At 38.0% G+C, this 144,179-nt stretch overlaps 1 protein-coding gene across 1 annotated transcript; it reads right to left on the bottom strand.

Annotated features, from left to right (window-relative positions):
* Positions 1–85,742: 85,742 nt before the first annotated feature.
* On the bottom strand, positions 85,743–143,949 carry CEP135 (centrosomal protein 135). Its single transcript, XM_054566764.1, has 26 exons — positions 143,864–143,949; positions 140,587–140,744; positions 138,475–138,665; positions 137,589–137,756; positions 135,291–135,432; positions 133,360–133,444; positions 129,875–130,003; positions 128,439–128,654; positions 126,292–126,357; positions 124,155–124,293; positions 123,098–123,321; positions 119,107–119,259; positions 118,045–118,197; positions 114,297–114,374; positions 109,338–109,489; positions 102,920–103,035; positions 102,692–102,846; positions 102,249–102,304; positions 101,215–101,383; positions 99,809–99,919; positions 99,340–99,525; positions 95,826–96,035; positions 94,535–94,737; positions 93,178–93,282; positions 91,057–91,170; positions 85,743–86,537 (listed from the first exon to the last, which is right to left on the bottom strand). Exons 2-25 carry the CDS (start codon positions 140,697–140,699, stop codon positions 91,071–91,073), a joined length of 3,420 nt encoding a protein of 1,139 aa, XP_054422739.1. The 5' UTR covers positions 140,700–140,744; positions 143,864–143,949; the 3' UTR covers positions 85,743–86,537; positions 91,057–91,070.
* Positions 143,950–144,179: the final 230 nt, after the last annotated feature.

Here is a 144,179-nt window from a genome sequence, read left to right as displayed (position 1 = left end):
TCTAGTAGTATTCCTACACACACATTCTGGATCCCCTGGGTGCCCACCTTGTCACTGAGCGTGATAACAAGGTAAATGGGGATTTGCCATTACTAAGTGTTCAGGTGCTGGTCACCTGAGCTGAATTATACACTAGGCCACTGAAGGGTTTAAAATAAAATTGACACAATCTGAATTATATTTCTAAGAGATGATTCTTGTGAACGTGTGCAGAACGAAGTATGCAGACGGGCAGGAGTAGTAGCAGAAACACCAGGTAGGGAGCTTTTAGAGTAGTCCTAACACATAACAACAGCTGTTTAGACTAGAGATGCTGAAACTGAGATGAAAGGAAAGATTAAAAGAAAAACCTGAGTCTAAACCCAGGCCTACAGGATGAGGAGGTTGTCAACAAAGGCGTAGAGAAAGGAAGACAGTGGGAACAGCAAGTCCTGGAGGTAAGAAACATCATGGGACATTCAAAATACGGAGAGAAGGTCAATTATTTGGGATTTTAACAATGAGTGGAGAAGCGTGGTAAGAGATAAGTCTGACCCCAATGAGTGGGGTCCGATGTGGCCACATTAAGGAGTCTGAACTTCATCCTACAAGTAATGGGGAAACAATGGTTTCAGCAAAGAAGTGACACTCTTTCCAAGAAAGATGTGCACTGAGAAATGCCTGTGAGATTTAGTAACAAGGAGTAGCGGAGTACAAATCAAGTTGGCAGGCATCCAGTTTTGTCTCAGGCAAAGAAACAGAAAACAACCATGCAATTATTGCATGTGATGCACTAACCAACTAGAGGATGAGAACATTAATGAGAGTGCACAGTCTTTTTTTTTTTTAATTCCAACCTACCTGGAAGTCACAGATTAGATGGATAGACAAACAGCAAATAAAATAGACCAAAAGAGGGAGGGAAGGGATGATCCACTGAGCTTTGATCTTACGAGATTTAGGGTAACTTTAAGGTGGTTTTAAACCAAGGTTAGAATAAAATTGGTTGTTAAAACAATGGAAGATTAACCAGAAGATAATTAAATATATTAACTTACAGCCTTCTAAATCTTGCCCTAAATAATTTTCCTACATGTATTCTATTAATAATTATTTTTTAATAATTAGAGATTTAGAGGGTTTTATTTTTATTATTTGAGCTTTTTCAAATTTGAGTTTATGGTTACAATTTTACAGAAAAACACAACTTCCTAAGTCTTGGAATCAGTTACCTGCAAGACTATCCTCACTTTAACCTAATTCATCGTCATCCCTCAAGATGCAGTTCAGACAGAAGTTCCCTTAAGGATAGCCTCCATAAAATAAAGATTACTCATATCTTTTTTTCTTTGTCCTTCTGTAACCCTGCATGCATAATTCTATCCCTTTACTGGTTTTGTGTCTGTCTCCCACAGGCAGGGATTCTGTCTTACTCATCTGTGCATTCCCAGCGCCTAGCACAGTGCTTGAGGCACAGGAAGTCCAACAGAGGCTTGCTAAACTGGTGAATGACGGGAGTGCCTTTCAGTCCGGACCATGGAACCCTGCGTGGGCCCCAGCATCCACCTGGTGGCAGCAGCCCCACAGGGCAGCATACCCAGGAGGGAGTAAACAGTTTACGGAGATCCTCTAAAAAGCCTAAAACATCTATAAAGTAATAGCAAATCTGCCTACACTCCCTACTCCCCTACTTCCTCTCAACCTTTTCCTCCACCTAAATATCTAAACCCATACAGCAAAAAGCAAGTTCAAACAAACTTTTAATGCTTTTTTTTTGTTTTCTCAGAGTCAATCAGCAACTTATGATGAACATGAAAAGTTTTATACGAAGATAAAAGAATCAGTAGTACTGTTAGATTTTTAACAGATTCCCAAAATACTACTTCAAGAAATTTTTACCTCAGAAACATTTTCTTATTGGTTCAAACACTATTAGTCAATATAGCCAAGTTTAATATTTATTTTAAAGTATCTTTAGCACTTGTCCAATTATCACAGAATATAGTCTTTGATTTTTTTTTTAAATGTAGAAGAGAACATTTTATGGGGGAGTGTCAAACACAATTAATATTTTATTGGTATCTTATTTGAACTATTATTTTTATCCATCTAATTCATAAAAATCAAAATTGATATACTTTCCTAACTGCTTTGCTAGTTTGGCTACATCTTGAAACAGCAGAAAATGATCCAGTCATCCTTGTCTAAAAGCATTTACAGTGATGGAATGAGGAATCTGCCCAGCAAACAAGTTAATTACAAGACCAGGCACCAGGTTTCAGAATTCCAAAGTCAGCAGCAACCAAGGATTCCTTTACACACCAGGAGAGGGAAACAGGAACTGCTTCATCCTGATAAAACTCCGCCGTGTTTTCAGAAGTCTGTAGGTAGTGCTTTGAAAAGCGTTAAGTTAAATTCATCAGTTATTGTATAGACTCTCAGCCTAGCCGGTCTGGTTGGCCTACATTTTAAGTGGTTGCATTTGCATTTTCCAGCATTATTTAACATCCAGCCCCCTCTACACCACTACCAGCCCGCCCCCGCCCCTGCCACACACACACACACACACACACACACACACCAGGAACTACTGATAATATAGGACACAGAGAAAACTCCCGTCTTATTTTGCTCAAATTCTAGTGCCTCCCTGCCCTACTTCTGCCACTACAAGAAAACACTAAAGAGAAAACGGTAACATTTCCCTCTTCCACCCATTATGATCCAAGGACAGTGTAATAGCAGCATCCCTCCATGCAGACAAAGCCTACAATCAGCTTGAGATGCACTGCCTTGGAGCTGGCTTTGGCACTCTAGAGCACGTCGGAAATTTAATGAGGCTTTCCAGACTGAAGGTCACGGTGTGCTGAATAACAGTTTCTGCAGGGAACCATACATTCATCCTAAAGAGTTGTATATGGCTCACAGACAACTGACTCACATCAACAGAAGACACTTTCTGACAGATGAGAGTTTCATAAAGCCAGCCACACGTACCCAGAGATCTATTTTATGAGACTCTCAGACAGCAGGTACTGTACTAGAGGTACTGTTCATAAGTAGAAAAGTTCCATAATCTATGCACTTCCAGAAACCTCATGTTTGGCCTCTGACTCCAAAATTATCAGCCACGTTTCCTATTAAATATTAGGGTGGAGTGAGCAAGGAAATGAATTCTAGAAAACATTAATTTCAATAATAAAGAATTCCATTCTTTTTAAACTGGAAAACTCAGGTGCCCTGCATTTATGGACTTTTGTTCTTAAAATAAAAATCTACTCCTCCTCTCTTCACAAGGCCATTCTTGTAATTTGAAGGCCTTTTTCTTACTACATTCCAGAACTATTAAGAGATGTAAGTGGGAGTATACCAGTTCTTTTTCATGAGAATAAAGAACAAACAAAAAACCCTAGGCTTCAGTTTGTTTCTGCTTGTGTGTTACCTTAAGGAAGTCACGTAAGCCTTCCTTGATCCCAAACTTCCTTATACATAACACAGGGTTGAAACATAACCTGGGATCATAGGAGGGTTTCTTATAGGTGACTGGGCTTTAGAAATTTAAAGAACCAAAAAATAATTGTATGTAAAAAAATTTTGTGTATGAGCATTTTTCCAGGGCTAGAGTCCACTTTCTTCAAATTTTCAAAATGGGCTGAGGCTCAAAAGTTGTAGAGAGCTCCTGGCTAAGATAATTTCTAAGTAAAAGGTTGGTAATTCTAAGAAGTCTACAACTCCATGATTTTCTGAGAGCAAAAGACAAGGTAAAACTTTAAGTTAATGAGAAGAGAAAAGCACCTACAAATTTGCATCCTTAGAGAAGAGAAAAACTAGAAATACTGTTCGTGCAACCACTGACAATCCTAATGGATCTAGGGGTTGTCTGAGCACAGATGAGGGATTTGGCATCTCCCCTCCATCCTCAGCCGAACACTTAAGACCATGTCAAAAGGGGCATGGGAAGAAGTAGTCAGTGCGCCTAGTGCCCAGATCTTGGGTTTAGAACACCGTTTCCACTAGAGAGGTGGGAATGCTAAGAGAAATGGCTAAGTTCTAGTCTGGGGCAGTGGACATAGAAGGTGACCCTTGGGTAGCTTGTTGGGCTGGAAAGCAAGAAGTGCTCCAAGGCTAACTGATTATGTTCAAGGTCGGCAGGAGCTGGTTTGAAGGGGATCCTACTGGCCAAATTTGGGCAATATAAGAATTGAAAAGAATGACAGTAAAAGATTACACATATTAAAAATTTAAAATCCATGAGTACAAAATAATTAAAGAGAGGGAGTGTAAACAGAGAGCAAATAAAAGAGAAGAAATAAGGTAAGTTTTCTTTACAGAAGAATTCCAACTAATAAATGTAGAAGAAACAATAAAATCAGAAAAATCACCATTTGCAACCCAATGTAATAACTTATTTAGGCAAGAATCAGCAATGTATATAAAGATCACTGGGTGATATTTACATGGTCTTAAAGAATCACGCAATATATTCTTACTACCAAGATTTCCATTCCCTGAATCTAGATTTTAAGAATAAACATAGTATTGGCCATGGCTGGTGTAGCTCAGTGGATTGAGTGCTGGCCTGCACACCCAAAGGTCACTGGTTCGATTCCCAGTCAGGGCACATGCCTGGGTTGTGGGCCAGGTTCCTGGATGGGGGCATGCAAGAGGCCACCAAATGGTGTATCTCTCGCACACCAATGTTTCTCTCCCTCTCTTTGCCTCTTCCTTCCCTTCTCTCTAAAAATAAATAAATAAAATTTTAAAAAGAATAAACATAGTATTGGATATTCTAATTAAGTGATATCCAGATTGAGATTAATGTTATCGAACATTTGTCAACTTACCAGTTTATAAAAAATTAGAACATATCACCGACTACATACTCAGCATCATTTAAGTATTTGAGGATTTATAAGGCACTCCTGATACCTTACCATGCTGCTTCTTATCAGTAGGGACATAAAAGATAAAAGGATCACTGCACAGAGAGAGATCCCCAATAGCACACTGGGATTGTCAAGTGGGCCGTTGTCCCTTTTGGCTTCACAGTGACCAGTGGTTCCACTTAGGGATATCACAGTCCACAATTTTTCTACTATCTTCTTCTTGGCTTTAGAAAAATAAAAAGCAACTCTTTCTCACCCAAAGGTAGGGTGAGAAAACATAGAAAATTCTATCAAACAAATGACCGTGTTTCTTTAACAAATGGTAAGAGGGAAAGAAAAGAGAGAGAAAAAGGCTCATGGACTAAAAAAGACTTAAACATATCAATCAAATAAATGCACTCTTACTTGGATCCTGACTCAAACAAATCAACTATAAAAATATACTTATGAAATTGAATATTTGAATGCTGACTAGATATTAGATATTAATTTTAATTTTCAGGTGTGATAATGTAATTGAGGTAACATTTTTAAGAATCCTTTTTCGTAAGATACATAACGAAGAAATTACAGATAAAATATGATGATGACTGGAGTTTGCCTTAAAACATTTCATCGGGGATGGCAGTGGGAGGAGAGAAGGTAGTGTTGGTCATGTGTTAATCATCAAATCTGGGTGGTGTGTTGCAATAAGAGTCCCTAAGTCAGCAAACGCACGTGAAGTACTTTAGAAGTGTCTCACACATAATAAACACTCAATAAATGTTAGCTATTATTATTAACGTTCATCAGTTGATCACACTAAAAGGAAATCTACTGTTTCTACTCTTCTGCCATTAGATCTCATATAAAACACTTCAGTTAGTCCAGATTTTCTAAAATTTAATGGATGTGGCCTCTGGCTGTGACACATCTATGCTTATAACAGTTTGTGGAAACAGTGTGTTCCTTCATCTTAATTGAAAGAAAAAGATACCAAGATGCGGAATAACAAGAAGTCACCCCAGCTGCCCTTTAGTGAACCAGTTTATTTGGAAACACATTTTTGTCCTCAGGCAATAAATCACTGATATTCATCTGTGGATTTAAGGTCACCCCAGCATAAGCAGGGTTGGAAAATGCAAATCAAGTTGATTCACCAATAGCCATTTCTACTATTGAGATTTTGAAATGTAATAAAGCCAGAGCTTAGTTAAGAGGGATGACCTCCTGCCTCTTCTCTGACAGTGAGGGTTCGGTGACATTGATGATGTTACTGAGGATGGGGAGTGAAGGTCAGAGGAGAGGGCAGTGGTGCACTGCTGAATCCAAAACAGAGATCAGACTCCAGCTAAGCAGACAACGCATGTTCATCAGTGTAGGCTACAATAAATGTGCACACGAAAGAGAAATCAAAACAACAACTCCAGACTGATCAGGGGTGTCTCAAGCGCAAGGTGGTGGGCATGGTCTGCACCGGGTGTAGACAATGAGGCGATGTCATGTCTGTAGACAGTTTTTAAAGCATGGATAAACTGCCTAAACTCAGTCTGCTTTTTATTGACATCATACATTGCTAATTCAAAACAGTGTCAGTGATAAAATATTCCTCCCCCTCCAAATCTTTTGTTAGTCTAAATTCTAAACAATTACTGCAGTCACTGTCAAGTTTTAATAATACATACGTTAGCTTTGGATCAGCACATTTTAGATTTTGTATCTCTAATAAATGTTTATTCTATATAGAAGTTATTTTGGAGAATGCCCACTTATCCATCTGTAGAAATGGGGTCAGGCTCACAGATTCATTTTCAGAAAAATGTGTGATGGTACAGAATTGTTATATCTGGCTTCACAGTTCATGTAACCCCTGTCATGCTATGTATTCCTGCACTTAAACAGCACACTCAGAGAAACAACGATAGTCTAGTCATTATAAGATGAAGAAGGAAAATGTTAGTTACTTCATTTCTGTCGTTTACATGACCATTTGAAGTTTTTAATTTGCATTAAAGCAGTGAAACAACATGAATTGCAAGATGTATTATTTTCGTTTGGTAAGTGTAAATTTTACTTTATAAGGAAATATTTTACAACTTGAAATTGATTATTGTTTATAACTTTGTTTAAACTAAAGAATATAATAATTCTTTTATGTAATAATGATTACTTACTGATACTATAATGATCATTATATGGAAAATAATGACTGTTATTGCTAATTATTATTAGCAAACATAATTATGTTGTACAAAGGAGGGGGTGTTTAAAATGACCATCCCTGGTTAAATGCACTTTCTGAACAGAACCACTTTCTGTGATTCTGTTCTGCCATTAATCACTTAATAGTACATGTTAAAAAAAAAAAAAAAACCACGACCTTGAAGGTAAGTATCAGAACTAGTTGTGTTGACTGGTTCTGTGTTCTAACTGTGAAATGCAAGAGCAGACTAATCTCTGTTTTTTTGTGATATCACATGTATAAATCATCAAGTATTTTTTAAAGGCAGGACAATTCAAATCAAAAAGATAATTGTATTTCACAAAATAAGTATGAAACAAGAGGCAAATGGCAAACTGCTGGTATTAATGGTACTGATTTATGGTTCATACATAAATATTTATAAACATTCTCTTAGTTATTACGGCATACTATGTCTTATTTTCATGTCAGATTTTTAGATCCTTCAGGTAAGAAATCATACACTAGAGCTTTATCATTGGAGCTGAAAAGACACTTGATTAGTAGGTAATGAACAGCCACTCAAGATTTTTAAGCAGGGAAATTGTATATTCTGACATTTAACCATTTTTATTGTGTGAATTAATGTAAATAAAGTGCAGATTTTCTAAAATTATTTGATTGGCTGCTTATTAATAGAGAACAATTTGGTAACATCTTAGAAAATTAAATTATGCATTCCTCCCCCGAAGTTCATTTTTTTTGCATTTTTTATTGTTGTTCAAGTACAGTTGTCTCCAGCTTCCCACCCCCACTTCGCCCCACCCCACCCACCCCCACCTCTCACCCTCAAGCTTTCCCCACTTTCGCTTTGTCCATGTGTCCTTTATACATGTTCCTTGATGACCCTTCCGCTTCTTTCCCTGGTTATCCCCTCCCTCTGGTTACTGTCAGTTTGTTCTTTATTTCAGTGTCTCTGGTTATACTTTGCTTGCTTGTTTTGATGTTAAAATTATTGTGAATCATTCCTCGAACCATCAAACATTAGTAAATTGTCTGGCACTGTGCTCGCTGGTGGTGATTGGGCTTCAAGGACCTATGAGACCAGAGTCTGTCATTCAACAGAATGACAAATATAAGCAAATAAGTATGAAAACATAACTAGTGAGCCAGAAAGACACAAGTGCTACAGGAGCAAAAAGAAGTGGCTCGCAGTAAGCTCCAATCCTCAACTACTTTGAAATCAAGACAGACTTCTGACAGGTATGTCAGAATTAAACTGTAATGAGTGAAAGTTGATTTAGCATAATCTTTTTCTTCAAATCCAAGCAATCTGATCATTTTGACTAGTTTCATCATCATGAGACCGATTAAATCAATTTCACCACAAAATCCTTTAAAATCAGAATATTTTAGATAAATGACAGGAAGCAGCAAACCACAGATGAGAGTGGAGCCAGCTAAGGACGGCAGAAGAAGGGCAGGGCAACACCCGGATGCTTGTGACAGCAATGCCTGAACGAATTCTGGAACAGAACGAGCAGATGCTCATGAGCAGCCCTTAGACTCATCTTTAGACACACTAAGTATGAGATGTCTATGGGACAATTGCGTGTAGATGTCCAGGAGACGTCGGAAAAGCAGGTTTGGGGTCATAGGAGACATGGGGTGTGCTGCTGAAGTTTTAGAAGTCATCAGCTGGGAGACAGAGATTAGACTCACGGGGCTGGATGAGGACGGCTAGGAAGTCTGGAAGAGAAAAGACTGAGTATGCTACTTGATCATATATGGTGGCTCCCTGGCTGTCTAGTGGCTAGGATTATATATGGTGTCATATCATTCCTTACCGTTTTACCTTACAATAAAAAGCATAAACTTTCCTAAATGACAGGTCCCCCTCCTTTACTTCTTTTCCCTAGAGTAGCTGTTAAGAGCCTGGGTTCTGAGGCCAGCAGTCCTGACTGCCACGAAGGGGCTACGTCATCATGGGTAAGCGACATAATCTCTCTGGGCCTGTTTCCTTATCTGTACAACAGGGACCTCCCAGTAACCACTGGTGTGTTTTTTGTGACTATTAGATGAGGTGATGTGTGTAAAGTGCTTAGCACAGTGTCTGGCACAGAGAAAACAATAAATATTAGCTACTATGATGATGACAATGATGAATCTCACTAAAATTCTGGCTGTGCGTCAGGAACTTAAACACTGGCTGTATTGCTCTATTTGTTTTTAAAATCTATTTTCATCTCTTAATTGATAGTCTATATAAAGAGTATTTTGTTGATATGAGTAAAAAATAATTCACGATATAGTAAATAAAGACTGAGGTCACTCTCTAATTATGTCCATAAAACTGTAACTACATAAAAGAACTTGACTGAGAAATAAGTGCATTCTTATATTCCTTCTCTCTTGATATTAAGCAATAACCTGCTGCCTCTGATCTTTTTCTACGTTAAACAGTGTAAGTATCCATGAGCAAAAAGAAAACAAAACCCTAAATTTCCTAAGCATTCATTACAACAAAGGATGAAAATGTTTAGGCAGAATGAACCAATATGTCCTCAAAGCTCTCCCAGTTTATGGCAACATTAGTACACTTATCATATTGCATCATAGCCATATGTGAGTTTATTTCTTCCTAGATTTGTAGGTACCTTGAGGTCAAAGGCGGCATTTTTTTCTATCACCATAGCCTCAGTATCCAACCCAGTACTTAGCATGTGGTAGTACTCAGTAAGTGCTACGGATGGATGGATGAATAGATAGATGGATGGATGGACAAATAGGCTCACTCATTCATTCACTCAGGAACATGTGGGAGAGGGAAAGGGGTAGTTTAGATCGTACCAAGTAAGAAGGATGGGCCAAATAAACCCTGTGGTTCTTTCTGGTTCAGCTGATAATCAGCCTATGGTTGACGTATCTTATTATAATAGTATTACATATATTGCACTGTCAGATGGTGAAAATCTGTCATTTGAAAAGAAATAAATGATATGGAAGACTTTGTTTTTTAGCAGTTTCAATATTGGAAAAGCAATTTTAAAACTAAAAAACCCAATCACTTGGGAAAAGCCAGAAAGAGGCTATATTATGGCACTTATTTAAATTGCAGAAGTTTACTTACAATAAGGAAGCTTAAAGAGATAGGGCAGAGATTTGATAAATTTGATGAGAAGTAAAATTGTGACACCAAAGCTTATGAATATCCAGTCCTTTTAGGAAGTCTACTATTAAGCAAAGATCTGTTTCTAAAGTCCTTTATGATCACCATGGTGCAGTTCTAAGTGGAATGAAAAGGATCTGGGATTGAATTACAGCTCCATTATTTACTCTGACCTTGTAAAATGAAGACAACAATGCCTACAAGATTGTATAAAGGGTCCCTCCTGCCATGTCTAGGCTCTAGGTAAAATGTGTTCGATTTATTTTTTTCTTACAAAATTCCTGTCCCCTGCGCTATTATGAAGCCAGAACATTGGTGCTATGCTTCCTGAGTCAAAGAGCAGGGAAGAGTTGTGTCATTCACGGAGCTGGGTAACACCGATGTATATACAATATAAAGAAAATATATTATAATCTCTTACAGGATAGGACTGTTACAACTTATCATCTTGCGCACTGCATAGAGAGGATGACTAAGCTTGTTGATTAAAGCAATTATTCAAGAGTGCAGGCAGAGGAAAATAAGGAGCAGCAAACACCTAACACTGACTGGCAAGGAGACAGATTGGCTGATCTTTTGATTCTGAAAATGGGTCACTGTATCCTCAGCAGTAACCTCAGAATTCTAATGACTGCAGAACCGAGGGAATGCTGACCAAGGAACAGAGCAGTGGGGATGAAAACAATTCACTTTGGTAGTTCTGACTACATTAGTATCAAATAACTTACAAGGTGTGAAATCATTCTTTTCTAGCAAGAATAGAAGGTCCTGAAATAGCATTCCCCTGGGTTCTCACTTCCTGTCGCTGAGGGGAGACAGTGAAAAAACAGCAGTGTATTGGAAGCTGCTGACCCAGGTTGGGTTCCCGGCTTATGCTTCATTACTTTAATCGCTTTGACTCTCCACTTCCTCAGTATGAACTATGTGAGATGGGACCATGTATATCTGAAGCATCGTCCAACACTAAAACTCTATGAGTCTTGGAGCACTTTGATTTTTAAAAGAACTTTGTTTTACTCTGTTGGCAACATCAATCTTATATTTCTATATAGCTTTGCCATTATCTTATTGGTACAATAATGGAGCACATATATGACCCTATTTTTCCAGTAAGATAAGACCACCAATTATTATTTGAGAAATGGTGGTAAAGATGATTTGCCGAAAAGTCACCCTGATATTCTGGGGTTTAGAAAATGCAGTCATTTTTAGAAGAGACAAAATACACAGGTCCAAAATGAAATAAAGATATTCTTAGAATTTTTATAATTCTAACACATCGTGAATGTGAGGTAACTTAGGGTTCTGACAAGGGCACAATCAGCTGACTCTAACACAGATGTGAACAATGCCCAGTTCTTTACAGGGGCAGAGGGAAAGGAGGACCCTCTGATCCCCCGAGGCTCAGTTCAAATGCCACCCCATTCAAAGATGTCTCCAAAACTCTGCTCCTTACCCCTGTTAGAATGACTATAAATCCAACTCCACTGTCCTTCCACAGAACTTTTTATTGGTATCTTCTATAACTTTTCCCCTGTACTACAAACATTTATGTACATGTTTCATCTCCTCTATTATAAGTTTGTCATCTATCCCCAAATTGTTCAAAATAATAAATATTTATAAAATTCTCCAAAATAATGGCTTTTGAAGTTTTTAGCTATAATGCACAGGTAAGAAATATTTTACATTGTGACCCAGTACTCATCTACTACATATAACTATATAAATGAAACAAGTGTTTCACAAAATATTTGCCATAATAACTTAAGATATATTCTTAATTTATTTTACTCTATTTCATTCTTTTTAATAATGGCAGCAGATTAGGTGGATGTTTATGAACCTTGAAGTCTCACTCTACAGTTTGAAAAACTGTACACCAAAAGAGCTATTTAATAAGAAAAAAACATTAAAGGGAAATCTATTTCCTAAAATTCATTTTATGGTTTGATTATCTGAAAGTCATTCACAATCTACTTACACCTCATCTTCCTACAGATGCTAAAAACCTATATACTCATCATCCCAGGCTCCCTTGCAGCTACGTACAGCCAGGACTCACTTCTGGCCAATGAAATGGAAACAGACGTCACGGAAGTATTTTCTAGAAAAGGTGTTTTAAAGGAGCTAGAGTCTCCTGACATGACCCTTTTGCCCGTTTCTTTCTTCCCCTTCTTCTTGTCGGAAATGTAGAAATAACACCTGAAAGTGTAACAGGTACCTGCTGACAAGCATGAGAACAAGGCCTACAAAGGAGAATGAAACAATAGGAGCCTAAGTCCATGATGATCTCATGGAGCCTTCAGATCTGCCATGGGCTGCCTACCTAGGCATTTTATTATGTGAGACAAAGCCCTCACTTGGCTTAAACCACTGTTAGGTTTTTAAGTACCAACAGCTGAATATATTGATCAAATTGACCTTACATTCAATAAACATGTTTAGACTCAATGATCGATCCTCCATGGGGGGATAAATTTTTAATAAAGGAAGAAGATCTTTTTTGAAATTTATTTTGGAGGGCCACAAATGCTTTCATTTATACAAGAAAAGCTTTGGTGATCTCCAGAATGGAAAATGTCTCCAGTTACCAGTTTATAGAAAAGAACGCTTCTTGTAAAAATTTTAATCATGTGTTCATTTAATTTCCTTCCCAGACACAGTGCTAGTCCCTTAAGATAAAGCAAAAAGAATCCATCTCCTATTCCTAAGAGCCTTATAAACTCATGCAAGAAGCGAAGAAATAACAGGCTTATCCAATACTATGAGACAGCGCTATGATATGGTACAATTAGGGCACTGGGGAAAACAGCTATAGGGTAGAAGGGATTCACATGCCTTTTAGAGAGTCACAGGCAATAAAAACTAGGAAATTTTCTCTCTTCTTTCAAATATTTTATTTACATATTTTTTTGAGAGAGAGAGGAAGGGAGGGAAAAAGAGAGGGCAAGAAATGCCGATCAGTTGCCTCTCACATGCGTCCCAACCATGGACTAGGCCCGCAACTCAGGCATGTGCCCTGACCAGGAATCGAATGGGTGACCTTTTGCTACTAGGAAGATGCCCAACCAACTGAGCCATGCCAGTCGAGGCAAAACTGAAACTAGGAAATTTTCTTCAATCATCTTAGCAACATCATCTCTCCTCTAAAAGTGCATTAAAAAGAATCATTCCATTTTAAAAATGGAATAATGGGGAAAATATCTTTCCATGGCCTCCAATGAAACCCTTCTACAATCACTAGAAATGCCCCATGGGAAAGAATTTCATTTTTTTCAATTAAGTCTTCAAATAGCTTTTACAAACTAGAAGAGTTATTGCCTGTCATCTCACATTACATTTATTTTTCATTTGTCAGTTAAACTGCTGCAATTGTGGGTATTAATTGACTTCTATTTTAGCACTTTGAAAAGATCAACAACCAAAGATAATTTTTATTCATTTTTATTCATCAACACATACCAGAATAAGACAGCAGACTAGAATAATCAGACAGTAAATTTTGTCAGATAAAAAAGACAAAAATTCAAAACAACAGATACTAACTAGGTTTATGTTTATTAATATGGAGACTTAACTAATCGAAAAACTATTAAAGCCAAGTCCATATATAGATGTGATTGACCTCAATACAGTGGTTTCACATGAGCACCAGACAGGCAGGCAGGTTTACTACCTGGGATTTAAAGTTTTTTAGTTATTTATTTTCTTGATCTAGGATACAACCCTTTACTTGCAGTGGCCATATTTGCAAACCAAAAATTAATAGAGCTTAATTGCTGAAATTGAAACTAACCTAGAAAAAACAATAACCCAGTATAAATAACTACTACCATGCCAGACCCCCACCTAGACTGAAGAAATGGTCGAGACGGGGGAGGGGAAAGGGGGCTGCGAGAGTGAAGGACTGTGTTAAACACTTCTTTTAAGTAATGTGGTCTAGGAACAACTTCTGTTTTAGCCCTTGAGTGTCTTTTTTTTCCTAGAAGAAAACAAAAGGCCTTTGAGAAGCTTTAGATAACCAGGACAATTGGCAAACTGTCATGTTTACATAATTGGTGCTTCCTCTAACTATAAATCCTTTAGTTGCTTTTTATCACTCTGTCTCTCACCTGGTAGGGTCCATAAAAAATTCATTTCTCAGGGTAAATGAAATACTTAAAACTTTTCTAACGACTTACATTTGGGGAATTAGTTTTCACTTTATTTACTAACTTTAATTTTTCACATTTATGTTTCCTTTAACACCAGAGTTGTACATACAAGTAGTTTAAAGAATCAAAAAGTTCTAAGTGGTTCATTATTCCAAACAGCAGTAACTTCCCAATCCCACGTTTCCCACTTCGCAGAGGCAGCTACATTACAATCTTTTTAGTTGTTTCAAATGGAATATTATGTTGTTCTTCTTTTTTTAAAGATTTTATTTATTTTTAGAGAGAGGGGAAGGGAAGGAGAGAGGGAGAGAAACATCAGTGCGTGATTGCCTCTCATGTGCCCCCTATTGGAGACCTGGCCTGCAACCCAGGCAGATTCCCTGATTGGGAATCAAACTGGCAACTCTTTAGTTCACAGGCCAGGGCTTAATTCACTGTGCCACACCAGCCAGGGTTATGTTGCTACTCTTGATATTTTTATTTACAAAGGTTTATCTTTTGATGTTGCATTACGGAAATTACCCACCTCCCCAATCCACACCCACATGTCCACACTTCCCATCCTCCCACTATTGTTAGATCATCATTTTGTATGGTTCTATATTCAATGTCTATTTGTTACTACTTAAATGCTATTTACAGCTTAGCTATGTGGTATATTAATGATTATTTTTCTTTTCTTGAACAATCATATTTTCACCCTAACCTCACCCTGAGTGATTAACTGCCTTATATTTTTCTTTAAGTTTTTTCTTTATGTATTTTACACCAATTATTTTGAAAAATTTCCACAAATTGTTTAATCCTTCTCCTGAATTAAACTAAAAATTCTGTCAATTTCATCTTCTTGGACAGAGGGCCCCTGACGATTTCTAACCTCAAAGTTGGACTATTTGCTCCCAAAGCTACTGCAAAGCTGTCATCTTGAGGTTTTCCTTCACCACCATCCCAGGAATTCCCTTTACCTCACTTTTGTGTTAAATCCACTATTTCCTGCTTTCCATGTTTGCTCTTTCTTTTTTACACTCTTTGATGTAGTGTACCTTCAAGGCACTCCTGAGAAGTAAAATTTTTGAGACACTGAATGTCTGGGAATGCATTTATTCCTCCCTCATATACTATTTGCCTAAAGATAGAAACTGAGGTTGAAAATACTTCCCTCAGAATTTTGGAAACATTGCTTCATTTTCTTCCTGTATTGTTTCTATTGCTTTACTATGTCTATGTTTTTCAAGTTTGATGCCATTTGGCCTATTATCAACAAGACAAGTAATGGTGGAGAAAAAGGAACCCTCATTCACTGCTGGGGGGAATGCAAACTGATACAGCTACCATGGAAAACAGTACGGCGGTTCCTTCCAAAATTAAGAATAGAGTTACCATATGACTCAGCATATGGTAACCCTCTTCTGGTTATCGACCTAAAAAACTCAAAAACACTTATTCACAAAGATATATGCACCCTTATTATGTTCATTGCAGTAATATTTACAGTGGCCAAGATGTGGAGACAATCAAAGTGTCTTTCAACAGATGATTGTTTAGAGAAGGTGTAGTACATATATACTATGGAATACTACTCAGCCAAAAGGAAAGATGAAATATTGCCAATTAAGACAACATGGATGGGCCTTGAAAATATGATACTAAGTGAAATGAGTCGGTCAGAAAAAGCTAAGAACCATATGATTTAACTCATAGATGGGATATAAACCTGAAACTCATAGACACAGACAACAGTACCGTGGACACCAGAGGGAAGGGGGTGGGGGGTAGTAAAGGGTAAAGGGGGCCAAATACATGGCGATGGAAGATGGTCCCACTTTGGGTGGTGGGCACACAATGCAAGACACAGATCACGTATCATGGAAACATACACTTGAAACCTGTATGATCCTATTCACCAATGTCACCCCAAGAAATTTAATTTTAATTCTTTTTAAAAGTTTGATGCCTTTTGATCCTTAACTTTGGATATGTAACCTGTTTGTTCTCTCCCTTTTCTCTGAAAACTTCTTTTTATCCCGCATATTTTGCAATGTCACAGTACTAAGCTTCAGTGTCGGTCCACTTGCATGCACTGTGCTGAGTGCTTAATGGGACTTCCCAACATGGAAACTCATGGCCTACAGTTCTGTGACTTTCTTGACTGATGTCTTGGATGACTTCCTCCCTCCCACATCTCCTCTGTGGAGTCCCTGTGATTGGGATGTCAGCCCTCTAGTGCTGGTACTCTCATTTTCTTATGTTTTCTACCTGGTTTTTTCCTCTACTTCCTGGGAGTTTTCTTCAACATTATCTTCCAAACCTTTTTATTACATTTACATATTTATCTATGGTATTTTAATTCCTTTTTTAATATTTAATTTTTAATTTACATAAAAGTTGCAAAAATTTTACCAAGTACATATATACTTTTCACTCAGCTTTCCCTAATGTTAACAACCTATATAACCACTGTACATTTAAAACTAGCAAATTAACAATGGTATATACTATTAGTTAAACAACAGGCCTCATTCAAATTTCACCAGTTATTAAGGACCCTCTTCTGCTCCAAGATTCAAACCAGGATCCCGCACTGCATTTAGTTGTTATGGCTCCTTAATCTCCTCCAATCTGTGACAGGTCCTCAGTCTTATCTTTCATGACCTTGACACTTTGGATGAATACTGGTCAATTACTAGTATTATTCTCTCAATTTGAATTTGTCTGATGTTTTCTCATGACTGTATCGAGGCTATGCATTTTTACCTAACCGTTATACTGGCATATTAACATATTGTATTGTTGGTGGTGTTCATTTTGACCACTTAGTTAAGCAGACGTCTGCTATGTTTCTCAACTGTAAATATATTTTTCCCTTCATAATTGAAAAAAGGAAGCAGGCAGGCAGGCAACTAAGCTAACTCCTCCATTTTGACCAAAAATAATTACTTTGGATTAACTAGTTAATGTTTTTCATGCACTGCATCCAAAACAAAAAGACTTTTTTTTCCCTTGGAAAACTTCAGAAATAAGTAGTTCTCCAGGGTAATGAGACACTCAGTATCCTTACCTCTAACACAGTCTGGAGATCTACATACACGGTGCTTATGTTTATTGTCCCCGTTGTCAAATAAGACTGAAAACTTGGCAAGCAGCTAGCAATGGCCTAATGTTTGAATCCCGGCTTAGATAAAAATGTAGGTATGTTCCTGAGGAGAAAAGGGTTCCTATACAAATGTGTCAATCCCATGGCCTATAAAATTATCCCCATCTGAATCAACAGTTCTTGCCTCCCAGTAATAAATGCCCATCTCAGCCATGACACTATATATATGTGTGTGCGTGCGTGCACGCATGTGTAGATGTGAAAGCTAAATTCAAAACTCAGGATACGCTTACCTCTGGGAGATGAAGGGAAATATGACCAGGGAAGGGGTTTTAACTTGATTTGCAATATTTTAATAGCTTAAGTGGGTGGTGGATGCTCAGGAAACTATTATGTTATTCTTTATGCCTTTTTGTATATGAAAAATATTCTTAACATCAAAAAGAGGGAGGGAAGAAAATACAGGTTGCTTCTCTAAATCAGTTCTGCCAAAATAACAGAACCTAATCATGTATGGATACAGCCATGGGAAGAAAAAGGGCTGGGCCCGACCTCAAAGCAGAGAGAGAGACCTGGTTTCTAGGGAGAGAATAATTAACCACGAGCCCCTGGATGAATCCTCTAAGCACGTCAGGGGTTCCTTTCCCCCTCTGTGAATAAGGAGGCACAGCAGGTGATGCCTAGCGTCCTTCCAGACCCAAAATTGCATGGTTTCCTACTGTAGCTCCCCCACCCCCTGCCCCAACACTGGCAACTGGCAACAGAAGGGCTAAACCATGGCTTGGTAAACTCATTTGTAATCCCAAGGAAGGTTTTAAAATTTGCATTTACTTTTCCTATTATCTTTTATTGCCTTGCTCACACTTGGTTCCTGTACTGGTTTACTGGGGCTTCTATAACAGAATACCACCTGGCTGTGTGGCTTAAATAACAGACATTTACGTGTCACAAGTCTGTAGGCTAAAGTCCAAGATCAAGGTGTCGGTAGCATTAGTTTCTTCTGGCTTATAGGTGGCCATCTTCTCCATGTGTTTTCATAGTATTTTCCATTTGTGTGTGTCTGTGCCCAAATTCCCTCTTCTTGTAAGGATACCTGCCACACTGGAGTGGGGCCCACTCTCATAGCTTTATTCTAACGAGTACCTCTGTGAAGACTCTATCTCCAAAGACAGTCCCATTCTGAGATACAAGGGCGTAGGACTTCAACATACCAATTTCGGTGGGGATGCAATGCAACCCGTAGCATAGGAAAGCCCTAAATGTTTGTGCTGATAGGCTTGTGGAGGGAGGCGGCGAGATTAATTACTAATTTAAATGTATTGACCACTCCAATTCTATAACTGTTTACTGCTTATCACTAAAATGTCATGCTTTTTCATAAATAACCTACGGACAATTTTAAGGCTGCTTAAAACTGAGTAAATCAATGATTAGATTGAGCTATTTATGCTATTCAAGCAAGGTTAATGCTTTCTGACATTGAAATTAAATAATGATGTTTTTTCCTTTAACAAAAACTCATTCATTTTCTAGAAATAATATCGTTGGAAAAACACCACACAACTGGTTTTCAAGGACAAACATCTGGTACCAAAAGTGGCACATAAACGACGCCTCTGGCATATTATTTCAATAGGCTCTGCCCGTCGAGAGACATCACCGTTTTGGAGTTAGTCTGTAGCAACACAGAAGGTACAGTGTGATGTACAGTTGGCCAGGCTGTCCCATTTCCAGCATGCTACTCACTCCATTTAGCTCAGTGAGTGACAAATTGAACTGTGTTGGCCTGGCCTGCGGAAGTCTCAATGTCTGCTAACCCACACAGAGCTGCCTTTCTTGAGCCTGAAAAGTCACAGGAAAGAAAGCCAGGTCTCATTAGGGCAAAACCATCAAAGGACACTGGGAATCATGGAAACTGGCCATTTCGGAACAGTCAATATGCCAAAACCTAAAATGCTCCGTGTGGGTAGCTGACAGATACTGTTCCTTAAGCCAGAAACACATCTATTTATAACTTGGGGAAACCTGTGGTTTTGGCCAAATCATACCTTTCACCAAAGGCAGGTGATCACATCATCAAAGCATGTCCCAAAGGCACGGGTATTTATAAGGTCCAACTCCATTTGAAAAAAAATAAAGGAGCCAGAGGAAACAGAGAACATTAATATTAACGTCGGATCCCATCCCTAAAATACAGCACTGATTTGCAGCAGACAGATTCAAGTCCAGCCTACCCAAAGTTTTACATGTTGACTTGAAAGGCACCTACAATACTCCTGAAAGATGATGGTTCTAGTTCTTAAAACAGACTTTGACAGTTAAGACATCCACAATTACCTATCCCTTCAAGTGAAACTAAATAGCCACCTGCTCCTCCAGGAATAGGCACCAAATCTACCCAAATGCTGTTGCTAATGTAATTAACACTTGGGAATTCAGCAGGGTCTGTGCTGTTTACCTCGCTAAAGAATAGCTACTGGGAACAGGGTAGAGCTGAAACGTGGAGATCTCTTGGGAAACAAGTTGTTGACTCCTGGGAATTCTCCTACCAACACCTTAAGTTCTTGTTATTATTAAGTGGAAGAAGTGCTAATTATATCAGTTATTAAAAATGAAGCAATCATGCTCTAAATTAGTCAGTGACAACTAAAATTCTTCTTAAAGAGTAAGTCAGGATAAGCCTCAATATTTATATTCTGTTTCAAGTTGATCACATTTTGCAGAATTTCCCAAAACTCTGATATTTACTTACATTTTTATGAAAGTAGCATAAATATATGCATGTGTAAGGAGTTAACATTATGTTTATGTCATCATATGAGAAACTAAAAAAAAATTTTTTTTCAAAATTTCATAGATAAAAATGTGAAAAATCAAGGCAGATTTTACAAATTGTCCATAGCAGCATCTAATACACGGCTCTACCAGAAAACCTAAAGGCCTTCACACTTTTCAAAATATGCTTTATGTGCCAGCTACTTTCACTTCAATTTCAAAGTAACTTTATTATGTAGCCTCACGTGCTGCAATAAAACATTCGAGTCAGTGTGTAAAGTTAGCTTAAAGCACCAGAACTCCAAACTGGGAAGTCTAAACTCATTGGATTTGCCAACTGCATGTTGAAAAATATTTTAAAGGGCCAGAAAACACAACAAAATATTTATGGTTTTAAAAACTTTTTTTGAAAATGAAACATGTATATATGTATTTTTTCCCTTTAGAACTCCTTTAGAGAAATGTAAGTGTCGATTCATAGAATATTAACAACTGGCGTGAGAACAGGTTAGACAAACATAACTCTTTAAAATAACTACCAACGAAAAATCCGATCAAGAATGAAAATGCCACTTCTCTGAAATTATCAGTAACAGCAACTCCTCCATCCAATTCTCTGTCACTTCCTTTTTCCCCCTCCAAGAACCTCTAAGAACTCCTTGATCCCATTGTACCTGCAAGCTGCTGATCTACAATGTTTTCATCTATTACTATCTTCTTGTCCTCAAATTTCTTCTTAGCCTCCTTAGATCCAGGGCCCATGACCCTAGTCACTTCCTGGTGCACACCTTCACCTCCCTAGCCCCTCTTCTCATTGCATCCAAGTCACCTATCAAGACACTAACCCTAGCTAAACCCAGTCCTTACCTCTTCCACAACAGTCCCAACGTTTTTGAACTTGGCTAGAGAAACACACTCAATTAGACTAAGTGGTCACATTTTCAATTCATGACCCTGAACCTCAACAGAGAGCCCCTAGTGCGGCCAAGCAATCCTAAAATTGGATATATATTACCCTATTACGCATTCTCCCACTGTCCTAGACTACTGTTCCACACCTTGCCCCTTTTTCCCCAAACCTCCAACATGGGCTCCCACACCCTCACTCTCAGCTAATGGAACAGAGGGAAGCGGAAGAGAACTTCCAAGGCCTTCACACTGCATCTACTTACCTGCCTGTAGCTGGGCTCATGTACAGTATTCTCTCTTTCCTCCTGTTACGATGGATGCCTACTTCCTTAGGGTAGATCTCCATACTAAGAGTAGAACCTTTCCTAGTCACTGGAAGTACACTGGCATATATGAGAACATATAAAAACATGCTCTATTTCCCATTCTCAAAGAAAATACCTTCTTTCATGTTTGTTCCTCTGCTTTAGTAACAAGTTACCTCTAGTGTATATCACTCCTGTCAGAATCCTCCAGTGACTTTCCATCCTTCCGAGGTGAAAGTCAAGATCTTGCAATAAGGGGACCAGGCTATCTCATCTTCCACTGCTCTTTCCCCAACTTACTCCACTCCAGCCACATGGTCTTGCTGTTCCTTGAACAAGCCCAGCACACGCCCAGCTCAGAGCCTTCCCATGGGCTCTGCCCTCAGCTTGATTTCACTCTTTCCTATGATAGCCACATGCCGCCACCTCAGTTCCTTCAGTTCTATGCTCAAATGTTACCTTCTAAGTACTTTTCCCCCTGCTTTTTCTGAATGGAGGTCATTGCATATATCTCCATTGCAACACTGATAAACTGCACGCGCTTGATTTTTAGGTTATTATCTGTCTCAGCCACTAAAATGTCTCAGTCACTAAAAATCCCTGCAAGAAAGCAGGCATTTTTGAACACAGTATATCCTCAGAGTCCAGAAGAGCTCCTGGCACAATGTAAGCAATAAATATTGTTGAATGAATGAAGAATGAACATACGTGATTTAAACTATTATGTTTTTAATTTTGATGCAGTCTAACATATCAATCTTTTTTGTTTATTACTTATGCATTTTAACATGTTATTTTTAAAATTCTTCTTGTCTCAGATATAGCTTTATGTCATTTATTTAAAAAGAAGCAAAAAGTACAAATCATAGAGGAAGGAATTAATAAGTTTCCTTACTTCTTCCTGACTAAAGACAACATAAATAAAGCTAAAAGGCAAAGAACAGATGGAGAGAAGATCCAAAATATAGAGAGATTTCCTTGAAATTGGAAAGAAAAAAGACAAAACAAAACACAAGTGATTGGCAACACTGATGAGGCAGTTTACAGAAGAGAAGGTTCGATAGGTCAATGATTCTCAGATGCCAGCCACACCGCTGTTCAGAACATGCAGGTTAAAACAACTCTGAAATACCATTTGATACAAGTAAAACAGACCAAAAAACCGAGCTACCTGTCAACAGTCAGTGGTGGTAAGAATACTGACATATTGTAACTCCTTTTTCTAGTGGGTGTGTAAACTTGTATACAAAATAAATTACATCTCTTTGTTTTATTACAAAAAAATGTAATTTTAAGATTCCTGAGAGATAATTCTGATACATGTATATAAATGTACATGGAACTATGGAATACATGTGAATGAAATTATGTATATGTCGTTCTATAAGTTCCTTCTATATTTTCCTATGCCTACTTTTCTAACTAAAAGACTGCAGTAGCCATGGATTGGTCCCAAGCATTATTATGATTTATTAGGGAAGAAGGTGCATACGCTTGAGACACAGGATTCAAAAGGAGTAATTACTGGAAGAAAAGATATATGTAAGCCAGCCCAGCTTTCATTGTATTTTGAATAGTTTTCTTTCAATTACAACTTTAAAATCCCTCAGATGTTTAATAAAACATCAAACTATTTTCCAACGTGGGACTCAATAAATGTTCTTTGAATTAAATTAAAATTAAGCAAACTTCTCCATGCTACAAAATCGACTTCTGGTGACCATCTGAACACGGAACCAAGATCAGTCCTCCAAATATTTTAAAGTTTCCTTATTTAAACCAAACTACATGACTGCCAGTGCCCCAGTTTAAAGCCCAGGAACTGCCAGCCATGGTGCATACACCTCAGAAGGAAAGACCTTTGTGTTTCTGCCAAAATAAAAAGCATCAGTATTTTCTTCCAACGAATCACTATCTAAAATGGCCTTGGGCCAGAGGGCCTCTAATTACCCAATCTCTTAAAGTATAAACAAGGTCTTCAGGACTCTGATATTGTCACTTTTGTAGAACAAGAGTATCAGAAACATTCAGGAGATAAAGCATCAATCATTTTGGCACGGAACCTGACTCCAGAATTCCTATTCAGGGCTTCCAGGGGAAAGACTCACCTACCTTGTGGAGAAAGACAATAACATTTAAAGGACGGGAAGTCAGCGTGGAGGCAGGAGACAAGAGGCCAGGCTCTATGTGCCCATGGTGCTCTAGAGGGCCACTCTAGATACAACATAATCTCTTTATTTGTAAAACAGGAATAATTAACCTTGGTGGGGTAGCTCAGTTGGTTAGAGCACTGTCCCAATATGCAAGGTTGCAGGTTCAATCTCAGGTCAGGACACATAGACGATTCAATCAATCAATGCATAAATAAGTGGAACAACAAATCAATTCTCCCCCCTCCCCAAAATCAATAAATAAAAAAATGGAAATAATTATTTTCACCTTACAGAACAGACCTCAGAAACCCCACTTGAAAAGAATAAGGCAAAAATTCAAATTAGTATAGTGTCATGAACCTGCAGAGCAATTTCTGAACACAGACACTCTCTGCATTCCAAATACATTCCCAGGCATGACTAACTTAGCGGCATTTCTAAACAAGAGGCTAGCATGATTTTCCAGTGCCTAGCACACAAGAGGCACTCCACCCAATCTGATTTGATCCTCAAAACAACCCTGCAAGGTAACAGGGTTAGCCCTCTTTGATAGATGAAAACAAAACAAACAAATAACAACAAAAAACCTCTGAGAATTCAGTAAATTGTTCATAGTAAAACAAATTCAGAGACTACAACAAAATCCTGTGGGTACTCAAACCCCCATCGGTCGGAGTCTAGCTCTGGCTAAGTCATCTACGCCAGCACTATCCAACATAAATATAGCACGGGTCACAGATATAATTTTTAATTTCCTATTACTTACATTAAAAAAGTAAAAAGAGCGTTTACATGGTGACTAGGTTGGAGCATTGCTCCGTACACCGAAAGATTGCAGGTTCCATTCCCAGTCAGGGCGCATACCTAGGTTATGGGCTCGAGCCCCACTTGGGCCTGTGGGAGACAATCAATCAGTGTTTCTCTCCTACATCGGTGTTTCTCTCTCTCCCTCGTTCTCTCTCCCCACCCCCTTCCTCCCTTTCTCCCTTTCTTCCTCTCTGCAATCAATAAAAACATAACCTTGGGTGAGAATTTTTTTAAAAGAGTAAAAATAAACCAGTGAATTTTTTAATCATGTATTTTATATAACCACCATATCAAAATATTATCAACTCATTGTATAATCAATATAAAAACTATGGAAAATGAATACCTTTTTTCTCAACGGGGAGTGGCGGCCTTCAGGGCTCAACGGCCACTAGAGCGGCCGGCCACGGTACTGAGACGGTGCAGGGCTACACCCGCTGACTCCCACAAGCAGAGAGGCTGCTCCTCAGGGTCCAATTCTGACAAGAGCTCCCCACCGCGGAGCTGGTGGTGCGGAGGGGCACGATCCCGGAGGCGCCCTATTTCCTTCTTTCCCCGGGTCAGGTGCACCTCACCCGAGAAGTTCCCTCCTTAGCGACGCCTTCCTTGACCCTGCACTCACCCTCCCCACCCCCCAGTCACCCTCCTCCACGGAAGCCTGTTATTTTTCTTCAGGGCACCTATCACTAACTAAATTATCTGCTCATTTACTTGTTCACTGCTTATTGCCAGTCTTGCCCCCTAAAATTTAAGCACCATGACAGCAGAGCCCTTTCTGTGTCTTCCATCACTGTTCCCAGAGCTTAGGACAGGGCCTGAAATGGAGAGAAGGTATTCCAAGAATATTTGTGATATTAATGAACTGCTATATCTAAGGGGCAAAAATTATCTTCTGTACCAACTAGGAAATGCATTTGCCATAGATACAATGTTATATGGAAATTAGTTTCCCAGACTGGACCCCCAAAATCTCCTTAACCCATAATGTAACTGAAACCTAGGAATAGCTAAAAGCACATGACAACGTCAGCAAGCGGGTTAGTAGCAAGCAAGGACCCCTCAATGGCCCGGTGCATCATAATCACCGTCATTTCCCCAGTGCCTAGTACAACACCAGGAACATAGCAGCCCTTCGATGTGAAAGGAAGAATCTGCTCTAAGGAGACGCAGAAATCGATTCCAACCGCACTGTGGGTTAAATGATCATTTGTGGGCTATCCTTGGAATCCAACCAACAATTACAACACTGTGTAAAAATGTTGCAACTTTCTCTGATTCTTTCATTTAGGTCAGGTCCCTGTGCTATACCTATCTGCATTAGAAAATAAGTGCTCTGAGGTCATACAACAGAAATTCAACCCAAACTACCTCATCAAAAAATGAATGAATGAATGAATGAGAAATTTATTGCAAAGGTTCTGGGTACAGTACACTGGCCAGGTTTCACGAAGGTCTCTAACGAGAAACCCAAACGCTGCCAGAACTTTCTCTCCACCACTGGTACGCACAGCTCCGAGCAGCGACTTCATTCCGCCATTCTCTTCCTACGGCTCGTCCCCCGCGCCAGGCTTGCGGGGGTGGCCCTCACAGCCCCTGCGCTTTCCCATCACTGTTTGGACACCGAGAAATGTCTCGGCCTTCCTGCCTCTGCTCCATTTCAAACATTCTTAAAATCTGGACAGGTACCCCGCTTTGAACCAATCACCTGTGACCCAGCACTGGTTCAAGCTATACTAACAATAACCATGTGGAAGATCGGGCATAAGGGGCAATTCCTAGAAAAGAGGGCCAGGCGGAGGACCCCACTGCAGTCCACTACTGCCCCCCTGAACCCTGTATTCCCTGATTCATTATACTCCTCACTGTGAGTGCCACTCGCTGTCTGAAGTTCACCTTTCAGATTGAGCCATAATAAGCTCAAGGAAGGAAGAATATGTTTCTTTCGGTCTCTATTCCATCCTTTTACAGGGAGTAGCTTCCGGCACACAGATGCACTTCAATGTATTTCTGTTAAATAAATGAAACTCTTTTAAAATGAAATTTTAAGGTGAAGACACAGAGTAAATGTAAAACTCATCAAGAACTTTTTAATACATTAATGATAGGCTGTAACTCTATCAGCCCATGAAATAAATCCTCCTTTATAGGTAGGCACCTGGAGAATTCAAGTGGGAATCCAGTGTTGCAGACCATAAAATCCTAAAATGCCCTCACCGAAACGACTTTGTCCGATGACCCCTGTCCACACACTAGCAAGGTCCCCTCCAGGAAGTGGTGCCCATAGGCGGCAACTTAACAGCAGACATTCTATCAAGAAAAGTGATAGGGCTCAGAAGAAAAAAAAAAAAATCTGCAAAGTGAACCCTCGGGTAACAAAAGCAGCAGCAGAGCAGTGAGGGAGAGGGTAGCATCGTGTTTACGGCTTCACAAAAGGAAGGATAAGAAGCCCTGTGACGGGAGCAACACAAGCTCCTTTCACCCAGATCGCGACCCACTTTAGCTGGCACAGGAAATCCTGCTTCCAGTTAAGGTGGGAACTCTTCACGGCATATAAATTTGTACTCCCAAACTTTTACAGGGCCTTCTAGAAGGTGCACTTCACTGGCGACACAAAGTATGAATTCATTTACTCAAATTTAAAGGAAATGTCTCTAGTTTGGAAAGAAATTGAGGTGTAATACCGTGAAAAAACTAAAAGAATTGCCGGAATCTGGCCTCTGAGGTGCACCCACATATGTAAACTGAAATGAGAAGCTAAGAAATAAGTCATATGAGTATAGCCCTTACAAAAAGCTCTTCCACATGCAGTATATGGTTTGCTCAGTTATTATTATGCCCATTTGGAAGATGAGAAAGGCTAAGAGGGCATAAGTAACTTGGCATGAATCAGTTTACCTAGAAATAGCCGAAAGAACACTCCAACTCCGGACTTTGAAACTAAATCCACTGTTCTTTCTACTGCCTGAAATCAAAACACAATTTGGGTTAAAATGAGTATCTCTTAAATTTACAACTGTAAAATATTGCTTCATTCTTGATGTATACTAGATGTATCAAAACTGACAGAATCCCAGCTCTCTCACTACCATAGCTAAGTAACATTGAGCAAGATATTTATTCAGCTTCTTTTGAGCTTCAGTTTCTTCACCCATTGAATAAGTATAATAATGTCAACTGCACAGGGTATCATAAGAGTTAAATTAGGGAAGGCTTTTGGATTCAATGAGAAACAAACAAGATTCCTCTGTCTTGGAGGAGTACACAGTCCATGAGGGAGACAGATGTCAACAAACGACTTAAATAAAAAGGGTAAGAGAGAGGGATACACAATGTGTGAGGGCAAATCTCAGTTGAGTTTGAAGTACATGCAGTTAGCCAGGATCCCAGGGAAAGGTACGGAAGCATGAAAGAGCAGGGGCCGCTCCAGACACTCGAGGATACGGCTTTACTAAAGGGGAAAGTGGACAGAGGGGGCCACGGGATGGGTCTGGAGAGGCGGAGGGCCAGGTCAGGAAGTCACATAGGAGCATACATGAGTGCACGCTAAGGGGTATAGGTTTTATTCTGTGAGCGAGGGGCTGCCACTGAGGCATTTGAAAGCATGTGACATGTAACAGGTCTGAATTTTAGCTACGGCTACAGAGCAAAGGATGGATTTCTGGAAGACAAAAGTGGAGACAAAGATAGCAGAGAGGGGTGACAAGGGCCTGAATTAATGATGTGGTAGCAGAGTGTACCTCTGAAACTAATACAGAATAATACTGAATAGAAACTGTAACTGAAAAAATAAATGTTTAAAAATGAAGTGGTAGCAGAGGAGGGATACAGAAGAGAAGGGGTTGCGCGATCAAATCAACAGAACTTGGTAAGTGGTTGGGTGAGAGGGAGTGGACAACAGAGTAACTTCGAGGTTGGGGAGGTGTTCATGCTCTGGCTTGAGAGACCTGTGTAACAGAGCTGGGAAAAGAGGAACTTCAGGTTTTGAGGCCAAAGTGTTGAGGTCAGTTTTGCATATACTGAATTTCCTGTGTTGGCAGGGACGGGTGAGGGGAGGGGGCATGTGTCTAGTCGCCCAGCAGGCATCTGGGTGACAGAGTGTGAATTAGAGGGAAAGGTCGGGCCTGAGATGCACATTTGGCAGCCACAAACATAGAGGTGACAGTTAACACCTTAAGAATGAATGAATCCAGCTGAAGAGAGCGTGAAGGAGAGAGTTTGGGAAACGCAGTGGGCATAGGGTGAGCCCGGAGAGGAGACAACACAAGAAGGAGCAGTGAGAAGCACGGGAAGGATCCAAGAAACCCGGTAATAAAACATTTCAGTGTGTCGATGGCCAACAGTGTCTCTGCAACAAAGACACTCAGCTAGGAAGGGACAGAAAAGGTGTCCCTTCCATTTACCAATGCCAAAATCAGGAGGGATCCTCCTGAAAGAAAAAACAGGCAGTGAGAGCGTTTTTGTGGAGTGCAGAAAGCTAGTACCACAATTTTGTGCCAGGGAAGTGAAGAGAAGGTGAGAAAGTGGGGTGTAAGCCTCTTTTGCAAATGTGCATGTCTGAAGACGGAAGGAAAGTGTTCAGAGTGGCTCTGGAATCAAAGCCCCAAAGTCTGTAATGAGAACGCAGGACTTTAATGGGGACCAGGCAGATCCCCAACTGCACCAGCCAACAAGAACAGCAGAAAAGATAGGAGGAAACCCATGGGGCAGTGCTGGAAAAGTGATGTGGATGGACAACTCCTGCCTGCCATGGGAGGCAGGTGAGACGGGCAGAGAAGAGGAGGAACGCAGGAGCGGGCACAGGACGTGGGTGGATAGGTGGGGGAACCGGTGGGGGGCGGTCCACAGCGCCTTCTTCTGGGTCTCGTCCTCCAGGTAACCAAAATGCCAGCACATTCCCATCCTGGCTAAGGAGATTCTTTAAATAGAACTGTGGGCCATTTGTTCGGTGTTGTTAACAGGATTCAACACTATCAGGAGGGAAAGACTGAGGTATTTCTTACCATTCACTCTCTGCCTCCCCCCGCCATTCCCTGCTGCCTGCCAGAGTTCAGGGTTGCTGCGGTTGGCCGGTTTAATGATCATTTCTTCGCTTAGGTCTCCAATGGCAATAAAATGACTGTTTCCCTTTTTTTGTAAGTGAAAGGTTACATCTCCAACTGCAAAGAAAGCCATTCTTCCCCATTTGCTTCCCCAGGCTATTTGTCTGCAATAAAAATCTGGGGAGCATTGGGACCGGTAAAGAGCAGCATACTTGGGGAGTTGAAGAACAGGAGGTAAGGGTGAGATACAATTTAAAACCCAGGAAATTACAAAAGGAAACTATATTATCATGAATAGGTAATGCTTACAATAAAACACAAACGAACAAACAAAACCCTTGCCTCCAGAATCTACCTTTTAGCATGCTGTTCCTAAGAGAACATATCAGAGTCCTATATCTAAAAATTATCAGTTCAAATCCCCTCTTTTTACTTTTTCTCTCCTTTTTTGCTATGTCAATCAGAGGTCATCAAACTAAGGCAAGGGGGCCAAATCCGGCTCACAACCTGCAGCATCTTTGTGGCCCAGGAGCTAAAAATGGTTTTTCTGCTTTTTAAGGGTTATGACAAACACGTAAAACTAAAGTAGACCATTCCACAGAGTCCATACGTGGCCTGGGAAGTCTGAAACGTTTACTTTCTGACCCATTCCAGAAAAAGGTTGTCAACTCCTGGTACAGATGAAGACTTTGGTGACCAGCAGGGTCAAGACTTTCTGGGGGACGGCAGTGAGAGGGGGAGCGGGGGGAGGTGGTGTGTTTACACAGGAATCCCTGCCTTGGCGCTGGGTCCAGGCCCCTCTCCCAAACACCACACTCAGTGGTGATGACCATCGGCCAAACACAGACTTATGATAATTCCCACTTGCATGTGGGGGGGGGGGGCAAAAGGAGCCTTCAGGGTTTCTGAGACAGCCATGTAAATAAACTAATATTTTTAAGGACTCCTGGTTGAATAATGTGAAATGGAAGAAAATTCTTAGTGATGGGCTACACACACCTCAAACCACCTATTTCTACTCTTTTCCTCTTAAAGTGCCTCCTGAAGTCTACTCTTTGTCACCTAGATGAGAATGCTTGTGGAGAAGGGGCGCTGGGAAGTACGGTTTGTCTTGGCCTAGCACCCACACTCGTGCACAAAACCCAACTGTGCGGCTATGCGGCAACCTACAGGCACTGCCTGCAGGGAAGGTTATGCCCGAAAAATACTTTCATGTGATTACATGCTAATCTGGGTCAAAATGTCTCTTTTAATACTTAAAACACTTCCACATGTACTCAATTCACCTAACCCTTTGATGAAGTTGTAAGTGATAATCAAAACTCACCTTGAAACTTTCAAGGAAAATTCACATGGTAATACTTCCTGCATAAAACTTTCCCTGCTAACCAGGCCATTTCCCATCTCAGCTCTCTACCCTGCACGGCCGTTCATAAACGACTCCTCTTGTGGCAGCTATTTAATATCATTCACTAAGAAAGAGCAGTGGTAATTTTCTGTCTTTATAAATCACAACATATCCCCAGTCATCTTATCAGCCATTTCTCTGTGCCCATGGCCTCACTCTGTGCTGGCGCTGGCAAGAGCTGACCCTGATGGGAAACAGGGCTATGAACATCATCGTAAATAGCCTAAAAGGCAAGAAGCCAGGACAAGAAGACAAATGCAAATGTCACATAATAATTATTTTTAGAATGTTAAGTTAAAATAGATTTTAGAAATCCAGTCTAGTTTTTTCTCAGAAATACTAGGACATAATCATAAATAACAGAACTGAGGTGTGTTGCCTTAACTGAGTGTCCTCTCTCTGTCTTTTTAAGGAAATGGCATGTAAGAATTTAAAAAAAAAAAAAAAAAGGAAAGAGGAGGAAGAAGAGCAAGAGGAAGGGAGGAAAGGGGGTAAAAAGAAAAATCCTCAACCAAATGTAGGTCCTGACTTTTCAGCCCAATGTAGTTCCATAGCTTTTAAACTTTCTCAATTATTTTTTTTTTCAATTTAGTTGTATCATTTGTGCTAGAGTTTCACTGGCCTTTTGGGATAAAACCAAGTGGAGGTCCCAATAACGTACCCCCTCTTACAGTACACCTGGCATTCTTCTTGGTCTTCTAATAATACATTTATCTAAAATCTCGTTCCTCATATCTCCCTGTTGAATTGATTTGTCTGTAGGTTCTGTATTTCTAGTAATCACATTGTTTAACCAATAAATAACTTCTAAGGGAATTAATGGGTCTAGGATGGATGTAGATCCAATAATCAAACAAACAAACAAAAAACCTCAAAGTGTTTTTCCATTCTAAATTGAGCCTATTTATTATGTCGAAAATTTTAGGTGGGTTTAGGGTATGATATAGTATGGTATGGAATGTATGAACATATTTGTTGTATATTTGTTCGTGTGTTTATTCCTGCAATTCAACTTTACCTATTAGTGGATGTTCAATTTCTCACTCTTTCCATTAATGAGGAAGACCAACTTTTGAAAGCCTCTTTTTTCTTACACGTTTATTGATTTGAGAGAGAGAGAAAGGGAGATAGAAACATTGATGTGAGAGAGAAACATCGATTGGTTTTGCCTGCCATATGCACTCCAACTGGGATTGAACCCACAACCTAGGTATGTACCCTGACCAGGAATCGAACCTTTGGTGTATGGAACAACACTCCAACCAACTGAGCCACACCAGCAAGGTCAAGAGCCTCTTTTCTTTACAAAATGAGTAACTGTGCACTGCTACTGATATATTTTTCAGGTCATTTTTGAAGCTACTGCTTGGCTAACAACAAATTGAAAAAGAAAATTTCATCCTGGAAATATTTCAGGGTGCAATATCGTTCACTGATAATTGAATAAAATAAAGGCAGTTTTCCTACTTCTGAAAAAGATTTGGTCTCATTTGCCTTTGGTTGGTCCCTTGGTATGACTGCCATAGTTAATTACAATAAAGAAAAAATGTTCTGACCTCCTTACAACTGCCTCTAGCATCTCTCTAGTTCTAAGCATAGCATGTGGGGGAATACTCAGTCTGTGTCTATGTCTCTTGGGTCTCAAATTTGAGTGTCTCTTTTGTCTGTAACTTTTCTTTCTGTATCTCCTGATCTCTGTGTCTTTCTCTGACTTGCTCATTCCTCAGTTCTACTTTACACTCTTTCTTCATTTCCCCAAACTTCCTGGTTTACTTCCTCTCCTAACAGCCCACCATACAGAAAAATATGATTGACTTACAATGTTTTTAATTTTTTGAATGGAATTGAATAGCACTGACTAAAACGATGTTGTATATAAAGTATAATTAAAAAATAAAATGTTTTTTAAACGGTGGTAAAAAGCTAGAAGAAATTATTCAAAGTGATAGCATTTGCTAGAAATAAGATTATGTGTTCTGGCCCAAAAAATACTATTTTTTTCAGAGATAGTATAAACAATTCTATATTTGATGTCTCTAAGTCAAAGACATCAAAATTTTGTTTTTACAAAATCTTAAAAGCCAGCACATGTGCTATGTCTTTTCCTAAGTCTGTAACTGGACCTTCTGGCTCCTTTTCTCCAAATCTTATTCTTTCTTCCAAGTTCACCATCATTTATCCAGTTGCGTACACCAGAAATCTACAATCATCTTTGATTTCTATTTCCCTCACATCCCATTTCAAATTCAGGTCCTGTAGGATCTATACAAAAACACACCCCAAATCTATCCATTTCACCCCATCCACCTTTCCACCCTCCTTGGAAAAGACACCGTAATTTCTTGCTTAGCCTTCTAGAGTCGCTCCCCAATTTGTATCTCTGCTTCTGTTCCTGCCATGCTTACATCCATTCTTTATACAGCGATCAGAATACAATTTTAAAACTGAAACCAGCTCATGGTCCTCCTTTGCTTAAAGCCCTCCCAGGGTTTCCCACTGCAAGTAGCAGTTAATCCAAACGATCAAAAACACCCCAACAAGTCCTACATGATTTGGTTCCTCCGACCTTTCTGATCTCAACTTTTCATTCCTGTAACATCTCAGGCTCCTTCGTGCCTCAGGGTCCGGGCATGGCCCGCCCCCTGCCTGGTGTGCCCTGGTCACTGCGGGGCTGGCTCCTTCTCGTCACCCAGGCCCCAGTCAACACCACCCCTCAAAGCAGACTACACTGACCACCAATCTAACATATCCTCTCAAGGCACTTTATCCTAGTGCCCCACATTGAATTCTGCAGGGCCATTATCCAGTTATTTCTTATTCAACGAGTTTTTAAAAAATGTATTGTCTTCTTCTCCCACCAGAAAGTAAACACCTTAAGAGCAGAGAACTGGTCAGTCTTGTCCATTGCTCATGCCCAATACCTAGAGAGGAACTTAGTAAGCTCTGAACAAACTTTTCATAAATGAATGAACAAAAAATCCCAGTCTTCTCAAAGCCCTCTCTTCCTACTCTGGCCTATGATGTTATTTTTCCTTCGTGACTTCATAGCGTTATTTTGACTCTTAATGTCTTGCTGCCTCTCTTATGCCGATGCTTTAAGTATATTATTTAACTTTTCACAATGTCATCATTATCAACCGCAAATAATACATATGTACCTCCTATCATTGAATGAATAAAGACAGGAAACAAAAAAAAAAATGCTTTTATCAGAAAATTAATTAGCCCTTTTACCTGAGTATTCTACCTCAATCAGATCTTTGCATTTCTGGATATAATTCTTTTCAGGTACCTACATCATTAAAAATAAAACTGTATGTGATATGTTCTCTACAGAACATCCCACTGGGTCTTAGGCAAAGTAGTGCTAAGTACAAAGTGTTGTTGATATCAAAGAATCTGAACAAAAGACAGTCATGCAAGTGTCTAATTTGATCTAAAGTAACAAGATGATTGGGGTAAGAGAGAAAATAAGTGGACAGATCTAATGTAGCTTCAGAAATGATACACTCTACTTTGTTATTTTTTGTTAAATTTATTGAGGTAACATTGGTTAATAAAATGACATAAGTTTCCAGTGCAGACTTCTTTAAAAAAAAATTTTATTTATTTATTTCTAGAGAGAGGAGAAGGAAGGGAAAAGAGAGATAAATGTCAATGTGTGGTTGCTTCTCACATGCCCCCAACTGGGGACCTGGCCTGCAACCCAGGCATGTGCCCTCATTGGGAATCGAACCAACCACAGTTTGGTTGGCAGGCCTGCACTCAATCCACTGAGCCATACCAGCCAGGACTCAAGTGTATAATTCTACAACGTATCACCTGTGTATTGCATTATGTACATTTTAGAAATTTTTCCTTTAGAGAAAAGGCCATCATGACTCTAAACATATCAGTTGTCTGTGTTAATAAAGGTCTGGCCATCTGGGTTGCTCGTCACTACAGGGTAGGTGCCTTTAAAAGTAATAAATATTTTAAGTCTTGTCACCTTGACTTTGCCACTGAAACTATCTGTTGATGAGAGAGGGGCCTTTATTTTGTAACTATATCTTCTGGAAAACTGACCTTACTAATGAGCTGGCAAGCTACCACTATTTCCCACAGCATGGGCACTACTGAAGTTCAAAGGAAGGCCCATAAAAGTGGAAGCCACTCTGTAGTTTATAATCAGAGATTATCTGACAAAGTAAGAATTCTATAGTCACACATACAGTAATAAGTGTGTGTTGTAATAGCACTGAAAAAGATTAAAAAATTATAAAGGACCGCTTAGGAGGAGGTGATAGTTGATCTTTGGACGTATGCCACACCAGGCCCTCAAGATGAGTGAAAATCTGGTGCAATTTAATATCTGATCCAGTGCACTTGGCTGCGTGCAAACAATGTACGATGACTTAGAGACATCAAATATAGAATTGTTTATACTATCTCTGAAAAAAATAGTATTTTATGGGCCAGAACACATAATCTTATTTCTAGCAAATGCTACCACTTTGAATAATTTCTTCTAGCTTTTTACCACCATTTAAAAAACACTTTATTTTTTAAGTATACTTTGTATACAACATCGTATTAGTTACATTCATTTCCAATGTACAATACAGTGATTTGACACCCTTACTACCTTACGCTGGGATCACCGCACTATTTCTAGCGATCGTCTGTCACCAGGCAGACTTATCATAGTAGTATTGCCACCATTGTTAACATAGTTCTGAACAGTATTTTAAAATACTAAATACTTGGCTAATAACACAGATTATAAGCCACGAGACAACAGCATTTCTACGTCACAGTGTTCCTCACCCGGTCCCATACAGGCCGCTGTGTCACTCTTGCAGCGGCCACTTTCTCATCGTTCAGACGATGAAGCTCCCCTGCGGAAAACCTGAGCTTGCCTCGTGCTGTTGGGAAGAGGTTAATCTGTTAGTGCACAAAGTTGAGGTTTTTACATTTTTTAAAAAAGAGGAAAAAATTTTTTTAATTATTAGGAGGATGTTAGGAATAAGATTGGTTTTGACCCAGATGAAATAAACAATCGTTTGGCAGAAGAGACAGAGAAAAACATTCTTTGAAGGGGGAAAAAATGAGATAATTAAAATAATTTCAAAGTAATTTTAAATTTAAAAAAAAAAATCTTCCTTCACAAATAAAATCAGAAAGGAGATATCTTTGCATATACACCTTTAGAGCTGGTCATAGCCTTCACTGTATCACAATGAACAGAAAAGCCTATTCAGCCTCTAAAGTTGTTTTGGGAAAACCTCCAAAGCCTGGTGTCCGGGCCGGCATGGTGCCTTTCAGTGGCTTCCCCTGTCCTGGCAAGACACACTGGACTCCACATAAAAGGAGCCTTCCACCACCAGCCAAGTGTCTGCAGACTTGGTTTCCTGTACAGCCCGCCTTCACCTGCTGTGTTTCTTGTTCTGTCCTCTGGATCTGGGGTACCCTCTGAACATCCCACCTGTGGATTCTTCCCTTTTAACTAAAACAATCCACTGTCTCCTGGATCCCTCCCAGCCACCCTGTACTCTCACCTTCTCGGCTGAGGGCACACCACTAATTGCATGCAGGGTGAATTCTCTGCTCAACCAGGCTGAAAGACACCCCTATCCTTCAGCAGAGGGTAAACCCCCACCAGGCCTATCCTGGCCTCCCAGATGAGAACCAGCCAACGGAAACTCAAGGGACAAGGAAACTTGGGTCTGTTTATCAAAAAAGGAACCAAGTCGTATCCTGTTCTGTGCCCTCTACTAAAAAAACTAACAATTTAGTCAATTAGGCAACACTAGTTTAATCTGGATGTTAAATTAAGTACAAATATAGGCAATAAGAAATAAATCAATTCATTGATAAAATAGCCAGAAGCTTTTATTTCATTTTCTAGTTTTGAAAACAATATGGCAGTAATATTTTTTAAAATTCTGAAAAAAAAGTGCCTATAATCCTACAACCGTAAAACACTAGCTATTCAATAATTCATTTGGGGATATTCCATTTCATTTTTTTGACAGACACATATTCATTTTTGAACCAGACATTCCATAGATCAGTGCCTTTGTGTATTTCTTTCCCACTTTTCATCTGGTAAATTCCTACTCTCCTTTCAAAATTCAGCTCACACACAATGTCTTCCCAAAATACCTCCAGGCAGAGCAGCTGCCGGGCTTCTCAGGCCTCGCAGCCTCCTGCGCCTGTCTCCACTGTAGCGCTAAGCCTGCTGCAGTAGAACTCCTGTTTCCATGACTCGTCTTCAATAAAACTGTATACTTCATGCAAGCACAGGCCTTGCTTAGTCACCTTTATCTCCCAAGACCTAACACACTGCCAGCAGGGTCTAAGTGAAAATAAGGAACGACACAATTACAATTGTGGTGTGCATTTAATTTGGATTCAGCTTTATTAACTTCATGTGATAGCCTAAACATTGTCCAATACCCATCTCTAGCAACTGCCAAAAAGGAATCTGGACCCAAATCCCTACTAAGGGGTTACTGGGCCACTATAAAAGGACTAGCAGGAGGCTTTTGCAATGTGGTAGGAAGCATGAAGTCTTTGGGGAACAGGTCAAGGTTGAGTCCACTATACACACAAACACACGCATGCATATGGACATGTATGCATACATACATGCCATGTGCCTGAACGTGAAAGGGTCCTGCAGCACAGTGCGGACAGCAGACCCCACTAGCATCCTTTTGAACTCAGAGACAAAACCACGCCCATTCAGACAAACCAGATGGATTATTAGAGAAGCAGCATGGTATCATGGAGAAAAGTGAATGCAGATGCTAAAAAACTAAGTTCAAGTTATTTGCTATATGATCTGAGTCACCCATTAACAACACATCCTGGCACTCAGCTGGATGCTGGAAATTCAGTTTTGAAAGAAAGAGTTCCTACTCACCAGGCTGCCCATGTGGAAGAGGAAACAGACAATAAATAGACAACTGTTTGTTGTGCAGTATGGGTGGCACCACCATGGGGAACCTCTGAGTGCTAAGGAAGAGTGTTGGAGGATCACAGGCGGCCTCCTGAAGGAAGCTATGCGCTGAAAAAATTTAGCAGAGAAGATGGGTGGCGTGTGAGGAGTAGGAAAGTGTCTTCCTGGGCAGGGAAAGCAATGTGTACCAATGTCCAGAGGCATCTACAAAATAGGAAGCTTAATACCTAATCACCACATAAAGCAATTTTGAGGTTCAAATTAGATATTGATGTGGAAGGGCAAATTCCTTTGCAGATGGTGCTCAGTAATAAGATTATAAAATTGAAAACCAATTTTGCAGTTTTTCAATAATACAGAGAATCAGAAAGAAATAGAACTGAAGTAAACACAACATAAAACGGAGTTATTCTGCATCAGTGTTTCTCAACCTTTCTGTCATCATCACCTTCTCCAGTGGTTTGTTAGGGCCACCATGACTAACTACTACAAACGGGGAGGTCTGACAGCAGAAATTTACTTCTCCATGGTTTTAGAGGCTGGAAGTCCCAAATCAAGATGTCAGCAGGGTGGGCTTCTCCTGAGGTCTCTTGGCGGTAGATGACCACCTTCTCCCTTTGTTTTCACATGGTCCTTCCCCATGCTTGTCTTTGTCCTAATCTTGTCTTCTTACAAGGACATCAGTCCTATTTGGTTAGGGCCCATCCTAACGAGCTCATTTTTTCTATAAGACCCTAGCTCCTAAATACAGTCACATGACGAGGTACTATGGAGCTAGCCCTCAACATGTGAATTTGAGGGGGAAGCACTCCCCATGAGGAGCCTTTTTAGACATTTTTTCCTAATAACTTTCCTCCCCCATGACTTTTAAATATCTGTCTATATACTGTGGCCCTTTGGAGGGCCACAAATCATTGCTCTATAAAGATGTTAGCCCCCATGAATCCATTTTTGTTCCCATGGAGACAGTATCATCTCTGTTGAAAAGGCACGTGCCTTAAAAACTGAACGAGATCAAGGGCAAAGTTTTGAGATATTAAATAGCTATGGACTAAAATTTCATGTGACCCCAATGTGGCTAATAGAATAATTTTTTATTTCTTTTAATATTTTTCTAAGTTTCTTTCTTTTCCCCTTTTTTTTTTTAACAATGGTTAGGTTGCATTCTTTTCTATCAGGAAAATAATCAAACATGCTTTCTTTTTTAAATTACTCACTTTTTCCTCCATCTCCCACCAGCCAGTGATCTTCTTGTAGATCTTGGTAATCTGATGCCAGCACGGTAGTGACCGAACCAAGCTAAATGTTAGGAAACTCTTAAAGTACAGAAGATTGCTTACTAGTTGCTCACAAGGGCTGTGTGGAAGGAGCGGTGACACTGTGTGCACTCCTGCCCCTGCCTTACCTTCTCCAAAGAGCCTCCTCTGGGTGAAATCAAGATCAATGAACAAGGCCACTGACTGGTAAGAAGTTACCAAAGGCAGATCGGGGGGGGGGGGGGGGGGGGATGCATGTGGGACTGGAGAAGGGCAAGTCCTCATTGGCTCATTGTGTGTGTGTGTGTGTGTGTGTGTGTGAAGGGCAAGTCCTCATTGGCTCATTGTGTGTGTGTGTGTGTGTGTGTGTGTGTGAGAGGGCAAGTCCTCATTGGCTCATTGTGTGTGTGTGTGTGTGTGTGTGTGTGTGAAGGGCAAGTCCTCATTGGCTCATTGTGTGTGTGTGTGTGTGTGTGTGTGTGTGTGAGAGAAGGGCAAGTCCTCATTGGCTCATTGTGTGTGTGTGTGTGTGTGTGTGTGTGTGAGAAGGGCAAGTCCTCATTGGCTCATTGTGTGTGTGTGTGTGTGTGTGTGTGTGTGAGAAGGGCAAGTCCTCATTGGCTCATTGTGTGTGTGTGTGTGTGTGTGTGTGTGTGAAGGGCAAGTCCTCATTGGCTCATTGTGTGTGTGTGTGTGTGTGTGTGTGAGAGAAGGGCAAGTCCTCATTGGCTCATTGTGTGTGTGTGTGTGTGTGTGTGTGTGTGAAGGGCAAGTCCTCATTGGCTCATTGTGTGTGTGTGTGTGTGTGTGTGTGTGTGTGAGAGAAGGGCAAGTCCTCATTGGCTCATTGTGTGTGTGTGTGTGTGTGTGTGTGTGTGTGTGAAGGGCAAGTCCTCATTGGCTCATTGTGTGTGTGTGTGTGTGTGTGTGTGTGTGTGAGAGAAGGGCAAGTCCTCATTGGCTCATTGTGTGTGTGTGTGTGTGTGTGTGTGTGTGTGTAAGGGCAAGTCCTCATTGGCTCATTGTGTGTGTGTGTGTGTGTGTGTGTGTGTGAGAAGGGCAAGTCCTCATTGGCTCATTGTGTGTGTGTGTGTGTGTGTGTGTGTGTGTGAGGAAGGGCAAGTCCTCATTGGCTCATTGTGTGTGTGTGTGTGTGTGTGTGTGTGTGTTGAGAGAAGGGCAAGTCCTCATTGGCTCATTGTGTGTGTGTGTGTGTGTGTGTGTGTGTGTGAGGAAGGGCAAGTCCTCATTGGCTCATTGTGTGTGTGTGTGTGTGTGTGTGTGTGTGTGAGAGAAGGGCAAGTCCTCATTGGCTCATTGTGTGTGTGTGTGTGTGTGTGTGTGTGTGTGCGCGCGCGCGCAGGTCCAAGGGTTTATTGCTTTACCAGCGCCAGATGGCTGGTTAATCACCTCCGCCGCCTGGCGCCCAGCAGCAGTGACCCTCAGAAGTATCCACTACAGCCTAAAGCCTCGCTTGCTACAAAGATACTTTAAATGCTGAAATAAAAACTATCAGAGACAAAGGTCAGCTCAATTTGTATACATTTTAATTTGGGGTTACAGTAAGTCATATCACAGTCACAGGAAGATACAGAAATTCAGCGAAGTGTACTGAAGGATGGGAGGGGAGCTGAAAGAAAGGGGGAGGAGGAAAAAAGGAAGGAAAGGGGGGGAAGGATGAAGGGGGAAGGTAGAGGAAGAGGGAAGCAGAAAGGGGTAGAAGGAAGAGGGGAGAGGATAGGAGAGAGGGGAAAATAGAAATGAATAACGTAAGCAATTCTGAGAACCTTTGGTCAGTGAGCATATGTGCAGTCAGGGCTTGGCAAAGGAATGTGACTCTGTTTGGACCCAATTTCTAAGTGCACTCTAATTCTTGTGTTTAATAGGTAAGTATTTTTTCAAATAGCACAGCCCCTAAATGAATGTCAACTCCTTCAGCTGGTCCTCAAATAGAGAAACAACTAGGTGAAAACTGGCTGTACTGACCCAATTAAAATTGGTGCTTCATCTCCAACAATGCACCTTCCTAAGGATTTTCAGGGGTAACTGCGCCTGTGTTTGTTTTGTGCCTTTCCAACTGGCTTTAATACCAAATCCGATAAGAGAGAACTCCACTGTACACAACTTGAAGTGCCTTTTTTTTTTTTTTGTAATGGGAATATTAAAAGGAGAGGAGTAAAGCCACACTAATCAAGGCAATATGGCACTAGCATAAGGATATGCATATAGAACAAATAGAATAAAGCTGACAGTCCAGAAATAAACCCTCACATTTATGGTCAATTGATTTTCAACAAGGGTGTCAAGACAATTCAATGAGGGAAAGAACTGTCTTTTCAAAAAATTGTGCTGGGACAACTGCACAGCCACACAAGAAAGGATGAAGCCGGAGCCCTAACTTACACCATATACAAAATGAACCAAAATGAATCAAAAGCCTCAATGTAAGAGTTAAACTGTAAAGGTCTTAGAAAAAAACATAGGTATAAATCTGCATGACCATGGATTAGGCAATTGTTTCTTAAATATGACACCAAAAGCAAAAATCATAAAAGAAAATAAATTGTACTATGCCACAATTTAAAACTTTTGTCCTTCAAAGAATACCATCAAGAAAGAAAGAAGACAACCCACAGAATGAAAAAAATATTTGCAAATCTTATCTGTTAAGGAAATTTGGATCTAGACTATATATAGAATTCTCACAAAACATTTTTTTTAAAAAACCCTATATAAAATTGGCCAAGAATCTTAATAAATATTTCTCCAAAGAAGAGATACAAATGGCCCATAAGCACATTAAATATGCTCTACATCATTAGCCATCAGGGAAATGCAAATCAAAATCACACGGAGACACCACTTCACAGCCACTAAGATAGTTATAATCCAAAACACTCATAATAACATGTGTTGGCAAGTATGTGGAGAAAACAGAACCCTCATACACTGCCGGTGGGAACATAAAATGGAGCAGCCACTTTGGAAAAGGCCTGGCAGTTTCTCAAATTTTAAACATACAGTTACCCTATGATCCAGAAATTCCACTCCTAGGAATACATCCAAGAGATTGAAAACATACATCCACTCAAAAACTTGTACACATGTTCATTATATAAAAATATAAAATTATGTATCCATTCACTGAAAGTTTTAATGAACACCTTTATGGCACACAAGATAAAATGTCTGATATAAAAAGAATTTATGAGAGTGAAACTATAAACAGAAACATAATTTATGTTTCTTATACTATGAGCCTTAGCCAGAGTTCAGACTTGACTTTGGACCCAGATAGTCCAATTCTGAAACTTTTGTTAAGAATTTTAAAACTAGGTCCTGGCTAAGTAACGCAGTTGCTTAGAGCGTCATCCTGATATTCCAAGGTTGCAGGTTCGATCCCAGGTTAGGAGACATACAAGAATCAACCAATGAATGCATAACTAAGTGGAACAATAAGTCAATCTCTCTCTCTTCTTCCCTCTCCCTTTCTTCCTTCCTTCTTCTCCTCCCTTTCCCTCTCCCTCGCTCTTTAAAATCAATAAATAAAAATAAATTAAGTACAACTTGTCCTAACATTGTTACTATCACACATTTTAAGGTGGAGGAAAACCATTTAGATTGTACACTGACAAGGCAAATACAATTTGAGAGAGAAGACCAAGGATACATAAATACAAGAGGACAAATCCTTCCTTACTGTCACCAAGGATGCTCTGGTGTTTCTCAGCCCCTGAAGCAAGAAAGCATCTACTTAAAAATATTCTGATTATCAAGGGCACACATCACTGTTATCAGTACCCTTCTTGCAAGAAATCAATTTTCTCTTTTCCTGGGTTATCTTAAGTTTATCCTAGAGCAAAAACTTTAGGAGAATAAAAGTCCTACCAAAAGAAGTAAGCTGTTTGATCCTTAGAAGTTGTCCTTACAAAACGGGCTATTATGCTAGTTATTTTAATTCTGATAACATTCTAAGAGGGGCCCAAATTTAAAGCCTTATAAGGTCTTTTTACAACAAGGTAATAAATGATGGCAAAGTGTCACACAGGCCATTCCAGAAACAACACAAACTGTTAGCAGCGGTCCGGCAAAAAATGATGGTTCTTTTCTTCTGCCCAAGATCCCCAAGGTGTACACACACACACACACACACACACACCCACACCCACCCCCCGCCCCCCATAGCTCCTGAGCTCCTTGACACACACAGCATAACCCCTGCAGCACCCAGTTCATGTCACAATTTAAAACTTTTGTGATTCTCAGGAAATCATGCTAGAGAATTTCAAAGAAGAGAGTAACGTGGCTAAACAGGTTGGGAAAGAATTCACAGGTGTTGTTAGAGCTGTGAAAATGAGCACAGACCTGTGAACAGGGAGGGAGGAAGTGGGAGGACCTGCAGGCAAAGCACACATGGGGAAAGCATGGAATCTCGAGGGAACAATGGCGTCCACAGAGGACAGGGGCATGACTGGAGACACAGAGCGGATGGAAGTGGAGTTGGAACCAGAAAGCAGAGGGCTCTGGGTGGCAAACTAAGAACTTTTCACTGTCTTCACTTTCTTTCTGCATAGCTTAAGGGAATTACTGTTGAATATTTGAATCTCAGTTACCTTATCTTTAAAATGAAAGTTTAGGATTAGAAAATAGCTATTAACTAATAATAATTACATTCAGCTGCTCACCCATTATATGTAGAGCTGTATGCTGAGCCTGAACACACCCTATCACATTAATTAAGCACCTTCTAGTCTCAACCTGCTATGACTATTTGAAAGGTTGCATATCTCTAACTGATTCTAATTCGTCCTTTGATCTGGTGCATTCCCTCTTTTGGAGAGAGAAAAGAACTGAAGACATAGCTTTTTCGCTGCTCCAGTAATATTCTGGCAGCTTTCCATACTCATTCTTGAACAGGATAAAAGGTCCTCCCTATCCTTTTGTTCTCCCCTGATATAAAATGTCCCCTGATGGAAGACATCTGAACTTTAGCATAGAGCAAATGCTAACTGGACACTTCAGAAGTAGGAGGTCTCTAACTCAATACATCATTTTTCCCCTTGATACTCAGAAAGGAAGAAAGATTCAGGGTGTCCCCCATCCCCCGGCCCACGCAGACTTCTGCCCAAATGAGCTCACCAGCTACTCTTCCTAAACCCTACTCACCTGCCCAACCTCTAAACCTAAGAGAGCCCTGGGACTTGGTCCTTAGACCTATTCTCTTCTCGAGATGCTTTGTCCCTAGAATCTTATCCACTCCCACTGTCTTTAAATGCTACCTCTATACTGAAGACTCATAATTTTATATCTCCATCCCAGACCTTTCCCCTGAAATCCAAATTCATTGGTTATTTCATCTCCACATTGATGTCTGCTAGGCATTAGTATGTTTCCTAGAACTACCACAGCAACCGGGCACAAACTTGCTGCTTTAAAACAACAGAAATTTATTCTCTCACCATTCTGGAGCCAGAAATCTGAACTTAAGGTGTCAGCAGGGTCATAACTTCCTCCCAGAGCTGTAGTGGAGGGTCCCACATTGCCTCTTGCAGCTCTGGTGGCTCCTAGCATTCCTTGGATCGTGGCAGCATCACTCTGATCCCTGCCTCCACCTTCATATGGTCTTCTCCCTTGTGCAGTGTCCTCTCCTTCCAAAATATATCTGGAATCCGACACTTCTCCATCACTATCACTCCAGTCCAAGTTGTAAAAAACCTTCCCAATGGTCTCCCTGCTGTTATACTTCTCCTCCTAAAGTCAAGCCATCCTGATGCTTAAAGCCCTCCTTGATACTCAGAATGTTTCCCTACCTCATCTGGATTAAAAGCCGAAGTCCTTCCCATGGCCCCCAAGGCCATGCAGAGTCTGCTCCAGCTTTCCTCAGACCCTATCTCCTGCTGCTCCCTCCCTTCCTTCAGCCAGGGCTGAAGGGGTTCTTCGCTTCCTTCCCTCAGACACGTCAGGTAGGCTCTGCCTCAGGCCCATGGCACTTGCTTTTCCCTCTGTCTGAAATGCTTTTCCTCCAGATAACCACGTCTTCTTGCTCCCTCACCTCCTTCAAACATCAGCTTCTCAGAGGGGCGGTCCCTGACCACCCTTTCTAAAATTGCCAACACCACCATCTCCCCGACCCTGGTACACCCCATCCTCCTTCCCTGCTTTTTTCCCCCAAACCTAAACCATGAACTGAAATACGGTATGTTTTACTTATTCATCTGTTTATCGCCTACACTCTCCACATGCACCCAAGAATGTGAGCTCTACAGGAAACTTTTGTTTCTCCAGGATCTAAAACAATCTCTAGCATGTAGCAGGCACTCAACAACTATTCGTGAATGTACAAAGGAATCCAGTACAACTGTCTGATCCGAACCACGAGGTGGGGAGAACTAAACTTGTCACACGATGAGTTGCAATACCAGGACCTGCTTTCCTGTTAAGCAATTTATGCTAATTAAATACATTAAGCCATGTTAATAACAGGTTACCCCTCCCAGACAAAAAGAACTTCACTTTTAACAGTAATCCTTTAGAGTGAGGTATCCAGATCCAAAAAAGCAAAGCAAATGATGGAAATTTGAGATAGGACAAGGCACATTTGGGGACAGGCCAGGTTCTGCAGCATTACCAAGTCGCACCAATAGCTATTGCAGGCTTGAGCGAGGGCAGAGGGTTGGCTCCCGATCCATGATACTCATCCTCTCTCCTTTCCTATGCATTAAGGCCCATTCTTTCCTGAAAAGGCAACCATCTTATCTAATCTTCTGACCCAGGCAATCCTTGTTCTATTTATTTTGAAACTTTCCACCTGGACCACCTTGGCTAATTCTAACTTCCTTATTAAATTTCTTTTCAATGTATCTAGCTTCAATTTTTACCGTGTTTTTTTTTTTTTCTTAACCCATTTACTTTTCTCTACTTTCTCTTTCTCACCATCTTCTTTCCTCTTCGATGCTGTTTTCCAGTCACCTGTAACACCCAGGTATTCCTAGTCCTCATGGGTTCATTTATCTTTATGCACTAATTCAATGAGCTACTTATTTATTTTCTTCAATGCACACAGCACTGTAACAGGCTCTCCCCATAGTGTTATGTGAGTGTGCATGTGTGTGTGTCCATCTATGCATGTAGGGCCAGAGCAAAACAAGCCCACTTACCAAGGAGAATAACCACCATGGTTAGTCACCTGCTTCTGAACCACACTGTTGGGAATGATGACTGCAATGAAAATTTTAGACATACTACCGATCCCCAAATGAGGTGGAAAATTCCTCATGCAAAACCTTGGAGCTTTGATACGTATTTAACAATGTTTCCAAGATAACTTAAAGATGGAGGTGGTGATACAATTGTCTAATCTCCTATCTTTGGATAGGGTATTCAAAATGAACCAACTGCAGTGGCTGCCTTCTAACGTTTGTGGAGAATTACAGTCCCTAGTCTGCATCTTAGGCACCTTCAAAAGTATGAGCACAGCATGCCAACCAGGCCAGCACACACTCAGAGCGAAGATGAGCTGGCCTGTGCTTTATCTCACTGGAAAAAATTGGTATTACAGAGAAGCTGGGGCTCCCTTGTAGGCACAGGAGGAAAAGGCAGAGATATTTCTGCCAGTGGCCTCATCCCACAAGCCAGTAACCACAGAAGGAAGGTAATGAACCACAGAAAATAATGGTTCCCTGCCCCCTGTGTGATCATAAGGACTCATGTCAAGAGGTTCCAGAGGCACTTCATCCCCTTTCAAGGACTGAGAGGCCTTGGTAGTACTTACTGCATTTGGCTGTTTCCTTCACCCACAGCTCAAGACCCACAGCTGGGCGTCCTGGACCACAATGCCAAAACCTCAGAGGACTTTAGTTGTCTTTGAGGGTGAAGAATCATTTCATATGTCTGTGACTAGCCTGTGATCAGACACAGATTATAAAATGGGCTCTTTTGGGGAACTGTGGTTGATATTTTTGGTGAATGAGTAAAAAGCAATTCAGTTAAAGATGGGAATAGGAAGCCAGAATTCATGAGATAAGGAATTAGTGGAAAATTTGAAAGTTAAGGTTGAGATGTGAGGCTATACTTATGAAAATCTACGAGTGAGAGGAAGAAAAAAGATAGAATGGCATCTCAAAGATGGAGTAAGCCCGGGGAGCTTTTTTTGCGTGTTTATTTTTAAATAATAGGCCAGGCCTAGAGGTATTTATATCTGGAAGGAAGAGAACTATTGGGAGAAAGGAGATCATCTAAGACCAAAGATTCTGAGGAGGCGGGAAATAAGGTTAAGAAAACAAAGAAAGTATGGGTTTGGAAAAAGGAAGCTTTACTCCTGAAACACTATAGAAGATGAGCCTGGATAACGATTTCGTGAGAGAATGTATATGCAAGTACCTTCAACCTATATTTGAACCTATATTCAAATGCACAAAAACCTATTTGAATATAGGTTCAAATATAGGTTACTGTTATACAGCACCTACCAAATGTCAACAGAGCAGGCACTCAAAAAATACCTGTTAAGCTCTGGCCAGGTGGTTGAGTTGATTAGAGCATAATTCCAATGTGCCTCTGCTGCAAGTTTGATCCCAATCAGGACACACGCAAGAATCAACCAATGAATGCATAAATAAGTGGAACAACAAATCATTGTCAATCTCCGCCCCCCCCAGTCTCTCTCTAAAAATCAATAAATTAAAAAATATACCTGTTAAAATAACTGAGTTCTAGAGAACACCTAAGAGTGAAACAGCTTTGGGAACTGAAATACTTGAGAAGGTGTGAGAGAAGAGAAGCAAGTTCATGCTGACTTTGCTGAGAAAAGCAAAAGACTAAGTCATTCAGAAATGAAGGGGGATTTGAAGTGTATGGGAAAGGTTTGAAATAACTGCTTTGAAAATTCTGCTAAGGAGGGAAGGACAATAAAATAATAAGTCATTGCAATTTTAATTAGTATTTTATTGGAAACCTTTTAGTCCTGACAAATAATGATGTCTCACTCAAGGACAGGCAATACAAATGTGTAGCAGGACCAGTGAAGAGAGCTGGAAACAGAGGGGAGCGCGGGGTGTGCCACAGAGGGGATTCTGGGTAGCTGTTTAAGGGTGATACAAAGGCACTGAGGATTATTGAAATGATTGCTCACGGAGCCCAGGCTGGGCATGAGTGTAGGTAAACCTGGAAGACAGATACACTAGGGAAAAGGGAAGGGAGAGAAAAGAGGGGTAAGTCATAATGAAGGCAGAAAAGAAAGATTATGACTATGAGCAAATGGTGGAATTAAAAGGCAAGAAAACTGTGTTGAGAGAGGAGAGCTGCAGTCTTTAGGGTTTGGAGCAAGAAGTCCACAGCATGCTGGTAGGTGATGAGTCTTATGAGCTCATAGTTCAGTCAGGAATCCTGGCTGTCTCCACCCTTTAAACAGCGCAGAGATATTTAGAGATGTTGGATGAAGTAATATCTGCCAAGGCCGGGGTCTGGAAGTTTCACTCTACTGAAAAGGGAAAGTACGTATTTATTTCTTCTCTTGCTGCAAGAATGGCGGTGGTATGGAATTAACTATTCTTAGCTCTGGGACAAGTGTGAACACATTCGTCGTAGCTGAAGGAAGGGGGCCAAAAATACAGCAAGACTATAACCTGAAGCTAGGTACAGAAATGGCTCATGTCTTTTATACTGAAACATTACTCAGTGCGGTAAAACTCTGAAATATCCTCTTGGGAAATACTTGTTTCCTTATTACCTTTCTATAGATACTGTCTCTCTAACCAATCAAATACAAATACCACATTTTGAGAAACTGTTTATAAATAAGATTGCACAAACACTAAGTCATATCTATACATACACACATTTATAAGCCTCAGAAATTCAGTTACCATAAAATTATTCCAGCAGAGTTTTGTAATGTTCTTAGTCCACTAATAAAAATAAAGTCAATTGTATCTGAAAAAAATTCTTGTTCTTTTACAAGAAGACAGAAGTCCCCCCTCCCCCAATTCTACATTAATTGAACCTATCAATGCAACACTGGGGTCATGAAACTTATCTGTTCTTCAGAATTGATATGGTGCCCTGGGAGTGGAAAGAGGACATGATTAAAAGCTTTATTTTTGCTTTATATCAACCTATTTGTCAATGATAATTCCAGAGTTCGCTACACTTGGAGTTGATCCCATGCACAGAAAGTGAGCTCTTCTCCTAACCCCTCTTATCAATGAGAGACGGAACTGTAGAGGTTAGTATCTTTGCACTTCTGCACAGACATGTCAGAAAACATCACTATTTCTAAACTTCTTAATGACCTTCACTCTCCAAAGAATTTGTTCTCTTTTGTTTTGATTTTACTTGCTAGAATTAAAGACAAAGAGTCGTACTGAAAACTTATGCTAACCCCTTGTACTGTTTTTCCATCTACCATGTTGTAGAGACAATTTCCTGAAAACATGTATTGCAAGTTTTTTGCTTACTTACTCAGCATCATATGTCACCACAAAGTAGTATATGCCACACTGAGAGAGCCAGTAAGGATACAATGGTGTTTGCTTCCCATTGTCATAAGTATGGGTTTGGAGAGAGTAGTAAAGGCAATTTTCTTCAACTTGACAGTGAAAACCATAAGCATACCACTGCAGCTTCAAGTTGTAAACAAACAATGACAATTCCAGTAAAAAAAGGCAAATTTGCCAAGAAAGTTGGATACAGCAGTTGCAAACATAAGACCTATAATGAAAAACATCTTTAAAACAAAACTGCAGTGCATAGGCCCATCCACAAAAGAAATAACCAGAGTGAAAGTTTATCTGATTACATGCTGAACTAGTCGACAGCTTTCCTCTCACCAACATGAACTATGGGCATGTCAGGGCAAATGTACAATTAGCAAAATGCGTAATTAGCACAGAGGGAGATATGAGAGGGGAAAGCAGGTGAATGCTATAAACAGAATATCAGTGCTGATCAAAGTACATAGAGATACACAATATAAGAAAACCAATATATGAGGGTTATCAGCAAAGTTTGGGAAGCAACATGGAGGAAAACTAAATAAATGACCAATACCCAACTCCACTCCGTGTCAGAGCTATGACTGTAAGGAGTTCTACATTTTCTCAGAGTTCACTCATGGGCTTGCCCACTGGCTTCCCAGGAGCCGCATGTGTAAACTCTCAGGGAGCTGAAATCAGACTGTAACTAAGAAAACTTTGGTCATCTTGTCTTCTCCTGGGAGCCTTCATCGTATAGCAGTACCATCACCATCTACTTGAAGAGCTAGGCTTGTGTGTGTTGCTTACTTTTTATATAAATCTCATTTTTCCATTTATGTATAACTATTATAGGGAAGACAGCATGTGAACATTATCGAGAGAGTGAAAAGACAACCCATAGAATGAGAGGAAATATTGTAAACTATGTATCTGATAAGTGCTTAATATCCAGAATATATAAAGAAGCCCCACAACTCAAGAACAAAAATGCAAGCATCCAAATTCAAAAATGATCTACGAGGAGAATATTCTGGGGGACAGGGCAGAGTAGGAAGTACCAGGAGTCTGCCTCTCCACCTGGAAAACAACTGCACTGGCACAATCTGTCTGATATTACTATTTTGGAACTCTGAAGTCTGTTAAAGGATTACAATTTCCAGGGGAAGACTCAAAAGACTGTAAATTGTGATTAATTTCAGCCAATTTCAGCTCTTAGCACGGTGGCAGCTATACATCCCCACACCCCTCCCAAATGGCAGGCAGCTGTGCCTGGTCGCTGGAGCAGCTTTCACACGGTGTGAGGAAACCAGGGTGGGAAGAAGAACTCTGTCTTCCAAATACTGTGGATGTCTGCTCTGATTACAGTGTCTTATCGCAGAAGTACAGACAAAGAAGCTGATAGGCACTGTTGTTGCTCCCCCCTGCCACTGTTGCAAACCCCAATCCCTCTGGCTAAAGTGACTTCCAGAGCACTTAAAAGACCAAAGTCCTTCCTTCCTCCATTTTTCCTCCTTCTTCTTTGGGAATCCAGACATTAAAGACTAGTACATTAAAAAAGTACTAGTATACTGCATATACAAGGAAAACCAGAAAGTGACCATGCCCAAGGAAAGTCTCAGAAAAGGGCTGAGAAGACATTAAGTTTACATTTAAGGATAATCCTCAGCACAGACACAAATATGACAATCAAAAAGACAAAAACGATTAAAAAAAAAAACCCAGCAAACCCTGGGGAAGGGGAAAAAAATCTGTTCTCAAGAATTGTCACATTATTAGATTCAAACATCCAGTGTTCACCAACAAAAAATGTCACAAGACACACAAGAAACAGGGAGTATGATACATTCAAAGAAAAAGAATAAACCAACAAACTGTCCCTGAAATAATCTACTTAATGTCTAGTATACCTAATGGTAGATATACTAGACAAGGACTTTAAACAACTGTCTTAAAGATGTTAAAAGAACTAAAAGGACATGTGAAGAAAGTAAAGAGAACAATGTGTGAACAAAATAAAACTATTCATAAAAAGAAAATCTAAAAAGAAACTAAAAAATTCTAGAGCTTTAAAAGTTAACAACATAAATTTTAAAAAATCACTAGATGGATTCAAAGGCAGATTTAGGCAGGCAGAAGAATCAATGAACTTGAAAATAGGACTGTGGAGTTATTGAGGCTGAGAAATAGAAGAAAAGTTAACAGAGCTTAAGGACACCATTAAATGCACCAACACATGCCTCATGGAAGTCCAAGGATAAGAAAGAGAGAAAGAGGCAGAGATGATATTTGAAGAAATAATGGCTGAAACTTCCCAAATTTGATGAGACCCATTAATATAAACATCCAAGACATCTAACAAACTCTTAGTAATTTGAACTCAGAGAGAAACACACTTACATACATTATAATCAAACTTTAAATAGACAAGGAGAGAATCTTGAACACACCAAAAGAGAAGTGAATCATCACATGCATGGGACCCTCAATAACATTAACAGCAGATTCCTCACCAAAAACATTGGAGGCCAAAAAAACAGTGGGCTGATTTAATAAAAGCAACAAAAGAAAAAAAACTGTCAACCAAGAATCTTGTAACTGGCAAAACTGTCCTTCAAAAGTGAAAGAGAAATTAAAACATTCCCATGAAATAAAAGTTTAGGAAATTCATGACCACTAAATCAGCCCTGCAAGAAATGCTAAAGGGAGCCCTGCAAGGTGAAATGAAAGGACACTAGACAGAAACTCAACACTATATGGAGAAATAAATATCTCAATAAAGATAAATGCATAGGCAATAATTAAAAGCTAGTATTATTGTACTGTGATTTGTAATTGTGTCTTTTGTTTGCTTTCTACACGATTTAAATACATTTAAAGAAAAGAATTATTGGTGTAAAAGCTAGAATCACTGTATCTTTGGCATATAATACCAAATTTTGTTTTCTATATAATTTAGGGACTAATGCATTTAAAAGAATTATTATACTTTTTAGCACATATGTATAAAAATATAATTTTGTTACAACAACCAGAAGGGGTGGGGGTAGACCTGTATAGGAGCAGGGTTTTTGCATGAACTGGTATAAAATCAAATTAGTGTGTAATAACTTTAGGATATTAAATGTAATCCCCACGGCAATCACCAAAAATAGCTATTGAATACACACAAAAGGAAAGGAGAAAGAAAAGTAAATATTTCACTACCAAATATCAACTAAACACAAAACAAAAACAGTAATGTAGGAAATGAAGGACAAAAACAAGCTGTAGGGCAAAAGAAAATAAATAGCACAATGACAAAAGTAAGTCCCTCATTATCAGTAATTACTTAAAATGTAATTGAATTAAACTCTCCAATCAAAAGACAGAGATTTGAAGAGTTGATAAAAACACATGGCCCAATTATATGCTATCTACAAGGTCTGAAGATACAAACTGGGTGAAAGTAAAATGATGAAAAAATAAAGTCCATGCAAATAGTTACCAAAAGAAAACAGGGGTAACTGTACTAATATCAGACAAAACATACTTTAAATCAAAAAGGAGTATAAGACAAAGAAGGACCTTATATATTAATAAAAATTTCAATACAGCCAGATGATATAACAATTATAAAAAACACATCTAATGACAGACCATCAAATATATGAAGTAAAATTGACAGAGCGAAAAGAGAAAGACATTTCTGCACTAATAGTGGGAGACTTCAATACCCCACTCACAATAGTGCATAAAACAACCAGAGGATAAGTAGAGAAATAGAGGACTTCAACATGATAACAAAACAACTAGATCTAAAAGACATATAGTACACCCTACCCAACAACAGCAAACACATTCTTCTCAAGTGCACAGGGGACATTTTCCAGGATAGAACATATGTCAGACCATAAATTAATTCTCAGTAAATTTTAAAAGACAGATTGATCACACAAAGTATCTTCTCTGACCACAACAGGATGAAGTTATGAATCAATTTAAAAAAGTAAAACTGGAAAATTCACAAAATTGTGTAAATTAGACAATACACTTTTAAACAACCAATGGATCAAAGAAGAAATCACAAGGGAAATTAGGAAATATTTGGAGACAAATGAAAATGAAAACAAAACATAACAAAACTTATGGGACACAGCAAAATAAGTGCTAAGGGGAGAAATTATAGCCATAAACATTTACATTAAAAACAAGAAAGATCTCAAATCAACAACTTAACTTTAAACTTGAGGAAAAAGGACAAAACTCAAAACTAACAGAGAAAGGAGATAATAAAGATTAGAGCAGAAATGAACAAAATAGAGAATAGAAAAACAATAAAGAAAATAAATGAAACCAAAAGTTGGTTCTTTGAAAAGATTAACAAAATTGACAAATCTTTAGCTAGTTGGACTAAGAAATAAAAGACTCAAATTAATACAATAAGAAATCAAAGTGGGAACATAAGTAATGATTCTATAGAAATAAACAGGAGAAATAGAAGACAGTACTATGAGCAATTATATGCCAGAAACTGGATAGCCTAGATAAACTGAACAAATTCCTTGAAACACAATACTTGCCAAAATTAAATCACAAAGAAATGAAAAATAGAAAATCTGAATACACCCCTAAAAAGAAAATAGAATCAGTGATCAAAAATCTCCCAATGACAGCTTCACTAGTGAATTCTACTAATCATTTAAAGAAGAATAACAATCCTCAAACTTTTCCACACTGTCCCCCCCAAAATGAAGAGGGAACACTTCCTAACTCATTCTACAAGGCTAGCATAACATTCATACAAACAAGACAAAGACACTACAGGAAAAGGAAACCACAGACCAGTATCACTTAGAAACACTGATATAAAAATACTCAGCAAAATACTAGCAAACATATTTCAGCAGTATATTACAATAATTATGTACCATGGCCAAGAGGAATTTATTCCTGAAATCCAATGATGATTCAACATATGAAAATTGATCAATGTAATTTACCATATCAATAAGATGAAGGAAAATATCCCATGTTCATCTCAACTGATGCAGTAAAATACATGACAAAATTCAACATTCTTTTGTGATAAAAATACTTAACAAAATAGGAATAGAAGAATACTACCTTAACATAATACCAGCCATATATTAAAAACCCACAGCAAACATAATACTCAATGGTGAAAGACTGAAAGCTTTTCCTCTCAGATCAGGAACAAGGCAAAGATACCTGCTTTCACCACTTCTATCGAAAATAGTACTGGAAGTTGTAGTCAGAGCAATTAAGAAAGAAAAAGAAATAAAAGACATTCAAATTGGAAGGAAAGAAGTAAAATCATCTTTGTCTGCCAATGATTATGATCTCATATGTAGAAAACTCTAAAGACTCCACAAAGAAGCAGATAAAATAAATGAATTCACCCAAGTAGCAGTATTCAAAGTAAACGTACAAAAATCTGTTGTATTTCTATACACAAACAATAAACAATATGAAAAGGAAATTATAAAATAATTCAATTTTTAATAGCATAAAAAAGAATACAATACTTAGGAATTAACCTAACCAAGAAAATGAAGGTACTGCACAATGAAAACTACAAAACCCTGCTGAAAGAGATTAAAGAAGGCGCAAGTAAATGGAAACATATCCCATGTTCATGGATTAGAAGACTGAATATTGTTAATATCAATATTACCCAAAGTGATCTACAGATTTAATGCTATACCTATCAAAATCCTGATTATTTGTTTTGCAGAAACAGAAAACTTGCCCTAAAATTCACATGGACTATCAGGGGGTCCTAGAGAGCCAAAACAATCTTGAAGAACAAAACTGAAGGACTCACACTTCCTGATTTCAAAACTCACTACATAGCTACAGTAATCAAAACACTATAGTAGTGTCATAAAGACACACATATTTTCTAATGGAATAAAATAGAGAGACTTTAAATAAACTCTTGCATATATGGTCAAATGATTTTTGACAAAGGTGCCAAGACCATTCAATGGGGAAAGGACAGACTTTTCAACAAATGGCACTAAGAAAACTGGATATCCACATGTAAAAAAATGCAGTGGGACCCTTATCTAACACCATATATGAAAATTAATTCAAAATGGGTGAAGAACCAAAGTGCAAGACCTAAAATAATAAAACTGAAGAAAATGTAGGGCAAACGAGTCATGATATTGGATTTAGCAATCATCAACTTGGAAATGACACCAAAGGCAGAGATGATGAGAAAAATATAGACAAATTGAAAATTATAAAAATTTTGTGCATCAACACACTATCCACAGAGTAAAAAGGCAACCCACAGAATGGAAGAAAATATTTGCAAATCATATATCAGAAAAGGGATTAATACCCATAATATACAGAGAACTTCTCAAACTGAACAACAAAAAACCAACAATCCAAATTAAAAGTGGGGAAGAACTTGAATAGACATTTCTACAAAGATGACATTAAAATGGACAATAAGTACATAAAAAGATGCTCAGCATCAGGGAAATACAATTCAAAACCACAGTGAGATACCAGTTCACACCTGTCAGGATGGCTATTACCAAAAAACAAAGACAGCAAGTGTTGGAGAGGATGTAGAGAAATTGGAACCCTTGTGTACTGTTGGTGGGAATATAAAATGCAAAACAGCCACTGTGAAAAAAAGGGGCAGTTCCTCCAAAAATTAAAAATAGAATTACAATATGATCCAGCCACCTCACTTCTTTTCAATACTCAAAAATAACTGAAAGCAGGACCTTGAAGAAGTATTTGTACACCCTCGTTCATAGCAGCATTATTTACAATAGCTAAAACATGGAAATAGCCCAAATGTCCAACAACAGATAATAGATTTTTTAATGTTATATATATAAAATGGGATCTTATTCAGCCATAAAATGGAATAAAGGCCTAACATATGCTACACATGAATGAATCTTGAAAACATTATGCTACGTGAAATAAGTCAGTCACAAAAGGACAAGTACTACACAACCTCACTTACATAAGTTATCTAGAATAGGCAAATTCATAGGAAATAGAATCAGGGGCTGGGGGAAATGAGGACTTATTGTTTTAACAGGTACAGAGTTTCTCTTTGGGATGATGAAAACGTCCTGGAAATGGACTGTGGTGATGGTGGTGCAACTTGGAATGTGGTTAATGCCAATGAACGGTGCACTTACAATGAATGGTGCACTTACAATGAACGGTGCACTTACAATGAACGGTGCACTTACAATGGTTAACATGGTAAATTGTATGTTACCGGTATGTAGATTTTACTATAATAAAATGTTAATATTTGAGGAAAAAACAGAATATTAAAAGTTCAGATATAAGTAAATCAAATACTAACATGATCTGTTAGTACTGTCTAAACAGACTCCTTTCCTCCCTTCCTCCCTCCCTCCCTCTCTCCTTTCCTCTCTTCTTTCCTTTAGCTCTGTACCAAGTAACTAAACATTTTGAGTAAGACAGATGCATAAGGGAATTATAATGAGATTTACTTTTTAAAAGATAAATCATATAACAACAGGGACTGGCAGGATGAAGTAACCTAGGACAGGGATTACAAACAACCAGAAAGCAGAACCAAAGACCCAGCAGCTACTTTTATGTTCAGTAAAAGGGAAAATGAAGAAAGAACAAAAATGCACGCATAAACCCCAAATTTGTAAGTCACTTAGTTCTCTAACAACTCCCTGTAAGTCCCATAGAATGATTTAAATAATTCACGCAGGGCCAATTCCACTGGCTGTGAACCACTAGGCAAGGAAACAAAGCGACATAGCTTGGATTCCATGCCAGCATAAGGTCAGGGGTCACATCTTATGCTATCTCTAAAAGTGTAGTATTACACTTGCTTCCCAACCTGCAGACACAATGTGTGGGAAATCAATTTAAAACTCTATGGAATGGTCCTCAATAAATGGTAAGTCCAGATCTCCCAAACTCGTATCTCATATACAGAACAAGTCAGCGTTAGGCATACTCTTCTCTGTTTACCATCTCCAAGAAAAAAGTTTAAGGCCAAAGAGAATGTTTGCATTCTTCAGCCTTTCACTTGATTTGACAAGAACCATCTATAAGCCAAACTTTAGGACATCAGGAAAGGCCCAGCTTATTAATGATTCTTTTTAAAAAATCCAAATGCTACTGTTATGATTTTAACTGGTAGAAATAGTCTCCTAAGACACATTCCAACTCTAATTAAAGCAGGGCCATCCCAGAGCTCCCACTTAATTTTAATTTATATTAAAATAACTTAGAAGAGCTATTCAATATATTGAGCAACTGCCCAAATCTGGTTGGTTAAACGCTAGCATCTTCCCCCTTCCAAAGCCACAAAGGTTTGAGATGGATAAGGTGCAGAGGGAGACAGGAAGGATTTAAATTACCAACGTGGGTGGCATTTTTCCAGAACACCAAAGAAATTGTTTTCTAAAATGAGATTCTGCTGTACTTAGCCAAATTATATTTAAAAGGTGGAGCGCTAAAAACATTCTGCCCATCAATAACCAAATTGGTGGAACTTAATCAAAACTGTAAGAACAACATCTATATGGAAATCGATTTAAATCAATGTTGAAGAGCTTGAACTCCCATAGCTTTTCACATAATTATACCTATGACTGGAGATCTGGAAGAGATTCCAAGTATTTCCAAGCCTTCTTCCACTTCATTCAATGTTCCCTGTGCTACTCTACCAGTAAACAGCACTGCTTTTCACTCCACTCACTCAGCTTTATGTTCTTTATAGCACTTCTCACAACCTGACATGCTATTATATACTTACTTGTTTAGTGTTTATTGTCTGTCTCTCTCACCAGATCATCTCCATAGTACAGGGACCCTGTGTTTGCCCTTGTACCCCCCGCACCAACAGCAGCACATGGCACAGACTAGGCCCTTAGTAATTACTGTATTTGTTTACTGACAGGCTGAATAACTCTTGCCCAAACCTTTTATCTTGTACATGAGATCATCTGACACTCAGAGGAGTGACTTGCCGGAGGTCACGAGGCTAGAGGGAAAGCTGACCTTAGAACCAGGCTTCTTACCTCCCAGTTATCCTGCCAAAGTAGATGCAATGATGCCACTCCTTGCTTTTGATAGCTCCTCATTGCCTAAAAAATGTCAGCCCTCTTTGCCTTTCAAATCTCTCCAAATTTTGCCTGACTCGCTTTTCTAGCCTTGTCTCCTGCCACTCCCTTCTATGCCCCATGTCCCTGCCACCTCAGCACCTCAGCGAGGCTTTCATGCTTGCCAGATATTTGCTCACTCTGTTCCCTACCTTTTGAATACCTTTCCACCTGCCAAAATTCTACCCATTTTTCAACACTCAACTCAAATGTCACTTCCTCTGTGAGATTCCTCCCTATCTTTCCCCATTCTACCCTTCTTCACCAGAGTACTCACTCCTTCCTATGAGTTCCCATAGTGCTTTGACCCTCTGACACAGCATACTCTACATTCTGCCGTGTCTCTCTTCTTTACTAGACTTGGAGTCCTTCATTTTTATATTCACTACCAACTCCACAGAGCCTCATATAAATAGCGGCACCGGGAAAAAAAGGAGGGACAACAGGGCAATGTGCTACCCTTTCATGTTCAATATGGTTCCCAATGAGATGACAAACATCCCGTATCCCAACTAACTGTCCCAATGACCCAAAGGGAGAAAATCAGTTAGTGCTGGAAATGGGATATGATATTTAACATGACAGCACATGAAATCACTAGTAAATTATAGAATATTAATCAAAATGAATTTGTTGTACCACAATGCTTCTGTTACACTCATTCTATAAAAATGTTACATTCTTTTCCCAGACTAGAATGACAACAAAAGTTTTGAATGCTTTCGGCTGAGATTACCATTGTCATATTAAAACGATCTGTATTCCCCCCACCTTTGTTCTTTTCACGCTATGCCCATGGTGCCCAGCACGTGGTGTGTGCTTAATACCTGTGCGCTGGCACGACGTAAACTAGGCTGAAACTGACCTGGGCTGGATGGGATGTGGATGGCCATGGTGCTGTGCACTAACCTTCACACCACAGGGGACAGTCACTTTTTCTGGCCTGCTAAACTTGTGAGAACCATTCAAATTGCTACCTTGTTTTGTTTCTCTGTACCTAGGATCAACAGGGGCTGTTTGTAACAGACAAAAAGCATAGGAAAATGATAATCTGGAAATGTTTTTATAAGCCACTCTTCTGGAATTAATCACTTATCTTCTTTGAATCTCCATAATACCCTTCCTAAAAGGTAAATTTATACACATTAATAGCTAGTATGGGTGATGAAATTAACTGAAGTAGCAGAGGTTCCCTTACAAAGTCCTGTTCACTTGTTGTCATTGGGTCACTGATAGTAGAAATAATGACCTAGAACTCTGTGTAGGCCAAAAAAGAAAGACTAGATCTGAAGCTGCATACAGTAACCATCTTTAAGATGTTAATTTGAGGAAAGAATAAACAAGTGGGACCTCATCAAAATAAGAAGCTTCTGCACGGCTAAAGAAAACATCAGCAAAATGAAAAGGGAGCCAACCATTTGGGAAAATATATTTGCTAATGATACATCAGATAGAGGTTTGATCTCCAAGATATACAAAGAACTCACTCGACTTTACTCCAAGAAGACAAACGATCCAATCAAAAAATGGGCAAAGGACCTGGGCAGATGCTTTTCCAAGGAGGAGACACAGAGGGCCCAGAGGCATTTGAAAGGATGCTCTGCATCACTAGCCATTAGAGAAATGCAGATCAAAACCACCATGAGGTACCACCTCACACCGGTCAGAATGGCCATCATAAACAGATCCACAAACAACAGGTGCTGGCGAGGCTGTGGAGAAAAGGGAACACTAGTACACTGTTGGTGGGAATGCAGACTGGTGCAGCCACTATGGAAAGCAGTGTGGAATTTCCTCAGAAAGCTGAAAATGGAACTGCCTTTTGATCCAGCGATTCCCCTGCTGGGACTATACCCTGAGAACACCAAAACGCCAATACAAAAGAACCTATGCACCCCAATGTTCATAGCAGCACAATTTACAATAGCCAAGTGTTGGAAGCAACCTAAATGCCCATCAGTAGATGATTGGATCAAAAAATTATGGTACATATACACAATGGAATACTACGTAGCAGAAAGAAAAAAAGAAGTACTAAACTTCGCAACAGCATGGATGGAACTGGAGAGCATCATGCTAAGCGAAATAAGCCAGGGGGCGAAAGACAAATACCATATGATCTCACCTATAAGCGGAACCTAACCAACAATGCAAAGAAGCAAGGCAAATATGGCCAGCAACACTGAAAGGAAAAGAAATCAACAGAGACAAGAGGGAAGGGGGGGGCAGGGAAAGGGAAGGGAAGGGGAAAGTCAAGGAACATATAGCAAGGACTCATGGACAAAACCAAAGGGGAAGAGCTGAGGGAGGGAAGGTGGGAGGGGGCAAGGGAAAGGGGGGGGGGGGAAGGCAGAGACAAATGTATTTAAAAAGTAAATAAATTAATATAAAAAAATTAAAAAAAAAAAAAAAAGATGTTAATTTGAGCTACTTCTATTGATTTGGAAAACAAAAATCTCAACTAAAAATAACAAACAACAAATCTGGTCCTGAGGTTTTCTTTCTTCTTATCTTTGCCAATTAAAGACTATAATTCTCACAAAACTAAAAAGCACTCTGGGTTTGCACCAGCCCAGTTTTGGAACATCAAGAGCATCCAAAGGTAAGAGATAGAAACTAACTGTTTATAATCCCTTTCTTCAGAACACAGGCTAAGCAATTTCTCTGCACTCAGCTCTCTACCACACAAAGGAGATACAGCCTGAAAACCTTGCTGCTTTTCCATCTAGGTTCATTTCATCTGAAATCTTCTTTGTAATAAGAAATACATTTTAAAACTACAAGTTTGAATGAGCAGCGTATCTTACACATCCCAGAGTTATAACTGTTAGTGTCTAATATTTTAATGTGCTTTTCTTAGAAGGACAGCCAGCTGCAGAGCCTCTGACCTATATAGGAAGGTAAAACAACCTAAACATTAAGGGTATAAACAAAACAAACTCCCACCCTTACATATGTCCGTACACACAAACACATACGCTCGGGTGCGCGCGCGCGCACACACACAACCACACACCAACTGGCATCACACCTAATATGCAATGACTCAGGCACAGATCTTGCAACATATGGTGACTGCCATGCACTAAGTGGTCCCCTAATGGTTGGTTCAAAGAGTTCCATCTTCCTGAGCACCTAACCTATTAGCAGGGAGAGATTCCAGGCAATGGAAAGAACTCAACTCAGTTACTTAACCTCTGAACCTTAGCCTTCTTATCTATAAAATGAGGGGCTGGTTTAGAACAGGACTGCCCAACAGAAACATAATGCAAACCACAAATGTGAGCCATGTGCGTCATTTTTAATTTTCTAGTAGGCATACTTGAAAGAATAAAATCAGGTAAAATTAATTTTAATAATGTTTTATTCAATCTAACACAGCTAAAACACTTTTTTAATATGTAATGAACATTTCAATATTATTAATGACATATTTTACATTCTTTTTCATGCTAAATGTTTGAATCTTACGGCACGTCTCGATGTGCACAAGCCATATTTCAATGCTCAACAGCCACATGGAACCAGTGGCTACCGTACAAGACAGCACAGGTCTAGATGACCTCTGACAATTCTCTCAACAATAAAAATAATTTTAATGATGGGAATGCGAGATGTGTAGATCAGGAATAGTTAGAAAAACTATAAAATGTTTCCCTGAAGATTCTTAGTATATTTATTATCATTCAAAATGGCCCTTTGCTTTTTTTTTAACCTTTTTTTTTTTTAATTGAGTGGTGTTGGGTCTGTGAACAACTGATTAGGCGATTTGATCTCCTACTTGCAGGCTCACCCTGTTCTCCTCACCACAGCCACTGCCCTACTCACCTAGAGGGAGGTTAAGACCATTCAGGAAACCGTGCAGCTGCTGAATGAATGAGACTTCTAAAAAATCCTAACTCGAAAAACAACCATCAAAATGAGAGTGCAACAGAAACGACAACAATATTTGACAACTATGTTATCTTCTACATATTAAGATAATGTACTAAACACAAATTTGCACGTTTTTGGAATTGTTTTTCTAATTACCCAACATCTACTGAGAAAGATTCATGCAGCCCCTCCCACACTGTCTCACTTATTCATCCCTTTGTGATCAGTGAGCTGCATACGCCAGATGGCCGGTCTGGGTGAAGGGTACCCTATGAGATCAGAGAACAAAGCAAAGCTAACGGGCTTTCCCGGGAATTGAACCTGTGACCCTGACCTCATTAACTCTAGATCACAGTCCACACATCACAAATATGGCCGGGGCAGCTTCATCATAAGTGCCAAGAAAGTTCATTGTGTCTGTCACAATGATACTCTGATAGACAAAAAGTCACTAAATTTATTTAAAACTTTTCACAATGAAGAAAATCCAAAATGCAATCATTTAGGGCAGCCTGGAATTCATCAGCAGTATCGTATCAGCTCTGATCAATCTGTCATAAGGTTCCCTAAGAACATCAGCTGTGGTCCCTGACTGAGACCATAAAATGGCTTTCACAATGAAATTGTGATGTTTTCTCTTCCAAAAAGAGGGATATTGGGACCATGGCCTTTCCTTTTGATTTCTCCCAAGTGAAGAAACCGTGGGCTAACTATTATATACAAGAATGTTCATTGATTATTTATTGAACCCTAGATTTCAGTAACAACCAAGTTACTCTGTTACACCCCTTCCCCTTCTCCCTCAGTGCCAGCCAATCCCTTATCAGGTGAGTGGGACACAGACCGTGGGGCTCAGTGGGGGTTGTTCTTACCTTCCCTGGTAAAAAGCCAGCACCTTTTTTAGCAAGTTGTCCTTCCTTCCTTGTTATTGGAAATAATTCCTCTTAGTAGCTGCTATCTGCTCTTAAATTCTATTCTAACAATCTGTCTCTGCTGAGCTGAGTGCTTACTTCTGATTTATGTATTTCCTAAAGTGTTTCAGGGATATAGTTTCTCTATCTTTTCCTAAAACACTTAATAATTAATACCATGCTGGTTTCAGAAACAAGTTTATTGAAGAACTGGTCAAGACTTTAACATCTGAAAATAGCCCTGGCTGGTGTGGCTCAGTGAATTGAGAGCTGGCCTGTGAACTGAAATGTCAATGGTTCAATTCCCTGTCAGGACACAAGCCTGGGTTGTGGGCCAGAACCCCAGGTGGGGGTGAGCGAGAGGCTCTCTCTTCCTCTCTTTCTCCTTCCCTTTCTCTCTCTCTGAAAATAAATTAATAATAAAAATAAATAAAATTTGAAAATATATTTCTGCTTTTCATTTTTGACATTTTAAATGAAATCACCTTTCCACATGCAAACTTACTAGAATATAAAAGCTATTACATAATGGTTGTGCTATTTGGCTTCTTGAATATTTCTGATAACATGACTATAAGGCTTTCAACATCTCTTCAATGTTTTTACTGTTTTTTTTTATTTCCACAAAGTTACTTAAAATAATTTTTTAACTTATGTATTAAGAGTTTGTAATCTTGCACTTTTCATATATCTGTGGAAATCATACCTATGTATAAACCTAAAATATGCATATGTATCTGCCTCAATGCCACTGGTATAAGTAAATATCTAAATTGATTTTGCTCTTATCTCTAAGAATTTCCCCATCAACAATAATAGTAGTACAAAATGTAATGGTAACTCAGTTTAGTATCTGCCTGAATACACAAACTACAGTATACAATTAATTACTGAAATGTTTATTGGTGCTCACAAAAACCATACCAATCTATTAAAGGTTAAGTGTTAGACAAAAGGAATAAAGTAATAAAATAAACATAAAATGTAAGCTTACAACATTTTTACACAATTTCATTAGGGGCAAAATGATTTTCTGAGGGCTAACTTAAGCATGAAATCTTATAACAATAAACAAAACAATACATTCATTCTTTTCTAATCTTAATACAAAATGATGATTGATGAACAGAAATAAACAGATTTTTCAAATCACATTTATAAACCATGAAACTGCTATTTATCTAAAATATCATGATCTACCCAAACTCTGATTTCAAAATTAGCAATTTGAACAGACTCACCTTAATTCAATAAATAAGCTCTTTTAACATATGGTTAAGTGTAAAGCTCCGTGCACACAGAAGCGGTAATGCAAAAGCAAGCGCCTGACAATCATCTTATTTGTAAGGCACACCCCTACATGTCGACGGCCATACACAACCAGACAACATGAGAGTCAATTTATAAGGTACAGTTTGAAAGAAACAGTGAAATTTGTCTTTCCATTATCGCTTAAACCCATCTCTTTGTGTATTCTAAGTACTATTTGTAAAATGTATTTCCCTAACATTCTCTAATTGTTTCTCAATATTTTTCAAAGGAGGAAGTCCAAGGAATGCCATAAATTAAAAACTAAAATGCTGCTAAAAATTTAAGAAACACTTGCAAAAACTGAAATACAAAAAAAAAAAAATAGCAAGACTGTTAGTGGTGGTTTCCTACAAGTATTTTTACAAATAAATACTTTACTGCCTGGTGATTTCAAAACAAATCAATACACTATAAAGTACCCTTTGTAGCTCTGAGGTCTTCATTTTGTGCCTTAGCAAAGGCTGGCAATCATTCCTAATGAAGTCTTTTTATAGTTACACAGTTTTCATGTCTCCTCTGAAGATATATTAAACCTTTGGGTGCTCAATAAAGCTGACCGATTAATTGACTCTACCATAAAAACCTGAGAAGCTATTCTAAAATGTTTACATTAAAGACCAACGAAGTTGAAGTAAGTTACTAGCCTACCTAGCATATTTTCTTACTTTATTTACTACGTTCAAATCTTTCTTCAAATGGGTTGTTCAAAGGAAACAATAAAAGATGTACCACAATAGGTAAATTCTCAATACTGCCATTCAAATTTACCTAAAATAAGCAATGATACATCAGAAATTACCGTGAGGGAACATCAGAACAGAGTATAGAGGATAGCAGAGAGCTTTTGGGTCAAACAGGACTCATGAATTCTTGCTTCACCTCTCACTAACTTTACGATAATGTATCAAGTTAATAAAGCCTCTTTGAGTCTTAATTTCAATTATGAAATGGAAACACAAGGCCACACTACAGGCTGCTGTGAGCACTGAATTAGAAAACATAATAGTAGCACAGTATCTAGACCATAATAAGCACTCAATAAATGACCGTGATTTAATTTAGTGTTATTAAACACTAAGAAGTGTTTAAAAACTCACACTCAGTGTAATTTAATATTCAAATTTCAACTGATACTACAAATTATTAGAAGGAGAAATACAAAAATTCAGTAACATTTTTCTTTAATGCACTTAACCTTATTATCCTTTACATTAGTGTTTTTCAAACTGCAGGTGATGATCCACTAATGGGATTGAAATCATTTCGTGGATCTCAAGCAGCAGTTCTAAATAAAGTAGAATAAATAATATAAGAATGCATTGCATAGAGGCACTCCCAGCATTGATTCATTATTTTTTTTAATTAAATACATTTGTAATGTGTCTGTATACTGGATAGCAAAGTAAAATGTAACTCTTACTGTGCAAAAGTAATTTAAAAACCAGTGCTTTACATTATAATAAAAACAAAAATAATTAGCTGACACTGCATGTTTAGTTTCTCCTAGACACTGTGCTAAGCACATACACTCTTTCATTTCATCTTTCCCAAAATCCTATAAGGCAGATACTATAACTTCCCCAATTTCACTGATGAGGAAACTGACACTTAGAGAGATTAAGTCACTTGCCGAGGACGCAGTGCTAGTAACTGGTAAATCCATGGTTCAAATGTAGTCACCTTACTCCAGAACTTGCACATTTAACCACTTCATAAGTGTTAGATTATAAAATGTAACTTCTCCTTATATCACAGTTATTCAAAGGTAGACTTTTTCATGAAGCCTCATTCTAGAGTGCTTTTTCTGGAGGTACAGCATATGTGGGAGAAGGCAGTGTGATTCGGAGGTGAAAGCGCTAGGCATGAGATCCAGCTTCGGTCCCTGGCATTGTGGCTTCAGTGGCAAGGAGTTGGCAAGTCATTTAATCTCTCTGTGTCTGGATTTCCTCACCTACAAAACAGGAATGATAATATCTGCCCTGCCTCCCCACAGGCCATTGTGAGCAAGTATATGTACATATTACAAGTGAAACGTTCCTTTGTGCTACTCAGTTATATGAGATGATCATTAATACCGCCCAAGGGGCCCCATTCGTCATAGACACACACATCAAATATGATCAAATAAAGAAGGCCATCAGGCTTTTAGAAGCTATGTGGAAACACTCCGCATAGTTCCTGGCACACAGGAGGCCTGGCCCACAGGAAACTGAAAGAAGTAAACCAATTTGATTTTTATACATGTTTTCTCCATTTGTATTTTATTTTTCACTAATTTGTCCTCTTATAGCAATCTGTTGAATACACACTATATACTAGATTAGAAATGTGGGTTACAAAACAAACAAACAAACAAAAAACTCTAAAAGGGCCATCCCTTTGCCCTGGAAAATCTCATATTAATTTTAATTAACTTTTCCAAAATTGTGTAAGAGAAAATTGTAAAATGCACCTTCCTCATCTAGTAACAATAATAACTTAGGTTTATTATAATGATTTATAATTTAGAAAGAACTACAGGCATACCTCAAGATATTGTAGGTTCGGTTCCAGACCACCGCTTCCTTTTGCAAAGTGGAGGGCCTTGCTTTCAACTGGTAAAAACCACGCAGCACCTGTGAAGTACAATAAGCCAAGCTCAATAAAGCGAGGTACACCTGTGTAGCAGCTTTTGCTTCTCATACCAGTTGCCTACATAAACTAAGTCTGTATTACCTTCCTGACTCCAAATCCAGCACCAAGTACTGTTAAGTCTTTAGAAGGAAAGTTTCTCAATGTCAGAGGAGACTGTTAAAATAAGGTTTTGAAGAATATACATTCTTAAATAATACTGGAAAGGGGTGATGTAGTAGAATGGTTGTTTTCCCTTCACATTTCCGAGTTGAAGTAACCTATCATGCAACCATATTACCTATATAAGAGGCATTTTTTTTTAATTCTTTTAAAAACCTGCCTTTGAATTTATTTCCTCACAGGCAATCTTCTGTTGAATATCTTGAACTAGGAGTCAGTCTTCTCACAGAGTAAAGGAGGTAGCAGACGTATCCTTCCTTTGTTGACTTTTTAAAATTACTCAAAATTGTTGTATTCAGATTCCTAAGTCACATACAATGCCAAATAATTGTTAGTCATTTTATATATAATTCAACAACTACTATAGGTGATTTTTACAGGGAAACAATGATTTTATGACAACTTAATGAATTGAAAATTTGCTACAGCAAATTTACTGAGAACCTTTTACTAAAATTGCCTTATCCTTTGTATTCTAACCACTCCCTCTCCATCACCAGCCCCCAAACACACACACACACACACACACACACTCCCTCACCTACACGAGATCAGTTTCAGGGCTATTATTCATAAAACCATATTAAAATTTCACAACACACGGTCACAGTTACTAGGTTTTGCCCCCCTCCTCCATGCATCCAAGGAATCAAAATGTCTTTAAGTATACATATTCTTTCTTAAAATACAGAATCCAGGAAATGATTCTGATGTCTCTATGCTGAGAACATCTAATATCAAATGTGAACGTCAGCCCTTCTGTTCACTGATAACCGTGAATAAAAGCCGTACCCCACCCACCATATCCATAGGGTTAGGAGGTGCAATCTCGCCACTACAGACCACTGCAAGAAAGGACGATTATAGAACCAGGAAAACCATAGCCAGACCTCTGGGAGAAGATAAGGAAAACACATTTTACACAACTGGCAGCATGTAATCTCCTGGCTCCAGCCCTTGGTAAACAGGGAAAACCTTTGTCTAGTTCCAGCCATCAAACTGGGGCTCATTGGAATTGAAGCAACAAGGGTTTGCGCGAAATGACTTGGCAAAGGTTAAACAAAGCAATGCAGCTCTGGCCGGGGAGAGGGCTGACCCTGGTCAGCGTCTCAGATCCCAGACGGCGGGGTCTCGCTCCGACCCCCGCCGCTACCAGGACGCGAGATGAGGATCTCAGGACAAGAACCCGCGGCGCGGGAAGGAAAGAGGGAATGAAAAGGTCCCACGCTCTAGCCAAGTTACCGCGGGCGCTGCCTGTCCGCAGGTTCCCTCGAGTGGATCCTAAACGGCGCGCGCCGCGCGCGGGTTGCTCGGGGAGTGTCCACGGCTGGCCACGCCAAGCCCACGCTCCCAGGGCAAGGGCAAGGTCAAGGTCGGAAATCCCCGGGCCCCTCGGGGACCCCGCCCGGGATCGCGAGTGGAGGGGAGAAGCCCGCCCGCTGCCCCCATTGTCTGCCTCCGGCCGCGGCCCGAGAGGGCGCTCACCTGAGGTCCCCGCCCGGCGCCGAGGCGGATAGAGCGGCTGGACAGTGACGAGCGGTCCCGCGCGGGCGGCGGACGCGACTGCCCAGCCCGCAGCTGTCCCGCAGCACCAGCAGCCTCCTCAGCAGTCCCAGGAGCGCATCCGCCTCTCAGGCGGCCGCGGCCTCCATTGCTCTCCCCGCCGCCGCCGCCGCGCGGCACTGCGCGCCCGGCCCCGCGCGGCGTGGTCACATGCTCCGCCGGCGCCTCGGGCGCTCGGACCCGCGCCGCGGCCCCGCCCGGCTTTGCCCCTGGACCGCTGGGCGCCGCAGCAAGGCACCCGACGCTCCGAGGTCCCTCCTGCGTCCTATGGGAGTGGCGCGCACCAGACTGCCTCCGACTAGGGGGTGCCCAGAAACCGGGAGCCGTCCACAGGGAAGGGTGCGGGATTGATCACTTGCCCAACACACCACTGCAAGGGGACAGCCAGAGAGACGTCCGAAAGCGTGGGTTCCGAGGTTATAGCCAGGGGTTCACTAAGAGGTTTACGTGGGGTAAGAACCCGGGACTATTAGTCACCACCCCACGGGATGCACATCCGGCCCTTGGTACCTGGATGAGCCAGAGACTAACGGGGGCGATTCGGATGGACTCTAGAGGGAGTTTCGACCTGCAAAGCCCCTGCGGTGGAAAATGGCACTGGGACTCCTGAAAGTCGAACAAGTTGGAAGATGCCACACAGAAATAGAAAAAGCTCGAAATCGCTTTGCTGAGTCGCTGTACATCAGAACAGAGTGACAGTGACATTTGGCATTATTGTCCCCAGCCACAATGAAATTAGATATTGACTTTGGTGTTTTTTAAAAAATATGTATCTGTTCCTTTTGGGCCTAACTGGAAATACCGAGACTTTTTCTCTATATTTTTTGTTACGACAATTTCTATGTGTTACCCGATTCCAGAGGTGTGGGGCATGGGGTGTTCTATTCAAGAGCCAGACGTGGTTGTCCTTAGGTAGTTTTATTTGCTTGCAGCAAGTAAAGGAGACAGGGCATTCACATCCAAAGCTCTGTCACTGAGAAGGGAGGTTTAGCCAACGCTCATACACTGTTTGGTTAATGACGTGTTCATTTCTTCTTTGCAGTTGGCTATACTTGTCAGGTTGGGTTCCTGGTTTCAGGTCAAGCTCATCCTGTTATATCTGCTTCTGCAAAATAATTGTGCTACGTTTTAACATTTAGCTAGACTAGCTTTTAGAAAGAACTGCCCAGACCTTGAGACTTGTCCTATCTAAATGGAAATCAGTTTCTGGTGATCTTTTCCTTCACTGTTCATGCAAAGATGCTAAAAATAGTTTAATATCATTATTAAGCAGAACATTTAAAACGAAGCCAAAAAAAAAAAAACCACCTCAATTACCAAGATGCAAAAGATGAAAGGTAACCCCAAAATGTACTCAATCTTGAGCCAGGTGTCTAAATGCCAAAAACAGGACTAGTAATTTCAAAGCAGAGGCATGACTTAGAAGAAGCAACTTTGATAAGGAAAGGGTGTAATACACATTACCTTACCCAACTAGGTCTAGATAAACACGTAAATTAACACCAGCATAAAATATGGTTGTGTATTTTTGTGAATATATGTATCATTCAGTTGTTCACTGCTTACATATCCTAAAGCATGTCTGCTTTATTCCTAATAAGAATAATGAAGAATTTTATAAAAGTTAGGCAAGTCACTTTTGATTTACTACAGTAGAACTAGTTCTCCAAAGCCTAAAATTAAGTCTGCATATAACATATAACTGGGGTCTTTTTCTTGATATATTATAGATTTGTCAACTACATGAAATCATACTCTATAAAAATTCAAATTTACATAAATCACGTTTGGGTCTACTGTCTTTTGCGCTTGCAGGGCAAGATATCCCAAATTATACACCCTTAAAATATTGAAAGAGTTCTAAAGAACTTATAGTAGTGCTTTCTAGTTAGACTTTGTGTCTCATGGGCCTCAGAAATCAGAGCACCGCTTTCGACAGGTGCTGTTTTTCCCTCACTTTTCAAGCCCATTGGTTCACTGCTACTACACATGGGGCTATAAAAACTGTGGCGCATCAGACCAGGCACCAGTCCACTTTTGAAAGAGCCAACTGCCTTTCAGTTGAGACAAATTTTCAGAAACCTTAATATAATACAAAAGAAAAACGCAGAACATTAGAAATCTTAAAAATATTTAACCATTTATTTGTTTTGTGGGATTATAGAAAGGGTGTGAGAAAGAAATTACATAGTTAAACCAGTCATTTTCAATCATGGGTAATTTTGTTCTTTAAAAGCTGTTGAGCAATGTCTAGAGACATTTTTGATTGTCACAACTGGTTGGCAGGTGCTACTACTGGCATCTAGTGGGTAGAGGCCAGAGATGCCGCTAAACATTGTACAATGCATAGGACAGTCCCTACAACAAAGAATAATCTGATCCAAAATGTTAATAGTGACAAGGTAGGGAAACCCTGTGTTAGAATACAGACTTACAAAGCCTCTTGAGTCTATACTCCACCATGTTTGCTTAGCTTCCCTTTCTCTGTGTATTCTCATGGCTTATCGTTAGAGCTCGAGAAAGGAATACAATAGTAAAAACTCACACTGGGAGGAGAAATTAACAAACTGAATGGGCAAAAAAAAAAAAAAAAAAAAAAAGGCATGTGGAAAATAAAGAGAAAAAGATAGGGAAAAGCTAAAATAGTAGAAAAGTTGTGGTGTAGGAAGCATTTCAGTTGTCCCTCGCAGCTTCTTCAGAACGTTGCTATGCCTTCCCAAAAGCCCTGACTTCCAAATGAGAAAATGGAAGTATACCATCATTTTGAAAGTTTCCATTAGCCTGGCATAAGGTTAGTAATTCTCTCCTGGTCCCCCCAGGCGATGGGCTGTTGTGAATATGCAGAGTTCAAGGTGATCGAGGTGGGCATGTGTAAGTGGCTCAGAAGTTAGGCTGTGTGTAGCTCCTGGGATGGGGTGAGAAAGAATGAGAGCAACTTTGCTTTCTGTAGTACTGACTTTCTGTCCCTAGGCAAGGCCCCCTGGAGGATTCATTACAGACATTTCTGCAAATCTGCAAAATGGGCATAACTGTTGTATCTCACATATCTTAATGTGTAAATTACAAAGTTATGATGGCATCTAAAATAGAGTAATAGGAAAGTATACTAGGCAAATACTAACAAAAAGAAAGCATATAGGACAACTGGATATCTGTATGAAAAAAAAAATGGAACTTAGAAAAAATACTGTGAAGCTGGACCACTATCTCATGCTAAAGACAAAAATTACTTTAAAATCGATCATTGATATGAAGATGGGAGCTGAAACTCTTAGAAGAAAACATAGGAGTAAGTCTTCACATCCTTGGGTTAGACAACAGTTTCTTAGATATGACACCAAAAGCAAAAGCAACAAAAGAAAAAATAAAATTAGACTACATCAAAATTAAAAACTTTTTTTTTTTGCTGCAATGATATCATAAAGAGAGTGACCCATATCATAAAATATGACCCACAGAATGGGAAAAGACATTTGCAAATCCTATGTCTGATTAGGGACTTGTATATAGAATACAGAAAGAACTTTTACAAATTTATAATTAAAGGGACAAATATCCCAATTTTAAAATGGACAAAAGATCTCAACAGGCATTTCTTCAGTGAAGAAATACAAGTGGCCAAGAAGCAAATGATACATATTCAACACCATTAATCAACCATTAGGAAAATGTAAATCAAGAGTATAATGAAATATCACTTTACACCCACTAGGACAGCAATAATAAAAAGAACAAAGCAACTTGGGCAAGGATGTAGAAAAACTGGCACCCTCACACATTGCTGGTAGTAATGTAAAATGGTGCAGCCACTTTAGGAAATGGTTGGCACTTCCAAAAAATGTTAAATATGGAGCTAAAGATGACTCAGAAGTTCTACTCCTAGGTATATACCCAAGAGAAATGAAAACATATATCCACACAAATATGTACATGAATGTTTATACTCTCATTATTTACAATGGCCAAAAAGTAGAAACAATCCAAATGTCCCTCAACTGATGGATGGAGTAAACATAATGTGGTATACCCATATAATGAGTTATTGGCAACAAAAAGAAATGAAGGGCTGTTGCATGGGTAAACCTTGAAATGCTATGCTAAGTGAAAGAAGCCAAACACAAAAGACCACATATTATAAGATTCCATTTATAGCAAATGTCTGGATAGGCAAATCTGTAGAGATAGTCGTAGATTCAAGGTTGGAGGGAAAGGAGCTGGAGGGAAAATAGTGAGCAACTCTATATGGGTATGAGGTTTCTTTTGGGGATGATGAAATGCTCAAAAATGGATTGTGATAGTAGCTGCACAACTCTCTGAATCTACTTACAGTCTTAGAATTGTATAATTTAAATGAGTGATGCTATGGAGAAATATAAAATATATCTTAATAAAGCTGTTAAAAAGAGAAGAAAATGTGTGTAGCAATATTAATATCTGATAAAAAAAGGTTTGGGAAGACAATCCAATTAGAAAATGTGCAAAGGACCTGAACAGATAATTCTCCAAGAAGGACATACAGAAAGCCCAGAGACACATGAAAGGATGCTCAACATCACTAGCCATCAGAGAGATGCCAAGTAAAACCACAGTGAGATAACCACTTCACACCATCACACCAGTAAAAATGGCCATCATAAACAAATCGACAGACAAGTGCTGGCGAGGTTGTGGAGAAAAGGAACCCTAGTAAACTCTTGGTGGGAATGCAGACTGGTGCAGCCACTGTGGAAAACAGTATGGAATTTCCTCAAAAAACCAAAGATGGAACTGCCTTTTGATCTGGTGATCTCACTGCTGGGATTGTACCCTAAGAATCCTGAAATGCCAATTCAAAAGAACCTATGCACCCCAATGTTCGTAGCAGTGTTAATTACAATAGCCAAGTGCTGGAAACAGACTAAGTGCCCATCAGTAAATGAGTGGATTAAAAAAACAATGGTACTTTTACACAATGGAATACTACACAGCAGAAAGAAAGAAGGAGCTCCTACCTTTCATGACAGCGTAGATGGAACTGGAGAGCATTCTGCTAAGTGAAATAAGCCAGGGGTTGAAAGACAAATACCACATGATCTCACCTATAAGTGGAACCTAATCAAGCAAAGAAATAGGTGAGCAAAATAAAACCAGAGACATGGAAATAAAGACCAAACTGACAGTGACCAAAGAGGCAGAAGGAGGAGGATAACGGGGGAGAGAAAGGGAGGGGCCAAGTTGAGGAACATGTATAAAGCGCCCATGGACACAGACAATGGGGGAGGATTGGAAGTGGAAGGTGGGGGTGAGTAGGGCAGGGGAGAGTAATGGGGGGATGGGGACAACTGTAATTGAACGATAATAAAAAAAAGAAAAAAGAAAGTCATGCTTTTTTAAATAACAGGAAAAAAAGAGGTTGGAAGGGAAAAAGCATCAAATGTTAAAAGGTACAAGGTACAAAAATATATACACAAAAGTGCTGAATCTTTACATATCTAACAATAGAGTTTTTTAATTCCTTAAGCCAAGGAGTGAAATACAAAGAAAAGTTAAAAATCTGATCTCATAGTGGGAAACTTTTTAGCTTTTCTTAGAAATTGATATATCACTTACACAAAAATAACAAAGTAGAGAATTAGCAACTGAAAGATGTTGATCTGGGAAACACCATGTGAAGAGGCAGTAAGAGGGAAGCCACCTTCAAGCCAAGGAGAGAAGTCTTAGAAGAAACCAAACATGCTAACACCTTGATCTTGAATTTCCAGCCGGCAGAGCCATGAGAAAATGAAATTCTGTTGCTTTATCCAAAAAAAAAAATTTTTATCTAAAAGATATCAAGAAATGTGTACCCAACAAATAGAAAATATTCATTTTATACAAAGCCATTTGAAAGGGTCACAAAAATTAACCAAGTTTTAGGCAAAAAACAAAAACAAAACAACCTCACTAGATTTCAAAAACAATATCCATGCAAACCCCATTTTTATCAAAATTCAATAAATTCAAAAAATCTTAATGCAAAAAATTTAAAACTCCCTTTTAAATAACTCCTGTGTTAAGAATAGGGTGACCATACTTTCTGGTTTAACCAGGACAGTCCTGACTTACACCTGTTGTCCTGACATAATAAATACAGTTCACTGGCCAAAGTGGCCAATGTAGATGATAAATTATATAGTGATCCCGTTTAAGGAATAATCCACAACTGAAATTGGAATCTAGTTAGAAAGCAATGACAAGAAGTATGACAAAGAACCTGTGGGCACACAGCTGAACTTTCTCAGAGGAAATTTTGTCACCTTTATCACATACATCAGTAAATAAAAAAATAAACATTATATAACTGAAGAAGGAAAAACACAAAATAAGTAGAAGGAAGGAGTGAAGCAGAAGTTAATGAAAGAGAAAACAAAGCAAACAGCAGGTTTGATCAACAAAATAAAAAGTTGATTCTCAGGGGGGAAAATGCCCAGTCCTAGTCAATCAGTGAAGAAATACACAAAAATCAAAATTTCACAAGAGAAATCACTAAGATATGGATTTACAAAAATTTAGATGAAATCAATTTTCCAGAAAAAGTGAATTACCAAAACTGACTTAAGAAAGGGGAGAAACTCTAATTAGATCAATATTTGTAAAAGAAATGGAAAAAGTGTTCAAATATTTCCCTCTAAAAAAATACACCTACCCAGGTGATTTCATGAGTCCGCAATAAACTTTCAAAGAGCCAGCAGTGTCCATGCACTGCAAAAGGTCCCAGGGGCCAGGAAAAGGGAAATTCCAGTACGCGTTCCAGGAGCTAGGGTGACTACAGCGTCAAAGCTAGACAATGCCACCGCTTTCCACAAAAGATGACTGTGGTCCATCCTGCCTGTGAGCACAGATGAAAAATCTGGAAAAATGCTAGAAAACCCAAACCAGCAGTGCATTTAAAATAATATCACAGTTCTGGAAATGGGTAACTGTGATAGTTGTAAAACCTTGTGAATGTATTTAATGCCTCTGAATTGTATATTTAAAAATTGTTAAAATGGTAAATTTTATGTATAAACATACATACCTCAATTAAAAAAAAACACATTACTTGTTTATCCACTCATCTACTGATGGGCATTTAAGCTGTTTCCAGATCCTGGCTGTTGTAAATAACACTGCTATAAACATAAAGGAGCATATATTTTTTTCACACTGGTGTTTCAGGATCCTTGGGTTACATTCTCAGAAGCAGAATCCCTGGGTCATAAGGCAGCTCCATTGTTAATTTTTGAGGATACTCCATATTGTTTTCCACAGTGGCTGCACCAGTCTGCATTCCCACCAACAGTGCACCAGGGTTCCCTTTTCTCCACAGCCTCGCCAGCACTTGTTTGTTGACAGAAGTAAAAAAAGAAGAAACTCCCACATTTTGCAACAGCATGGATGGACCTGAAGAAAGTGATGCTAAGTGAATTAAACCAATCAGTGAAAGACAAATATCACATGATCTCACTTATGTGTGGAATCTAATGAACACAATAAACTAATGAACAAAGTAGTAACAGAAGCTTATATACATTAAACAGACTGACAGCTGCTGGAAAAGAGACTGAGGGGGATGGGATGAAAGATGAGGAGATTAACCAAAGAACATTTGTACACAACCCGTGGACAAGGACAAAAGGTATGGGGATTGGCGGGGGGTGGGGAGAGCGTGGGGCTGGGAGGAGGTGAGGAGAGAGAGAAAAAGCAAGCAAGAAAAACCGTAACAGCATAAACAATAAAAATAAAATTAAAAAAAAACATTACTAGTGTAGGGAGACAATTCTCCACAGAGCTCTCATTTCTGCGTGTCATTTTAGCAAAGGCACTGACAGTTTACATTTGTGGACTATCTTTCCAAGGATGTTTGTACAGCTTTGGGAGATGAAGTGTCACCCCACAGCAGGGGGCACATTTGTTTGCTGTCCAATATAAAAAAGATAACATCTCCTCCAGGGCCAAGGTCGGGCAGGTTTGCTGGAAGTCCCTTACAGAGGAACATGCAGTTCCTCAGCTGTGATATAAACCCACTGCATGCACAGCATCCATCTAGGCCTACTTGCATGGTCCCCATGAGATCTGGGGATGTGAGAAACAGGTGCAAAACTCATGCTGCCTGCTTGTAGTAATAGAGTTTCGTTTCTGACCCTGAAGTCTCTTGTCCTCTGGCACTCATGAACCGGTGGCAGGCTAACCTACCAGTTTGGGAGTAGGGCAAAAATCTCACACTGCTCACAACTTTTCAGAGTTTGCACAGCAAGGATAGGCTGCGGACAGGATAGGCTATCTGGAGGAGAAAGGATGAGTTTAGCAGGTATGAGAAGATTGTACGTGAAGTAGTAAATGCTCTCACCCAAGAGTGAGGGGGAGGAAATAGGGATCCTCAACCATCCTACTTGTTAATAACTATTTAGAGGCTGAGCAATGAGAGGGGAGAATAAAAGGAGCTGTCTGAATGGGTTTCTCCTCCTCAGGTGAGTTAAGAAAAGGAAAGCATCATGGTAATTGGACTGTGAGCTCTGAGGCCCCGGGCAAAAGATAATTTAATTATGGCTACTGGGTCAGGGGGTCTCCCTAGCTGACATAAATGACTTCAGCAGTAAGGATACAGAATTTTGGTCTTGTTTAATTGAGTCTGGGCCACCACCAGCCACTTGAAATTAGAAATCAATGCAAAGCTTTGCTCGCTGAGGAGCTGCCTCTCTCCCTCTGCATTCTCTGTTATCTCCTTCCTTCTCTTTCCTGAACTCAAGAGAGTCCTGAAACTTTAAGGAACCAAATGACTGGGTCAAGTTCTTCCTGTCCCCAAGGCAGACTGATGGCCATACACACTCTCTATGAATATACTGAGTAACTTCAGAGAGAGGAGGGACTCAACTTTCTACGGCTCCCCAGGATATAGGCACCCAATCACCATCCTCCCTGGTCTAATGATGCTCAGATTTAACTGATGGGACTTGGATAAGGTTCTGAATGGGAGAAAGAAGTTAATATGGCCTTATGGGTGGAACTTTTTGGACCAATCCAATGCACCATTGTTGCTTGTACATCTGAATGAGTAGTAGGAATTGCGATATTAGATGCTCATATTCCCATCACATAAGTGTCAGAGGGGAGGAGCTGAAAGTAGAAATTGCTGGTGGGACAGACAGAGTCTCTGGCATTTGTCATTAGTGAGTGAGCCAGGATTTAACGTGTGTGACTCTACCCTCTCACTTCAAAACTTTCACCCTATAGATGATGACCTGTTGGCTGATAAGTCAGAAACGTCCATCCCAAAGCTCCTGACTATCATACTTACATCAGCAGGGGTGGCTGTTAAAACCCCCACAAAATTCACGTCCTGCTTGTCAGGCGAAGTTTCTTGGAACTTTGTGGGAAGATTCACAAACTCAATTCCTCTGGCACCCCAGGAAAAAGCGTTGTATCTCTGGGACCCCATCACCAAAAAAAAGGTTCAGCTTCTTGTTGGACTTTTGGGAACTGGAGACAGTATACACCTCACTTGGGCATTCGGTTTGGTCCTTGATACCAGCTAATCCACAAATCAGCATTCTCTGAGTGGGGCCCAGACCAATAGCAGTGAATGTTCTCTTTGTCTCCTACAAAGAGCCTGCATTGCAGTGGCAAAAAATCATATGGTCTGCTGGAGTCAAGAAACTGCAGTGGCTGGCATTTTGACTGGCTGCTGTACCCATCATCCTGTCCCTGTGCTATGGACACAGAAGGGCATGGTGCTGGGCATGGCCCCTTTTGAGCCATGCTGCTATGCTTAATGCCATCAATGGCAGCTTCCAAACATGAACTCTGCCTTGTACATGTGGACACATGCAGACCAGCACACCTTTTCAAAAAACTTGATTGATATTGTACAAATGCATATGCTTCTGACCGCTGAGCAGTTTTGGGGTATGCCACGGATAGCTGTCAAGCCTGCAACGACTCAGGGACATGGCCCTTGTTTCTTTACCAAACCAATGTAATGATGATCCAACTCAAGTCTGACAACAACTCCCAAACTGGAGTGACTTGTGACACCTTGGTCTACCCATTTGTATGTGGGGGAGAGATAACCGGGGACTGTTTCTCCATTGTGGATGAAGGTTGCTTTGGGCAATGACACCAGAGGTAGCAGGTCAGTCTAAACTGTGTGAGTAATCATGGGTAAAAGATTGGCTCTAGGCCTGGCTGGTGTGGCTCAGTGGATTGCACACTGGCCTGTGAATGAAAGATTGTTGGTTCAATTTCTGGTCAGGGCACGTGCCTGGTTGCAGGCCAGATCCCCAGTCAAGGGCATGATTGATTATTCTCTTCCTTTTTCCCTCCCTTCCTTTCTCTCTAAAAATAAATAATAATACTATGTTTTTTAAAAAAAGATTGGCTTTAGACTACATCCTGGATGTCTAAAATAACACCCAGTGCTACCCATGATAGTTACTCACAGTTGGCTGGCTGGGCACCTGGAAGTCATGATTGAGGTCAATACTGCTGGTTAGCCTCTTCCTGCTACTTGGAATCCTGTTGATACCAGCCTTAACGAATGCTATGTGAAAAATATTGAACACGTTTGGTCCCAGCCTCTGTTAGTCAGATTAAGCAGGGTGGCCAATATATGAAAACTCAAGTTTGGCTAAGAATGCTATAGGGTCAAAGGGTGGCTTATCCTTGGGAGAGACAATTTGCTATGGGCCCTTGAGTATCCCTGTATATTTCTGTTGTGGGTATTCCAAGAACACAAGACTCTAATCAATCTTTACCCAGGTTATTTCTCAGCATTTTGTTTGCAATGAGCAACCTTGAGGGATAAGGCAATGTCTCCTTCTGGAACAGAGAGCAGACTTATTGCTTGCTATAAAAGAGATGGATTCCCTAAACTCAGCATCCCTAGGTTGTGACATGAATGTCTGCGTGCATAATATTCATCCAGTTGCCCCCATGTTGCCCCTGTGGGGTTTGGGAGATTAAGGATGAACTAGGGCAAACGTGATGCCTATGCTGCTTACCATGCCACGAGAAATAAAGAGCTTTGTCACTGACCCAGTAGTCTCGTATTTTCTGCCAGCATGTAGAAAACAGTGATAATTTATTAGCTTGGAATTTAGGTAAAATCTAATCCCTGACCCTCATGTTTGACTGTATCTCAGTGTCTTCAATGCATGTTTTTCTAGTTGAGTTCTGTATTATTTCTTGTACCAAACTTTAGCATTTTTTTAATGAAATTTATCCATTTCATGTATAGCACATAGTCATTCTACATTCTTTTATTTTTGGTATCTGATGCATTTGTAGTTAATTCCTCTTCTTTCTTTTGAATTTTATGTATGTTTTCTCAATAAGTTTTGCTTCAAATAAAGATTATTATTACTCAGTCCTTTTATAGATTCAGCTATTGGTTTTGTCAATATCAATTTTTGTGGTTGATGTTACTGTTCTCTGACATGTTTTTTGTCCTTTTTATTTTGGTAATTTCTTTGGTGGAGGGGAGCAAGGGTAACTATTACTTTTTTCTAATCTCGAGTTAAATACTTGCTCATCTGTTTTTATTTCTGAATAACATTTTAAAAGTTACAGGTTTTTCTCTAATTACTCCTATATTAGATGTGTCCCATAATTTGGTTCTAGTAGTTTTATTTTTAATTTTCAGCCTCAGTTATTTTGTCTTTATGATTTCCATTTTTTACAAAGGGTTATTTAGATAAAAAAATTTTAGTTTCTAAGCACTCTGAAGTTTTCTCTACCTTTTATTATTAAAAACTAATTTAATGCCTTATGGTCAGAGAAATTATTTATATGATTTAAACTTTTTGAATTTGAGACTTCCTTTAAGGGTTATTATATGATCTATTTTTTAAATGTAAGAGATATGCTTGAAAAAATATTTATTTTTCAACTGTTGGTTGTGGAGTTTTATACATATATACACATTATATATATATATACACACACACACACACACACACACACACACAGCTGTATGTTTATGATGACTATCTCTTCATGTTCTGTTGTTCTTCTTGTTCACCGGTATACACCCTTATTTTCCATTTTCCACTAAAATATTATCTTATCAAATAATAAGTTTGGTACTACAGCTTTCTTTTGGTTCCCATCTGCCTGGTGAATCTGAATCTTTTTCTGTCTTTTAATTTCCATTCTATGACTTTCTAAGTTCATTTCTTTTGCAGCTGACATACTGTTTTTAAAATCCAATCTCTTTTAATAGATGAGTTTTATTCATTTATATTTATTGTGGTTACTTTTATATAAGGATTTATCTTTGCCATCTTGTTTCATATTTTCCATCTACTGTACCTTTTTTTTTTTGCTTTCATTGCTTTCCAGAACAAAGATCCAGTTTTATTCTGCTTAAATTTTAAATCACCTTAAAAATTATTTAAGTGACTCCAACTGGTCTGTGGGTAAGTCTTACCTGTGCCTTCATTTCTAAGATGAGAATAAAGGAGAATATGGTTATTGTGGGAATTGAGTGTGTATATATATATATATATATATATATATATATATATACACATATATATATATATATATAAAGTGTTAGAAAACTGCCTGATAAGAATAAAGTTTTACATAAGTGTTTACTGTTAGATCATTATGGTAATTGCTCTTAAAACTCATATTTGTGTTCTTTCTCCTTGTTGATTTCTGAAACATCAAAATATGCATCTTCTCCCAGTAAGATAAGCATTGTACCTATTCTCACATTACTTTGCTCCCTTTTCTCCTCTTCCCCACCATGCAGCATGTTGGTATTATCCAGATTCTAGAATTTTTGGTCTGAATTACTATCAATGCATTTTATTTTTTTATTTTTGTCCCTCTGCCTCTTTTTATTAGTATAATAGACTTAACCAAGCTATTTGATTATCTTTAATCCAGACACCTCTTGCATCTCCTATACTTAATTCTCTAATGATTACTTCCTCCAAAAGTGTTTTCAATGTGACTCTTCACTTGACAAACCTGAGACTTTGTTTTCCTAAGACCATTTTTAATATACCTTTGGATATGAATGAGAGCGTAGCTAGTTATTACATAATGGGTTCAAAATTCTGTTTCAGTACTCTAAAGATACTACATTGTTCTCATTCCCAACATAGCTATAGAGAAGTTTGATGTTGTCTCAGTCCATTTGGACTGCTATAACTAATTATCACAGATTGGGTAGCTTATACAAAACAGAAATTTATTTCTCCCAGCTCTGGAGGCTGGATGTCCAAGATGATCATCCCAGCAGGGCTGGGTTCAATCGCGAGTCCACGAGCGGGTTGCAGACTGCAGAGCTCTCATTGGACCCTCACAGGGCACAGAGGGCAAGAGAGCTTTCTGGGGTGCCTTCCACAAGGGCACCAATCCCATTCATGAGGGCTCCATCCTCACGACTGAATCACATCTCAAAGGCCTCTCACCTTCCAACATAATCACATCGGGGTGCACAGTTTCCACACAGTGATTTTGGGGGGACACATCCAGTCCACAACAGATGGAAAGCTAACCTTTTTAGGTGACCTGCTTTTATTCTGAGGCTTTCATTTCTCTTTGCCTTTGATATTGTTTAACTATGGGGTTTTTTTCTTCTACCTGATTTTCTTTGAGCCCTTTTAATAAAGACCTTGGGCTGTATCTTGCTTTGATTTGGGGACATTTAGCTCTATTATTTCTTCAAATATTTTCTCTATTCCTAATTTCTCTTTTAAGGCTCATTATTTGGATGTTGGCACTCCTACACATGTCCTCCATGACTACGTTTTCTTTTATACTTTCAATCTCTTTTTCTGATGCCTTCTGAATGTCCTCAAGCTTATCTTTAAGGGCACTCATTTATTTTAACTGGGTATCTATACCCAATTACCCAATCCTTTCTCAAAGTAAGATAGGAGCAGTATCAAATAAGGACAAACATTAAAAAACACTAAGTCGAAAGAAATATTAGCTGTGAAAAAAGTAACATTGGAAATAAAGTACACATGATGGGCTTGTTGGTGCCTTGACAAGAACGGTTTGAGTCAAGTAATGGGAGTAAAGCATGGTTGGAGTAGTTCAAGCAGGAATGGTGGGTGCCAAGGGGGAATGAAGTGACTACAGTTCACTCTTTCTCAAGAAATTTTTGTGATAAAGGGTGCAAAAGTGAAATGATAGGGCCTGGGAGGGTTTTCAGTTCAGAGATTAAAAGTGGAAGGTATGTATGCAAATAGGAACAAACCAATAGAGCGAAAATGATTCAGGAATGTGGGGTTAACTGCAGGAGTTTTTTGAGTCGTAAAAGGAATAAATACTGGTCGTAACTAGATGGAATAGCTGGAGGGTAGAGACATCATGTTATAATAGGAGGGAAGGAAGTTATATGGATAGAAATGGGTTGTTAATAGATCCAAAGGGTGAGAAAGTTCTTTTCTTACTGTTTCCATTTTCTCAGTGAAAAAATAAACAAGCTGAGAATGAGGAGGAAGGATAGAAGGTCTGAGTAAAGAGGTGGTGTGAAATACTTGGGGAAAATCTGAGTAAGAAGAAAGTGTGAAATACTTGGGGAGGTGTGAAATACTTGGGGAAAGTCTGAGTACAGAGAAGGTGTGAAATACTTGGGGAGAGGTTAAAATATATTAGGACTGTCACAGTGCTGTGGACCCTTGATTTTCAGGGCTATAAATTTCAAGTGAAAAGACTCAGCATGGTTCCCCCGACCCTGCCATCCAAATTCATTCAGCTGTTTAGGTACAGATGCAGAGTAGATGAAGTAGTTGGATATGAACCAGATATGAGTTTTCAGTTCAGAGGGACAAGATCATTTAGAGTACGTGTAAGGAAAGTGATGTCTATGCTAGATGAAGAGGAAAGGGAGAGTGATGGACTTACAGACAGGATCTCCAAATTGATTCGATCGAAGAGTTGTTGGAATAGCCATAATATATAGTGTAACTTAGAAAGAGGGGTGAGTAGGATGCCAGAAGTTGAGATATTGGAGGTAATTTTAAGATTTAGAGCCTTGTTTTCATTATTGAGTCATGAAATCAATTTGGTGGGTTAGTTTCTCAATTAGCATTTTAAATCCTTGCTGCACACTAGTCATCTATAGAGAGGAAAAAAAACCCAAAAAACAAAAACAAAAAAAACACAACCCACACTTAACTCCCAGAGTATCTGATTTATTTGGATGATGTAGCTTTTAGAAATCAGTGTGTCATTAAAATTATCCAAGTAACTCCAATGTGGAGGTCTGGCCAATAACCATTGTTCTGAGAAGATACTGACATAAAAAGACGGATGTAATTAATGGAAGAAAATCATTGTGCTAGGTACTAAATTATTCTAAGAATTCGGCAGGGGTATGAGACCAGATGTGTGATAAATTTTAATAGGTGAGGGAGCAGATGGCATAGTAGATGGTAATTCAAGTTCTCAACAAAAAGCATTTGCAAGAGACAAATGTGCACACACACACAAACCTCATTAACTATTTTGTAGATGAATTTCAAACTGAAACTATAACTTTTTATATTTAGGACTGATTGAAAGAGTCAGTTAAAAAAAAAAAAAAAGGCCTGGCACCTGAGTTCAGAGAATTCACCATATCTCACCATGATAAAACTTGATTTGAATAAACTACTTAATTTTATAATTACAAATACTGCTAAAATTATTTAAAAACTAGTTGTAAGAAAGAGAAAATAAATTGACTGGAATGTTTACTGGAAAATCTATGTCAAGCTCCATAATTTAAAATTGTTTAAAGCATATTAAAAGCGTCTATAATAAAGCTCAGAACATTCAGTATGTTAAGATAAAACTAATTTTAGAAAATTGAAGTATCATGGTTATAAAAACAACAATTAGGGCAAGCAATACATTTTTAATTACAGAAAACATTAAAACTAAAATATTTCTAACAAAATATGTACGGCTGTTGCTTTAGGGGAAAAGGTGGAAAAAATATTTTTATTTTATTCACATATATTTATTAAAAGATTTTCCATTAGACATTGCAAAGAGTCCCATTTGTATTTTGCTCTAATACATGGATTCACACAAAGGAGATGGAATACATAAATTACAAAGATGGTGGTAAAGTAAGCCACATCTTATGCAAATACACACCAAATTATTGCAAAGGGTGTAACTCACACCTATAAGGCATGTTAATTTTAGAAAGAGAGCACTGCCCACCTCCAGGTACATACAAATGCACACATACCAACTCCACTTTATTAAATCACAGGAGGAAACAAAATGTATCATAAAAAATTAGACTTTCACTTTCCTATGTTAACAGTTTTTGTTTTTCCTCAATGATAATGAACTCTATTAGAGAACAAGATTTTCTTCAAATGCATATGATTCAAACACGATTAGTTTTCATACCCAATATTCTATTTTATACTACGGTTCTTTTATTAATATATGCATATGTCTATATTCTTTAAAATTAAAACTTTAAAAATTAATTGTAAAAAGCTGTTTTCTATTTAATAATGCCATAGTTCAATACTTAAATCCATTCTGGAAGACTGATTAAATTACAACATATGGGTTAAGAAACAAATATCTAATGTTATTGAATGTATATTGGAATTTTAGCAAAATATTTTATTATATTTACCCCATATACTTTACATTATGAAATTTTAGATTAATACAGTGAGGAATTTTATTTACTGAAAATAAGTCCCAAATTTCTGATCTATGGTTTTACAAAGTTTTCAATACAGCTTTAGTTTGATTTTGATAAAATTTGGATTTTGTGAAGAGCCCACGTGATGGCGAAAATAAAATAATGTATTTAATATATGAATGTATCATTCTTATCCAGTTCTTCTAGCTGGCAATAATTAGCTAAATATGGTGATAATTATTTTATCAAGACCTCTGCTATTATAAGAATAGACCTGATATATTCCCTTCAACGACAGATAGCAAATTGGTAAATTATTAATGTTACATTTAGAAGAAAAAAAGTTAAGCATGAATGCATGACATCAAAGTTGATAATCCTTTGTGCATGTGTTAAAGATAGGGGTTATAAACACATGAAAACTAAAAATACTTTAAAACAAGTACTATAAGAATATTTATATACAAATATCATGGCTCATTAAGAAAAAGATTATTAAAGCATAATGTGAACAATACATTATATTATTTCACAGTATAAACACACCTTGAGGAGTAATTTAAGTCAGGAATAAAAATACAGATATAACATTAGCACTATTAATACATATTTTGTTCTGTCATATGTATGAAAATATACATAGATATAGCTCTTTTATACCAATTTTTTAACATAAATATTCACTGATTTAAATTAAAGTTGACAGAGGTAGAATTTGTATCAATGTTCATGATTTTCAGGAACAAGTACTTCAAATATATTATTACTGTTCTGTCCTTTAACAAGTCCATACAGCCAACTCATTGAAAGTCATCATTCTGAAGAAGGATGGAGGGGAAAGGTGGGTAAAGAGAAAAATGATAACAACCAAATTAGTCAATACATCATGAAAAACTGAAATTCAGTAATTTTTTAATTGAAATTATAGTCTCTAATAAAAACCTTGCTTACAATTAAGTTATATTTAAGGATTAAGAAGTACTATTCTCTACTTCAAAAAGATATTCCCTTCAAACTACCAAAGTACATCAAAATACAAGAGAACTAAATGAATTCCACAGAGTGAAGAGACTACAATAACAGCATGTTAACTGAGAAAAATCACGCAAAATAAGGGACAAGATGATGACTCGGTTAAATAAAATGGTACACAAGTCCTGGAAATTATGTTGTCTAAGTCTTAAAATGTTATAGATAGTCAAATATTTTTCAAAATATTTTCACCTTATGTGCTATTTAATCATCTTCCTAATTAAAACACACATATTAAAATATGAAAAACCCCACATTGTTAACATTGGAAAGTAATTATATTTTCTATACTTAGAAGATATCAGACATGTTTTCTAATACTGATGTAAAACATTATTGATAAGAGAAAAAAACTGGAAACAAGCTATATGTCCCATAAGAGAATGAGAAATAAAGCCCAGAATATCCATATGTAAACCATTAGATAGCTGTTTTAAAATGGCATTTAAAAAAATACTTTTAATAATATCAATAAATTCTCACAAGAACATTGGGAGGGGGTAACAACAAAGAACAAAACAGAACCAAAAAATAGGATAAAAACTATCGTGAGTATGATTCTCTATTAGAATTATATATGTATGTCTATGCATGTGTGCACATGGTAATTATAAATTAAATACGAGAAGAAAGTATGTCAAAATGGTAACTGCTATTTTCTATGGGCTGTAGGATTAAAAGTGACTTTGATTTGTACAACCATGTTAATAGCAGCACTTTCACAATAGCAACCCATTGACTGAATGGATAAACAAAATGTGGTATCTACATACAATAGCATATTATTTAGCCTTAAAAAGGAAGGAAGTTCTGAGATAAGCGCCAACATGGATGAACCTGAAAACATTATGCTAGGTAAAATAAGCCCTTCACAAAAGGACACGGAATGATTTCCTTTATATGAGGCGAACGGAGTGGTCCAATCCAGAGACAAGCTGTAATGGCGGCCATCGGGGCTGGGGCGACGGGAGAACGGGGAGTTACTGTTCAATGAACACAGGGTTTCAGTAGAAGAAGATAAAGTTCTGAAGTTGGATAATGAAAATCATTTGGGTACAACAATGTAAATGTACTGCCAGAGAAATATACACTTAAAAATGGTTAAAATGATAAATGTAATGTTATGTATATTTTCAATATAAAAATGTAAAAAAATTGATTCTTATTTCCTTCTTTATACTTTTGTATTTTATGTCTTTTATCAGTGAGCATGTATTAGATACAATAATCAAAAAGTAGAAACCAAATTGGTTATATATTTTAACTATTAGAGACAGTGTAAATATGAGTTGATATGACTATTTCATATTCATTTTTGAGTACCTACGGGGAAATCCTTTAAAATTAGTTTTTGTGACAATATTTAGAAAACATGAATGGGAATGGGTTTTAGAATAGGCTTTACGATATTCTGGGACTTCTTAATGGTTGTAGAAGTTTCCTAACCCGCATCTACTATGATGTCTATGGTAAAAAAATAGAAAATAACAAGTGTTGAAAGGATGTGAAAAGTTGGAAACCTTGCATTGCTCATGGAAATGTAAGATGGTACAGCTGTGTGGAAAAAGCTTGGCAGGTACTCAAGAAGTTAAACAGAGAATTTCCATATGACCCATATGACACCAATTTCCATGACACCAATGTTCTCAGCAGCATTATTCACAATAGGTAAGCGAGAAAACAATCCAGGTGTCCATCAATTGGTGAATAAATAAACAAAATATGGTGTAAGCATACAAAGTAATATTCTCCAGGCATAACAAGGAAAGAAGTTCTGAGACATGCTGTGACAGAGACTGAACCTTGAAAGCATTATCTGAAGTGAAATAAGCCAGACACAAAAGGACAAATATTGTATGATTTCGCTTACAAGAAAATCTAAATAGGCAAATTCACAGAGACAGAAAAGGAGATTAGAGGTTACCAGGGGCTGGGGAAGTGAGGCCAGGAGACTGAAGATTTATTGCTTAATAGATACAGAGCATGTTTCACATGATGAAAAAGTTTTAGAAATAGTGGTGATGGTTACATAACGGAAAATTTAAGGTCACTGAGTTTTCACTTAAAAATAGTTAAGATGACAAAGTTCATGTTATATATATTTTATTGCAATTAAAAAAATATTTTCTAATTCATAACATATTTAGGGATTGCTGGAGTCTACTAAGTTCTCTATCGGTGGTTCTTAAAATGGAGCCTGGGGATCCCTGGAAGTCCGCGGGACTCCTTCAGGGGATCTTTGCTCACTATTTCACAGGGGTACTGCTGAGCTTCCCACAGCTACGTGATATGAAAGGCCAGGTGGTGAACACTTTCGATTTGTGTGCCACTGGGTCCCTGTCACAACTACTTAATTCTGCCACCGCTGAAAAGCAGTTTCAGACAATATGTATACAAATGGGTGTGTCTGGCCCCAATCAAGTTTAATTTTCAAAAACGGGGAGTGGGGGGATTTGGCCCACAGACCCTCATTTACCGTCCCTGATGTAAAAACATAGCTGAGAATCAGGCAGGAGAAAATGTTTGTGCAACGACTGTTATGAGGCTTTTTAACAAGAAATTGAACCTCCACCTAATCACATTCAAATAAATGAATGTAACAGGTAGACGTCGTGAGGACACAGTCATTGCTGCCAGCACTGAGAAGTGGTCCTCAAAGTGAACAAGGAAAGTAAATGTTTTATTCAAACAAACAAACAAACAAACAAACGCAAAAGTAAAGCAATCAGAAATCATTGAAATGCAGGCCCTTCAAATACCAATAAGCCCCGGGGCGGGGTGGGGTGGGGGTGGATCTGAATGTTAAAGCAGAGCACATAGCTAGTATTCCTAAGGAGGATTCTGAGGCATCGCGGAAGTGCTTACTTATCTCCTATGTACTTCTAAAGAAGTTTAAAAAAAATGCATATGTATTTTTTAAAACTGACTTTACTATTTCTGTCAATGGGCCTGCACTTTTTGCAGTCTCCCGCCTCCCAAACGCTGACTCTGACATGCTTCTTTCCCATTCGTTCCTATCTCCAATGAAGGAGAATATTCTTTGACTTCCAGTCAAACGTGTCCTAGCGCTCTGGAAGACTGCCCTGCCACCTCTACTCAAGCTCACACACTGTGTGTCCAATGACCTTACAAGCACTGAACATGTATGTCCAGCAACCTGGCAATTTCACTCAGAAGTAAATACCCAAAAGTAATGCACACATCTGTTCACCAACATACAGGTACTAGAAGGTTCATCACTCTTTGTCATAGCCTGAACTAGAAATTACCAGTGCCCATCAACAACAGAATGAGCAAACAGATTGTGGTAAGTTTGCATAATGGGATACAATGCAGCAACAAGAGTGAACAATCTACAAATGCACACAATAGTTGAATGAATCTCACAAATGTACTGTTGAGGCAAAGAAGCCAGAAATATGAGATTTCATTTTTAAAATGTCCAAAAAGAGGCTAAAAAAAAATTTATGCTTTTAATACTCAGGATGGCTGCTTTTAGAGCAGGGCTTATGACCAGAAGGGAGGCTAAGTGAGAGAAAGTTTTGTTTCTTGATCTTTGCACAGGCTGCATAGGGGTGTGTGCCCAGTTTGTAAAAATTCACTGAGTATATATTGTGACATGACACTTTCCTGTATGTATAATTTATTTTTAAAATTTGCCCTGGCCAGGTTGCTCAGTTGTTAAGAGCGTGGTGCTGACAGGCCAAGGTTGTGGGTTTGATCCCCAGTCAGGGCACATACAAGCGTCAACCAACTAATGTAATGATAAGTAGAACAACAAATTGATGTTTCTGTATCTCTCCCTGACTCTCTAAAATAAATTTTTAAAAAAAATCTGTCCTGGCTTTCAGTATTATTATATTGATCCTGAGCTGATTGTACTGTTCATTTCATTATCTCTTTCTGGTCTCCCTGCCTCTAATTCCTACCCCCCTAAAAAAAATCCAAATACAATTTTGAAGTTAATCTGCCAAGAACAGTTCTTTCACCTTAATCCCTCCCTTGCATGCATCCTATACACAGGAGGACCTTCAATGGCTCCCTGTGATTTACAGAATAGTAAGTCTACAACCTCTAATTTAGTCTCACATTGTCATGGACCATAAATGTTGCATGAGTTTGTATAATCATTTATATCCATGTAACCATCACCAGCAAATAGAACATTCCATTATTCCCACCTAAGATGGTCAGAAAGTTCCCTGACCATTTTTGCATGCAATCTCCCTGCCTCCCCTGAACGCTACTTCCTGAATCTTTACAACCAGAGATTAGTTTTGCTTGGCCATGGTGCTACATACATACCCTTCTGATAACTGTCAGTTTATGTGTTCAGGAGAATGTGAAGGAGACTTCAGAGTGGAACTAAGGGGTGGTGTGGGAAGACCATGTCGACGCATCTCTTGGATTGCTCGTTCTCTGTCGAGTAAGACCAAGTAAGAGATTATACCAAAAAGGGTTACACAAATATAGGGCACTATTATTATTGCTAATTAAATACTTTCTATTCAATTTCTATTTCTACTAGATTTGAATCCCATGTCTTTATGTGATTTTTAAATAGTAGGTAAAAGATTTCAGTTAAAGGAATTGTACAGTATTATAAGAGCCTGTTCAAAGCCAAAGACAATATTGTAAGAGACAGATTTCCAAAGTTGTATGGTTCCCCCTCTGCCCCTTCCTTTCCCATGTCTTCTTGCACATAAATCTAGCCCTCTTCCTTCTTTCTGCCTTGAGACTCCCAAATGTCAGAAGTAAAGTAATCCATTCCCTTTGCGTGCTTTCCTCTCCTGGGTCTGCGTCTGCCCATAAAGCATGGGGATGGCGTCACCACCTGCTTTGTGAACTATCCAGAGTCTCTGGCCTAGACTTTTTCTGCCTCGACTTCTTCAGTGTCCAGGACTTCTACCAAGCTGGGGGGTTCACAAACGAACCCTTTTTCACTATTATATCCCTAAAGAAACTTTAAAAAATATCCCCCCCCCAAAATAATCTCCATACTCCATGAAATTTCAATACATAGATACACTGTTTACATACTGTGTCCCTTTGGAGGACCATCAATTATTGAAATGCCCAAGGGTTTTTGCTACTCCCCCTCCCCCAAGAACAAATTTTGTCCCACAGGGTAGCGATACTGTCCCTTTAAGAACGCATGATCTAGCTGAATGGTGAGAAGGAAAGGCATGGTCATGTAGGTCAAGGCTTTTTGGGGGACTGGGGTAAGGAAAAAGGAGAGAAATTAAGGGGGTCTATAACCTTACGCAATAGACAGCGTGACTTAGGACCCTTTAATTGAAAGAATTTAAGTTACCATTAAGAAATGGAAATCATTTTATATGTACAGTTTAACATTGTAAGAAACTAGGTCTTCTAAATTACGAGAGAGAAAAAAACACAGCTTTCACTGATGCAATCTCAGGCTTCATTTCTCGCTAAATCATACATACTGAATTCCTAGTAAATTCTGTCTATACTTCAAATAGCATATCACTGATGCCAATGGGCAAGAATAAGAGAACTCAAAAACTGATTAATAAGCGATTTGACCACTCTTTGAGAATGAAATCTCAGAAACACTGACATCTGTGGTATGAATATAATAGGAAAGAGTAATGGAAGAAAAGCATTGACAGCTGATTTGCAAATTATAGACTTCGGTTTTAACTGTTAAAACAGGTCTTTTTCCTGATTCTAACACTTGGGGATTAAATTTTATAACATAATGAAGCAAATGAACTGAAATTTAAGTGAGTATGAAAATTACTAAGGTGTACCCTGACTAGTGTGGGTCAGTTGGTTGGGCGTCGGGCTGCAAATCGAAGGGTCGCTGGTTCAATTCCTGGTCAAGGCACATGCCTGGGTCGCATATTTGGTCCCCAGTGGGGGTGCCTACAAGAGGCAGCCGATTGATGTTTCTCACCCTCTCTTTCTCCCTCCCTTCCTCTCTAAAAATAAATAAATAAAATCTTTTAAAAAAATTACTAAGGTATAGAGAATATACCATAGAGATTAGAAAAACAGGCCTTAAAATTACACTGACCTGCCTGAATTTCATTCTTGACTCTGCTATTTACTATTTGTATGACCCCAGTTTCCTATAATATAGGCATAATAATAGATTGTTTTGGACTCTTGAGGAATTCTTACTAGCCTGTTCACTTGCTAACTATATCCTCTGAAATAATGCCCTAATTTTGCCTTGAGAAACACTATGGGAAACATTCAAGCAATACTTACTACTTTATTTACTGTAAGTGTATTATCTTCCACATTTGTTGTCTGTTAAGGAAGAATTACTGAAGAGATTTATTTTGAGTAGTAATGCTAAAAGAAAAGTTTGCTATCTGTAAGTCACATTAAATCCTTTTTAGACTAGGATAGGAAATAAAAAAAACTCTGTGTAATGCTAAAAAATTTTCTTACCGTTCATATCTTTCTGTTGAAACCTGCCTTTTCAGGGCATCATGATCTGTTTGTAATTGTACCACTTTGGCCCGAAGCATGGTGTTCTCCCGGCTTTGACTAGTTCTTAGGAACAAATTGTACAAGTCAAAGAAAGGAATAACAAATGTTTTGTTTTGTAGAGTTAAGTGCTATAAATTTTTGTTTTTGTTATTAATAAATATAAAGGAGATAATACTTAATGAGGGAAAAAAAAAGAGAAGATCCAGACTTTCAACAGTAATTCTCTCAGCTTTTGGAGCTTCTATCACAAAGTTCATTTCTTCATGCATCTCACTTATTTAATAAACACTGAGCCTGTAGCATGTGTTAGGCATGGTAGCAATGCTGGAGATACAAATTTGAGTAAGACATGGATTATAATATATAGTTGTAAAGTATCTTCACTGGCTCTTTCTTGACTCTTGTCTCAGAAAGAACTATTTCTAACTCTTTTAAAAAATGTATTATTCCAGCCCTGTCTGAGTGGCTTAGTTGATTGGAGTCTCCTCCCATGCACCGGAAAGTTGCGGTTCCCATCCTTGGTCAGCAGGGCATGTACCTAAGTTTCAGAGTCCATCCCAGGTCAGGGCACATATGCGAGGCAACCAATCAATGTTTCTTTCTCACACTAATGTTTGTTTGCTTCTCTTTCTCTCTCTGTGCCCCCCCAACCCCTCTTTTCTCTCTCTAGAATCAATAAAAAACAAAACAAAACCCCACACATGTATCCTTGTGTGAGGATTTAAAAAAACAAAAAAAAAGTTAATTATTCCACTTCTGCTATCTACTCTGGGTTTTCTCTCTTCTTTGAACAAATATGCTTAAAACCTCTCCATCCTAAAAAGATAACATCATCAATCTCCTAGATGGTAATCAATACACATGAGGGTCAAATTGCATAGCTTTTTTGAAGTCTTCTTCCTAATCCACAGCATGAGACGCTGCCAACACTCTCATGTTAAATGTTCTATCCTTGGCTGACTCCTTTCTTCTTTGTTCAAATGTACGCATTTTTCTAAAGTTCACTCATGGACTTCCATGGGAACCACCTCTGTGGGGAAGATATACAAACCTACCTCTCCAAATATGACATCTCATCTGAACTAAACCCCTAAACTTCCAAAAGCAGCAGCCACATAAGTAAAATATTTTGGTTTTATACCACCCTTCACACTCCCATTGCTCTCTCCCTCCAAAAGTTGAAAAAATATTTTTTATTGTTCCACTAGTGTTTTTAATCATTTGTTTTATGCTACAAATCTACAAAAATTTACTCATATTAAAAATTATTTTTGAGAAGCTATTTTCCTCACATGGATTGATTTATAACACTTACAATTTGCTTTCTGAAAGGGTTAACTTTTCTTTAAGTAGCTGAATTTCTGTATCCTTCTCGTGGGAGGTTAAATGAGAATGAAATTCTTTGTCCCTATTTGTAGCCAACAATGATTCAAGGTTTTTAATTGTATGTCTCTCACTCGACAGTTGTTTTTTTAACAGCTCTGATTCTGATTTTACATTTTCTAATTCTGCCACAACCTATAGGAAAAACAAAGCAAGATTATTTCAGTACAATTTCAGACTTACTCTGGAAAATTATCTGCAGGGCTGTAAACACATACATCAGTTCCTTCATTTTGGGAACTGGTAAAAGATTTTGAACCACTTTTTTAAGTATAAGAAAAACATCTTACTTTCAAAATCATCTTTGCTATTTTTAGTAAGGGCTTATTTGCTTATTAGGTCTACTCCAACCTTCAGATAGTTTTCTCTAGTACTACGTTTTCAGGAGAGGGTCATCACCATACAATTTTAAAATATGGCCACCCCATCAGCAAGGAGGCCCTTCTGCTCTATTAAATCTGTGTCCTCGGACTGTATAGTCAAGCCTGTACTTGGACTTCTCAGTATCTGGAAACAAATATACTAAATGAGCAAAAATTGAAAATACCAATGTTTGAAAACACACACTTGTGTTTTTTAAAGTAATGCTTCAGTTTGGGAATGAGAAGGTCCAGCAAACTAAACTTTTAGATTTAAATGCCTTGAGATTTTTACTAGGAAAAATATTCTCTACCTAAAAAGCAGTGAAGCACTCATTCTTCCACTTAAGTCTTACCTTAAACAGAGGAAGGATGTATTGGGATATGCTCCTATTCTATGATGGGAAGATTAAACTCCTAAATACCCGTTTACTCTAAAATAGCACCTAATTTCATCACTATGTTTACCAGAGAAATCTTGGCAAAGAATCTAGTAGTCAAATTTAGTTCTCAAAATCCTGTAGTCTAAAGTAGCTACTCCAGCCCTGGTTTGTGTGGATTAGATGGTTGGGTGACATCCCGCAAAGTGAAAGGGCACAGTTCAGTCCCAGTCAGGGCACATGCCTGCTTTGCGGTTCAGTCCCCGGGTTGGGGTGCATACGAAAGGCAACTGATCCATGTTTCTCTCTCACATCGATGTTTCCCTCTCTCTCTTTCTCCCTCTCTTCCCCTCTCTCTAAAAGAAAATAAATAAAATCTTTCAAAAAAAGTAACTACTCCAAAGAGTATGAATAATACAGTAAAATAATTAAGAGTAGGGCTCAATAAAACAATGTGTTACAATAATAACTTGTAAATTCCTACCCTCTCTAATTCAAGGTTTTTAGCATTCAGTTGTTGGGTCATAATATCTTTGCCTGAATCAAGCTTGATACAGAGTTCTCTAAGAGATGACAAATCGCTGAACACTGCTGCTTTCTCATCCTCTTGATGTCTCAGCTCTTCTTCTAATCGAGATATCGCTTTTGTCATTGATGAGATCTGAGATTCATAAGCATGATGTGCATTTATGTGCTAAAAATAAAAAAAAAAGAAACAGGTAAAAGTTAAAGTAACCCAGTAATTTTAAAGGCCTCAATCTGCACAGTTACAACCTCACTTTATAAAAACATAAGAGCCAATTTTTGCATATTTTAAAATACTCTAAAGAAGTCTGCTATTTATAGATGGAATATTTAATGCTTAATAAAAAAAATTGTGTATAATTATTCATCATGGTACTAAGTACTTCCTGTATATATTTAGAAGATGCAAAATTGAAAATTATTGTCGTAGGGTGTTGTGAATATGTGAGGTCTTTAAAGTTATATTAAATTTTACTTCATAAATTCTTTGTTATAATAATGCTTTTCAAGAAGTAACATATATACAAGGTGGGGCAAAAGTAAGTTTATAGTTGTTCATATGGAAAATAATATAATAATAAATAATAGTATAAGAATAAACTGTATTTCATGTACTCACAACCGTAGACCTACTTCTGAGTTTCAAAAATGAGTCTGCTTTAAAACCAAATACCTGAAGTCATATTTAAATTTAGTTTAATAATACACTACATTGTAAGATATTAATAACAAGTAAAAAGCAAAGTTTGAAATACTGGTATTTTCCCTTAGAAAAACCTGAAATGTAAATTTCTTACAATTTAAATTTTCAATGATAAATACAAACTGACTTAAACTCTACTTCCAGAGTTTAAGAACAAGTCCACAGTTGAAAACTAATTCAAAATAGCTCTACCCGGGGCTATTTTGTTCCCCCAACCTGGGGACTGAACCGCAAAGAGTGAAATGAATCAACATTAAAAATCGAACACTGTGTGTAAAGATTTAATAAATGTCAACAGTTGAAGAAAAGTAAATATTTGGATTTTCCAAATATTAATGACTTAATAAAATCAAAGTCCCCCCCCCAAAAAAAACTCAATATAAATATGTAAATCAATTTCATATACCATATAACAACATGGATAACAAAGAACAAAAGAACTAAGGACAGTTTCCCCTGCGAACTCTTTTGAAGGTTGAGAAGCAAGCCCTTAATAGAAAGCTTACAGAAATGGTGTGTTAGTTCCCTAGGACTGCTGTAACAAATTACTGCAAATTATTCGGTGTCCTAAAACAATGGAAATTTTTTTCCCTCACAATTCTGGAGGTTAGTCATCTAAAATTTAGACGTCAACAGAGTTGGCTTTTTCTGGAGGTTCTGAGGGAGAATTCGTTCTATGCCTCTCCCCCACCTCCTAGTTGCTGCTGACAGTCTTTGCAGTTTCTTGCCTTGTAGACATCTCGTTCCAATCTCTGCCTTCACTTTCACCTGGCATTCTCCTTTGCGTCTTCTGTGTCCTGATCTCTCTTATTGATTAAGGTAGTGATTTTTAACCTTTCTCATCTTGTGGCACACATAGACTAATTACTATAATTCTGTGGCACACCAAAGAATATATTTTTTGCCAATTGGACAAAAAAAAAAAAAGGTAAAATTTTGATCTATTCATACCAGATGACTATTATTGTATTGGCTGTTGTCATTTTTTTTTATTTGACAATCTAAAGGAAGAGAGATCACCTCCCCTGACTAAATAGTCAGGTATTGCAATGTTTTAAAAATTCTTGTGGCACACCAGTTGAAAACAGTTATGAGGATGTAAGTCATTGCTTATACCTGCCCTAATCTGGTATTAACATCATTTTAACCGCAAAGACACTTTCAAAAAAAGATTATATTCACAGGTACTTGGGGCTAGGACTTAAACATATGTTTTGGGGACATAAGTCTACCTACTACAGATAATCAATACTTTCTCCTGAAAAATGAAGACTACACCGCTATACCAAAAAAAAAACCAAAAACCAAAAAAACCTAAAAGCCACCTATTCAAATTACTCTAACTTAGGGTCCCTAATATTTTAACTGAACTCAAAATGTATTAAGAAGTTCTTATTAAGACTGCCCTTATAACAAGAGCTTTCTAAAATCCTCATATAAAAGAATAAATTTGGACCCTTATATCATATACAAAAGGTAACTCGAAATGGATCAAAGACCCTATTGTAAGAGCTAAAACTTACAAAAGTCTTAGAAGAACACGAGAAAAGCTTATTATATTGGACTTAGCAATTATTTCTTGAATAGGACACCAAAAATACATATAATGAGAAAAAACAGATAAATTGGACTTCATCAAAATTAAAAACTCTTACATATGAAAGGATAAAACTGAGTGAAAAGGCAAGGTATGTGTGGAAGAAAACTCAAACACATATCTAATAAGGGATTAATATCCAGATTATACAAATAATTCCTGCAACTCAATAACAAAAAAAATCCTGATTATAAAAGGATTTGAACAAACATTTCTCCAAAGAACATACATAAATGTCCAATAAACACACAAAAAGGTGCTTGACATCACTAATCAATAAGAAAATGCAAGTCAAATCCAAAATGAGATACCACTTCACTACCACTGGGATGACTATTATAAAAAACTGGAAAAATAACAAGTGGAGAAACTGAAATCCTTACATCGCTGGGGGGAATGTAAAATGGTGCAGTTCTTCTTGAAAGCTGCACAACAGTTCCTCAAAAAATTAAACATAAAATAATCACATGATCTAGCAATTCCACTTGTAGGTATATCCTAAAGAAATCAAGGACTCATACAGATATTGTAACATCATGTTCAGAGCAGCATTACTCTCAATGGTCAAAGATGGAAACAACCAGATGTCCACTGACGAATGAAGAGACAAAATGTGGTTTCTACATACAATGAAACATTATTCAGCCTTAAAAAGAAATGAAATTCTGACACATGCTATAACATGGATAAACTTGAAGTTAAGTGAATGTTAAGAGCAAGTAAAATAAACCAGCCACAAAACCCCAAATATTGTATAATTCTACTTAGAGGAGATACATAGAGTGGTCACATGCAAAGAGAAAGAGGAATGGTGGCTGCCAGAAGCCGGCGGTGTGGAGAACGGGGCGTTAGAGTTCAGTGGCCAAGTGTCAGCTGGGGAAGGGGAAAAGGGTCAGGAGATGGATGGCGGTGACAGTTGCCCAATAATGTAAATGTAGTGATTGCCACAGAACTGTACACTTAAAAATGGATAAAATGGTAAATTTGATGTTAGGCATAATTTCCTACATTAAAAAAAGTAATGGGGCTCCTAAGCACATTACCAGAATTAATGACAAAAGATTACCATCAAACTTGATTTTACCAATGCTTAACCCTCACTTCAAATAAAGTACCTTTGAATGCTTTCTGTTCTACTGAAGAAACTCTTCACAAGACAAACAAATGTATTACCTCCTGAATTTCTTTTTCTAATAGCTCCACTCTTTCCCGAAGGTGTCTCCTCTCGGTGTCAATAGAAAGAAGCTCCAGTCGCACTGAGCTACTTTCCCCCTCGGCTTGATGGGCTTTGACCTCCCAGTCTTCAGCACGGTGATGAAGCATCTGAAATCTATCTAACAAATCTTGATTTTCTTTTTCCTGGTTCAAGCATAATTAAATTGTTTCAAAATTAGTTAACTCTCACTTTCTGGAATACCTATGTCACAAACACATACACGCATTGGGATTTTTGTTTTAATTTAGGAAGCATAAGCAATTTGTTCAGACACTAAACTAAGATATGTGAGGAAATACAAAGAGATAGTAGGCAACGTCTCCAATCTCACATGTTAATAATGTAATAGAAGAGGCAGAATAAAGAAATATAAAATAGTAAAAGAAAAAATCAGTTATAAATCCAACCTAAACAATGTTTTCTTACCTTAGAGGCCATTAAGCTCTCCCATCGTGACACCTCTGTTATGTAATTATGAACTCGACTCTTCATTTCTTCTTTTTCTTGCACTGCTGCTTCTAATTCCAATGAGATTTCCTAGAAATCGGAATATTGAAGACAAATCTAAAATGAACATAGCACCTAATGAGTTCTATTTCTATTCAAACAGCTACTTTTGCATTTGGGGAACAAGAGAGAGTAGAATAAAAGGAAAATTGTTCCTAAGTGTTACTTGCACTTATTTTTCCTGACTGATCTTGACTTATTTTTATCCTCACCAGAGGACAGGCCCACCAATTTGAGAGAGACTGGAAGGGAGGGAGAGAAAGACAGAAACATTGATCAGTTGCCTCCCAAATGCGCCCCAGCCAGGGACAAAACCGACAACCCAGGCAAATATCCCGATGGAGAACTGAACCTGTGACCCTTCGGTTTTACAGGATGATGCTCCAACAGACTGAGCCACACTGGCCAGGGCCGATCTTGACTCTTTAACCAAATATTACCACATGTCTTTCACAATAGTCCTAACCATGTATCTGGCTCAAGGGCATTCTTAGAAATTCATATATTATCCATGTGCTTTCTACAGAATAACGTTGGAAGTAATTTTTTTTTAAAAACAAAATACTTAAAATAGGAAAATTATTGGTTTTCTGGGTACCAGCAAAAATGAAACTAATTCTTTTAAGTATTTGAAATTTTAAAATATTCACTGATTAGCCCTGGCTGGGTCGCCCAGTTGGTTGGAGTGTCATGCCGTATACCAAAAGGTTCGATTTCCCATCAGGGTACATACCTAGGTTGCGGGTTCCATCCTTACCTGGGGCACAAATGGGAAGCAACTGATCATTGTTTCTTTCCCCTGCCCCCGCCCCCACACTTTCTCTCTTTCTAAAAGTAATAAGCATATCCTCAAGTGAGGATATATATATATATATATATATATATATATATATATTTTCCCCCCCATTAATTTTCTTATACCCCTAAGTAAATTATACTTACTGGAAGTAAGTATAAGTAATTAAAATCTATTGTGGGTCCTTAAAACACAAAAAACACAGCAACTTTGCCCTGGAAGTGATACTGAGGTCCTCACCCAGTAGGGGGACAACAATTTCCACCATAGGGAGTAAATACCATGCTACCAGCTTTATGAGTTCTTACAATAGAGACCAAAGTGGTGAGGGGACCAGCATTGTATCCATTAGGTACCCTATAATATACAGCAGCATTCTAAACTACATTTTTAAATACCTATATAAACACCATTATTTTTGTTGTTGATATTATTAAAACAAAAAAATATTTCAAGCTTAAGATGTAACAAAGAATATACTGTAAAACTATACTATAAAACTATCAAAGTTTATACATTGTACTCATACCTGGTTTTCTCTTGCCATTGTGGCCAGGTCATCCTGTAATCTCCTATTTTCCTTAAAAGATATTTCTTTAGCTCTTCCTACTTCATCAAGTTCTTTGTTAGTTGCATCAAGCTGGCGCCGGAGGCTGCTTATCTCACGGTCCCGATTAGTCAGTGTTTCCTTTAACTGGCTGTTATGTGAATAATGTAAAAATAAGAAAGAAAGCCATGTGGATAATTTAGTTCATTGAAAAGAAAACTGTTCACACACAACAGTGTGGTAATTGTGGGGGGAGGGGCATGGGTAGAGGTGGAAGAGGGTATGGGGGCAATAAATGGTGATGGAAAATAAATAAATAAACAAAGCTGTTATACTCTGAATTCAGTATACTAAGAATACAAGAAATTATAACTACTGCAATAAGACACTGATTAATTAGGTAAAGCAGACATTCTTTAGCTCTCTACCAATCATTATGAGCAAATGAAGTGATAAAAAAATTGTATTATTCCAAAAGTCTAGTAAAGACAGAAAACATTCAAGTGTTAGGAAATTCATTTGGCTAATAACAGAATAACAACAGATTCTACTGGCAAATATTTATTTAATGTTTAAGTCCCCACTGTTACATAATATCAGAGGGTATATAGAAGTAGTAATTTTTGTCTCAAAGTAGAGAACTAGATATAAAATGTAAAATTTTGTTCAAGATAGGTTTAGATGTAGAATAAATTCAAGACTGGCTACTACTAAAGTAATTAAGTTTTAATAATTAGGGCCTGCATAGGGCAGTTACAGCAGAAACAAAGAGCAAGTAGGCATGTAAAGGGATAATTAATACGCCAAAAGTGTTTAGATGGGGATGACAGAAGAGGGAGGAAAGTTAAAGAGAGTAACATTTTCATGCAGAAAACTGAGAAAATAATGCTGTTGCTGTTGGCAAAAATAAAAAAATGGAAAGTGGAAGTTAAACTATTGACAGATGCTAATTAAATAAAGGTGCATTAACAGAAAATTTATAAATAAAGCTGGATGCCATTACATTGATTACTTACTTCAGAGAAGATTCATACTCTGAAAATGTTATCTTCATCTGAGCAATAGCTTTTTCCTATAGAAGTCAGAAATATGTAAGATTCAAAACAATTCATATGGGAATGTCTTTAATTGAATTTATACAATTTATCACACTCATTCAGTTCAAATCCAATTATATAACTTATGCTATTTATGAAAGCTGCACATATTGGTATGTTTCTACTCACTCTAAGAACTTAAATTATTTCCTCGAGTTTGCTGTAATCATATCTGATAAAATTACATTCTAGAAACAATACTTGTGAAGATCCAAATTATTGAGGTAAAATGAAATTTAAGCTTATTAGAAGACAGGGCCTAGGTCTTAACCTGTACATGGGTGATAGGAACTGAACATTTGAAACAATGAAATAATCTTTTCTGTTCAGATGCTGGATAACAACATGTAACAGTCACATACTTTATTAGCAAGGTTTTCTTGCAAGTTTGCAATCAGTTCTGTCTTCTCATCTACGGCTTCCTGAAGAAAGTCTTTTTCTTTATCAATAACACCAATGGTCTTTTTCATTACATGAGCCTCTTGGTCCTGTGAAGTCACCTTAAGGTGTAGTTTACCTATAAATGAATAGAAATGTTTGTAAGCCTAAGTAAATTAGGGTTAGCAAAATCAAAATTTAAAAACACTTACCTATATTTTCCTCCAGTACTTTAATTTGTGCTTGGGCTGATTCAAGTTCATCTCTTTTTATGGAAAGTCTGTGCTGATAATCATCAAGTGACTGCTGGAGCTGCTCATTTACTATCCTAAAGGACCAGTGGACAAAAACAAATGGTATTCTTTATCTCTGGTAGGAACCATTTTTAAAAAGTGAGAGATCTCAAAGAATATTTTTCTTATTTTAAAAATTTCTTTTATTTCTTATTTTAAAGCTCTTCCAGTATAATCAATGGTATATTATATATTATTTCTTGCTGTCCACCATCCTTCTTCCAAACGTTTCATCTTCCTAAAAATAATATAGTATAAAAATCAAATTAATTGTGTGTTCCTTTCTAGAGGCTTCCTGGTAGTTTTAAAGCTCTTCTCAGTTTCCTTGTATCAACCCTCTTTTTCCTAAAACCTATTTCCAAGAGTGGAGGCAAAAAGAAAGTACTGTTTTCACAGAATGGCCTGGCACTCAAAAGATTATCCTTAAATTCTGCCTGACCATACAGACCAGTGAGCTTTTGTTTCCTTTTCTGACTTTTTGTTGGGTAATCAACTGGAGGTCATAGTAAACTGGGAAAGTAGGAATTTACAGTAGTACAATAAAGATTTAAGACTAAAGATTGGTTCCAGGGAGCAAAAGAAAGGATGGACAGAGGAAATAGACAATTTCAGAATAATCTCTTACTGATTAGTAAGATTATTTTTCAGAAGTAACAAGAATTTGCTCTCCTGTCATCAAGAGACTTTGGACTGCTTTTAGCCCTGACCTATGAGTTCTTAACCCTGACTCACTGGAAAGACCTTGGCTACTTATGGGGAACTCCCACAGGTTCTTTTTAGGGTTTGTCTGAGGGTAAGGCAGGGAAGAAGATACCAAGGGTGGCTTAGCCTAGAACTGTCTAATGGGGAGGAGGTCTGGATTCTGAAACCTCTAGTAAGATGGGACAGCTCCATGAAAATGAAGTTTTACTGGTGACAGCGAGGTGTTTTGAAAGACAGAAGACATGACACTGGTTAGTCTAATAGCAAGTGAAGATGACCCAGAGGTAGGGAGGAAAGTCTAGTTGAGGATAACTTCTTAAGAACTGCACAACCAGAATCCAGTCAGCAAGACTCTATGTTCAAGAAATCTTATTCCATAATATTATCTTTGAGTGCAGGTAACTGTATTCAAGCTGTTCTTAAAAGTTATACCTATTGCTCTGAGGGCTATAACCACAGAAGTATTCATTCTGTTGATACTTTATATATATTAGCTCATTTATGCCTAGAGTAGTTTCATAATTAGAGCTATTATTTCAATTTTATAGAACCAAATAACTAATAACTTGTCCAAGGTGACCAAGCAAAGAAAAAATGTAAATCCAGGCCAGTCAAACTTGATGTCGATATTGTTGTACTACATCTCATTGCCTTCTATGAAGAATACAAGAAGACCAGCATCCTCTGTGTGGAAAGGAAAATGTCTGCCAGTAAGCTATACAGAGTGCTTTCAAAAACAGAATGGCACCCAGAGTCCCAAGTAGTTGGCTGTGCTTGAAATCTTAAGTAGAAAAATAAAGATCTCTTTACATCTAAATTCATTAGCAGGGTTAATTCCTAATTCTTGGGTTGATAAAGTAACACATTGACTGATTATACATATAAAAGAGATCCTTGGTGAGTCCTAAAAATAGCTTTGTCTTTTCATATTCCAGTGTAGAGAGGCAAGGTGACAACAGAGATTTCTATACCAGACCTTGGATGTAACTTTCCTGACATAAATACTGCTGCTAAGATAAAGGTCTTCTTAATAAAGTTATTAAGGTATGATATAAAGTTCATCATGAAAAACAGCTGAGTGACTATCATGTTAGTTGTTCATCATGGTGTCTGAAAATAAAATTTTGAGAAATTATTTTAAATTTAAATGTATGGAAGTGACGCTCTGACCGGTGTGGCTCAGCTGGCTGGGCACTGTCCCGCAGGGTGAAAGGCTGCAGGGTCACTTCCCAGTCAGGGCCCACGCCTGGGTTGCAGGTTTGGTCCCTGGCCATGGCACCTACAAGAGACAACCAATTGATGTTTCTCGTATCAATGTTTCTCTCCTTCCCTCTCCCTCTCTTCACCTCTCTCTAAAGATAAAATCTTTAAAAAAATTAATAGGGATGACATTGCTTAATAAAATCATATAGGTTTTAAGTGTATATTTCTATGATATAAGATCTGTATATTGTACTGTGTGCTCACCACCCAAAGGCAAAGAATCTTCTGAGAGAACCTTTTGAGAACTAAGTTATTAGGAAAACTGAAGCAATTTCTTAGTTTTGAAAGTGCTACAAACATAGCAAAGGGAAGTGATGACTTCCCACCAGAAAGTAAATCAATAAAACTTCACTTAGAATCAAATAGCTCGCTACAACCCATGTGGCTGTACAGGACCATCTCTCTGAGCCTCAAATTCCTCAGTTATATTACATTATATTACAATACAGGGAGGTATGCATGCTTTCATTTTAGGGAGCAAAGGAATTACTTTCCTTTGCAATGGACAGCATCTTAAAGGGTCCTTTATACATAAAAATTGTTCAAGTCCTAAAATGGAGCTGAAGCTCCATCTAAGAGGAGTAGGCTAGGAATTTTAATGTCTTATCAGAGGAAACAGAGACCGAAATGGTATCCCTGTTTTGTTTGTTTATTTAGATGTCTCTAAAAGTCTATGGTAATGACCCACCACTAACTGAAAGGCTACTATTAGGTATCATCTTTTGGTGAGCCAGTGAGAGGAAAAAGGATTAGGACTGGCTTTTCTGTCATCTTTCTGCAAAGGGATGATGATTTGTACCTGGTGGCCCAGTTCCCTTGGCCCTGTCAAGTCCAGCTCCACAAGCTCAGCTATCATCACTTAGGGCCCTGCCTCCTCTTCCTGTCTTCATAGAAAAACGTTAGACATGCCCAGAAGACAGTTTTTAGGCATTCTAAGAAATCTATGAGCCTTCTTTTCCTTATCTACAATGGTTTTCAATTCCCTTAACAACTAAATACTTCTCAAGGGAGAACAGTTATATTTGGTTTTCTGAATGCACCTAAACCCTACTGCAATCACCAATACCTACTGCCACAGTGTTAACTCTAACAAGAGTTTATGAGCCCTTCCCTGGAAAATCTGCTAATGCATTTATTTGATCCTGGATTAAGTATATAACCCTCCAGTTCTGAAGAATGTTCACAGATAACTACAGACTAAAGTGAACTGAAAACAGTCTGAAAATATTGTCAGCTGCGGGAATCTAAATGTTGAGAGACTCATAGCTGGCAATTGTGACGATTAAGGTTAACAATAGCGTTAACTGAGAAAAGTTAGTTGTCTAACTGGGCTGGAAACTATGTTCAAGCAGGTGCTGGCAAACTATGGCCTGCTACCAATTTTTGTAAAACCTAATAGCCAGGAATGGTTTTTACATGCTTATATGACACACAAAAAAGTTATAGTAGAAGATTAATATTTTGTAACATAAAAATGATATGAAGTTTAAACTTCAGTGTCCATAAAGTTGTATTGAACCACAATCACACTCCCTTGTTTATACACTGTCTATAGCTGTTTTCACACTACAAAGGCAGGACTGAGTATGTACAACAGAGATGACTTGGCCCACAAATCTGAAATACTCACTCTGTCCTTTTCAGAAAAAGTTTACTGACCCCAGTCTCAGAGGATGGCTGGCTAGCATCCTATGAGGGGCTAAGACCCTCTTTCCTGGTAGAGTGAAGTTGCTTTATAGCATATTTGCTATAAAGTTTTGATCTGGGACATAAAATGCCAGGTCTTCTTACATGCTAAAATTCAAGGAAGACACCAGTCATTTGTTTGACTTCAATGGGTGGTTGTGAAGTGGGATTTTGTGTTATGTCCTCTGGTGCTGCACCAGAAGACCAGACCAAAGACCCTCTATTTGGACAATTAAGAGACTATGCTTGATATAGTCTGCTTCGTGGAAACAACAACAACAACAACAACATTAAAAAAAAAAGTCTTTCTCAAAAAGAAAAGACTGTGGCACTTGAAATTTGGTGAGAAATGACTGACTCTGGAAGGGAAAGAAAAGATGGGTCCACCAAGTAGATGGAAAGAAATATACAATTCATCAGAGTATCAGCTTCCTAAACGGCTCCATGTCACAGGGATGAGAACTTGCTGTGATTAAAGAGGTGGCAAGATCTCTATTAACCCTATTGGAAGTGGCATGAGGTTTGAACAATGCGGCTTTGCTTCCATAGAGTGCTTGGTATTACGGTTTGTACTGAGTTTAGCTTTGGGTTTGGATCTGATGGCTTGAACTCATGGTTCTACCCTCATATACTGAGATACTGAGAAGGTGAGCGACAGCTTTTCCTCAGAAGCAAGATAATGCAGGTTTTTCTGCCAGAGCAAAACAAAGTTACAGAATCACCCTTAGGTGAGGGAAGTAGTAGATTGAGCTCACACAAGAAAAGGGTATTAATATAACAAAGAAATCAGCAAAGGAGCTGTGCGCTAGGGTGTCCAGGAGCGGCACTGAGCTCCGTCTGCCCTAAATGCCTGAGACTGCGAAGGGTCTCCTGTGAGGAGAGGCCAGGAGAGTGTGGCTCTAGTCTGAAGAAAAGCAAAATGGATTAAATGCCAGATCCAGTTAGCTGCTGGACAAAAAGGAAAAGGGTAGACTAGTAATTCTGTGCGTCAAAAATACACCATGATCCCCATACTTTGGAGTTGAATATAGACATGGACTAGAAGAAGTGGGGCTGATCCATGCAGTTAGCTCTCCTTCACAGGATGTATGCAGTGCTTGTAGAAAAAGAAAAAAGAAAAGGTGGGGGGGGGGGGACCAGCTTCTACTTTATTTCTTTACCTAATATCTAACTTATCAAAGACTTGTAGTAAGAGTAGCAAATGAGCAAAACTTAAAGATACCGTGTGAGGCCCTGATAGAGTACTTCTTAATTCAGTGGACACATTCAGCTCTTGGTCTTACTTCATTGAGTTTTGTTTGATAGTCAGGAACCCCTTATGAATATAATCGCAGGCCTTTTCCTAATTATTCCTTTGGTTTTCAATTATGCTATTTATTTTATTAGATATTTTTGTAATTCTCAGTGTTTACATGTTAGATTCATGTCTTTCTTTTCCCATTTCTTTTTATCCACGACTTTTGAATTCTAGGGAATTTCTTGAGTTTGTTTTCTATTTCTGCAACTCAGTTTTCTGATGACATATACCCATTCTGTTCACTAACACTTTCAGTTTTAACCTTTAAATCTTTTTCTCTAATCATTCCTACGATCTTTTCTGATCTCAAGTTGTGACTACTTCATGACTGATTTAGTTTCACATATGCAATGCTATGTTGACATCTGAAAATCTTTCCCTATTTCTTACTACAACTGTATTTAGAGAGAAATATTTTTTCTGATTCTTCAGAGTGATGCCCTTCTTCTGACTTTCAGTACCTTTTACTTATTGCAGCTGCTCAGTCCAGAAAAAGAATAACTTTGTTGACTTTTTGTTTTCCTTCAGTCTTCTGTATTCTAAATTAATGGGTAATCAAAAGGTAAACATTCTGCATTTCTGTATATTTTTCTCTTTTCCATATAAGTCATGCAATCCTTTTGATTTTATGTAAGAAATGTTTCCAAAATCTGGCCTCTGTTCTTCAAGCTCACTGCCATGGTTTTTGTCCAGACCCATGGTCTCTATTGTTTACCATCAGCCTCGTAAGACTACAAGTCCATCTTTCCTATTTCTGCCAGAATTCACTTTTTAAAAACCATGCTACTCATGTCAGCCCCTGGGTTAAAAATTTCTGTTTCTTCTCTATGTTTATAAGGTAAAATCCAAACACTCTTGGTTATCATACCAATTTCTTCATAACCTGACTCCAACCTGCAGATACAGCCTATTTTTTCATACTGATCTTCTTACCATTTTTCAGACACATCACCTTTTTAGACTCTGTATAAAAATACTCTGATTTTACATTTCTTTGAAAGAAGAATGATAAGAACAGCGATGTAAGTAGCAAAAAATTCTGTAATTTTCAGCAATCCTGTGCTAAGGAGTACAAATGATCTGAAGTATCTTTTAGAGGGATTTTTGAAAGACGTAGGTACAAAAACTTGCTGGCAATCATATCAGTCTAAGTAAGTCTTTAAAAATACAAATACTCAAAACCTACCCAGATTCACTAGGTAAGTAAGGACCTCCAGAGATCAGCACCTAAGTCCATACTTTTCCAAAGCTCCCCTGGTGATTCCACTGCAAGGCCAACTTTGGGGACCGCTGCTCAAAGGCCTAGTCCAAAGATGCCGCCGTAACAAACTGTACATAGCCACCAACTTGTTCTCAGAGGTGAAATAACAAAACATTCAATAAACTTACCTAAGTGAGTTCATCTCTGTCTTCTGAAGAGATGAGTCACCAGCCACATGGCTAAGTTTTTGAGCTTGGAGTTTTGCCTTGTTCTCTAATGACTCCATTGATTCTTTCATTATTAACATTTTAGACTTTAATTCACAGTTTTCATTTTCAAGCTATAATTTAAATTTTAAAAATTAATAGGTATATGTCTCAGTTTTCTTTTCTCCTTACACATGCTTTAGTAACATTTCTGAAAGAAAACTAAGGAAATAAATTGATTTAAAAGTCCTTTAAAAGTCATGTGTACAGTTTAGATTCTACATCTCAAAGTAGTCATATAAACATTTATCTCCCCTTTTCAATATCAACGAAGTGAAAGAAAAGGCACAAAAAAATAGCAAGAAAGAAGAAAATAATATATCCATAACAACAATAAAAACAGAAAGGGAAACAATTAGCACAGCATAAATTTTAAGGAATTTCTAGAACAGTAAGTAGCTAGGCCTGATTTAAAGAAAATCAGAACAGAAAATATTGTAACCCAAACATAAATGGGCAAGATACATCAAAACTGTTAAAATTTCCTGGAGGACATAAAACATAACCTGACTTAATGTAAAGCATGTTTCTGAATAGGAACACAATATTGAAATGTAATAAAATTTCCTGAAATAACTGTAAATTCAATGAAATTTCAGTAAGAATCCTAACAGGACCTTTTAAAAACAAGAGAGGAGGTTTAGATTTCATTCTCAAGTTCATTTAGGAAATAAGAAATTTAAGAAAAAACAGCTCTTTCTCAATGGCGGCTGGCTACTTAAGGATGAAGCTGAACATCTCTCTCCCAGGTACTCATTGAAACTCATTGAAGTGAACGATGAATGCAAACTTTGTACCTTTAATGCGAAGCGGACGGCCACAGAAGCCGCTGCTGATGCTCTGGGTGAAGAATAGAAGGGTTATATGGTTTGAATCAGTGCTGGGAAAGACAAACCAGGTTTTCCCAGAAAGCAGGGTGTCCTGACCCACGGTTGTGTCCGCCTGCTACCGAGTAAGGGGCATTCCTGCCATGGACCAAGGAAGACTGCAGAGGGAAAGCGAAAATCTGTCCGGGGTTGCAGTGTGGATGCCAACCGCAGTGTTCTCAACTTGGTCGTTGTGAAAACAGGGGAGAAAAGACATTCCTGGTCTCACTGACACTACCGTGCCTTGTTGTCTGGGGCCCAAAGAGCTAGCAGAATCTGCAAACTTTTCAACCTCTAAATACGATGATGTCCATCAATATGTTGTGAGAAAGCCCCTAAACAATGAAGGTCAGCTGCCTAGGGCCAAAACACCCAAGTTCCAGTGGCCAGTTACTCCATGTGTCCTGCAACACAAACGGTGTATCGTTCTGCAGAAATAGCAAAGTACTAAGGAAAGTAAGTCAGAGACCACAAAATATGCTAAACTTTAGGCTAAGAGAATGAAGGAGGCCAAAGAAAAATGCCAGAACACAGTGCCGAGAGATGTAGGCTCTCCTCTCTGAGGCTCTCCGAATCTAGTCAACAATAAGATTTTCTACAAGGAAAAAATAAGTAAGGTCAGACATTTAAAAAAGAAAAAGACCCAGGAAAAATTGGGACGGGGGGAGGAACTATGCAGGTAGATTTGCCATATGGGATATAAATAAATTAGAAAGCTACTATGATTCAAACAGTGTAGATTTCACATAGAAACGGACAAGCAAATGCACGTACGCAGATGTAAATTTAGAAAAGGTAGCATTTTAGGGAAGTGGGAAAAGAATAAACTCTTTATAAAAATAGAATTGGGACAGTCACTTACTGGAGGAAAAAAGTAGGTAGACTTCTATTTTACTTTACATACAAAACTAAATACTAAATGGAATAATAATGTATATATAAAATTCAAAACCAAGAAATATTAGTGATAAATGTAAGTCTTCCAGTTAAAACAGTAAACTGACCACATATATTTTATCTCTCCTTTCCCTGGAAACAGTGCTAACATGACAGTACAGGAGTAAAAAAGCTATTAAGGACATAGACGACAAGAACACGAGTCGACAAGTGACTTCAACAACTTGTGGAAGACAAAGAGTAAATTGAGTAATGACTCAAAATGGAAGAAAGATACAATCCAAAACAGTTTCTGAACCTAGAAACTACTGACATTTGAAGCCAGATAATTCTCTGTTGGGGGCAGGGCTGTCCTGTGCATTGTAGGATGTTTAGTAGCATCGCTGGCCAATATCTAGTAGATCAAGAAGCACCTTGAGTTGTGACAACCAAAAATTCTCCAGGTACTGCCAAATATCTCTTCGGAGGCAGAGCTAACCCAAGTTGATCTAAAGTGACCACAATAGGAAATACCAATGTGCAGCCCAATGATATATCCCAAAGAAGCTCAGCTCATAGAGGCACCAAGTGGTAGGTTGGGGTCAGGAGCAGAACTGAACAAGGCGCCTACTGAATGGGAGAACATACTCATCAATGACACATTCGATAAGGGGTCAATCTCCAAAAAAAATTTAGAACTTATACAACTCAACACCAGGAAGACAAACAAGAACCCAGGAACACAGACAACAATGTGGTGATTGAAGGGTAAGGAGGTGGGTAGGGGTGAGAAGGTATAGGGGGGATAACTGGTGATGGGAAAAAATAAAGTAAAATAATAAAATTTTAATAAATGGGTAAAGGACCTGAATAGACACTTCTCCAAAGGAAATACACAGATAGCTGAAAGACATATGAAAAAATGCTCACCATCACTAATCATCAGAGAGATGCAAATAAAACTACAATGAGATATTGCCTCACACCCACCAGAATGACTACTATCAATAAATCAACAGACAACAAGTGCTGGCAAGGGCGTGGAGAAAAGGGAACCTTAGTGCACTGTTGGTGGGAATGCAGACTGGTGCAGCCACCGTGGAAAACACTATGGAGTTTCCACAGCATGTAAAAAATGGAACTGTATTTTGACCCAGTGATTTCACTTCTGGGAATATATCTTAAGAATCCTGAAACACTGATTTGAAAGAATATATGCACTCCTATGTTCATGGCAGTGTTATTTACAATAGCCAAGATCTGGAAAGAGCCCAAGTACCAGTCAGTAGATGAATGGATAAAAAAGCTGTGGTACATTTATACCATGGAATACTACATGGCCATAAAAAAGAAGGAACTCTTGTTTTTTGCAACAGCATGGATGGACCTGGAGATTATTATGCTAAGTAAACCCATCAGAGAAAGACAAATATTATATGATCTCACTTATATGTGGAATCTAATTAACAGAATAAACTGAGGAACTAAACAGAAACAGAGGCACAGATATATGGAACATACTGACAGCTGTCAGAGGGGAGTCGGGGGGACTGGATGAACGGATTAGCCAAAGAACATATATGTATAACACATGGACACAGGCAACAGTGCGGCGATGGCCAGAGGAAAGGGGGAACAGAGGATGGGAGGGAGGCGGCAAAGAGGGGAAGATGGGGACATCTGCAATAGTGTCGATAATAAAAATGAAGACAGAAACTGAACAAGGAGTTCAAGGGAGGACAAGGCAACGAGAGTCTGCAGGGCAGACAGTGGAGGAGAGCTGCACAGAGTGAGAGGTCCAGAGGTCTGCAAAGCGTGGCCCTTGGGTCTTCAGCTGGGCAGAGCTCAGCACAGAGGATGCTACCCCAAGGTCAGGAGAAGAAAAACCAAAGAATTAGAGGGAACAATGCTCAGGACTCATGCAGGGCCAGGAGTAGTTCCTGTTCTCATTAGCCATTTGAAAACAACATAATTCATGGAGCAACAGATAGTGTACTCAAAAGGGTTTTGTCTCAAGTGAAACAGAATTAGACTACCTGTCACTCTGATCCCACCCAATGAAGCTTAAGTGTGAAAGTGAAAAGGATTAAGCTACCTCCATCCGACTTAACGGTATCTCAGAACCAACCTCAAGAGTATCTATAGGGATATAAGATATCCAACAACCAAGAAGGTAAAATTCACAATGTCTGACATGCAACCACCATACCTGAAGTCACTAGGTATGCAAAGAAGCAGGAAACTACAACCAATGAATGGGGAGGAAAAAAAAAAATCAACCGACCCAGATTTGATAGAAACAGATAAAAGACTTAGTAGACAAAAAAAAGCGAGGACACACTAAAGGACATTAGCAAAATGAAACACCGAGAAAAGATTGTCAGAACTCATATCAATGTGTTAAAAATCTTATCTCTAGAGAGAACAATAAGGAATAAAAGTGCATTTTACCACGTACTCTGTACAAGCATATGATTTTTTAACAAGAGCAAAACAACAATAAGCATAGTATCTATTGAATGCTTACAATATGCTAGTGACTCTTCTAAATTCTTAATATGTATTAACTCATTTAATCTCCACAAATTAGGTACTAGCACTATTCTTATTTTACAAATAAAGATATCAAGGGATGGAAAGTTTAAGTAACTTGGCTACAGGTAATAGGTGACAGAGATGAATTTAAACCTGAGTAATCAGCCTTTGGAGTACATACTCTATCACCATTTTTTTTTTTATCCTCACCTGAGGACATTTTTTTATTACTTTTAGAGAGGAATGAAGAGACAGAGAAACATCGATGCAAGAGAGAAGCATTGATTGGTTGCTTCTCATACACACTCAGACCAGGGATTGCACCCGGACTAGGGATCGTACATGCCCAGACTGGGGATACGTGAGCCAGTGCCCAGACGCAACGTAGGTGTGTGCCCTGACATGGAATTAAAGCTACAACCTTTAGCTAGGGGACAACACCCCAACCAACTGAGCCACACTGGGCAGGGCATACTCTGTCATTATTATTCAGCTTCTCTAGTGTATTATTTTGTAACATCAAAAATACACAGTATATTAAAACTGCAATTGACATAGTCATTCATACAATACAATATACCCCAAATCCAGTTTGAAATATTACCTGGTGATTAACATATGTTAAATGTTCAACAGTTTTCTCTAATTCTGATTTTCCAAAAAGATTCATTTCCTGGAGAGTCTGAAAGAGAATTTTATAAAAAATGTTCATTCACGTCAGATAATACAACAAAATTACCAAATAACCAATGCAAGTCTCCAGTACTATTCTATTTTTTTTTTTAACAACAGAATGTTTTAGAAAGAAAATCATTAGACATTTTACAAAAATGATGCTTCTGGTTGGAAAAAAACACTCTACCTCCATATGTAATTTTAACAGAAGACACAGATTAGTATGAATTCATTTATGAGGATTTATATAGATTGATTCATTAGCACAACCATAAAAAGAAAAAGAACAGCAGGTTAAGTAAGCTCAGGTGGATGTCCTCACAGAGGAGGTATAAGGGAAACAGACTGTAAAGGAAGAAAAGATGAGATCAGAAAGACACAGGAACACAACACTACAGAACTATGCAAGCCATCAGAGTTTCAAGAATGGGCTGGTCAACAGTATAAACACAAGAGCTGCTTTTTGGTTATATTACCTTATATAACTCTTGCTGATGTTAATTCTAGGTAGGACAAGTGATATAAGTTAGTGTTTCCTGAGAATTTTTCTAGTGGATTCATACTTCCATTCATGTTATTCATTAAAAATAAAGACATCTGATTATACATTTGGTTGAAAATCACGGTACTCTATGTATTTTTTTATTAAGTCATTCAACCAGTATTGAGTACATACTATAATACCAAGCATTAAGCAAGGTGTTAGAAACACAGTAGTGAGTACAACATATTCTCTGATGTCATAGATACTACAGTCTAGTAGAAGAGACAAACCTTAAAAAGATATTAGAATAAAATCCATGCATATTCTGCTAGAAAAAAGGAACTTTATGGCAATATATTGAAAGGAAATTGAGAGTGTAGGATTCACTTCCCCTGTGAGGAAATGATATTTAACCTGACTCTAAAAGGATGAATAGAAATTAACCAGGTAAGGGAACTGAGGTGTAAAGGAGTTTTCAATAGCCTATATAGAAAATTGGGGCAAGAGAAAGTCCATTAAGCCTGGAGTAGAGAAAATGAGGGGTGGGGAAAAGGGGGAGATGAGTTTGGGGAAAAGAGGCTACATCTCGAAGTAGGCAAAGGCCAATCACTGAAATCCCTGAAAACATTTAATGGATTTTAAATGGTAAGTGATGTGATTGGACTTGGATCTTTGAAAGATGACTCTGACTTCTGTTTGAAATATAAATGTGTGAGGGAGCTCATACCCGAATGCAGTGGAGAGAATAACGGCCAGAGCAGGATGGTAGCAGGGGGCTGGAGAGAGCAGACAGATTCCAGAGGAACTCATGTGACCTCTGGAGCCAGACTCCTTGGGACTTCATGGGTAGGTGATCTTGGGCAAATATTTAAACTCACCATCACTCAGAGACCACATCTGTGAGCATTACCTATCTGAAAAGGCAGCTGTCAAGACTTACTGAAAAAGTCCGTGTAAAAAGCACGTAGCAAAGAGCCTTCCACATAGAAAGGACTTAATAAATGTTAAATATTATTTAAGAGGTAGCACTGACAAGACATAGTGGTTAAGAGACATGAACTTTAAGGGAGGGACGAGTCGGTGACGGTTCTGAGTTTGACAACTGGGCTGATGGCGGCACAACAGGACATAGTTAGAGGAGGCTTAAGGACTGAGATGATTGTTTCCATTTTTCAGTAAAAGACCTGTAAGAAACTCATAAATCCTGGCTTCTACTATCTGGATATATTCTGGGACTGTGAATGTCACTTTTTCTGAGTTTTCAATACTACTGCATTTTTAAAATCCTGTTTATACATTCCATGGTCACTTCGACAGATACAGAAAATAAATCAGTACCTTGTACTAAAAACTGTCATAGTGCACACGTTTCCTGTTTAGTAATTTAAACATTGTTTTTTTAAATAACAATTTACTTTTGGGAAGTCAGTATTCCAGAAGATCCCAACTGAAAGTATTCTTTTGGGATAAAACTTTAACTGAAATTTAGTGACATAAAGACTACCCAAATAATGCTTAAATGTTCTTATTCCTAATTTTATCTGCTAAATTCTAAACATTAATTCAATAACATTTTTGGATGTAAACTATGAACTCCATAATGGTAACAATAGTTAATATTGAGTTCTTATTATGTACTGAGTACTTGCTTTGAATATATTAACATATGCATTTGTTTGGAGATTATAAAAGGAGTTACAAGAAACTGCCCCAGATACGACACTGAACGCAAACACAACAAAAGAAAAAAATAGATTAACTGGACTTCCTCAAAATTAAAAACTTTTGTGCTTTAACGGACACCATTAAGAAAATGAAAAAATAACCCACAGAAGGGGGCAAAGTATTTGCAAATCATATCTAATAAAGGAGATTTTATTGAGGATATACACTCTTATAACTCAATAATGAGACAAATAACCCAATTTAAAAATGGGTGAAGGAGGATCTAAATGGACATTTCTCCAAAAAGGATAAACCAATGGCCAATTAAGCACATGAAAAGATGATCGACATCATTAGCCATCATGAAAATGCAAAACAAAACCACAATGGGTGCTACTATCTACCAGCATGACGATAATAAAAAAGACCAACAATAACAAGTGTTGCTGAGAATGTGTATACACTGCTGGTGTGAACATAAAAGGTACAGCTGCTGTGGAAAACAGCCTGGCAATTGCTCATATGGTTAAATATAGTCATCATATGAACCTAGGTATATACCCAAGATCAGTGAACATATACATCCCCACAAAAAGTTGTACATGAATATCATAGCACCATTATTCTTTATAGTCAAAAAGTAGAAACCACACCAATGATAAATAAAATGTTTTCTATCTATACAATGGAATATTATTCCATAATAAAAAAGAATGAAGTATTGATACATACTATAACATGAATGGATCTTGAAACCATTATGCTAAATGAGAGAAACCAGAGATAAAAACCGCATACTGAATGATTCAATTTACATGAAATGTCCAGAGTACACAAATCTATAGAGACAGAAAGTAGATTAGTGTTTGCCTCAGACTGAGGAGACTGGGGGGAAACAGAGAGGAGGTGATAGAGGGCACAGGGTTTCTTCTGAATTAAAGAAAATGCTCTAAAATTGATTGAGGTGATGGCTGACAAGACTGTAAATATACCAAAAATCACCTGAAATTGGTGAATTGTATAGTATGTGAATATCTAAATATAACTCTTTTACAAAAAGAAGATAATGTCCCTCCACATAAGAAACTGCCTATTGAAATCAGAGATTAATTATTTTCTATAAAGAACTAGATAATAAATATTTTTGGCCTATGAGCCCTACGGTTTCTATATTAATTATTAAACTCTGCCATTGAAGCAAAAAGGAAACCACACAGAACATGTAAATGAATGGGCATCATATTCCAATTACATTTACCAACAATGAAATTTGAATTTCAAAAATTTCATGTGTCATAAATTATTCTTTTGATAGTTTTTCAATGATTTAAAAATGTAAACATCATTCTTAGGACACAGGCAATACGAAAACACTGTGGTCTAGATTTGTCTCATGTACCATTGTTTGCCAATCCCGGACCTATCAATAGTTGTTCATTCTAAATAGTAACTTAGAGAAAAACATATAGAAAGACCTCCCTTTTTCTCAGTAAATAACTTTCAAAAATAAATCAATTGTATTACTTACTTTTAGCTTGTCTTTTAAAGCTTCTTTTTCTGCCATAACCCTTCTTAAGTCAGATATTGCAGCTTCTTTTTCCTTTTCCATAAGACTAACGATGTTATGAGAGACTGTGCTTTGGGAGGATTCTTGTCGTAGTAATGATAATTCTTCCTGAGCCTAAAGAATTAAAAGATATAAATAACACTTTGGATACGCATCCAGTTAAAAAAAAAAAAAGCCAAAATAAACACATGCTACCTTTGCTCTCTTTCCAAATCCCCCAAAAAATGAGAGTAAAGGATTAAAGTAGTAGTAGTAGTAGTATTAATAAAAATAATAATAATAATAATACATAGAAATTGAGGGAGGTGCCAGCCACAAAATTTTGGAAACCAGCAGCAGATGGAAAACTAGTAATTAAACAGATCCAAAAAAGTTGAAATCTAGCCAACACTAAGGGAAGCCTGGAAATGGATTAATTTGTACTGCAGAATCCCAAAAGTGAAAACAGCTTTTCAAATCGACCTTTTAACTTGCATGTCCTCCTACTTTGAAGTGACAGGGGGATTTCACAGGAGATTGACAGGGGAACAAATTTAGGTGACTGATACCCAGCCTTGTTTAGATTCGCCTGGGCCTGACAGCTGAGGCTTTGTAACTGGGCCAAACCATATCGATTCCCTCTTTCCTAGAGTTTCCTCACTAGAGCCTAAGTCATTAGTATCCAGTAGGCACCAATAGTGGCTGCTCCCCACTGCTTGACAGACAAATTCCAACCTGTCTGAATCCCAAGGATTAATTTGGTTGGCTCAGAGTCAGTCTAAGACCTGTTCCAGATAGTTTTAGAAGTAGATTATCTCTAACTGATCTGACAAATAATCTAGAAAAGAAGAACAAATATGAAAAAACAATAGAAATCTCTGCTTTGGGAACAGGATCATAGTAGAAACTACTACTTATAATTCTAATTCTGAAGGAATACCACAAAGTCCATATAGTACAATAATTTAAAGGATACATACTGGTTCCATTATAGTTAACTAGTTCTGGTATAATCTGTTGACTTAATTATAACCAATATCTTACTTCATTATATAAAACACTGAGTTTATCTCTTTCTGCTGTCAATAATTTAACATTGGACTGTATATCCTCCATATGTTTTTCAAATCTTTCCAGCATACGTTGAAGTTCATCTCTTTCTCTTGTGATCAGATGAATTTCAGAACTGTAATCACCCTGAAACATAATTTAAAAACAGAAGTTACCATTTGTTATAATCACCACCATAAGGTTGTCACAAGGATGCTGGTGATGAGACTGACTGAAAGATGCTAACAGATAAAAATATCCAAAGTTCCTTTAATGCAATTGTGGAACACAGTTTTTAACCTATCATGAGAGTAGGAGATGAGAGGGTTGGCAGTACTGGGCAAATTTCCTGGCCTTCAAATTCACAGGAAGGGACCCAGCTGTCAACGATACTATTTCATCAGATCCCACCTGATCCTTCAATTGTCATTCTCCTGGAGTTATTTATACTGGTGGTAACGAAAGTGTAATCCCTAGATCAGAAGCATCAGCAGAATCTAGGAACTTGTTAGGCAGGCAAGTTTTGGGGCCCAGCCCAGACCTACTCAGAAACTTCGTGGAGACAAAACCCAGTAACTGGTTCTCAAGCCCTCCAGGGTATTCTGGTGCGTGCTAACTGTGCTAACTGCGGGGAACCACTAGTTTATAACCATCTCCAGGGCAGGGACTAGGCGGCACTGTGTGCCTGCTCAGCCAGTGCCTGTAACTGTAACAGCCTCGCGCATCCCTCAGTGTTTTCTGTGACAAGCTAAGATTAATGGCCTAGACACAACAACCCCCAACTATCCTAGCTTTAAACCAATGTGAGGTCTCTTTTCGCAATCAGGGAAACATAAATATTTCTACCAAGTAGTGTACGTACATTAAACAACTACTTCCAACATTTCTAAAACAAGGTTGTACCTATTATTTCAGTACAATTCAAAAGATCCACTATCTTCACAGCAATTGTTGAAAATAAAGATGGTAAATGTAGACTTGGGATCTATGGTATCTTACTGTTAAAGTACTAAATCCAGAAGCCCTAGGTAGGGATAATCAAATAACTGGATACACTGGAAAACATCATGACCTGTTATTCAGTGTCTCCTGTGCACATACCATGTCCAATCTAGAGCTGGTAAATGGTAGACATCTGTGGGGTACCCCTCACCTGCACCTTGGAAATGAATTATCCTCTTGGTTAAATAAGCAATGAGGTTAGTTATCTGGACACCTCAAATGATACAATGTCTTACCAGACAAAAACAGATTAAAATTTGAGGGCTTAATCAAGGCTTAAATGTAAAATAAAATCTATAACCTAAATAAAAATATCTCACAGAAAGGAGGTGGTCTACACAGATTTCAGAAAAGGAGCACTTGAATAAGGATTTGACTGTTTTTACTATCATCTAGGTCGCAGCTTAAATGACACTTTCTCTGAGGAGTCCGTCTAGATTCTCCAATCTTAGATCTCCCTCTATACACTCTCATAGACTTCTGAATCTTTCCTGTATTCCTTCTTCATTAACATTTATTGTAAATGAGATTATAAAGTTATTCATATGATTACACATTTAATGTATGTAGTAACCACTAAAATGTACGCTGTATAAGGGACACAGTAGGTGCCTGCTCTTACCCACATCTTCAGTGCCTAGCACGGTATCTGGTAGAATGTGTGAACTCCCCAGGAGGCATTTAGGGACTGGCCTTCTTAAGCAGGAACTTGCCTTCTTAAGCAGGAACTCTAGCTTTTTTCTAAATGTATCTTCTGTGCAGATATTTACACTTGTGTTAATATATAATTGTTAATAACTCCCTTTTATCACTCTATTATTTTCAACACACACATGAACATGATCAGTTGTCAGTGTTATGAGGCTAAAAATTATGTCTACTGTACCTCATATTTCTAGTGCCTCGGTATACATACATCTGTTGGAACTGAACCTGACTTTTGACCGAGACCCGATTTGTTTCAAACCAGCAAATAATAAGAAAATGAAACATTTACTAGGAACTAGACTTTACTCTAGACCCTTATGAAAATCATCTCATATAATCTTCACAAGAGGTTTTAGTTACTTTCCTCACTTTGCAAATGAGGAAACCACAAGTTCCATGAAGTTTGATAATTTGTCCAAGTTTATAAAGTCAGCTTGTGGAGTTAGAAGTTTTATCAGGCCTCCAACTCCAATGCACTCACCACTACACTATACTCAAAACCTGTACTTGGAACCATGGTGAGTACAAGGTGGAAGGAGACCATGCCCTCCCTCACCCCATTCACAGACAACAGAGAATCAACAGATGTACTGTTGACAAAGATCCTTGACATTAAAAATGTCCATTTTTTTCTGAGTTATTGTAATCCCAAGAAAATGTGCCCAAATTTCCCATAAAGCAGAGGTTGAAAACTTATAGCTTATACCAAATCCAGCTTTGGAGCTGTCTTTATTGTTTGCCAACAAAGGGTTTCTAAACATGGTTTACCCAATTTCAGCGGGGATGCACTCTCTAGTTCTCAGTCTCACAACTGTCTTACACTTCACCCATTTCACTGACGAACATACCCACTTCTACACCACGCCTCCAATTTATCACTGGGACTCTAAAATGCTCTGAACACCTCAACTTCCAAACTTTGGAAAATGAATTCTTTATCCATGTCAGTTAACACTAGAACATTTCAAGGAAGTAAATAAAATTGAAAGGGGAAAAAGTCTCTTTTGATTTTACCAGTACCTGACCAAAATCTCTTATTTGTCATTCAGTTCTGAATCCACAACAAGCAACTGAATTGAGTATTTAGGTTAAAAGCTCTGAGATACTTATCTACTTAGTTCTAGTTAATAAATACTTGATTGATCAATGATTTTTGTGAAATAGTCTCCTACACAATGAAGTGATCAATTTAGTGATTTATTTTTTGTGAGTCTCAAGTACATATGGGGATTAAAAAATAACTCAGTAACTTAAATTAACTTACACCGTATTTTCTCACCAATTCACTCTACCCATAATAGATAACATAAAATAGTGTTTATACTGACACTTGTAAATCAAATTCAGCCATTAGCCAATGAGGTTAAAAAACAAAGTCTAATCAGAAAACAACTCAAAACCATTTGACAATTGACAGAGTCTTCAGGAAAAAGATGAAATCAGCCAAGTCTGAAATCAAATATTTTGAGTTTTAGTGACTTTACTCCCAACTTTCTCTAATTTTATCTAGTGTGTAATAATGTTAGGGTAATAAGCCTCCAGGACACCAGCAGCATCAAAGCTGAAATTAAAAAAATGAAAAAAAATCTAAAGAACTCAAATGATACTCATAAAACAATGATACTTATAAATCAGTGAAAATAATTAAGATCTAAAATAGAGACTCATGACTTTAATCTCTCGTGAATCATGATTAACTTTACCTAGTATACATCTTTCAACTACCGACTTGTAAATGTGGTTGTAGTGGAAATGGGATGATCTGCCTGCCAAACTCACTGTCTTCTCCTGTTGTGTGATTAACATGGAAGATGCCTAGTTTGTACAATGTGATCCACTCTTCTGACTAGTCCAAGGCTGGGAGTGGCATGAAGCCATGCTGCTTGCCATGTGGACAAAGCCACTCTGCTTCGAGAGAGAAAATGCCTCTGATACCAAAAGTAAAGGTTAGAAAGAAAAGAAGTGTCCGTTGGCATGAGTTCCTTGTTCCAGTTTCTGGAAGCCCAGATGCCCTTGCACTCCTCCCATATATGCAATGAGCTATTCAATCTTTTCTTAATTTCCAGAAATCAGTATGTCATGCTTTGTTCTTAAGTAGCTTTCTGAATTAATGTGGTGTTCCCATAGTATAGGTCATGGAAGAAAACACAAATCAATATTAAGAGTTTTTAAAAGCAAGTATGAACAGTTAGATTTAATACAGTAATAAACCAGAAAAGTTTGTTCAAAGACATACTCTTTTGTCTTATCAGTTACACGGATAAAGAGATACTACCTTTTCTAGCATTTTACTTGTTGGAGCTTTTTCTCGTGCAGAACAATTCGTAGAGCAAGATCTTCGCTGTATTATATGCTGGAGTCTTTCTAGCTCTTTCTTGTAAAAATCTCGTTCTTCTTCTATACTTTTCAGAAATGCATCTAAACGAGAAGGTGACTTGTCTCGACGTTTTATTCCATGCTCTAGCCTCATCCTTTCAACTTCCAAAGTTAGTTCTTTCTCTGAAAATGAAAGAAATTCAATCTTAAAAGTGTTGCATTTTGATATGAATCAGCCAAATAAACTATATCAATAACTTTTAGAATGAAAGCTACCAAAAATCATTAACTGTTTTGTATATCACCTATAACTGCTAGATATCAAAGCAGCAAATATTGAGAGGAAAGAAGAAAAATGAATCTTTTTTATGTACTCCCAGTTAGAAAGACAAACCAGTGTTTGAACAAAGGTTTCACAAGGGCAGGGACCTTGTGTGTCTTATTTACCATAATATCCCAGCTTCCAAACCAGAGCCTGGCCCACAGCAGGCTCATACGCATTTGTCAAATGGATGGATGGATGGATGGATGAATGAATGAATTCTTACATGTTCCTTAAAAAATCTCATTTAGGACTAGTACCTGGCAGAAAAGTAGCCTATTTCATTTGTGTGTGTGTGTGTGTGTGTGTGTGTCTGTGTGTGTGCGTGTGTACTTTTAAGTGATAGAACTGCATATCCTTACAAAAATTCTGTTCTCCAATTTTTCAGTTAGAGAATAGTCTTCCCTTTAGTCTTAAATAATTCTATTGTTGTTCTGCCTCAAAGGATATACTTCTATTTGAAAATATTAAAGCAGGGTTTCCTTTATTAACTAGTGAAAATAAAAAGAATTCTGCCAGGCCCTTGAGGGATAAAGGTTTCCTATTGCATCTACAGTACCTCGCATGGTTCCTGTTGTACAGCAAGCATTTTAAAAATACCCACTGAATGAATGAATGACCATTTACTAAGGAAAATAATACATCAAGAGGAAATCTCAATCACTTTTTAAGTTATCAACATTTTATATTTTACCTGTAACTGCAAAGCTTTCAATTTTTTTGCTAAGTCTTTGCTTTTCTTGTTCAAGCTGATGAACAACAGTTTCCAGGTCTGATTTCATAAGGAGTTCATCACTCAGTCTCTCTTTTTCTTTACGGCATAAGTTTAATTCCTGAAAATTTTAATACTTTAATCACGATTTCAAACAATTTTATAAAATATTATAGCACTTAAAATAGATATTTTTTAAAAGCATGTTTATTGAAGAGTAACTCACATACATATACACATACATACATAAACACTTTTAGTCAAATACATGGTTTCAACTAAATTAATCATCAATTGCAGCTAAAAGCAACATAAAATCCAAAAATCAATGGTGTTTTTTTTCTGAGTAGTAGTTATTAGGTTTTATTTTCTTTTAATTTCTTTAGTAAATTGTCCCATATTTAAAAAATAAATATGTACTTGTACAATAAAAAATTTTAAAGCTTTTTCACTTTTAAAAGAGGGCAGAAGACACCGTGCTTCAAAGACTACCATAGGCATCTGTAACTGTGTTGCTTATTCTCCCAGCCTCATCTGCACAACGGGGATAAGACCAGTAACTGGATGCCCAGGAAGCCCTGGTGAGAACAAATCTATGATGTGAAGCACTCTGCAGTGTCCAGCACATGGCAAGTGCTTAACTCATGTTAGCTAAAGATACTAATATTTATCTTCAAATACGTAAAATATGGCACTCACGCAAATGACAGGTCAGAAAGTAAGTACAGCAACATCTTACTGTCCACCAACACTGGTAAAAAACTTGGTTATAGTTCTGAGACAAGCACTTTCAATCACATTTAACCGTTTACAGTGTGCATAACAACAGCGGCAAACAAGCTGCAAAAATCCCTGCGCTTCTGAAGCTTAGGCAGAGTTTTACAATGTAAAAACATCATCAAACATATAGATGTTTGTCTACTTTCTGTTTATTGACCTCATGGGAGAAACTTATAATATCTATGACACAATAGAGTAGACAACATTTAGCAGGTTTAGTTAATTCAATTATTCAATATTGAATTGAAGTGAATGACTACAGTTGAATAAAAAGAAAGTCATTGTGATATGTTGCCCATAGTGAGCATATAAAAATCAACAGGTATTTGAGCAGGTACTATGTGCCCACATATCACAATAGCTTCATTTTTAAATTTGTCCTATGCCACCAGAGCATTGCACATTTTGCACACTAGAATGTATACAGAGTATACATGGTAAGAAAACCTGGAAATTAGTGTTAGTCTTTGTTTCCAATCTTAGCAGAAACTCACCAATTTAACAGGTTATTAAAAAAAGTCCTCAATAATCTTTTGGGTGACCACCCAGGAATTTCTATGCATAAACAAGACATTCTGCCAACTGTATACCAAATAAGACAATATTCTATGTCTAGGCTGATGCTGGAATGATTACTAACATTCCAATTTGAAGAACAAATAACAGGACTAGGAAAATGGTTTGCACTAGCAAACAAAGCTATTAAAAGAGGAATGAGTATTTTAATAAAAGTCAAGAATGTCATCAAGTAATTATTGACTTCTAGTTTTAATATTTATAAACTGACAAATCATGAAGTAGTTAAAAGAATATAAAATTCCTAACAGGTTTTCCAAATTTGAATTTAACTTGCCAAGTACTATAGAGCATTAAGAAATTATAAAAATATAAATCAAATGAAATATATCCACACAATGGTATATTATTCAGCCATAAAAGGGAAGCACTGGATACATACTACAAGTATGAACTTTGAAAACGTGCCAAATGAAAGAAGCCAGGCACAAAAGGCCACATATTGTGTATGGTTCCATTTACATAAACTGTCCAGGATAGGGATTCTACAGAAACAGAAAGTAGATTATCAGTTGTCAGGGGCTGAACAGTGGAAAATAGGGAGTGGCACGAAGTTTCTTTCTAGAGTGATGAAAATGTCCTGTCACTGGACAGCAGTGATGGCTGCACGGCTTAGTGACTATACCAAAACTGCTAAATTGTCATTTAAAAGAGTGAATATTATAATGTGTAAATTATCTCTAAGTTAAAGACAGGTACATAAAACAAAGTATAAAAATTTTCTTACCAGAAGTTCTGGTGATTCATTATGACATATACTTACCAGTTGAAGTTTTGCCATTGTTTCTTCAAGATTCCGCATTTCAGAAAGATTTCTTTTAATCTCTTTCTAGGAATAAAAGTCCTATTAGATAAACACCTAAAAATCAAGAATACTTAGAACTAAGTCACACTGCAAATAAGACCATTTTTCAAGTGATTCATACTCCCTCTCACCAGTGATATCTGAGGCTTTAGACCTAAGCCTATATTTCAACGAAGAGGAGACAAAGTTGAGGCTTCTCTTTAATTTCCTGGAATCCTGGATGCTTACCGGGACCCATTTGTAACAACGGAAACAAGAAGGCCACTTGTAAACCCTTTTTTGCCTGTGTACTTGTTGGACTGTCCTTGAATCCTGGTTTTAGAATTCATCTTCACGGCACTCTCGCTTCCTGATTCTCCTGTCCTATTGCTTTCTCCCCACCTGTTACCACCAGCCTGGATCCTCTTGTACTACAACGGTTTTAATTTCTTTCAGCAATATTTTATGTTTTTCAGTGTACACTTTCTTGGTTAAGTTTATTCCTAAGTATTTTATTCTTTTTGATGTTATTGTAAATGGGATTATTCATTTGCTTTTTGGATTTTAATTATTAGCACATCGAAACACACCTGATTTTTGTGTGTTGCTTTTGTATCCTGCAACTTTGCTGGATTTATCAGTTTTGGCATGTGCGTGCGTGTGTGTGTGTGTGCATGTGTGTGAAATCTTTAGGGTTTTCTACATACACAGTCATGTCATTTGGAAACATAATTTTACTCCCTTCCTCCCAATGTGAATGTCTTCTATCTCCTTTTCTTGCCTAAGTGCTCTGGCTGGGATTTCCAGTACTATACTGAACAGAAGTGATGGGAATGAGCATCCTTGCCTTATCTTGATCTGAGAGGAAGACTTGAGTCTTCTCACCACTGGGTATGATGTTAGCTGTGGGCTTTTCACACACGGCCTGTATTATGGTGAGGTCGTTTCAAATCTATTTCACTAGTCAGTGGAGGTGACACTCTACAAACTTAATTTAATGATGTACAATAATGGTGGTCTTCAACCTAGGTTATACCCATTCCTGAGATAACACGAAGACTTTCTAGTATTAATTAAAACTATTATATACACATGGTGTTAAGAAATCAATGTCTGACTTCTTAATTTGCACATATAGTCTTTTATTAAATATTATTTACCTGAGAATCTACTGTTGGTCTAGGTCATGTGAGTTCTCCTTTCCTACCCTCTTTCTCACAATTTTTCAAAATAAAGACAAACATCTAATGTCACACTGTCTCAAGATACAAACAACTTTTGAAGTACCATACAAAAAGATAATCTGAAATGTTGGGTTTGGCCAAAATGAACTTTAAGACAGACACTATTTTCTCCCATTATATCTTACTAAGACGTGTATTTCCAATAAAATTTTAGTTTTTTATTTAATAACTATTTACCAAAATATGTGATATGTCACTTTAACTTCTGATTACTAATAAGTGTAATGATAACAGTATTCAGAGGAAAGTGTTAACACTTTGAACCTTAGAGTTACAGGACATTGCAAAAAATGAAATATTTCACTTTATGTAATTTTTTTATTACAAAGCCATTTAATAGGGTGGTGATAAAAACATATTCAAACATAGGATAAAGTTTTGTGAGTATTTAAAGAAAGGGTCATTTGGATTCTAGTGGCTACATTTAGAAGAATGATGTGACACTTTTAAGAGGTCAATATTTACAATCGATGAAATTACATCTTTGGTATCTACATAAATTTAAAGATAGAAAATATCAGCTACCAATTTAAAATTTTTCAAGGGCATATATAGTATTTAAAAAAAAAAACCTTTAAAGGGTTTATGAGCACAACATGACAAAAACGACAGACTTCTGAAGTTCACTCAAAATGCAGAGATAAAAGGACAGATGGAAATCTTGAAGGAAAATAGGACACAGTATAGAGAGCTACCTTAACAGGTGTGTTTCAGAAACAAACTGAAATAACTAGAACAAGTGCAAGCATTTAGAGCATTAAACACTTTAGAAAACCATGAATTACAAAACAAACAAGCCAAAACACCCGAATGGCTATCACAAGGGCCCACGCTCACCGTGTTCTCGGAGAATGAAGGAACACTCCCACCACCTACACATACCTTTGCTTCCCCAATTTCTTTATCGGCAGTCTCAAGCACTTCTTCTTTATGTCTTTCCAACTGCTGTGCTAACTGGTCTATTTCAGTTAATTCTTGGCAGAGTTTTTCATTTTTGTTACTTAAATTAACTACTTCAGTAGCCACTGTTTCCTTGGTTTCCATAAGTTCTTGTATATGCTTCTCCAGGTCTTTATTAGCTTGCTGAAGAAAGTCAACCTAAGTTGAATTTGTAATTTATAAGAAATATGAAAAGGAAAATTATCCTAAGTACTAAACTTCCAAAATAATATTTCAAAATACTATATTTTTAAAATACCAAAAATTAAAACCACAACTATTTTACATTTGCAAACTTATATTGTTTTGATTTGCAAAACTGAATATGTGCTGTTTAATAAAACCACCCATTTTTAAGCATAGAAGGAAAGGACAAGTAAAAAATTTGTGTGAACACTTTTCCAACATACATCAAGTTCTAAAACTATGATGAAAATATAACAATGATAATATTACTCTAGGCTATGCTATCCAAGGTAGTGGCCACCAGCATCCACTTGTGGCTACTGAGCACTTTAAATGTAGCCGGTCCAAACTCAGGTGTGCTATAAATGTCAAATATACACACGATTTCAAAGACTTAGCACAAAAAAAACAAAGAGAATATAAAATACCTTAATTACATTTTAAAACATGAATTATATATTGAAATAATATTTTAGATATATTGAGATAAATACACTATTAAAATCAATTTTACCTGTTTCTTTTTACTTTTGTAATCTGGCTACTAGAAAATTTTAAGTTACATACATGGCTCATAAAATCTTTGTTTTTCTTGGATAGCACTACTCTAGAACTACTGCTGCTACTGGTGCCTTACTCTGTTCTGGTTCATCCCGGGCAGCAAGGATATGTCTAAATTTCTAAAGGTCATGTGTTATGCTCATTGAACCTGTTCTTTCACTTTTAGGTCAAATGCATGGCAGAGAATCAATTACATAAGTAGTTAAAACTACAAGTTTAATATTTGTATTTACCTTTAAATCCTCTTTTCTACATTATTAAAAAAAATAGTCACAAAATTTTTGAAAATAAAGTCATAAATATCCCATCACATAAACTTTGTTAGTATATTCTGATTTATTTTCTTCCAGGGTTTTTTGTTTAAAGTAAATTAAAAATCACATTGTATCTACAGTTTATTCTGTTCTTAAATATTTAACATTATGGTGTATATATTCCTGCCTCATTAAATATTCTTTACAAACATGATTTTTCAATAGCTGCCCCTTATACCTGAATACAATGGCTCTATCAAATTTTCCCCACTGCACATAATACTTCAGTGAACAATTCTGTTACTTTTAAAAACCCATGAACCATTGTAAACAGCTAGGAGTTTATATCCTCAGTAAAATTATGATAGAAGTCATTACCTGAATATTTAAATGTGCAATGAGCTTTTCGTTGGATTTGTTTCTAGTCTCCAGAGAGAGGATGTCGGAGGAGCGGCCGCCATCCAGGGCAATGGACAGCCGTTCTATCTCCCTTTCTCTTAGTTCAATCTGAAGACATAGTCATGATATCATTTTTAAAAATACAGTTTTGAACAAAAACGATGAACACTGAATACACATTTATTTGGCTATTCTTCCATTTTCTTATGTTGAACAATGTATATAAGAGATTAACATTCATATATGTACCCACACTTTTATGAGATTGTGAAATACATATATGTAGAGCAAAAATAAAAAACACAGCAAATGCCAACATAAGAATTGTCAACATGGTATTTCAATTCAATAAATTCTTCCCACTTTGGTTTTTGGGTTTTTTCCTCCCTCCTCTAAGACTGGCATATTTATATAAGAAAGAAACTGTTGTATATTGAAACCGACTCTGAATTACTTCAGTGCTTAGTGGAATAAATGTAAAATAAACAAATTTAAAACACAAAGAAAAATGAATTGCTATTGAAACTCAAAAAGTATAGAGAGCTTGTGTGAATTTAATTAATTATCTATCATTTAGAAAACAACAGATGTATAATAAAAAAGATCACTGTCAATCACAAATTCACACTTACTCACATGCAAGGACTTGGAAAAACCCACACGCATTCAAGTTTTGGTTTAAAAAAAATTGATAATAAACAAGCATTCAATTCACCAATTATTGAACACAGTTCTAGGTATACAAATATGAATAAAACATGGCCCCTGACTTTCAGGAACACAACTTTACAGGGAAAACCAGCAAGTAAACCAACTGCTGTGCAATATGTTTTTAATGGTAGAATAAAGGAAATAGGTATGTGGCACCAAAGTAGTTAAGGGAATAAAGTGATTTACTCTTCATGCTACGTGTATAGCTGTGGAAATTAGTGCAGGTCTTACCAAATAAGTTATGCTCAGAAAGGTTATAATGATGCTATGAAGAGGAGGAAGGATGCTCCAGGCAGTGACACAGAGCACAAAAGAACAAGGTACGTTTGAGGGAGAAGAAATAGCTCAGTATGACTGGCCTGTACTGCACAAGGAAACTAAAGGCTGAAGATGAGTCTGAAGAATATGGCAGGAACTAATCATGATAAACACTGAATATTTAGGCAAGGAGAAAGATTACTCTCAGCTAAAGGATGAATTTGAAAGAACAGAACCAGAGGCAGGGAAATGTACTGTAGGAATGGATGAGAGATGATTAAGGCCAAAAATAAAACAGTGGGGTAGGGTAGAGCAGAACAAGTAACTGGAAGGAGTGCTGAGGCAGGAGAACTGACAGAACTTGACGAGCAGTACGTGAAGGGCAGAGAGGAGATCTGGAAAGACTACAGCATGTTGGCTTGGGCAGATGGTGATGTTACCAAACGAAGGAGGGCACATAGAAGGAAAAAGAGATCTGAGGCAGAAGACAAGTTCAGTACTAGGCAAATGAGTATGAAGAGCCTTTATCCAAGTAGAGATGCCCAGTATTAAGCTGGATACATGGGTCTGGAGCTCAGAAGAGAGGTTCAAGCCTGAAGTAGTTTGGGGGAGGCATCAACATAAGGCAATATTTTAAATCAAGAAAGTAGATGAGACCACCTGAGAAAACACAGGGGACAGGAGTAAGGGTCAAAGACAGAATCCTGGAAAACAGTAATATTTCAGGGAATGGGCAAAGGAAGAAAAAAGCAAAGAAAAAATTATACGGTGCAAAAAAAAAAAAGAAAAGAAAACCAAAAGAAAATGAAGTCATGGAAGAGTTTCGGTGAGAAATTATCAATGATGTCAAATACTACATAGTAGATCAAGAAGATAAAGACTAAAAGAATCCTTTTGGATCTAGCAATTAATATCAATAGTCATTAACCAGGTCGATTTATGTAGTGGGCATGGGATGCAGGGGAGAAGACACATTGCAATAGGTTAAGAGTGAGCAGGAGGTAAAGAAGTGGAGACACAAGAGTAAGATGCTGTGGAGAAGCTGCAGTGAGGAAGGAGGAGGCATTAGCAAGCTAATAAGGGATGGCAGTGATGACGACCACAGCACCTTCTCATGTGACTATTACGAAGCTTAAAAGAATAAAGAGGGCATTTAAGAGTTTGGTAAAGAAAAAATAATTGATTAAGGCAAAGTCTTAAGGAGAAGAAAGGAAATGGGACCAAAAACAGAAGCAGAAAGACTAAACCTTAAACAGGAAGAACATTATCCTACCCATTAAGTCTTGAGAGCCTGAGTGTGAATACTGCTACTTTTAAAGGTAGAGGCAGGAAGTTGAAACAAGGTGATATCCTTAGGAGGAGGGAATTAACTAACAGGTTGGAGAAATGGTTTGAGAGAACGGCAAAATTTAGAGTATGTGCTGAGAAAAACAGAACTCAAGGGGGAAAAAACGATAGGCAGCAGAGTGGACTTAGCTACGGTTGATAACCAACAATAAATTGGTGGTTTCCATCAGAGCGGTCAGATGTTTGCTCCAGAAACCTCAGCCATCTCGTAGAGATGGTGAGACTGGTGGGTTTATGTTCATAAAGTACTTTGAAAAAATGTTATGAAAATGTGAATAAAGGTTAAAAAAAACCAATAATATTCACCTCATGTGCATATTTGATATTATCAACCTCTCTCCATAAAGTAAGTTTTTTGACTGAAAATACTATAATTTCTTTTAACTCCATTTTTATCCAAATAATCTTCAAAATACTTTATGAATATAAGAGTTATACCAACACATAAGTTAAATCTATATTTGTATGTACAAATCACATCACTCAAAAAAATGCAGAAAATGAAAAATGTGTTACCCAATTTAAACTTCAGGAAGCATATTGAGAAAGAAACCCTGTAATTACCCAAATCAGAATTTGGTCAAGATACCAATAGAAAGTATAAAAGAACAAATGTTGTATGGTTTTGATCTACATCTGTATCTATTAATTCCCCCACTTCTTCAGAAAATTGTCTTATGAGACTATTTCTTGTAGGAAAAGAAAAAAACAAAAAATATGGCAATAGAACATTAACTTGCAATGAGAATTATGTTCAAAATGATGAAATTTATAAGTTTAGAGTAAAAAACAAATTAAAAGACCATTATAAAGCATTGCATACTTTAATAAAATACCCCCTAGATGAAAACAGTAATATGGTCATAAAATTATTATTTGGGGAAGTAGATGATTCACCTAAAAGAAAAACAAAGTGACAAAACTAAACAAAAAACTACTATTCACCTAAATTAATAATGAAGTAAATAGACCAGAATTGCTCTAAAGCCATCTAAGCCATTCCAGCTATTAATTTTATTAACAAATTGATGACAAAGATAAAAGCTGTATAAAAGCTCTGTATCAGTAATATTGAATGTAACTCAACTCTATTTACAATCAAAGTATGCTAATCTCATCTTTACTATGCAAATAAATAAAAATCCTACCTGCTTGTTATAATCTCTCAGTCCACTTTCCATCACTGCTAATTTTTCTTGTAACTGATGGACTTCCTGTTGAAGTTCTTGAATTCTGAAACACATTCATAACTAATACCACTATATTTTTGTTAAGAAATACAAAATAAAAAGAAATAAAACTAGATACATTCTTTTATAAATTCTCTACTTTCTGTTTCTCAATGAATTACGAAGTGTTGTGTCATGCATAGAGAATATCATCTTGTAGAGTTAATCACTTAAGGACAGATAAAAAAATTGAGTGGTAAATAATTTAAAACTCAGATCTGCTACTGAATTTGGATCCTTAGGACAACTGTTTGAGATGCTACTGTTAATTCTTAGGTTCAGAAAATTGAGGGTATCTAAAATTCATGATTATTAAGTGAAGTAAGGGTCTTAAATGGGTTTTCTGATCCTTACTGACCCTATCTACCCTAAAATCCTGGAAAGAAGAAAAATATTGAGAAATACTACAATTTCCCAAGTAATTATAGCAAAAAAAAAAAAAAATAGCTATTCTTTTCTGGCACTTGTTAATTCTAACAGAACCAAGATTTGTCAAAATTACCTGAATTCTACAGTTGCCCAAATGTATTTGTACGACATTCAACCTTTCCAAGTATTAACATACACCATATGTGACACAACCACTTTCCAACGGGAAAGATAAAGCCTGAAGTCAGGTCTGCTTTCAAGAAAGATATTCCATGGAGAGGAGTAAGAGAGACTGGACACAGCCTGTCCCCTGCTACTACTGGAACCAACATTTTCTACTAATCTAGGCTAAGAGAAGAATACATATGCAACTGCGCTCATATATAAGCACAAATGACTGAATGAAAACACAATATGCACATGCAAATTAAAACAAGATACTCAAGAGACTAATGCCACCTACGATTGCTTGATAGAAAAGAAAAATGATAAGGAGAAAGATAAGGGCAGAAAACAACATATATGCAGCCAAAAAACTCCTTAAATAATACTAACACATTGTCTAAGAAGTCCTAGATTATAACTGTAATGGAGGAACACAAACTACTTCATGGTTAAGGTCAGATAACTATACAAATACAAGTACATAATATTGTGTGAGGATAACTGAGCTAGGGGAACCTAATGAGTACCTCAACCAAAGTACATTTTTAGACTGTTATACTAAGATTAATAAAGTGCCCCATAGTCCCTGCATAACCTACAAAATTAAAAGTTATCTGTACTACCTCTGTTGGTGTGTCCCATATTTTAAAATGTTTCTCCATCTATGACTGTAGAAGCTGTCACTAGAGCTTTCTTGCTTCTTTGAACCCCCTATACTTCTCTTAATGGGATTTTTGTGTATTTCTCCTGTCTCTTCTTCACTACCAGACTGAACTTCTCAAAAGCAGCAACACCATATTAGTCATTTTTACATTCCCAAAACACTTATATCATGCCTTTCCTCAAAAACTTAACAAAGTTTTAATTGAAACGAAATTTATATCTGATTCCAATTTAAGCAAATATAAACATACAGAGCTAAAGAATTGTGAAGCAAGAATTTCAGAGTCAGTTACAAATCTATCCATCTCCATCAGCATTTGACATAAATCTGAATAAGAGGGTCTAGGAAAAGGCAATTTTACTTTCGATGATGAAACTAAACATCAAAACAACTCTACTGGAATAGGGTCTAGGTGGCACTAAACTGTTGTAAAACAAGTATGGACAGAAACGTCAGTGATCTATCGGAAATCAAAGTTTCTGTAAGTAAAAACATCCTATATTCAGAAAGTTATTTACTGAGTTCTTGTGCAAAGTTCTCTGCTAGGCACTGGGGATACAACAATAAAAGAGACAAGAGCCCTACAGTCAAGAAATTTACAGTTAATCAACTGATCAATTAACTAAAGTCAACAAAAAATTATGTAATTTACCTATTATCAGCTACTTGCAGGAGGTCTGCAATGTAAGGGTCATCTGGCTGAGGAACTGGATAGGAACTGACTTCAGAAGGAGGGACTGGCTCATCAATTTGCATACGCTGGCGCCTGAAAGCAATACTTCTTTTCTTGCCACCTAAAAGAACAAACATGTATTTCAAAAAAGTAAGAAGAAACAAACCATTGTCTTAGAATTAAATATTCCACAAGGTTAACCTTTTTGTTATAAAGTATGTCTCTAGCTCATATTATATATGGATGAACTACTTTCTCCCTGATAAATAAATACCCACCCTGATATTTAAACGATGTCCTCCTGAAATCCTCAACAGACGTGGTAAGACCCAAGTTTTATTTTCTGCACACTTGGCATGTGTGTTCAGATTTAATTTGCTCTTCCACTAGGTGGGGACCAGATATTGTCAAGATTAAAACTTGAGTGTACCTTGTGGCATTTATTATGTGAGCTCAAAAAGTCACTGCCAATAGAAAACTGTCAAACAAGGAACTTAAGACAGAAAGAACTGCCTTAATACACATGCTCACTAAGCAATGCCAAAAGAGCAGATAATTGAAATTTTAAGTAGCAAAACTAGTATATAATGGAATGCCACCTGTAATATAAAATCATGCTATAACCTGAATTAGTGGGGAATGTTTTAATTAATTATCCTTAAAAATAGCAAGAGTTATTTCTTTTTATGAATAAATACACCCTGCCTTAGTGCAAACCACATGGATACCTTTTCTGGCAGCTAACCAAAATTAGACACGTACTTAAAAAACTCACTGATCCTCACGCAAAAAAAAAATAAATAAATAAAAATAAAAAATAACCCACAGCTCTGTCTTCCTTAGAATCCTAACAAATTTGGTATGCTCTTATCTCTTGTTTTCAGGATAAAGCAACCGACTCAAAAGTATTTAAATGATCTTCTTGTACTTACATACCTATACAAGATAAACCATTTTCTTCTTCCCTTATCTACTGATTTTCTTCCTTGGTTGTTCCTCAGTTTTTTCAATGAACTTCTTCCATCAGTCTCTTAAATACAAACTTCCCTACGGTCTTTGGATCTCCTCTCTTCCCAGACTACACAATCTCACTAGATAGTTCCTACGTATCCACAGTTTCAATTCCCAAGATACTCCAATGACTCCCAGCCTGAATATCTGTCTGGGACTACACTTCTAAGATCAGATATACTTAACCCACTATCCTAGAAATCTCAATGTCCATGTCCCATGGAACACCCTCAACACATGCAAAAGTGGATTCCTGCTCTACCTCCCACATTCCTTATCTTAGAAACAGTACCATCATCCACCCACTGAGTCACTTGAAACAGAAATCTGAGAATTCCTCTTACCTTCCAAGTCCACCACATTCATTACTATCTAGGGATCGCACCTCCTGAATCTCTCTGGAATCCGTCCCACTATTTTCTCAGGAAACCAGGTTATCCTTTTTTCTCCTCGACCTTCTAGTTACTCCTGAGATCCTTCTCACTTTCCTTGTCCCTTCTGTCATGGGCTCACAGCCCGCCTCTCCATCTCATTTCCTGCCATCTTGAGTGCCACAGATTCTTCCCCACCTAATCTGTCAACTCGCATGAGTTTCCTCTCCATTCAGCCTCAAGCATGCAGTAACATGACTATGCTTGGTCTCTGTCGCCACTTGGAACTATGCTGGCTTCTAGATCTTCAACTTCCTTCTAATCGTAATCTTCACCTGACCAAATTACTATTGGTCCACACCATGCTCTTTAATCTCTCAGTTTCTACCTAGTCTCACTATCCAACGCTTTTCTACGCCTCATTTACTTCTATAATCTTGATCCTGTGGTTCATACATATTAACAATCTTGTCACTAGCACTGGACAGTCTTCGACCAACCATCAACTTGAATGTGCCCCATCATTTCTTTTCTCTTCCTTGAGAACTACTGAGCATAAAGCTAAAAGTAGTAACATAAATTACAAAAGTACATCTTTTCCATATCCTTTGAGTATGGATTACTTTTATAACTAAAATAGTAACAATAATAGGGAAGAGAATTTAAAACAGTGATTACGGAAATAAAATCCTGGGCCCTGAAGTTTCTAAGCACCTGTAAGAAATACTATGTGGCTATTCAGAAATAAATGAAAGTTTATGTGACTATCCAAACATATCTTTTCAAATACTAAAGTCTAAGCAAGAATATCTAAAGCCTTATTTCAGAGTTAACAGTTTAAATATCTTTAAAAGATTAGATGTATATAATTTGTTTGGAGAAGAAATAGACTTACCAGGAGTTTGTACGACAGCATGCAAATTCTTCTCTTGAAGTTGTTGAATTTTTTCATTCTTAGCTTTACTCTCTTTCTCCAAAAGTTTGAGTTTATGAACATATTGGTTATTTAGAAATTTCAGATCAGCTGTTTCACGTGTACACTTCTTCAATGTAGTTTTCAACTCTTAAAAGATTTAAAGACTACTTTACAGATCAAGAAACCTATAAAATTCTTCCACTTCACAAAAGACAAAAAGTCATCAATTTGAAACACTCTACCTGATTCTTACGCATGCTTGTTTGAAAGGATATTTATTACCTTTTCTACCACTATTAACAAAACTGTAAATAAGTCATCAAGCACATAGTTTTCTTCTGCTGTATGAGCTTAATCTAAACTATGACTTTTGATCCAATAAATTGTGTATGAAGCAAAGAAATTAAAATTCATGCCAGATTTTGGACAGGGCTTTCAGCTAAATGTAAGAAGAATTTATAATAATATAGCCACTTTTTCCAGTACTTTTGAAAATCATTTTATTGTGCCTTCTAGCTCAAAGGTGGAGTATTAAAGAATCAGAATGATATATGGCTTTTAACTCACTTAATCCTCCTATTTTCAGTATATGAAAAACATAAGTTGTTTCAAGAATATTCCCTCAGTTCCAGCATTTAATCTTTTCTATAGCAACTGTAAATCTAAAAACTTAATCCAGATATAGTGTAGACAAACACAGATAAGGATTGAAAATTTATTTTCCTTCTCAGGAACTCTTCTTATTGATAGCAAAAAGATTATCACATTTTTTTAATCTATAGTTTTAAAATTACACTAGCATTTCCTACAAATAAAATGAAATGGGCAAAAGCATGGCATTTAAAAAAAATTCACGAAATTTTACCTTTAATGTCCTGGGCTGATTGTTCTCTCAGTTTCATTAATTCCAGGTATAATTCATTATTTTCCTTGCTCAATCTTGCATTTTCAAGTTTATAAGGTTCCAAGATGAAATCAAAATTGGCACTTTCTTTTTCAGCTTTCACAGCAGACAATTTTGATTTCCGAAGACTTTCTGTTGTATGAACTAGGTCACTAGAATTAAAGAACAAAAAATGTAAATACAAGGAAACATTCCATTAACTTTTTGATAACTAAAAATATAATTATAAGAGGCTTCAATATGTTAATGTTAAGTGAACCCAAATCCAAAACAAACATAAGGAGACTTTCAAGGTACCAGGAAGTGTTAAGAAATTTCTCAAAACAAGATTTGATTGAAAGTTATATACACACAGTTAGAAAAACACCTTTACTCTCCCCCCGCGCTCATTCCCCCATTTCCTATCAGTCACCTGATCCTGTGGAATCTGGGACACTTATTTGTTCACTCAGAAAATATTTGAGTGCTTGCTATATGCTAAGTGCCAGGTACACAATAAATAAGAATCAGTTTCTTACCTTGAAGAACATAGATCAGAGGAATATTTACTCCAACAATATTTATTGAACAGAGAACACAATAAAGAATCCACTGTCAAGGTGGAGTTTATAGTCCACTGACAGTTTGTCAGAAAGTTGTAATACTATGTGATAAACTCAACAAATATTTCAGTGCCTACTATTTGTTCAGTCTGCCCTAGGTATAGCAGTGATAAAGTTAATCTCTAGTCTCGTGGAGCGTGAATTCTAAAGGGAAGTCAAAAAGTAGTTTCCAATAATAATAAGTAGTTAACATGGCAAGTAACAGACATGACAGAGTCCTGCAGAATATGTAGCTAACCAAGCACATGGGCAAGGGAAGAGGGAGAGGAGAGAGGAACATTACAGGCAGATACAACAGCATGTGGAGAGACCAGGGCTGAGAATGTACAACATGTTTAGGGAGCTTCAAGTGGTTCAATACATGGGAGATGAACCTGCAGAGACTGCATCAGGAAGGGTTTTGAGGGCCATACTGAAGACTACAAAATATTTTTCATTCATTCTCTCTTTTCCATCATCATCTCTTATAGTCCCATTATAGTGATTTTTAACCATTTCCATCTCATGGCATACAATAAACTAATTACTAAAATTCTGCAGCATAGCAAAAAATACATAGTTTTTGCCAATCTGAAAAAAAAAATAGGTATAATTTTGGTTCAGTCACACCTGATGACTATTATTGTGTTGGGTACTGTCATTTTTTTAATATAACAGTCTAAGGAAAAAGAAGTCAGTGCCCCTGACTAAATACTCAGATACTGCATTTTTGAAGTATTTTATTTATTTATTTTTAGAGAGAGGAGAAGGGAGGGAGGAAAAGAGGGAGAGAAATATCAATGCCCAAGACAAACATCCATCAGTTGCCTCTTGCATGCCCCCAACTGGGGACCTGGCTCACAACCCAGCCATGTGCCCTGATAGGGAATCGAACCAGCAACCTTTCAGTTTGCAGGATGACACCCTACACACCAAGCCACACCAGTCAGGGCTGGTATTGCAGGTTTTAAAAATTCTTGTGGCACGCCTGTTGAAAATCACTGTCCTTTTGCAATAGTTCCCTAAGTAATTTCCCTGCTCCAGACTCAAACCACTGTAATAGAGCACATGTGGACAGGAAAATCACAAAGGATCTTTCAGTTAAGGTAACATATGACAGCTAAAGAAATGACTAACCACATATTAGAAAACCATTATTAATATTACTAGTAGTTAAAGACCAGTAGGTGAGGCCAACACAGAACTCCCAGTCATATCAGAAAATCACATTAAAAAACCTGTACTACTATTCACAGGGAAAACCCTCAGGAATGTTTCCTCTGGATGGTATCGCGTGAATGGTGATCCGGGGGTGGGGAGGCCCTGAACTGATGATGGAGGAGTAGGATCTCAGAGGAACAGATGTGTTTCAGGTGATTTAAGGGCTTTTTGAAAATCCACCCATTGCTTTATTGAAGCATGAAGTTCAATCAGAAACCAGGTAAATGGGATTAAGGATCATACAGGTTTAGAACTGTGGTTTCATCTTTACCTGAAAAGTTTTTCTACCAAAGGTAAACACTCCACTGTCAGAGTCTGCCGGTATCCCAGCTGATCCAGTCTTTTTCTAATATTAATATACTTCCTTTCTGCAGCTGTAGTCATCTTGTCTTCCAAAACTAGTTTTATTCACTTCCAAAAATTAAAGTCCTAAAAGAAAAGAGTGAAATGTCATTCTATTATTATAGCTATTATTATTACTTAAAGATTTTATTTATTTATTTTTAGAGGGGAAGAGAAAGAAACACCCATCCTGTCCCTTGCACACTCCCAACTAGGGAAAATGGCCTGCAACCCAGGCATGTGCCTTGACCAGGAATTGAACCAGTGACCTTTCGGCTTGCGGGATGATGCCCAGCCCTCTGAGCCACACTGGTCAGGGTTACAGCTATTATATCATCTCATGATAAGAAGAAAAGATTCCTTTAATAGGAAGCAATTTTTTTTGTCTTCAGGTATGCATATTTGGAACATTTAGATTGATTTAAATTAAGTACTTATGATATTCTTGTTGCTGCATTAAAATGAGTATCTGTTTATAAACCTGTACGTATAAGTGAAAACAATAAAGTTTCTAGAAGAAAACAAAATATTTTCCCAAGCCTGAGGTAGGCAGAGAACCCTTAGAGAAGCATCGTTAAAAAGCACTAAACAAAAAAGAAAAACTTGAAAAATTGGGCTTCATCAAATTAAAAATGTCTGCTCATCAAAATATTCCATTAAGAAAACGAAAGGCAAACAAAAGTGGGAGAAAATGTTAATAATATCTAACAAAGGATTTGTATAAGGAATATATAAAGAACTCTTGCAATTCACCTCTTAATAAAGACAAAGAGCATAAGAGAATGGGCTAAAGACTGAAACAGGCACCTTGCAAAAGATATGACTGGGAATAATTATGTGAAAATGTGCTTAATACCATTAGTCATCGGAGAAATACAAACTAAAACCACAATGAGGTACAATTTCACCCATATTAGAATGGCCATAATTAAAAGTACATGACCAATGGTTACCAAGGATTTGGAGCAACTGAAATCCTCACACTGTCGATTAGGGTGGAAAATCACTGCAGAAAATATCAGGTAATTTCCTATAAAGTTACACTACTCCTACTACATAACTCTGTAATTCTATTCCTAGATATTTATTTGAGTACATGAAAGTAAGAATGTACAAAGAGACTCTACAAGAATATTCATACCAATTTTATTCATAATAGCCCAAACTGGAAACAAACTATATATTCATCAACAGCAGGATAAATAAACTGTGATATATTTATACAATGTAATACTTCCCAGGAATAAAAGCAAGGAACTATACGTACATATCAACCACAAAGATGAATTTGAATAACATTATTTGAGCAATAGAAGCCACCCTCGTACACTGTATGATTCCATTTATAAAAAGTTCAAGAACAAGCAAAATTAAACTATGTGGAGAGAAACTGTAACAGCCTGGGGCTGTGGATGGGTGCAGACTGACTGGAAGGGTTAAGAGGAAACTTCCTGGATTGAAAATATATTGATTGGGGTTAATTAGAGGTTACAAACGCATGTCCATTAACCAAAGCTTTTCAGTTAGGTACACTTAAGATCTGTGAGTTTCACCATGTAAGTTCTACTTCAATTATAAAAAGCACATAAACGTCTAAGTGCTCTATAAACGTTTTTATGCTTGTTTTTGAAAATATTTATGAATATGTTTTCTATCAATCTGCCCTAAAATATAGTTATCCAAAGATCATGTCTTTGGAAATTCTGCTCTTTTCTAACCTTTGCCAGGAAAATATAGTCCTAGTACTCTAAGCCAAATAAAAACTTTTACATTTCTACTGTTCTTCATGCTTTATAAACCGTGAATACACGAAAAATTTGATCCTCACAATTTCTGAGTAAGGCAGAGGAGGTCGAGAATGACCTCCCTATTCAAAGATGAGGAAAGGCTGACCCCCAAGAGATTAACTTTCCCAAACCACAGGGCCACAAAGCAGGTGGGCAATCAGGTCTGTTGGTCCTGTCCAGCACTCTGGTTTCTGTATCATGTCACCTCGACTTTCCAAATCACGTGTACCTATCCTTGATTACTCCATTCTACAAATCTGTCTTTTTCCACTCTCCCTAACCTCTTCTTCTGGGTGGTGTCCCTTTGGACTTTCTAGGTTCCTTCCACAAAAGGGACCTGACGGATGCACGGTGTTTTAGAGAAACTCCTGGAGACATCAGAGATAACACCTGTCAAACCAAGAACTAGCAGGACTTCAACACTCAAAACACTTCCTCCCTTTGGTACCAAGTTTGGTTACCCAGAAATAATACTTCCCAACACTCTGGAGAGGGAGGGAGGGAGGGAGAGAGACAGACAGAGAGTGAATGAACGTGAATTAAAGAATCATCAACACAGAACAGATAGAAAAGGTTAATGTCCTCCCAAGGACAAAAAAACACGTTTAGACATTCCTCATCCATGGGGCTACTGTCTCCATCCCCTGCCTCAATTCCATTATAGCGGTACACTGAAAGTTTGTACCAAAACAACTCAAAGCGTTAGGTGTGGCGTCCCCCACGCAGACGCAGACACAGACGCAGACGCATACGCATTTAGAACTGTCCACCTGCTTGACTCTGGCGTGCGGGGGGGGGGGGGGGGGGGGGGGGGCGGCGGGGTGACGTCTGAACACCAGTACATTTTATTCCGGTCAAGTCTCCTGTGCGTACGTATGTATGCACAGGGGCTAAATCAAACCAAAACACAACCTTAAGTGAGGTTGTCCTGGCGTCCTTCCTTCCTTAAAATAGTAGACTGGAAGGTAGAGAGGATATATTCAAAGGTGTGGGACGAAGATGAACAAATAGCTTTCGTCCATAACTTTGGGGCATTTCTGTGTTTACAAAGAGCAAGCATGATTCTTATAGGAAAAGGGCATTTTAACTTAAATCAACCCATCCGTCGGTATTGGTAGGTCTGCGCGGAAAGCACTGACGCCCGTGGAAAGCCGGGCAGGAGGCAATCCGGGAGCCGCAGCAGCTCCAGGACGACCTCCGGCCCGCAGTTTACGGTCCCGATTAAAGGGAAGATGTGTCGGAACCGGAGTGTACGGGCCACTCCGAGCCTCGTCCCGCCCGGACCCACTTCCTCCCGCACCCGCGCGGCCTCCCTCCCGGCAGCGCCCGAGCTCGGCCCGCGGGGGCCACCGGGGGCCACCGGGGAGGCGAAGGCGTCGCCGCCCCGCCAGGTCCTACAACCCCCGCTGCCGCCCTCACCCGCAGCTCCGGTCGCTGCTCCGGCCGCCGCTTCGTCGGAATGCGGTAGCATCGCCCTCGAGCCTGCCTTCCTCGTTGGCTTCTTCCACCCGAAACACTGGCTCCAGCGCTAGGACAGTTTGAAAATGGCGCGGAGAGAGAAATCCAGTCGGTGTGCAGGAGGCGCCGCCGTTGCCTCGGTAACGGGAGCAGCAGATGAGGCCCCGCGCGGAGAGCGCGCCCGGCGGCAATGGCGGCGACGGCGGAGCTGGGCCCCGGTGCCCGGAAACGGGTTGGCCAGGGCGGTGCGAGGTCGCGGCGCCCCCAGGCGGCCAGC

Source organism: Pteronotus mesoamericanus, unplaced genomic scaffold (assembly GCF_021234165.1).
Source record: "Pteronotus mesoamericanus isolate MK-2021 breed Mesoamerican mustached bat unplaced genomic scaffold, CSHL_Meso_final contig_180, whole genome shotgun sequence".
In the NCBI taxonomy this organism is placed as follows: domain Eukaryota; kingdom Metazoa; phylum Chordata; class Mammalia; order Chiroptera; family Mormoopidae; genus Pteronotus; species Pteronotus mesoamericanus.
The sequence above is the reverse complement of the archived record's forward strand: the minus strand, read 5'-3'. Positions and strand labels throughout refer to the sequence as shown.

What these genes read in the sequence shown, in the direction of transcription:
- CEP135 (XM_054566764.1), bottom strand. Translation starts at nt 140,699, where the DNA reads ATGACTACAGCTGCAGAAAGGAAGTATATTAATATTAGAAAAAGACTG. An exon ending in CAAGTAAAATGCTAGAAAAG is followed by an intron (nt 119,260 to 123,097) that starts GTAGTATCTCTT and finishes ATTATGTTTCAG; the next exon opens with GGTGATTACAGTTCTGAAAT. An exon ending in TAACATATGTTAATCACCAG is followed by an intron (nt 109,490 to 114,296) that starts GTAATATTTCAA and finishes TTTAAATTATAG; the next exon opens with CTTGAAAATGAAAACTGTGA.